The 141,030-nt window shown below is 50.1% G+C and overlaps 4 protein-coding genes across 9 annotated transcripts; 2 read left to right on the top strand and 2 right to left on the bottom strand.

Annotated features, from left to right (window-relative positions):
• Window positions 1-10,955: 10,955 nt before the first annotated feature.
• On the top strand, window positions 10,956-21,537 carry WNT8B (Wnt family member 8B). The gene is made up of 5 exons (XM_067529795.1): window positions 10,956-10,991; window positions 13,383-13,521; window positions 15,058-15,183; window positions 18,994-19,136; window positions 20,980-21,537. Exons 1-5 carry the CDS (start codon window positions 10,977-10,979, stop codon window positions 21,535-21,537), a joined length of 981 nt encoding a protein of 326 aa, XP_067385896.1. The 5' UTR covers window positions 10,956-10,976.
• A 10,588-nt stretch (window positions 21,538-32,125) lies between these two features.
• Window positions 32,126-72,016, bottom strand: SEC31B (SEC31 homolog B, COPII coat complex component). Of its 4 annotated transcripts, XR_010917848.1 has the most exons (27): window positions 71,923-72,016; window positions 65,785-65,873; window positions 63,929-64,052; window positions 62,546-62,741; window positions 61,196-61,291; window positions 59,907-60,047; window positions 58,609-58,751; window positions 58,264-58,363; window positions 57,204-57,365; window positions 54,969-55,121; window positions 53,509-53,739; window positions 51,642-51,716; window positions 49,591-49,677; window positions 48,900-49,008; window positions 48,326-48,504; window positions 46,154-46,280; window positions 45,190-45,335; window positions 44,063-44,236; window positions 43,263-43,451; window positions 42,227-42,413; window positions 41,564-41,899; window positions 36,881-36,936; window positions 36,091-36,237; window positions 35,542-35,649; window positions 34,775-34,846; window positions 33,407-34,199; window positions 32,126-33,356 (listed from the first exon to the last, which is right to left on the bottom strand). XR_010917848.1 is itself a non-coding variant. In XM_067537392.1 (26 exons), the coding sequence occupies exons 2-26, from the start codon at window positions 65,861-65,863 to the stop codon at window positions 34,020-34,022; spliced, it is 3,597 nt and encodes a 1,198-aa protein (XP_067393493.1). In that variant the 5' UTR covers window positions 65,864-65,873; window positions 71,923-72,016; the 3' UTR covers window positions 32,126-34,019. The 4 variants fall into 4 exon arrangements, 2 of the variants coding, with proteins under 2 accessions (XP_067393493.1, XP_067393503.1); XM_067537392.1 differs by having other exon boundaries at window positions 32,126-34,199; XM_067537402.1 differs by lacking the exon at window positions 71,923-72,016 and adding an exon at window positions 71,533-71,683 and having other exon boundaries at window positions 32,126-34,199.
• Window positions 72,017-75,323: 3,307 nt separating this feature from the next.
• On the bottom strand, window positions 75,324-79,529 carry NDUFB8 (NADH:ubiquinone oxidoreductase subunit B8). Its single transcript, XM_067529670.1, has 5 exons — window positions 79,367-79,529; window positions 78,718-78,844; window positions 77,802-77,901; window positions 75,943-76,098; window positions 75,324-75,547 (listed from the first exon to the last, which is right to left on the bottom strand). The coding sequence occupies exons 1-5, from the start codon at window positions 79,455-79,457 to the stop codon at window positions 75,455-75,457; spliced, it is 567 nt and encodes a 188-aa protein (XP_067385771.1). The 5' UTR covers window positions 79,458-79,529; the 3' UTR covers window positions 75,324-75,454.
• Window positions 79,530-84,732: 5,203 nt separating this feature from the next.
• On the top strand, window positions 84,733-123,271 carry HIF1AN (hypoxia inducible factor 1 subunit alpha inhibitor). 3 transcript variants are annotated; one of them, XM_067537379.1, is made up of 8 exons: window positions 84,733-84,883; window positions 87,298-87,548; window positions 88,857-89,005; window positions 91,022-91,167; window positions 93,007-93,113; window positions 93,581-93,644; window positions 94,074-94,184; window positions 122,628-123,271. In XM_067537379.1, the coding sequence occupies exons 1-8, from the start codon at window positions 84,797-84,799 to the stop codon at window positions 122,688-122,690; spliced, it is 978 nt and encodes a 325-aa protein (XP_067393480.1). In that variant the 5' UTR covers window positions 84,733-84,796; the 3' UTR covers window positions 122,691-123,271. The 3 variants fall into 3 exon arrangements, with proteins under 3 accessions (XP_067393480.1, XP_067393461.1, XP_067393472.1); XM_067537360.1 differs by lacking the exon at window positions 84,733-84,883 and adding an exon at window positions 85,251-85,469; XM_067537371.1 differs by lacking the exons at window positions 84,733-84,883; window positions 122,628-123,271 and adding exons at window positions 85,251-85,469; window positions 95,566-97,965.
• Window positions 123,272-141,030: the final 17,759 nt, after the last annotated feature.

Below are 141,030 nucleotides of genomic sequence, written 5' to 3'. Positions count from 1 at the left end.
TCTGTTCCATCCCTGACTTCTATGACCCTGTCCCGCGGCCATTCAAACCATTGATCAGCCAGCCCACAAAAATAACCCTGTGTCTTTAAATTAATAAAACTGTTTGGAATCTCCTGTTTGCTCAGCTGCAGATGGTGAATTGGAATAGATGGCCTTTGTAGCAAATCCCGATCTTTCTCCTTAAAGGGACAGATCCTCAGCTTCAGTGGAGCTCTGCTGATTGACCCAGCAGAAGATCTGGCCTTTTATGTTGTAGATAAACCCTGAACTTGTGCTTCACCATCCTCCTCTGCTGAAAACCACCACTGCAACTGTCCAGACGCAGAGGACGCTGGTCCCTAAACAGAGATCACTGCTGGTGCCTCTTGAATATCAAGGGTTTCGGGTTTCCGTCCAAGAAGATGGGAAGCAAAGTACCTAGCGATGAGTTTCAGACGGGAGACAGCTCTTCTTTTGGTCCAAAAGCACGATTGGAGAGGATGGGCTTCCTTCTCTCTCCTAGGTCTTGCCTCCACTAGGGAATTTTGCCTAAAATTTCCCACTGTTGCTACCATTGGATCAGCTTCACCCATGTTAGCTGGGCTGAGTTTTCTAGTGCTGCATTCTGTTCCTGGTGGGTGAAATCCTGGCTGGATGAAGTCAGTGAGACTGTTGCCGTTGACTCCAAAGGGGCAGCATTTCCCACCCTCTTCTCTATAAGTGCTCTGAGCAGGATTAGGTGAGAAGGCGCTACCCTGCGTGAAGCCTGTTTGTTCCAGTGCAGCCCTGGAGCTGCGCTGGCGGTAAGAGATTTTAACACAGCCATCCTCGTACAAACACAATCCTAATCTTTCTCTGGTCTTCAAGGAACGGGGAAAAGGAAAGGGAGGCTGTCATTCGCTCTGCAGGCCCGTTAGGGCTTTCGAGTGTGTTTGTGTGTCCCTGTCTGATGCACGACACCGTGCCACAATCACATTCAGAAAACTATGCCATAGCCCTGCAGAAGGGCCCCTTGGTCCCAGGAGTTTGGCGAAGAGATGTAGCTCTCCGTATGGGAGATGGAGAAGCTAGGCTGGCTAGCTGACTGGTAGGGGGCAAGTGGTTGTGCACATGGCTGTAGCTAGCAGACGTGGAGGGCACCTTAGTATGTGATAGACACATGAGCTCAGTATCTCAGTCAGACTCATCCATCTGCAGATTTTGCAAACGCCTGTGGCCTCTTCTCCCTCCCTGGTCCAGCCACTGCGCCGCTAGACTAGATTCTTTAGTTACATTATAGAAGCGACCGGTGGAGACGGGGCCCCACTGCTTGGTGCTGGACAGGCAGCTAGTGCGCACGAGTCCCTCCTTCCTGAGTTAACAGAGAAGCCGGACAAAGGGCAGGAGGAGAAGGGGACGTGACTCATTCGTACAACAGCTCAGCCGTGGTGCTGGGGCTAGAACACAGGTCAGTGCACTCCCTGACCAGACCCCATCTCTTGGCCTGGGACATACGAGTCCAGTTGACAGATTTCCTGGTTACAGTGGAGGAAATGTCTGGTTCCTGGGGGTCGTTCCTCGAGGGCTGGTGAGAGGTTAGGGTAGGACTCCTCGCCCACTGGAACCAGTTGCCCCCAGCTACAACGAATGGTGTTTTTCTGGGAGCCTGAGGAGTTGCCCGGCTCCGTCTCCATTTCCTCCCCATGGCAGAACAACACTCCCTGCCTTTCCAGACGCACCGCGGCCCACGGCACCAGGCGACATGAACGGCAAACACATGGCGAGAAAAGACATGTCGCTCTCACTGTAACCTCCCGGGAGGGGCATGGCCAGGGCAAGCCTAGTCAGGCCACGGGGCTCCAAGCACAGACCCCTGTGGCCGTGCATCTTGAGTCCAGATCCTCCCACCCCACTGATACAAAGCCTGCATTTCGGACTGCCAAGATGCTGGCAAGGGGGCTGCTCTGCCCCGGAGCTTTGTCACCAGTTCTCCAGATCTGCCAGCCCTCCCAAGAACCACTTCCCGGGCATCAGTGATGAGCAGGGGAACTTTGCCGGGTCTCTGGCTAAAGCCCTACGGACCCTTCATTCAAATGCTGAGGAGTGAGCAGCTTTCCTGCAGCCCAGGCACCGTGGAAGAACCGAACCCCTGGATCCTGACCCAGCCAGCTGCTGAGCACCCTCTGCAGTCCCCCTGGTCTCGGTGGGGGTTTCAGGCTTGGTCCCTCATGCCCAGCACCAAATACAGAGGGTGGTGGGGTGCGGGAGGGAGAGGGCGATGCGGAAGTCCCTCCGGATGCCTGGAGAGCAGCCTCCAGAGCTGCTTTATTTCTGTGCGGTCGGTGACGCTGCTGGCTGCACCTGAGGCTGATGGAGGAGATGGAACCTTGTAGGTCAGAGGAGTGGGACTTAGGCTACATCTGCATTGGACTAGGAGGTGCGATTCCCCACTGGTGTAGCGGTGCCTGCGCTATCTGTGCTCCAGCGAGCGCACTAACCACAGCAGCATCGCAGGTGTGGCTCCGGCTAGCCACCCGAGCATGCATATCCTTCCTTCCCCCCTCCCCCTCCGGGGAGGCACTCCAGCAGCCAGCCCCAGACACCCTTGTGCTAGCCTGGCTGCAGTGCGGTGTTCGGCGCACTAGCTGCGGCAGATCTAGCAGTGTGGGAACATCTGCGCGAGCTGGGCATCTCACCTCCCAGCTCCAGTGCAGATGTGGCCCTAGAGCTCCGCCAGCTGCCCTGTGGCATGAGCCCACTCCTGGCTATGGGCAGCTCCACGCTGCACTTTGGCTCCGATGGGGGCAAAGGAATGAGGCTATACGGTCCGTGGAAGGGCAGTGGGTGGGAAGCCAGTCAAAACTGCAGGCTCTTCTCCCCACAGATGCAGGACCGCACACCCCACGTGCCTTCAGGGCTCCCTGGATTTTCATGGATCTAGAGCTGGGACACAGCACTAACATGCTCCCTGAGGAGCCGTCCAAGCTGAAATCTGAGCGGGTGCTGGAAGCAGCAGCATTAACTTCCAGAGAGCCCCTGCCATCTGTGTACTGAGTAGCCGTGCTGGGGGAGCATAGGGTAGCAGCAGGCGGCCTCTGAATCTGCGCTGTCGAGGAGTTGGGTGGAGGGGCAGAGCCTGTACTTGGGATCCCTGGGGCTGTTCTCAGAATCCCTCATGGCTTCTTGGGATCTGCTGAGTCAACAAGCCATGCCTTCTTCCTCTCCATGCTACTAAAACCACCATGTCCCCAAGAGACAGGTTGACGGGACTGCCACACCTGCTACCTCTCTGCCTTTGCCAGCTGAGTTGGACCCTCCAACAGGCCCTAGTCCATGATCTGCTAAAATCCAGGGGTAGGAGTCAGTGTGGTTGGACCATCCCTAGCACAATGGGGCCCTGATTCATGATGCACAGCATCCGCTTCATTCATATAATGCACTGAACTCCATTTAAAAAGGAATGGGATGAGTGCAGTTAAAGACCATTGGAACAATCGACCAAGGATCCTGGTGGATTCTCCATCTCTGGCAATTTTCAAATCAAGATGGGCTGTTTTTCTACAAGCTCTGCTCTAGGAATTATTGTGGGGCAGGTCTCTGGCCTGTGTTATACAGGGGGTCAGACTAGATGATCACAGTGGCCCCCTTCTAGCCTTTGAATCAAGCAATTTATAAATAATTCAATCACCTCCCTGCCCAAGGGAGGAGATATGTCTTCTCCTGGGCCACCTGACTGTGGCTACTCAATCTTGAGAAGAAGCAAAGGGGCTGGCCGGAGAGAAATGGCATTTTGGCTTCTCTCAGTGCAAGACAACTCCATCAGGTTTGCTCTGTCACTGACTCACTCTGTGGCCTTGGTCAAGTCAACTGCTCTGTGCCGGAGTTTCCCAACTCTAAGGTGGAGAGGATTATGGCTACCCATCTTAATAAAGCACTTGGAGGTTGGCGGGTGCAAAGGGGATGGGGTTGATCTGACTGTGATTATTATTTTGCAATCTCTTGGGAACATAACAATTGTAGCCTGGATGGAACTGACAGCAGCAAGCCCCAGGTGCTTCAGTGGAAGGGGCAAGAACCCCCTGCGGCAGGCAGTTCTGGGATCCCCTGCTCTCATGCCCTGGAGCAGGAGAGGTTAGATCCCTTCCCCAAACTTGCCACTAGAGCCTCAGCTGGTGTAAATCAGCATCATTCCATTGATTTCCATGGCGCCACATCCATTGATGCCCTGGATGCACTTTGGAGCAGGAACAATCTTTCTGTTCTGGGTTTGTACAGCACCTAGCACAATGGTCCTAGGCTGTGATGGGGCTCAGGCGCTACCACCATAATAATCATTAATTAATTATGAAGTCCCCAATAGTGCTGATATTTCCGCTAGCCAGACGAGCATGCACACGGAGCAGCATGGATTGCTCAGAATGGCCTCAGACCACTTGCCCAATGGCTGTGGCATGTAGGTAACTTTAGTAAAATGGGGGAACCACAGAACTCTGACTCCATTAGTTACTCCTGATTTACACCAGTGCCAGATCCAATTCAGGCCCCAATCCTGGCCAATCTCACCTGCTCAGTATGATTTATTTGTAAGACATTTGGTCCCAGGGGCCCTAAGGAAGGAACAGGCTCCAGGCCCAGCCGTGGTGGGCGACGTACAGATGAGCAATAAGACAGTAGTCCTTTCCCCCGACAGTGCCCAGTCTAGATTTCGGACTAGACACAGCTGGCGGGTGTTACAGACAAAGGAGATAGCAGCGAAGTGGGCACATTTTGCATAGTATGGTGTCGTTTCAGCTCACAGCCTGCCCAGCTGGGATCAGCTGGCAGAGTTTGTAGGCACCATGGCAGTCTGCAGGAGGGATTGGAAGAAGAATAAGGCAGTGGCTTTTCCCACACCTACGTGAGAGATCAGGACAAAGGGTGCAGAAGACTGTGGAAGAAGTGGACTAGCAGGAGATCGAGGCTGGCAGAGCGAAGGGAAGGATCAATGGCTAGGGAAGGAGGGGAGAAGGGAAGGGCCTTCAAGGGGAAGATGGGATGCTTGTTTGGATGCGGTGGAGAAGAGGGAGGCAGAAGTGGGAGAGCTACAAGTAGCAGGATGTTCCCAGAAGCAGCCTTTGAATAGCCTCGGGGTGAGGTTGTGTGTGAGGGGCAAGCCCTGAAAGGGGGTGATGACAGTATTGAAGGCACTAGATGAGAAGGGCCTGGACAAAAAGTTTTGGCAGCTAACACTCGGTTGCTGCCTTCCTGCCTGCCCTCCCCTGCGCCTGGGCACAATCTGCAGTTTCGATGGGGCTGGGGTTTTCAGTTACTTGTCTTCATTCTGGCATTTCTCACGCACAGCTGCTTGAAACAAGCCAAAGCTGCCCCGTAAGTTCTACCACACAAACACCTAGGAAGTTGGGAAAATTGATCAGCCACTGCAGCCTGGCAAAACCACCTGCAGCTAGATGCTTCAGGGCGTAGCAAGCCTTTGTCTTTCTCTGGCTCTCCAAGGAGCCTTTTCTCCGTGCTGTATGGCTATTGCGAGGAAGGACAGACTAGAAGTAAGAAGATCTGGGTTCTCAGGCAAAACTCTAATTCTCTGTTTGCCTCAGTTTCCCCATCAGCAAAATAGAAAGAATACTTCCTTTGTCTGGCTCTTACTATGTGTGTGTACAGCACCTAGCACAATGGGCCCCTGCTCTCAGCTGGGGCCTGTAGGTACTCCTAATGAAGAGTATGTTCTGCATAAAGTCTGTATTCCAGCTGTGAGCCCCGTCCCTTAGATCTCTCAAGCAAAGCAAGGGCAGAATGGGTTGGTCCCAAGATGAATCCACCCCTATAGCTTCAGCTGGAAACAGCATTCTTAATTCCCTGTCATAAACCACAGTGTAGTGTGGTCATGTGCCACTCAACAGTTTCTACGTTCCACCCCAGAGATGGCTGCATTTCACGGGTGGGTTAAGTGATTCCTGCATATTAGTTGGTTATGTTGGTAAAGCATGTTAGGCTCTCTATAAATGTAAGAAATTACTATCTGTGCTGAGCTAGATGGAAGTAATGTCACAGCAAATTGCACAGCTGTACTGGACACCTTCTCATCTCAATGGAATAAGGCAGAACATGATGCACTGTTATGTTGGGTACCTTGCCCCCCTGAGGCAGTCACATACAGTGAGGTGCATGATTATATTGGCTATCGGCTCCCCTTGGGTGTAATGACACAGGAAGAGTTATGTCATTTTTCCACTAGGCTAGATTGTAATCCTGGGCTACATTGCGACTACTGATTACTTAATCAAGCAACATTAACATTCTCTTAACAGAGTATTTCTCTATGGAATTTCCAAGGGATGACTGTTTATTTATTTTTTTAAATAGGAAAAAAAATCCCCACAGTACTTTCATTATTTTTCCAGACAATTTGGTCAGCAAGCATCAGAACCCAAACAGCCAAATCCAATTAGGCGGGCCTTGGATTTGGACTCGGGAGAGCTGGATTCAATTTCTGACTCCCTCCATATGTGGCCTTGGACAGGTCATCACCTTTCCAGGCCTCAGTGTCCCCACTCTATAAAATGAGGATAGACACGCTTCCTTTTCTGCCACCCTTTGTCTGTTCAGAGCGTAAGCTCTTTGCGGCAGGGATGGTCAATGATGACATGTCTGTACACTGCCTAGCACAATGGGGCCCAGATCTTGGTTGGGTTGTCTGCTTTCTCCAGTAGAAGTACGGACAATGAAATATGTCTGTCTTTTTGATAAGGTAAGAAATGTTGAGCACCTACCTCCCTTCGTTCTTTCTTTTGGTGGTGTAAGGTCTGTCGTGGTGCTCAGGCTGCTCACTCATACAGGGTTTTCATTCATGCAGACCCGCAGCTGGAGACACTTTGTATATAGGTCCACTGTCTTTAATGGTACTGCACAGCTTGACGCCAGCTGAGGATCCAAGAGTTGTTCCTGGTTTGTTGGGCTAAGTGAGAAGAGAATCAGATCCTCTCACGCTGAGATTATCATAATTATTAAATAACACCACGGAACAGGCTGAGTGGAGGGTGTGCTGGGCGCTGGGATTTTCAGGTCCCTGGCATGCCTGTTGTGAGGGACACGAGAAGGTTTCCACTGGTGCCAGGGGTAGTTGGACTGGGCTGCTCATTCACTAGGATAAGAGATATATTTGCATTCATCTATTACATAGCCTGTGTGCCCTTCTGTCTCTTCACTCTCCCCATCTAAAAACCCTACAGCTGTGCCCCCCCTCTCACCTGTGCAGCTGACAGCAGCCCATGCCTGTAGAATGCTCCAGTGTCTGACACATGATCTCTTTGTCTTTCACACTCTTTCTGCTTCTCTCTCTTTCACCTTCTTTTGTGTCTCTCTCTCCATCATGCTGTCACTCTCTTCCTCTCTGCCTGGTCTTGCTAGCACTCCGCTCTTCATTAATGCTCCACTCTCTCTGTCTCACTTGCACCCTGCATGTCCTGCTCTCTCCCAGCCTGGTGGACAGTGCCTTGGATTAGCAGCCAGAGGAGGTGGGCTCTGTTCCTGGAGCTATCCCTGAGCTGCTGTGTGACCCTGGGCAAATCACGGCTTCTCTTTATTGCCTTATGTGAACTGTAAGCTCTTCGGGGCAGGGTTGTCTCAGAGTATGTGTTTGTGCAGCGTCTAGCACAGTGGGGCCCTCACGCTTCTGTGATACACATTAGAATATTGAATCCTGGGGGAGTTGGGGCAAAGAAGGGAGACTTGCCTCTGATCTCCTACATCCCCCCCACTTATGACAGGAGAGGAACTGAAGTGTTAGCTATATATCGCCAGTCGCTGCCTACAAAAAGGACTGCTTGGAAGCCCTTGAACCTCTAGAAGCAATGAATGCCTACAGCCGTGTCTTCTGCTATCTGATCAGAGCAGGAACTTCTGCTCTAAACTGGTGAGAGATCTGCTTGCGCATTTCAGGTGAACACCCACAAGGCCTGTGTTTCTGCCTTCCCATCGCTCTGCTACCATCGTCCTGCCAATGAAGCTGAAAACTCTAGTCCTGCCTCGCTTTTCCCTAAATTCCACTCACCCAGAATGTTCAAAAGTAGGGTATTAAATGCAGGGTCCTATTAGCTTTCTGTCGAGGGTTAACAGTGTTATGTTCACAGCATACACAGAGAATTTAAGCGAATCATCAAATACTCTCCCTGGAAGGCGGCAACATAACACTACTTTACTTCTTAGAATCCATAATGATAACACATGTGAACCCCAAAACAGAGAGAGACAAAGCAGGCTGCTCTCTAAAACAGGCATAACTCACCCACCTTAGTCTAGGTTGGCTGGTTGCAGACTGATCCCACGTCTTCCTACAGAGCCCACTCACCTGCAAGCAGAACCAGGAAAATCCTTGAGAATTTAAAGTAATCTATCATAATTTTTTACACGGTATTCAATAAACCACAGCAGACTCCTATGTTATAGTCTGTCCCTGGATTGACAGCAGCTAGTATCTGTGGATGCTATTGGGTGAACAGGCTCTCCATCCCACCTTTGGGAAAGAGAAAATTTTCAAACCACTAACTCCAGCCCTTTGACCCTTTGGTCAACCAGAGTTCTGGCAAAGAGCTGGCTCCAAGCATCGTCTGTCCAAAGGATACACATGCTAAATTTCAGTAGATATGAAGACAAGACTGAGATAGTAGGGATACTGATCATTCTCACACATGCATCTGTATCCTGTGGCACTCATTACCACAAGGTATTGCTGAAACCCAGAACTGAGTAAGATTCAGAAATGGATTGGACATTGCTGTGGATAATAAGCATACCCCCAATTATATTAAATCAAATAAAAACGTATAAGGGATGTAAACCCTCATGCTTCAGGGCATATATCAACCTCTACCTCATGGGGGTCAGGAAGGAACTTTCCCTACAGGCAGGTTATTTCATCATTGACCATTACAGGGTTTCTTATACCTTCCTCTTTAGAAGTGACTGGCATTGGCTACTGTCAGAGATGGTCCCCTAGTCTGATCCGGTCTGGCAATTTCTGTGTTATTTCTCAATGGAGTAGCTACGTTGATCTAAGAAAGCATAGATGAAGGACAATCCAGTGGTTAGGGTGCTAGCCTCGAACTTGGGAGACCTGGCTTCATTTCCCTTTTCTGTGTGGCTCTGGGCAAGTCACTTAGTCTTGCTCTGTGCCTCAGTTTCCCCATCTGTACAATGGGGATAACAGCACTGCCCTGCTTCATAGGCTACACACATTGAAGAGATTGTGACGTGCTTGGAAACTGTAGTGATTGGAGCGATCTCCGTACCTCAGATAGACATATAGTGTGAGTGTTCCTTCTCCACTAGGGTGCATCTCCTTCCTTCTTGATTTCCTATTGCTCAGGGCTCATGTGACTAATGGGTCAGCAGATGAAATGACAGAAGATCTTTATTTGCTGGGTTTTCAGAAGATGCAGCAATGCTAGCAGAGCCAAATGGAGAGGAAAGATGCCCCAGTGGCTGTGACCCTTTGGTCTAATTTCGGTTGTTGGGTTTAGTGTGCTGGTGCCCAGTGAGATACAGGCATGCAGCCTAGATGATCTGGTGGGCCTTCCTGGTCTTAAATTCTCAGACACCAAAGTTAGGGCAGGAGACCTGGCTTCTATTCCTGGCTCTGCCCCAACCTCCTGTGGCAGGCATTGTGTCTCTGTTTCCGCTCCCACTGCCTGTCTGTCTTGTCAGTTTCGACTGTAAGCACCTCAGGAGAGCAGCCGTCTCTCGCGCTGCAAATGCACTGTGCCGAGCTCAGTGGGGACCTGATCTCGGTTGGGGCCTTGAGGAGCTATAAATAAAGAGAGTCACTCAGGTTGGAGGCCTGGGTGTAGCAAGAGGGAACAGAACAATGATGGGGGAACTGATGGTTCGCTTTGGAAAAGCCCGTCAGGACGTCCCTGAATGTCCTTTGAATTACACCTGCCTCTCATGTCTGGGAGAGTCAGACGAAAGCTGGGTTGGGGCCGAAGTTGCTTCAGGAGATTGCAGATAGTTTCTACTTCCAGATGAGCTGGGAGAACAGCTTTTCCCGTGGTGTCTCCTCACATCTGATTCCCCTTCCAGCTAGAAGGGGGAGCCGTCATCCCAACCACAATAAGGCCAATGCTGAGCATTCAAAATCGTGCGTCTGGCCCAAGACATTAAGAAACTAACTTCAAGAAAAGCTCATGATTTAAACAAATAATATTGAGGTTCTTTTTATTTGTCTTCTGGCCTGATAGCCATTGTTTTCAAGCTTTTCTCTGCAAACACAAAGGGCGAGAGCCTTCCTGTTGTTGCACTGTGATAGCGGAGATCCTCATTCACGTGCCTCCAGGAGCTGGGGATTTCAGAAAACCACTAAATAACATGAAATTCAAACTAAAATATGAAAGTTGGCAACACCACAACTACTTACACAGGTTCAAATTGGATTAGATTAGAAAGCATGAGCCTAGATCACAGGAATACCTCCTTCCCATCTGTCCTCTTGCTGAACTAGACGTGAGCTACCTTCCGGTTTGGCTAGGTGGTGCTGGTGTGCATGGGGCCGGATTCTGCTGTGCAGTGGGGGTGGATGGCTTGTCCCCGGGCAGGGGCTGGGTTCCTTCACGTACAGGAGGGTTGTTCCCACTGTGTCCAGCTGTACAAATGTCTGCCCATGGAAATCACATGACTTGAAACAAACCTGACGGTGCAAGAAGGAGGGAGAGGATGCGGGGGGGGGGATGGGAAGGTGGGCATTGCCTCAGGGTGTGGATGGGGTGATAAGGGGAGAGGGGCACTGCTCTAGAATGGGGGCAATTATGAGGAGGGGGAGGAGGGACGAGGGGTCACTGGGCTGGTGGTGAGGAAGGGCTCTGCGGGAAGTGGGCCTTTCTGCCACAGGGGATAGGCTGAGAGATGAAGGCTGCTCCAAGTTGGCGAGGGCACTACAGAATTCCAGGCATTCCCATGGCCGGCGCTGCGAGGATTCCTCGCCACTGAGGGACTGTTCTCTCTCTTCCAGGTCAGTGAATAATTTCCTGATGACTGGCCCGAAGGTAAGAGAAATCGCTTTGATCTGCGCTTCGGGTTCCACTCAGCCCTCATGGGCATCTCGTTCCTTTGCTCCAGCTCCAGCTCCAGCTCCCCCCAGCCTGCCCGCTCAGCATGTCCGCGGGCACAGGGAGCCGAAAGGGAACTTGGGGGAGAATTCTGGTCCAGTCCCCATCACTGCGCTCTGGCCTGCGGTCTGTTCTGCTCACCTGGAGCACCAGCGTCTGTCTTGGGGAGCCCGATCCCAGAGCTATGCCCATTCGCACTGGTGCTTCTGTGTGCGCCACGTAACCCAGCCTAGCTGGCTGTTCCCACAGGCATTCGTTTGGCGGAATGCCCCCACCCACCTGCAGCAGAGACAGGGCCCATTTGTGCCACCTGGAGAGCTAAGGGACACCAGGTGCAGCCCCTGGGGGGCGCCACACTGCCCCCTGCAAGGAGACACCCTTCCTCAGGTGGGGCAGTCCCTTAGGCTCAGATGCCCCAAGGTATTTAAGCACCTGGCTTGGGTTGAAATCAGTGGGAGTCACGTCAGGATCTCGGCTTTCCTCCCATGGGCTTTGGCAGGCCAGTCTGTGGAGTACAGGGCTGCTGCCTGGGAGGAAGGGTGTGATAATCTGGCCTGTAAGGACATGGGTCATGAGTTACATCCCACTGACCGAAGGTCGCGGCATCACAGCGGCATGATGGGAGGATTTTGCCCCCAGCATGAGGGTCAGCGGGTGACCCTGGAAGCAGCATAGGGATGGGGAAAGACCCTGTGGGGTTTGTGCGCCAAAACAAGGTCACGTCCGAGCTCTCCACTCACTCACAGGCGGTAGCGTTTCACGCTCCCTTTGCACCCAGACGTAAACAACAACATGAGACTAGGGAGAGTCCAGCCCTCTGACACCAGCGTGAGCAGAGCCATCCTAGTCTGAGTACAGCAACGTGATCATTTACACCCCTGCCACACTCTGAACGTCTGCCTTTGAATGTCACAAGGTGCAATAATACCTAGCTCTTTTCATCTGCAGAGCTCGAAGCACGTTACAAAGGAGGTCGGTGTCTTTATCCCCCCATTTTACACATAGGGAAACTGAGGCACAGGGCTGGGACGTGACTTGCCCAAGATTACATAACACCCTGCTGGGAATAGAAGCCAGGTCTTTGAGTCCCAGTTCAGGGCTCAACCCAACAGGCCACTAATGACTGCCCATGACGTAAGGCTGTCTTTATGGGTATGTCTTCATTGCCATGTAAGCCCAGGGCTCAAACTCGGGCTGAAACCTAACTCCCCTTCCTTCTACACACAAATGACACTAACCCAGGGCTCAGACCCAGGGTCTCAGGACCCCACGGGGTGGAGGGTCCAAGCCTGAGTCAAGCTGGGACCCAGGATCCAAGCCCTATTGCTGTGCAGTGTAGATGCAGCCCCACTGGACTCTTGCTCTGGGAGTCTGCCAAAAGTATGCCACAATCCCACCAGCCGACTTCCTTTGTGCTCAGGACAGTCGACTTTTCCCACACAGCACCACAAAAAAGGGCTGGACCTGCCACATCTGGGAGGGCGCCAGTACCTCTGGGACACGGGTGGTTGAACTCAGGCCAACATAACGCCATGTAGTTGCTGGAGCCCTAGGTTGGGACCCAGGGTTCAACGATCCCTAACCCCTGGGTACGAGTGAGTGTAGACGCTCCAGCCCTAGGTTAGCAAACTCAGGGGCTGCCAACTCAAGTTCTACTAGCCCTGGGTTTAGTTACACTGCAGTGTAGACAGAGCCTGTGAGACCAGATACTCACCTGGTAGACATCAACGTCGCTCCATTGACTGTATACCAGCTGAGCATCTGGCTGTTCTGCTTCCTGGTCCCTCTGCTTCTGGGGATTCCTGCTCCCGGGGAGAGCATGGAAAGTCAATTCCCCATCGATGCCTTTTGGTTGTGTTTCAGTAATGTAGCGGAAGTGACCCCTATCCTGTCTTGGGCTGGAGAGGGCAAGAACTCGTCCTCTCCGGGGCTCGTCTGCTGGTTCTTTCCTTCCACTCAGCTCCTCCCATGTGAACCCCAAAGCTGAGATACTAATACCACCCAGCACTGCACATTGTCAACGCCTGAGGCGGGTCAGGGTTATTATCCTCTTGCTACCCAGGGGGAATCCGAGGCACCAGGCAGTTAAGTGATTGGCCCAAGCCCCCACTGATCTGGGCGTAGCATGGTGGAAGCTCCTGCTTCCCAATCCTCTGCCTCTCAGTGAATATCCAGCAGTGAACAGAGCTGTGGTTCCCAGCTGCTGCTGGGCCATGCCGCAGCCCAGTGCCCGCAGCAAGCCCTGTCCGTAGGGCGTACACCTGTGCCAGAGGGTGCAGCTGCTCGAGGACACTTTGCCCTTTCTGACCCACTGCCCTCCCTGTGCAGGCATATCTCATCTACTCCAGCAGCGTGGCAGCCGGGGCCCAGAGCGGCATCGAGGAGTGCAAGTTCCAGTTCGCGTGGGACCGCTGGAACTGCCCCGAGAGAGCGCTGCAGCTCTCCAGCCACGGCGGGCTGCGCAGCGGTAAGGAAAGCATTGGATACAGCTCATGGGACCCCTTCGCCACAGGTTAGAGCCCGCAGGCCCCGGCTTCTCCTGGAGACCCTCCTCTTCTCTCCCTTTCCTTTTCTCTGGACATCCTTCCCGGGGCCCTTTCACCCATGGCTGGCCCTGGTCTGGACCATGGCCTGCACAGCAGCAGCAAGGGGGACATGGTGAACACCGCCAGGGCAGGACCATGTGCCCGCTGCAGCCCTGGCTGGCCAAGGACGGAGCTGGTTTCAGCACACATGTAGCTGGGTCAGGTTCCCCCCCACGGTGCCTGCCACCCCCTATGAAGAGGAGCTGGGGAAAATGAACTGAGAGCCCCTGTGGGAGGAGATGGCTAGATCCAGGCCTGGCATCTGCTGTGGGAACACACGCAAGGATGGGGGGAGGGGGTCTTGCTAAGCAGATAGCAAGAGACTGAGAACAGAGCTGGGGGGGAGGAAAAGGCAGAGGGACGAACTGGCTAAAGAGCGGCTCCTCCATCGCTCTGCTCTGGCGAGCGGGTTGTGGGGCCAGCAGGCTGGCAAGAGGGGGGCTTCCCCACAACAGCTTCCAGGAGGCTGCATCGTTGCACAAAGCGGCACTCCTTCCTCAGCAACCGGAGTCGCTGCGTAGCCACTGCAAGGCGGGCGGGCTGCTGGGGCCTGCCAGAGACCCATGGGGTGGGTATGGAAATGGCTCCCAGCCTCCCCCACTCCATCCCTCCTCATCTTCCCCCCTGGCAGGCAGCAGGAAATGCTTTCCCCACAGACCTGACTTCCATAGATACCCACGCTCGCTGCGCTGCAGGGGGTCGCTGCCAGGCCCTGGGGGACTGGGACTGGGCACAGAGCTGACTCCCGGGCATTGGCACCAGCTCAAGGGCCAGTCCCTGGGGGATCAGCAACGGGCTAGGGAGCCAAGGCTCGGGGAGGGGGTGGAAATCAGCAGCGGGCTAGAGAGCCTTTCACCCCTAGCTTGCCAGCTGAAATGCAGGCCCGGCTGATCCTGGAGATTAATCACATCGTTATCCTCCAGGGCCCCAGGGAAATGAGTTGATCCTTTCAGCCCAGTTCCCAGTGGGCAGGTGCCAGAACCACAATGGGCCCAGCAGAGGCCACGACTCAGCTCGGAAACGACTCTCTTGCCCTTGAGAGGGTCCCGGCAGCTCCAAGCTGAGGCACGTCGGCAGGGCCACGCTGGTGCCCACCCTGTGCCCTGTCTGGGGATGGACGGCAGGACTGCCAACCCAGCACATTTCGCCAGCACGACGACTGCTGACGGGCTGTCTACAGTGGGACAATGCAGCCCTGACTGGGCTCTAACCTTCACTCTCCAAGGTGCCCCAAGCAGGGAAGAAAAGATACCAGGCTAATCCAATCCACACGTGGCCTGATCTCAGAGCCACAGAGACCTGCGCTTGGCCTCTTCTCTTCCTGTCCAGTCTCCCCTACGGCTGGAACTGGCTCGGTTTCACGGATCCCGTAATGAAACCTTTGGCACTTTCCCTCCCCTTGTCTTTCTGCCTGACAGCAAACCGAGAAACAGCCTTTGTCCATGCCATCAGCTCGGCGGGTGTCATGTACACGCTGACGCGGAACTGCAGCCTCGGAGACTTCGACAACTGCGGCTGCGATGACTCCCGCAATGGACAGCTTGGTAAGAAGCAGATCAGCTGTGATCAGTGCATCTCACCCCCTACCACACTGGACTCGTGCAAAGCAGGAGGGTGTCTCTCCACTGCTCCGCTAGAGTCTGGAGAAATAACTCCTGCCCTTGGTCCCCTAGTGGCAAAAAAGTATCCAGAAAGTGTTGCAGGGCTGGATCCTCACCCGGTGTAAGTCAGCTTAGCTCTATGGAAATCAGTGGAGCCAAGCCAATTCACACCAGCCACACAGCGAGCCCTGAATTTATAGCATCCTCCAACCCTTGTTTAATTTTAACTCCCTGAAAAGGGGAAAAAAAACCCCAAAAGATGGACCTGATTTTCTCCTCACATACATTGGTGTAAATCAGGAATAACTTCACTGAAGCCAATGGAGCAAGATCAGAGTAAAACCAGCAAAAATGAGGAGAGAAGCAGTTTCCACAAGTCTAATCAGTCACCAACTCTCCAACCAGACACAGCCTTACAAACTCACCCTGGCTGCCCAGTAATTGCCGATTTTGTTTTATTGGCCAACAGATTTAAAAGCGGCCACTGATTTTTTAGTGCATCGGGGTGATGGTGGTGGGGTGGCCAATCTCCAGGATAGCTGACACCTGGAAATTGAGGGACTCAAAATTCAGTGGCCATATTTGAAACTTCTGACTGAAGCGAGTTGCCAAAAATCACTCAGCAAATCAGTGTCAGAGCAGGGTGGGGTAGGGTATTAATGCTTAGAGATGAAGTGTTGTTATTAGGGATGATCAAAACATTTACACTGAAAACTTTTTTCAATGGAAAATTGGGTTATTGACAACACTTCTTTTTTTTGCAAAGGGAGTGTTTGCTTTTCACGGAAAAGTTCACCTTTTTATCAAAAAGGTGGAAAGCCTGAAAACTTAAAAAAAACTTTCAATTTTCAGCCAAAAACCAAAATATGTCTAGTCTAAATGGCACCACAGTGCCTCATGGGAGTTGTAGTTTGGAAGCATCATTTTCTCATTCTTTTCTATGGACCAGGGTCCCCAGACAAGCTTCATCTCCCACAATGCACTGTACTAGGTCACTACCATGATTCATGGCTTCCCCTCAGCAAGAAGGGAGAGTGCTGCATCATAGGAGAGGTAGCCTCACCAGAGAGCTCAGACTATAGAGGCGAATGGGCACGTGAGGTCCCGGCACGACAGTTCTCCTGAGGCCCTGCAGCAGCACTATAAAAGAAGGTATTTCAGGTTTTGGTTGCACAGAAGCACAGGGGGAATGAATGACACGAACGAGACCCACCGAACCATTCCGCACTGAGCTAAAAGGAGTCCATCTGTACACTGTGCGTGCCCGCTGGGCCCCACCCGGGCAGCGGATGGGAATCCTTTCCATGCACTCAGAGCCTCCCAGCCGAACCAGTCTGTAAGTGCCGCACAAACCACAGACCTGCCAATCGCACGACTCCAGGCCTATTTCCAGAAACTAAGGCATGTTCCCCCCTTCCCTTCCACACCTCACTCCGGCCCCCCAGCGTGTGTATCCAGGGGGCTGGGGAAGATTCTGCTGTGCAGAGAATGCGAGCTTCAAAATGCAAAGGCAGAATGTGTGGGCCCATGTTTATTACCTCTCTCAGGGACTCCAACTCAAATGTGCTGGTTTTACAAGCCCAGCAGTGGCTTTTCCCAGGCTAGGCTCTCTCCAGCTCCTCCACACCCCCTATCATAAAGGCTCTGCAGGCCAAATTGTGGGCTCAGTGACACATGGGCAGGCTCATTGTCTTCAGCGGGGTTGCATGGCTGTAATTGAGTGGGGCTTAGTAATGAATCCCCAGCTGGGATCGACTCCAGCTCCCTCCCTCTTGGATTTGCAAGGCTCATACAAGTCAAAAGCCATCATTCTCCTCACCACAGTCAGCAGAGTGGATCCCAAAGGCACAGAGGGAGTGGACTGGCTGAGTCAGGCGGTGTTTTTTGCACCCTTTTCAAAGCAGGATTTCTCTGCAGAAAGGGTTTCTACTGTTTATTTGATTGCGTTTCAGTTTTAAAAAGCCAAACAGTTAAAAGGCAGCCTCCAGCCAGGCCCCTCTCAATAGCATCTCTGCACTGATTGCTTAGCAGGGTGTCCCCAGCCTCTCTCTACTGCCTGTAACATCGCCATCAGTTCCCGGTGGGGTTCAGACACAGTTAACCCTTGCACAGCCTGATTTGTGAATAACGCTTCCTTTATTACTGCAATGAGCTGGCTAGCCTTCCTGTGCACCATGGCCCCTGCTGGTTAGACTCAGAACTGCTCGATTACATGACATAGACCCAGTACCACTAATGGAGATTCTCCTTTTGTTCGGGTGACAGTAGGAGGCTGTGCTTTTGGGGCTGGGGAACTGGGCCTTGGAGTTACCGCAGGGAGGGGTGAAGAGAAGAGGAGGGATGCTCTCGAGGAGTCAAGAGCCCCGCCTTGTAGTGGTTGGGGCATAGCTGGTCATGGTCCTATAGCGCCTCCTGCTGGTTGCTCTAGTCCCACTGCCTGCGCTTGGTTCCAGCCCCAGGATCCTGCAGTAAGCAGCTAGGTCGCTTCTTCAGATGGGCTGCCGTGTGCCTGGGCCACTTCCTACCTCCAAGCCGCATGTGCTGCTTCCCTGCCACTTGCGCTCCACCCTGCCTCTCCTGCTTCCCAGGCCTCTGGTTTCTCCCTCAGCTCCTTCTTTCTTGGTCGGAAGGCCGACCCCTCAGGGCCGCGTCTGTGCACCTGGCCCTCTTTCTAGAGCCCACTAAGGGATTAATTCCATCCTTGGGGCCTTCTTCAATCTGCCTTCCTAGAGAGAAGGCACTCCTGTCTCCCGAGTGCCTGCCCTGGACTTTCCTGCGAGTTTTCACTGGCTTCTTTTATGAAGACCCCCCAGCTCCTCTCCAGCTGGGTCTAATATCAAGCCAAGCCTGATGTCCCCTCCAGGCATGGGGACAGGCAGACACCCCGTCACAGACCCAGGAAAAGGGAAAGAAGCAGAGAGAGGGTGGAAGAAGTACATGAAATGAAGGGCCAGAATAGCAGCGGTCCCAAAGAGGAGCGCATTTCCGTGCCGTGTGAGGCTGAATGGGACAGAAGGCACTGAATGAAGAATAATAACTACAAGTTTAGTTATGGCGTGAAGATCACAGTCTGCCCTTGCTCTTCGTGCCTCAGGCACTGGTTGGCGAGATGCTGTGTGCTGAGGGGCTCCTGACGTTTATATCACGGTAGAGTACAGTGCACTGTGCTGAAGGAGCCTGACGCCACTGCTCTGCCCATCTAGTTGGGCGTCTGGGTTGCAGTCACCCCTGCGGGACTCGAGACCCCAACTGTTCAGGGCCTCTGCTTGTAGGGCCTATCTAGACCCTGGAAAGGGTGAGCTCCCACAGTAAAAGCCTAGTGTAGGCCTGGCAGTGCGCCTTTAACACGTGTTACACGGGGCCAGCTGTAAGGGTGTAGCACGTGTTAAAGGCACATCTGCATTAGGCTGTTTCCATGAGTTAGTTACCAACTTCCAATCCCTCGTCCAGACATGGCCATCAAAGGCCCCGAAGTTCTCGGGTGTTTCCCCAGGGAGATGTCTCTTAAGGTCGCTTAGCAGCCAGCATCCGAACTAGGATGAAAATGGCATGAGGCTATGAGAGGAGAGAATCTGAAAGCGTTACCGGGCTGTGGGCTGGGTGTGCCCCACAGGTGGCTCCCCAGCTCCTCTCCATCCCCTGGAGAGCCACCGCAGCCAGGGACTGGTGCCGTGATTTACCTCCGGGGGCCGGGCAGGCAGGCGCTGCTGAGTGGGAGGCCACTGGAACTGCCCATCTTGTGTCTTTCCGCAGGCGGGCAAGGCTGGCTGTGGGGCGGCTGCAGCGATAACGTGGGCTTTGGGGAGGCCATTTCCAAGCAGTTTGTGGACGCCCTGGAGACGGGGCAGGATGCCAGAGCAGCCATGAACCTGCACAACAACGAAGCTGGCCGGAAGGTGAGACCGTTTCTCTCCATCAAGCCAAGGGAAAGAAGGTTTTCCCCATTCCCTGGGGTATCCTGCCCCTCGCTGTGGCCAATATCAGCTGCCCTGCAGAAAGGCAGAAGAGGGATTGCAGGGCTGGGCTGGGGAGCCCTGAGGGCATGGGGCAGATGGCAGCCTTGTATGCAGCTGGAAATAGCCCCTGCTCAGCCAGCGGAAGCTAGCCATCAACGTAGCCTCACCTCTGTTGAGCGCTAGTGTTTTTCCAGGCCACACGGGGCATCGTAACAATGGAGTTCAGCCTTCCTGACCTCTGGCCGCTGGTGGGCTGAGCTGAGGCTATTCCCGAAGGCAGACAAGGCGGGTGCAATGATTCCACAGGTCTAAAGAGCCAGTCTCCCCAGGAGCGATGGATTAATGCCCACTCTGGCCTATGGGCAGCTCGGGTGCCTCTCTGGCATGTACTAAGCTACATCACTGCACTCTGCTGTGCCTGGAGGTGCCGGTACAACCCAGGTCTTCTCTAGACAACTCCCAGCCCTCTAGGGCAGCGTCCCTCGTCTGTCCTGGGCAGACATGTCGGGTGAAATCCCAGCTCCACTGTCAGTGGCCAAACTCCCATTGGCTTCGGTCAGGTCAGAATTTCACGCACCATGGCAGGGATTGGGTCACTGACACGTCTTGCCTAGTGTGATGCGAGCCAGGATTTTGCCCTTAATGTGGTCAAGGATAGCTGTGCTTAAAAGAGGTGTTGGTGGCTGGTGGGTAATCCTAGGGACAGCCTTGCCCCCCAACCCTCTGCCAGCAAACATATTTTTAACGTCGACTTGCCTGTGTCTATACTGGGTACCAAGGGGCGGCTAGCATCATGTGCCTAGGAACGCACCTTCTAACAGGATGAATTTCTCCGCTGGGCATGCCACAGAGGGTGAGGGAAAGTTCAGTTACTGAATCACGATCGTCTATTATGACCAGGCGCTGACAGAGCTGGGGGGAGGGAAAGAAGGGTGCCGATTAGGGACCTGATTCAGGCACGTAGTCTGCCTGGGCACACCCCTGGGCCTGTGTGAAGCTATAATGAAGTCAGAGGGGCTCAGCATGTGCCTGAAGTTGCAGGTCGAGGGCCTGATGTAGCTGATGTAGTTCCCTCTTGAAAATAGCCCCCTGCTCCGGAGAAGCTGAGGAAAGCTTAAGGGGCAGTTTCCTTTCTGGAAGCAGAAACTACATGTCAGAGCCATGTCTCCTGTGGTATCGTCAGGTCATTTAGGTCCAGGCTTTAACTAGAGGGGAAGGAAGGGAGTTTCCAAATGCTGATGAGTTAGCTTGGTTCTCTTATTTTAAATGTAAATCTGCCCTGCCATGTTTGCAACCCAAACATGGCAGCACGGTGCAGCGAGTGGTGTCATGTAAACCCACTTGATCACTGTGGAGGGAACCTGACCCAGGCCTGCCTCAATGGCAGCGGTGGAGGAAACACAGAATTGTCATCATAGCATGTGCAGCAGCAATGGCGCCAATTGCACTGGGGTTTTGCAAATCCTTTCAGTCTTAATCATTTGGTAGCAAAACGGTCCCATGCAAGAGGAATCCAGGTGGGGAGAGTTTGCTTTGCTCACACACACACACCACTGCAAATTACTCCATTCAGACACTGGGTGGAGACACAAGTAGATGTGGGGGGGAGGGGGGGGCGGGTTTGCTCCATGATTTTATCTTGACAGCATCCCTTTAACTAGAAAGTGGCCCCGGCGAGCTCGCCTGGCAGCTGCAGCTGGGCACAGTGGCTCCGGGGATTGTAATGCACCAGCAAGACAGAGCGTCCTGGCTGATGGGCTGTGTCATCCTCTCTGTCTCCTAGGCGGTGAAGGGGACTATGAAGCGGACCTGCAAGTGCCATGGTGTGTCAGGCAGCTGCACCACCCAGACCTGCTGGCTGCAGCTGCCTGAGTTCCGGGAGGTGGGCACATACCTGAAGGAGAAGTACCACAAGGCCCTGAAAGTGGATCTGTTGCAGGGGGCGGGCAACAGTGCAGCCAGCCGGGGGGCCATTGCCGAGACCTTCAGCTCCATCTCCAAGAAGGAGCTGGTGCATTTGGAAGACTCCCCCGACTACTGCCTGGAGAACAAGACCCTGGGGCTGCTGGGGACCGAGGGCCGGGAGTGCCTCAAGCGGGGCAAGGCCCTGAACCGGTGGGAGAAGCGGAGCTGCCGGCGGCTGTGTGGGGACTGTGGGCTGGCCGTGGAGGAGAGGCGGGCTGAGATGGTGTCCAGCTGCAACTGCAAGTTCCACTGGTGCTGTGCCGTGCGGTGTGAGCAGTGCCGCAAGAGGGTCACCAAGTACTTCTGCGTCCGCAAGGAGAAGCGGGACCGGAGCGGGGGCGGCGGGGCCACCCGCAAGCTCAAGAGGAAACCCTAATGCTGTCCTAGTTCCCTGGTTCCTACCCCCCTTCTGGCTCGGTCCTGTTCAAAGCACAGCCCCGAGGAAGGCATCTCCTCTTGGGCCCCCAGTGCTTGAAACGATGCCTCTGGGAACAACCGCAAGGCCTTGTCTGCGCTGGGAAGGGACCCCGATCCCAGCCATCTGTGGCCCACACCCCCAGCGTAGACAAAGCCAGCTGGGATCTGCCCACCTAAATCCAGAGCCACACCCCTTCGGCCTGCCACGGGGGTGACTCTGGATTTACACTGCCAACACCAACAGATGGAAACACTGCAGTTTTAGTCTGCGTCCCACGGGCAAGCACAGGTTGGTATCGGGGAGCCTTGGCGCCCAAAACTTTCCAGGCTCTTGCACCAGGCAACTAGCTCAGAGAGAGCGTCAATCAAAGATGGGCCTGGGGAATAGCCCTGTAAACTTCAGGCCAATCAAGATGCCAGTGCTGGGTTTGGACAGCAGTCCCGCAGGCTGCTGGGTGAACCAGAGATCAGAGCACACCCATGGCAACTGGGCCTTAATATTCCCTGTGAATGAAGCTAAACAGTCGGCGGGCATTTAAAAAAAATCACTGCCTTTATTAGGTCCCAAGACGTGACGGGAGAGAGAAGGGTGCAAATCATCACCCCAGTGAGAAACCTTCCAGCCGGCTCGTTTAGTGAGGAGCCCCTGCTCTGCCCTCACCCTTTGATCAGCTTTGCCCTTCGTTACAGTGCACCGCAGTGTAACTAAGTGCCTTAGTGGCGTGGGGGATGAGATTCCAGGGTGCCATTTGACCTGCCTAATCAGCTGCCGTCTGAACGCGTCCACCCAGGGATCCCATGACTTGTGCTCTCATGCTCACGCTGCCTCTCCGCAGCTTCCGCATCAGGGCTCCCCGCCACGCCAGGGCTGCTCCTGCCGCCTCCAGTTCTCACATGCTCCCCTCACCGCGGCTCCCTGATGGAGGGTCTCCAGCCCCTCCGCTCCTTCCCAAATCTCTTCAAAGGAGTGTTTAATCAGCTGAGCACATCCCCCCTCCCCCCTGCATTTGCCAAGCACTCGTACGCCTCACACTAACGGCTTAAACCCTTCCTCCTAGGCTGAGAACAACAGCGGCAACTATTTAATGGTGGTGTAAATAGAAAAGTTGAGCACTTTGATGTTTAATTTATTGCACGGTTACTGTGATGTATACGTAACAATTTGCCTTGACACTGATTGTACATATGCTGTAGGCGAAGGGCGCATTGTAAAGAGTTGGTGGACATGGCGCTGGTCCTAGCCAGGGGATGAGATACACTGTGTCAGCCATGGGACCTCACTGCTCCGTCACTGTGAGTGAAAGCTTTCCCCCTGGGAGGCCGTTTATCACCTGCTCTGCTGCAGTGGCCACTGTTTGAAATTTCCTGTAGCCTGATCAGGAGCCAGCCTAGATAATTACTGGCCAGTAGACCTCTCCTGTAGCCAATGTTTGTAAACCAATAGTCAATGCAATAAATCAGTAGCCAAGTGCTTGCAAAATGCTGGTGTGCTTAAGTAATTGGTTTCTTTTCTTTCACTAATGGCTATGTAGTTAATTGGGTGATGATAGCTCTGGAGAGCAAAGGCCTCTAGCTGGCCCTGGTCGGTGGCTAACACGAGTAGCAGGTGGACCAGCTTCCTGAATCCTGTGCCACCTCCTCTCTCGTCCCCACCCGGAAGAGGGCGTGACGTCGCCATGTCCTACTCAGACTGTGACATCTCCGTGAAGGTTGCCCAGAAGAGGGCCGGGCATGTCACTGGTATTTGAGGTGGACATGCTGGGCTCTCCACTGAGGCCTGACAACTCATTTCACATATGGGGGCCATGGGCCAGCTGTCAGAGAGTAAAGCCAGACACTACCCTACCTGCATCTCTTCTCATTCTGTTTCCAGCGCTCACCCAGTCCCAGGTCCTGTGTGTGCATGCATGGGGGGAGGGAGGGGTTAGCGCCCACGTCTGATGGCATTGCTTGTGGTACAGCTTGTGGACTGACTCCTCCAGCTTATTTCAGCACCCATCCCTATGAATCCCTGAGATGGGAAACCGAGGGGAGCGTGGATGAAGAATCTGTGGGGCTCCCTTGCTAGTTCACATCCATCAGGTTAACTCTTAGAGCTGCCCACTTTCAGGGGCAGGGATTGGAAGTGGGACTGATGGGGGTTACCCCTGGCCTTGAACTGACTGACTCCAGTCAGAGGTCCGGGCCCACCTTTCCTGGGGGCGCGGGGGAGACCCTTCTGTGGGTCCAGCGGCACAAGCTGGGCCGTAGACGACGCCAGGGAAGATCACCTTGCTATACCACGTGATCATGTGATATATCTTGACTTTAGCAAAGCTTTTGATACAGTCTCCCACAGTATTCTTATCAGCAAGTTAAAGAAGTATGGGTTGGATGAATGGTCTATAAAATGGATAGAGAGCTGGCTAGATCATTGGGCTCAACGAATAGTGATCAATGACTCCATGTCTAGCTGGCAGCCAGTCACAAGTGGAGTGCCCCAGGGGTGGGTGCTGGGGCTGGTTTTGTTCAACATCTTCATTAATGATCTGGAGGATGGGATAGATTGCACCCTCAGTAAGTTTGCAGATGACACTAAGCTGGGGGGAGGGATAGGAAACAGAGTGACCTAGACAAATTGGAAGATTGGGCCAAAAGAAATCTGATGAGGTTCAACAAGGACAAGTGCAGAGTCCTGCACTTTGGACGGAAGAATCCCATGCACAGCTACAGACTGGGGACCGACTGGATAGGCAGCAATTCTGCAGAAAAGGACCTGGGGGTAACAGTGGACAAGAAGCTGGATCTGAGTCAGCAGTGTGCCCTTACTGCCAAGAAGGCTAATGGCATAATGAGCTGCATTAGTAGGAGCATTGCCAGCAGATTGAGGGAAGTGATTATTTCCCTGTATTCGGCGTTGGTGAGACCACATTTGGAGTATTGTGTCCAGTTTTGGGCCCCTCACTACAGGAAGGATGTGGACAAGTTGGAGAGAGGCCAGAGGAGGGCAACAAAAATGATTAGGGGGCTGGAGCACAAGACTTATGAGGAGAGGCTGAGGGAACTAGGCTTGTTTAGTCAGCAGAAAAGAAGAATGAGGGGGGATTTTATAGCAGCCTTTAACTACCTGAAAGAGGATGGAGCTAGGCTGTTCTCAATGGTAGTAGATGACAGAACAAGGAGCAACAGTCTCAAGTTGCAGTGGGGGAGGTCTAGGTTGGACATTAGGAAAAAGTTTTTCACTAGGAGGGTGGTGAAGCACTGGAATGGGTTACCTAGGGAGGTGGTGGAATCTCCATCTATAGAGATTTTTAAGCTGCGGCTTGACAAAGTCCTGGCTGGGATGATTTAGCTGAGGTTAGTCCTGCTTTGAGCAGGGGGTGGGACTAGATGATCTCCTGAGATCCCTTCCAACTCGAATCTTCTGTGATTCTATGATCACAGTGCAGTTGACTGGTCGACGTAACCGTTCCCATTGTGCAGCCACATGGTAGCCCCTAAGTAGCCTCTTCCCCGAGGGTAGCCAACATTGCAGACTGCTGGCCGGGGCCAGGTTCCAGGGGAGATGGTGTGAGCACTGGAACTCTCGGGCCACCTGTGGCTCTGACGTGGAAACCTGGGCACAGGGCAGGAGGCACAAAAATGGGTCCTTTGCCTCCAACACAGAGGCAAGGGCCAGCGCCCTTCCTGCTGGTGAGCCGCCAGGCTGCCTCCAGCTACTTACAGGGCCAGCGATTCATGCTGTGGGTTTCCAAGCGATTTCAGAAGAGATCACTTGGCTCCACCTCAAACTCTGCCTCCGTGGCCATAGGGCTCCCTGGCTGGGGGAGGCAACCAAACACTGGGTCTTTCTTCTGTGAATTGCAGCGGGGGGTCATGCTCTGGAGATGCTGAGCGAGCTCTGAGCGGCAGCTTGGCAACTAGATCGATGTCCGTAGCGGTGGGGCAGGCCAAGAGAGAGGAACTGGGTCTGGTATTGGAGGAGATTGTGGCCGGGGTCCTCAGTGTTTCTGTCTCCCACTCAATCCAGCTTGAGCCCTGGCGCCTGCAGCAGTTTGCTTACAGTGATCTCTCCGGGTGGGGCTACGGGGGAAGGAGTGGTGTGACTCCCTGCGTTAGCTCTGGTCTAGCTACCTGAAATAACACTCCTGGCGCAGTCGCCCCAGCCCAGGCAGCGAAACAGCAGGCCTGCCCCGGCTGCTAGGGACATAGCCGGGCAGCTGGCACACACCACTGAAGCGAGCTAGCTCAGGTGGGTCTGCTCCAGCTGCATTCGCATGGCTGATGGTCGCAAACACACACTGGGGGGAGGAGGGGGACACACTGGGAGGAGGAGGGGGACACCAAGCGTCCACTGGATTCATTCAGACCAGGCGGCTGCCTCCTGCGCCTCTGACAATGAAGTGGAGTCGGCGTGGCCAAGGGGCTGGGGGGTTGCTCTGGAGGCTCCAGCTCTGGCGGGGTTGCTCTGGAGCTGGCGGCTCCACGGGGCTGATTCTGCCACCTCGCCCACGCCACGTGCGGGTAGGGGTGCTGGAGAGGCAGTGGGGGGCTGCGGTGCCTTCTGCTTGCCGTTGCCGCATCGGGCCCGCGGCACCCAAGAAATAAAACACCCCTGTGAGTCCAGCAGCAGCCCAGACACAGCATGGCAGGGCTGGGACAACACCACCCGGGACAGCTGCGCTTATGCTCAGCGGCCTGGGGAAGAAACTAGAAGCAGCATCCAAGGTTGTGCTGGCTCCCATGGGCGGCCTCTGTGTCCCTATCAGTCACTCAGGCCTGCAAGCCAGGAGCCCTGCTGGGGCACCACCTTTCCCCTGGCTCTCTGGGGAGCAGCGCCTCTCCAGGCTTGGCCTTTTCTTTCGGGCAAGTGCCTGTGCAGAGGGTCCTCCTCCAGCCTCAGAGACTGATGCTCTCTGCCCCAGGCCACGCCGGGGGGAATTAGCGTGTACGGGGTGCTTAGGAGAGCGTCTCGCCCGGCGCACGTCACGGTGGGGCTGCAGCTGCTGGCTCTAGAGCTCATCCCCCTGAAACAGCCGAGCCCCTTGTGCCGATGGCCGAGCCCAGCTCTGCCGTCCAAGGGCAACGCAAGCCCTTGATTTTGGCTTGTAATAAAGCCCAGGTTGGGATGGTCTGGGGCTATCTCCCTGGGAAACGGCCACGAGCCAACCTCCGCCCGCTTCCAATGGGAAAGGCTCAGCACCTCACACCTGCTGTCGCTCTGACACCGTCCCAGAGATGAGGTGAGGGGTGCAGGGCGAGGTGGCCGAAGGGGGGCTGGGCGAGGTGGAGGGTGCCCGGAGCCCAGCACGGGCATGTTTCAGAAATGGCAACACCACCTTCACTCACTAAGCGCCTTCTTTCCGCGGCGGGACTGCAGGGGGTTCCAGATTAGCCGTAGGCACTGCTCGTCCAGCCCTGAAAGGCAGTTCTCCCCCACCCTGGGACAGCAGCATCGTGCAGCGCTGGCCTGGGGCAGGCAGTGCCACTGCCAGCCAGGGGAGGGAAGCATATAATTTCTCAGGACACCCTGCCCTGGCCAATAGCACCCTGCCGTGATGAGCATGCGGCCACACAGCTTGCGCTTAGGTCTGACTGCGAGACAGCAAGAGCATCTCTGAGCCATGGGAGCCAGGAGCAGCATCCTGCCTCTGTTCTACACGTGGTCACGCCACCAGCAATCTGCTCTCTCCCCATCAGATGACCCCATTCATAGAGCAGAGCACATAGCACCATTTACTCCCCTCCACGCCCCCGCCGCGCTGTCACTCCCGGGGGCTGGCTGGCTCAGGGGACTGGGAATCCCCCCGCCCCAGTTGATATGCAGGGACCCTGCCCTCTTCGCCCCAGCATCACTGCTCTCCATTAGCAGCCCCTGCTCCCACCCTGCTCTCCTCAGCAGGTGATCTCCTGAAGGCGAAAGCCGAGCTCTCTCTGCCCCTGCCAGCAGCAGTGAGCCGCTGAGCCTGGGCCAACAAGCCGCGTGGCCCTTGCGGTGCCGGCTCTCAGGCCTGAGGGAGGTGGGGACCAGGGTCCGAGCCACAAGCACAGCGCAGCAGCCATGCAGCCATTTGTAACACAGTAGTCAAAGTCCGTGGCCCCGGGCTCGCAGGCTCGCTGCTGTGGGCGGCACAGACGCACCCAAAGGCGCTGGAGTTATCAGGGCCAGCCCTTGGATCCGCAAGCCCCCACCCCCAATCCAGGAGCTCCCTCTTCATTTCCCCTGCGGCTCCGTAAGCAAGGTGAGAACAGGGAGCCTCGAGAGCTGCTCCGCGCCCCCCCCCCACTTTGCCTGGGAATGCACCAAAGCCACGTCCGCAGGGAACCGGACCCCTCCTTCCCCGGCCGTATTATTCCCCACACAATTGGCGCCTCCAGGCACTGGCCTTCCTGCAGGACTCCCATTCAGCACAGTGACACCTGTTGGTGAGGGGCGGCACGATCCCCCCCTGCCCTGCCGCGGCTGAGCAGGCAGCCTGCTGGGAACGCTGCAAGCGGGGGGTCCAGCCCCCTCTGCCGGTGCCTTTGTGTGGCTCGGCACGCCAGCCCCACAGCTGCACAGGGCACTGACCCCTGCAGCAGGCTGGGGGCGAGCTGGGCACAAGAAGCCCCAGCGGCAAAGGCGGCGGGCCATTGTGCTGCAGGATTGGACGCTTCCCCGTATTCATTGCGTTTTAATGAAGGCGCATTCCTGCGAGGAGAAATATTTACATTCGGCGTCCCAGGTGGTCACCTCTGCCCAGATGACACACCAACAGCTGCCTTCCACTCCCAGCTTCTTTAACGGGCAGGCACCGCCGGGAACAAAATGCTAATAATTCACCGAGCCCACCCCTTTCCCCTCCCTTGCCCAGAGTCAATGGAAAACCCATTTCACATGCTAATCCCCGCCGTTCTCCACACAACACCTTTTCCGAAAGTGTTTGGGAAAAGTCCTTGTGGGGCGTTTTCAGCTCCCCGCCGCTCGGATTCCTTCTTGTCTTAGGCCGCGGCCTCTGTGTGGGTCTCTCACTCCAGCCGGGCTGCTTACAAAAAAATCTCAACAAAGACTTTGGAGTTCATCAGCCCCCCACTGAAATTCACAGCTGCTGAACAAACTAATCCCCTCTTCAGGCCTTTCTTCCTTTCAATGGGTTCTTGGCTTCAAAGACACTTTGGGAAAGGACTTTGCAAGGACTCACACTGCTCCCTCAATAGAAGTTGGTGCAAGTATTATCCTCCAAGCAAGTGGCTTTACAAACAAATGCTGCCTAACAATCTCCCCACCTCCACCGGGCACACACACAAGCCCGGCCTGCAGACGTGATGTGATCTGTTGCGGGATTGGAGCAGGCTCATCTCTTGGGACTCACACCCAGTCCGTCCCGTGTTTCCCCCCTCCCCCCCTGCTCTTTGGGAAGGTAGGCGCCCTTCTTTCGGGGTGGAATGTGCTCGCCCATGAGGGGACGCTGTGGTGTGGCCAGGCGGGGTGGGTGCCACTGAGGGGAGAAGCACAGCCAGGCAGCTGTAAACCTGTGGCCTCTGCCACACCATCAGCCAACACTGTGGGCCAACGTGGCCATACTGGAAACAATTTATTAGAGACAGTGTAGTCCAGTGACTACAGCACTAGACTTGGACTCAGAAAAACCTGGGGTCTGTTACTGGCCTGCTGGGTGACCTTGGGCAAGTCACTTAGCTGCTCCGTGCCTCCGTTTTCCCATCTGTAAACAGGGATAATGATATTCAGTGCCTTGAGACCACCACATGAGAAGAGCTAGGTATTAAATTATTAGTGCAAACATGGATACGTTGACTTAGGGGGAAAGGCGCAGAGCTGTGGCTTGCCTGCAAAGCCTTGGAGGGAGGCAGGGGAGTTGGTGGGGGAGTTGGCCCTTTTCACTAGGCCTCATGGGAAGAAGGGGAAAAATTAAGTTTAATATGGGAGGAATCCCTGACAAGTTGCGGAGGGGAGGCTGTGGAAGAGCCTTCCCAAGGAAGGCCATTGCTGTAGCCCCTCAGATAGCCCTAGGAATCAAGCTGGAGGAACTGTCCCATGCTGGCTCCAGGGGATGGCTGTACAGGCTCAGGCCAGTACTTTTCACAGCTGGGCAGGTCCCTGGCTTTGCTATTTGTATTTCAGGCATTTGCGTTCACTTCTCCACTGGCTTTGCTTAATACCAGCCTGGGGAGCCAAGCTGGGAGCCGAAATATTATTTGCATGAAAGTAGAAGCTAGATCAGTGATTCTCATTTACCTAGTTACCATGCTGGGCCGCATATCCAGCTCTGTATGTTATGGGGGCTGCATCCCCGCAATATCTGTACCACGCTGCCTGCTGCGGCTGCCCGGTTGGGCACATGTCCCTCCATGCCTCCTCCCAGATAGTCAGGGGCAGGGGTGATCCCACCCACCAAGCCATGGGGGGCCTTGGTTGGGAAGTCGTCCATGAGACAGATTTCCACCCGCACCAGCTCTCCCCCAGTGACAGGACTTACGAGGCAGCCTCCTGCTCTGGCTGTGAGCTTCGGGTCCAGATGTGGCCACCAGGGGACAGGCAGGTGGTCGCTGTCTGCTGCAGGCAGTCCACAGCGCACTGCAGCCTGGAGCATGAGCCCCTCCAGAGGTGACAGGTAGCTGTGGCTAGTGGGTGGGCACGTACCCCTCTCCCCATTTCTCCAGACGCCCAGCAGTGAGGAAACCGCTTCCTGCCCCAACAGGCTGAGCAGAGCAAGCCCTACTGGGCCCTTGCAGAAATCAGACAGCAAATGTGAAAAATCAAGCAGGAGTGGGGGTTATAGATGCCTACATAAGACAGTCCCAAATATTGGAATTGTCCCTATACAATTGAGACATCTGGTCATTCTAGGTGGGGAGGGAGGGCAATGCTTCCACAAACTATGCCCACAGCTGGCGTAAGTTGATGACCTGGCGCCTCCCCCCGCCCATGGTAACCAGACACAGCCTGGTTCCCTTTTTGACTGGACTTTCCTGTCGCAAACTGGCCGCAGCACAAGAAAGGAGGAAGCAGCAGACTGTTGGCTGAGCTCCTCTCTCACCACAGGGGCTATTTCACCTTTCCTGCTGGCAGGGAGCACTCTGGCAGGGCTCTGTGATGGTGTCTCTGCCCCTGCCAGCACCTGGCAGCAGCAAACTGAATTTTTTTTAGCACACAACTGGGCCACAGCTGTGTGCTACTTGGGCAGCAAGTGGCCAGTGAGCTAGAGCCACCAAATGAGATGTGGCCCATCTCGCGCTGGACTTCATATACACAATAAGAGAGAGTGCTGCTCCGAAGAGTTTTCAGTTTAGCTGGCTGAGCCAGCCAAAGGCTGGGAGAAAGATAGGCTTATTATGGCTGTTTTACAGATGGGGACCAGAGCTACAGAATGACTAAATGATTTGCCCATGGTCACACGGGGAGTCTGTAGCAGAGTCATGTATCGCACCTACATCACCTGGGTCACACTCCACTGCCTTAACCACAGTAGATCGCTTTTCTCCACTGTCAGCAGGATGAGATTGTGGGTTACAGCAGCCCCCCAACAGCATTAAAAAAGCCCATTAAAAATGGAAATAGAGTCCAAGCTGTTCCCGCCTCCTTCCACACAGACTGCTCCTTTCAGCTTTCGTTAGGGGTCTCCCACAGGCCTAGCACCAGGTTGCTTGAAGAGCCTGAACTGCTTCAGTGCCTTGCAATTGTAGTTAGAGGGAAACCTGCATGCAAAGTGAATGTGCCCAGCAAAAACAGTTTTGCAATAAGAACAGTCTTAGCTGTACACACGCATGATTAAAAGATCCAGGGCTACGGCTGAGCTCCAGTGGGTGTGCCAGTCAGATCAATATGCAGAATCTAGTTCCCAAAATCTGAGACAGCTAAAGATGCCAGGGATGTACAGAAGTTTCTGTAGAATTTGGTTACCCTTGCTCCCCTTATCTTTAGAGGCTGCCAGCTGGCTTTGTTGATCAGCCCGCTTCAGAAGGAAGGAGCATCACAACCAATGCAGTCCTGCTCCAATGCTAGCTGGCTTGATACTCAAGTGTGTGAGTTAGGGCTGGGGGAGCTATCTGCTCCCAGGTCCAGTTGCATCAGCTTTGTACTCCAGGACTTCTCTTTCACTTTGCATTTGATTCCAAGCTTCCAAAAATATATGAGTGCCCCTATCTGTCACTCCCTTAGGGATGTGGAAAGCCCTTCTGATGTGACCCAGATGTAAGCCAAAGCTGGCATCTGCCTGAGTCTGGAAACAGCCAGGAACAACACGTGAACTGCTACTGAATTTCCAGGTAGTGGTAACGCTCCACTCTAAGCTAACGCTAGTGCTGCCACTGATATTCGCTGCTCCAAGCACACCCTCCTAGTCCGATGAGCTGGCCTGGCTGTAGTGAATTGCAGCTCCTTCTGGTGTGGTGAGGGTGGAGCTCATGGGGGAGGGGGGGAGGGGAACATGGGAGAATAGCACCCATCTGATGCCTGCAGGTGTTGGCATTTTATTTTCCAGCTGGCTGCAAGGAGGAAAGCGAGCCCATGAACCTGAACCAGTGCCCAGGACAACCCAGCTTTGGGGCCAGGGCTATGTACCGCTCCGAAAGGAGAAGCCACTTTGTCACCACAAATCAAACTCAAAATACCAAGGAAAACTAAAACAGGGATGTAGGGCGAGAGATTGCTGCTGGTGGTGGGGAAACCACTGAATGGAGAGTTACTCTGCAGCATGAAATCAAGTTCCATGAAACAGCCCAGGCACCCCTGGCCATTCAGATGGGCAGCCTGGTGAGGACAGATGGTTTAATCCTGGAGGAGAGCACTCGGGAAGGGTGTTGTCTCTGTTCTACAGCTCCAAGTGGCTTGTAACCAAGGTAGCCTGGGTTCGTGCCGAAGCACAAATCATCAGCACAAGCATCCTGTTGGCAGCAGTGCCCCACACCAACAACCAGCTGCCGCGTCAGACTCTGCCCTTTGCCCCTACAGGCAAAGACATGGCCGCTGACTGCTGCTGAGAACAGCAGCTGCCACGAAGGGACGCCTCTGCGTAACCAGTGGGGAGGTGACCCAGAGGCAAGGAAGGAGATGCCGATTTCACAAAAAGCAGCTTTATTGAGGCACTTTGTGCTGACACAGAGGGAGACGCCTCCATGGCACACGACCCACAGAGCCAATTCAGCACAAGCAGCTTTGCACCCAGGACAGCAGCAGCCTCCGCCCCTACAATGCAAGGCAACCAGCTGACAGGCAGGGGGTGTTCCAGATCCAACTGGTGGGAGGGAGGGAGAGGTTGCCCTTGCACTGGATGGCAGGGATGTCACACGGCAAGGGGAGGGCATCACCAGCAGGGGGGTGGGCAGCGCGAGAGTGACACAGGCCTTGAAATACCCTCCCCTCCCTCCAAGCACCTACCCAATGGCCCCCTTGCTGCTTGGGTTCACTAGAGCCAACGCCAGCCGAATGCCAAGCCAGGGCTCAGCGCAGCACAGCCACGGCCTGTGGATGAGACAGCACCATTCCCTGCAGCAAGGGTACCCCTTTGCTGTGCCAAGGGGCCTTGCAGGTTTAAGTGGGGATGTGTCCCAGACTTGTCTGGGAAGGACCCGCGGTGCCCCCAGCTGTGGGGCCCTCATGCTGAGGGGTGAAGTGTTCAGAGTAGCTCTGGGATTGGCACATCTCCCAATGTGTCCAAACCCCCTAGACAGCTTTGAAATCCCAGCCTAGGGGCCTTCACACAATACTGGTTGGCAACAAGTCAGGAGTGCTAACTTGGGGGGTGAATGAGGCTGGGGCCAGGCAGCACAGCTTTCAGAACAGACACCACATGCCACCAGCTCTGGGGGGGAGCACGGAGAACAGCGCAGAGCTCTTCTCCAGGGCACACTCCTGGCAAGGGAGGCATCACGGAGCCAGAGAGAACCGGGGGCATGGCGAGAAGAGCTTCAGGGGTGATGGAGCAGCAGAGGGGTAATGTGGGGGAGGGAAAGCCCACCAAGGAAAAAGGAGACAGGTGCAGGGTGCACGAGAAGACAAATGCAGAGCAGGGGCCGGCACTCGTCCCTGCTGAATGGTCAGTCTCAGGGCAGGGGCAGGGAGAGCACCGAGGGGCGTGACTCTGGAGAGAGGTCCCATGGCTGGGTACACCAGGGTAGGAAGGAGCCCCCGTGTCTGCCCTTGTGCAGGTGCCAGCCATGCTGGCCGGCCGCTGGTTGAAAAACGGCTGCCCCAGAACAAGCGAGTTTCGTCTCTGCATCAGGGAGCAGGAGGTGCAGATGTGCAGCTGCTCGGGGAGGGTCTCGGGCAGCCTGGCCGGCCTGAACGGCCACTAAGCCAGGCCCGGGAGGAGTCCTCGGAGCTGCAGGTAGGAAGGAGTGTGTCTCCAGGCGGCCTGGCACGGTCTCTGCAGGGTGGATGGGGCCAGCCTGGCTCCCACACACTGCTCGGGGCCTGCAGTCCAGCACCCGTCCCTCCTGGTCCCCCCACCGGCGGGCCGGGCGCTAGACGTTCAGCTTGCTGGCGACGGTCATGAGGACTTTCAGGATGGGCATGAAGCCAGACACCTCGCTGAAGCTGCTGCTGCCCACCACCTGGGTGTGGAGCAGCAGGCCCTGCTGGTAGCTGCGTGCCTCCATGCAGCGGGCGATCTCATGCAGCCCCACCAGGATGGCAGGGGAGAGCTGTGGGAGGAAGCAGAGCCATCTCAGCAGCAGCCCCTCCAGCTGGCTGTCTGACCCGCCCCCCCATCAAGCACCGGAGGAGCCGACAGCTGGGACGGGGGGTGCTGCTCAGTGATGGGGCCTGAAGGACTGTCCCCATCCCCGGCCTCACCAAGGTGGGACTCTCCCCCTGCTCCTCTCTGGTGGCTCAAGCCCCAGCAGAGACTGATCTGATCACCCTAATCAGTCACCTGCCAGGGAATCTGCTTCCCAGGCAAGGGCAGGAGAGAGGCCAACGGCCCCCGGCCCCTGACTGTTCAGTGCCCAGTTGACGTACAGCGGGGGAGAATTCAGACACATGCACTCATCATGTGTAATGGCAGCCCCCATGCCCCAGCCAGTGTTCGCACCGCTGGGGAACTCGGCTGCTTTCAGGGATGGGGTAAAGGAGTCAAAGGTCACTGATCTCTAGCCGCCTCTTCTCAAGAGGGTCGTGGCACCCAGCCATGCAGAGAGCACAGCTCTTCGCAAAGGGAGCCAATGTCTGGGCACGGAGGAGGGTGCTGTAGCCGGCGGAGGGGGAGGCATACACTTACGGCCTGCTCCCGGAGCTTCTCGTACAAGCACTCCAGCCGCTGTGCTGCGTCCTCCAGTTTCCTTTTTGTTTTCTGAAGGGAAGAGAAAAATTCACAACCGGTTCGGCAGGGCTTTGGAGCCCCCTGCCACGTCTGCCCCCAGGGTGCTTGGCAAACAGGCTGCCCCTCTGGCTCCACCTGAAACTGCCAGGGCATTGGCCATAACTAGGGCCCCCACAGCACCCCCTAGCCATGCCACGTGGGAAACGCCCCCACGGCACCTGCCAGCCGTGACACATGGCTACCCCAGCATATTCCACCCTCTCCAGAGATGTAGCCCAGGTCGCCACGACCAGCCTGGCCACAGCAGCCGCTGGAGAAACTGTCTGGAGGGACTGACTGCAAGGCTGGACAGAGGCAGGCTCTGCCTGGCTGCTCCAAGCATTGTCCTGCCCTGGGCTCATCTTCCCCCATCCTACTCATCCCCTTCCCTCCCAGAGAACTGCAGGGAGGCAAACAAGCCACTGGCACGGACCTGGGTGGTGGGGGCTTCATAGAGGCAGGGATAGCTGCTCTGCAGGAAAGGAGAGAGGAGCATAAAAAGGCAGCAGAGCATAGAGGGTGTGGCCAAGGGGGAAATCCCCTGGTAGGAGAGAAGCAGCACCCATGGGACAGGGAGAGAAGTCAGCGGCAGAGGTGGAACAAGACCCCCACCTGTCTGTCTCCTGGCCCTGTGCTTTAGCTACGAGATCAAGCAGGCAAGAAAAGCAGCTGCAGAGGCAACTTACGGGGTCGGTGGCAACAGCAGTGCAGCGCTGCACCAGCCCTTCGAAGGTGGTCTTCAGCCCCTGGTGCTCGGGGGGCAGCTCCTTCCTCTCGATTCTTTCCGTGGGCAGCTGGGGAAATGGACATCAGACGAAAAGCAGCTGAGAGCAGAGCGTGATGGGAGGGCGAGGCCGGCGAACTGCTGCCCCCACCCCTGCTCACCCCGCCATCGTGGGGAACACATTGCTGCACTTGCAGCTTGTTCCCTTACAGCCTGGTTTCAAAGCGGCCCTTTGGGGTCCTCTTGATTCTCGACCTGCCCTGGAGCGTGCAGGCTTACGCAGCATGGCTCACTCCCTCCTCCCTGCCCTGCCCTGCTGGGGCTCTACAGCCTGAACGAATGCTGCCATCTCCTACCAAGCTCAAGTAGCAGTCCTGGGGTCCTGGTCACGCTACAGAAGGGAAGAGGCAGATCCAAGCCCCCGTGTCACCAACTGATAAAGATCCTAAAAGCCGGCTTGCTCCTCACACCAGCGAGGGGTCTGGTGTGGGAGTGACGCCCCTAACGTTACCTGCACGCTGCCTTCTTTGGGTGCTCCCGGGGGTGCCTGGCCAGACTCCTGGGCCCTGGGAATCTGAGGAAGGAGGGCCCGCTGCATTGCAGGGAGGCTCATTACCGGAGCCGTGATTGGAGCCGGAGGGGTGAACTTCTCTGACAACTAACCGGGAATGGAAAACAGTGAAAGATCAGAGATCCAGGGGGCTGCCTGCACATTCCTATTCCGAATTCATCATCTCTGCTAGCTCAATGCAGCCCGGGAGTCCCCAGAGCAACCCCACCTCCAGGCACAATATGCGCTCCTCTCACCCCCGAGGGCCCTTCAGAATGAGCACAGAGCCCCCCATGCCCAGCCACTGACCAGGGCTGCCAGGAGAACCCCCTGGGTTCACGGGAGCTGCTCAGTCAAAGGGACGTGCTGCAGCAGACTCCGCCGCTCCCCACAAAGCTGACTTGGCTCTGCTGCGGCACGAGCCACGAATGCTGATATTAGCGCAGCAAAGTGCCCGGCAGAACAAGCATGAGGGAAAGTCCCAAGACACGGGGGGAGTCTCCTGCAAACACTTCACCTCCCTGCCAGGGAGTCAGGACAGATCTGCTCCAACCAGGCTAGATCAAAAGGAGATAGTTTTAATCCTGTTCTAGTGAGTACAGTCCGAAGTTCCCAGCCAAGCTGCCAGGAAGCGCTAGCATCTCCCTTGCACTATTTGCCAACTGGGGACAACGAGAGCGATGCTGGGGCGTGGGGAGGGTCCATTCATTCAGTCCATGCTCCGTGGCAGCCTGCTTTGGCCACTGATTACCTTTTTCCTCTGAAGGCCTCCCCTGAGAGCCGAGGGATCGTTCCAAGCTTCCTGACCTGTGGGGTCGAAGAGCAAGACACAGGCGTGAGACTTAGATGAGAACTCCAAGGCGGCGGGGCTCAATCTCTTACCGCGGTGTAAATGGAAGGTCCTGGGCCTCAACCCACCTCCCCTCCCAAGCCCCACTGTTTGGTCTCAGAACGTTTCATGGAAAGGCTTTGGACCCAACGCTGATGACATTAGGCTGCATCTGAGATCCACCTCTCCCAGGTGGCACGGTAGCACCCGCATGGGCTGTGAATTGTTTCTGGGCCACGGACACCACATCTGATGCCATTGGCATGAGAAAAGCACGTCAGCTGTCTGTAGCTTCCGATCTCTGCACTGGGTGCAAACTTCTACCACCGAGACTGAGCCAGCAGACGTGCAGGGCATCCAAGGGTTCACACATAAAATCATAGAGTTGGAAGGGACCTCAGGAGGCCATGTAGTCCAACCCCTGCTCAAAGCAGGACTAACCTCAGAATAAGCCCAGTGAGGGTTTTGTCAAGCTGCAGCTTAAAAACCTCTAAAGATGGAGATTCCACCACCTCCCTAGGTAACCCATTCCAGTGCTTCACCACCCTCCTAGTGAAAAACTTTTTCCTAATGTCCAACCTAGACCTCCCCCACTGCCACTTTAGACCGTTGCTCCTTGTTCTGTCATCTGCCACCACTGAGAACAGCCTAGCTCCATCCTCTCTGGAACTCCCTTTCAGGTAGTTAAAGGCTGCTATCAAATCCCCTCTCATTCTTCTCTTCTGCAGACTAAACAAGCCTAGTTTCCTCAGCCTCTTCTCATAAGTCTTGTGCGCCAGCCCCCTAATCATTTTTGTTGCCCTCCTCCGGACTCTCTCCAACTTCTCCACATCCTTTTTGTAGTGGGGGGACCCAAAACTGGACACAATACTCCAAATGCAGCCTCACCAATGCCGAATAGAGGGAAATAATCACTTCCCTCGATCTGCTGGCAATGCTCCTACTAATGCAGCCCAATATGCTATTAGCCTTCTTGGCAACCAGGGCCCACTGCTGACTCAGATCCAGCTTCTTATCCACTGTTACCCCCAGGTCCTTTTCTGCAGAACTGCTGCCTAGCTCATCGGTCCCCAGTCTGTAGCTGTGCACGGGATCCTTCCGTCCTAAGTGCAGGACTCTGCACTTGTCCTTGTTGAACCTCATCAGATTTCTTTTGGCCCAATCCTCCAGTTTGTTTAGGTACTTCTGTATCCTATCCCTACCTTCCAGGGTATCTACCACTCCCCCTAGCTTAGTGTCATCTGCAAACTTGCTGAGGATGCAATCTACCCCATCCTCCAGATCATTAATGAAGATGTTGAACAAAACCGGCCCCAGGACCGACCCCTGGGGCACTCTGCTTGTGACACATCCAGAGACATGTTCCAGGCTTCCCACCAACTTGGAGCATGGCCCTGCAAAAGCAGGGCCAAAGTGCCTTGCTGCGGGTGATAGTGTGTTTCTCATCAATCCTTGAAGGAACACCCAAAAGGGGCAGTCCAGAACACTGACAAAAATGCAGGGAAAAAGTACCAAGGGGAGACATTTTCCTTGTCAGACAGCAGGCTGGGGACTAGCCCTTGGGACAGTTTACCCATAACCAACTGCAATGTAGATTTCAGCTCAACAGTAAGTTCCTGGGGCAGAGTCTCTTTTGGTTCGTGATTGTGCTACCTGCAAAAGGACCAGATCCTTAACTGGAGCCCTTCAGCACTACATGGCAAATAACCCTACTACTCGATGTGGACTCATTAACAGAAGAAGTTATTTTGGGTGCCCCCTGACCACCGTGCCTCCTGTGGTCTTGGATAGACTAACCTTGCTCAGGAGGGGGTCCAGGAATTAGCCTTTACTGTGAGCAGACCCCCTCCCACGTGCTCACGGCCCTCCCCCTGTTGCTGAGGAGCCCTGGGGGCTATGGCGATTTCTCGAAACCACAGCCTGTTGCTCTCTAAATCTAGTTCAACCCCTAGTCACTAGACTAGAAAGCTGGAATCCTGCAGTGAAATGCTATGGCCGGTGTTACATAGCAGGTCAGACTGATGTCTTCTGGGAAGATGGAGGCAATGGGACATACTCTCATGGAAGCGTATTTGCACACAATCTGTGCAGGCTGCACCCCCATTGACACCAACAGGAGCTAAACGTCTGTGCCCTGAGACGCGAGTAAAACTCAGACCTCGCATGCTCCATCTTCAGCCCAAACCCTGAGGCTTTCAACCAGTGCATCTCAAAGGAGCTCCGTGCTCCTATTTGGGACTCCTGTGCCTCTCTCAAAGGGACAGTAACAGAGACCCTTTCTTCGTGCAGAGCTGGCCATTGCACAAGAGCCCAGTGCCCAGATGCCTAGGCAGGTAAAACCTCACACTGCTAAGCTTCAAAGGGCACAAGGGGATCTGGGCACGCAGCAGCCTCTGTGCCCAGAGGGCTCATGTTGTCACCTGGCGCGCTGAGTGTCATGCCCTAGCGATGACTGGCCAAGATCTCCGCCCCACTGCAAGAACCACAGATCAAGGGATCAGCACAAAACCATGTGCAGGAATGCTGCAGCCTCTGACTGCTCCACAGCCGATGTCTGGACTCAAACCCAGGCCAGCGTCAGGCATGGGGTTGGGATGTAGACCTGCCCCCGCACTCGGCCACCACCCCCACAGCCCAGCCCTCCACCTGCCCACTGCTGGAAGATGGGGAGCTCGCAGGCAGATTTACACTGAAGCCACAAGGGCTTTCAAGCTCCCCATGAAAACCAACCCAGCCATGCTTCCCTGACAGCCGTGAGCTACCTCACCCACCGCGGGGACTTGCCTCCCCCAGCACGCCAGGGGAGAGCGTCGGTGCGGCCTGGCAGGCATAGTGCCGGGCTGGAAGGAAGACAAGAGGTGAGCTACCATGGCTGGGGGGCTCCCTGCCCCGTGCCCTGAGGAAGGGCTCTGCTGTCAGCTGTGAGGAAGAGGAGCTGCTCCCCTGCCCAGTGGGCCCAACTGACACCAGGGCGGGGAGGTGAGAGTGGTGCAAGTGTAATGCTCCTATCCCTCCAGGGCTGGGTGGGAAGCTGTAGTGTGGCTGGAGGCCAAGAGCCCCTCTTTACATTCCTGGGCTCCAATTGCATTAGGTCTGCAGCTTCTTAATTACATCTGCACCTCCCCCAAAAGCACGTTGTGCACTCACAGCGGGCCCCACGGCGGGGCTTTCCATTGCCCTCACTGCAACCTTTACATCTAGGCTCCTGCACAGCCACTGGTACAGCCCCGCAGGTGTGAGCCAGACACCAAGCAGCGAGAGAGTGTGCGTGAGTACAATCTCATCACATCTCACTGGCAGCAGTGGGACCACCTCCCCCAACTCAGAGGTAGAGGGGCTGCTCTCTGTGCTACTGTGCAGGGATCTAGCCGGGGAAAGACACCTGAAAATCAAGGCAGGTTTTGGAGACAGCATCATCATCAAGCTACTAGATCATTAGTAACATCCCAACAGCACCCAGTGACCATTTCAAGTGGCTCCATCCATCCTGAGCTAAGGGGTCCGAAGTCCAGTCTCATACCTGGGACCTGTTCCACCTGGCTGAGCTCGGGCCCTTCGGCTGGATGCCAGGTCAGGGAGTCCATGAAAGCCCCTCCTTTGTGTGCAGGGTGAATTTGGTTCTAAGGAGAAGTGCTGCACTGACAGCTCTTGGAGGGCACGCTCCTGGCTCTAGCCCGACACCAGATATACAGCACAGGCACAAACACTGCAGCCTTCCCCCAGGCTCCAAATACATGCCCCAGCCACGAGCTGCAGGGACCACCTTGACGGTGGAGTCTCCATAACGCCTTCATTCATCAGCCTCTCCCCTGTGGCTGCAACCCAAGGGCCAACAAGCACCAACTGCAAACACCTGTCCACCAGGAACTGGCCCAAGCCCACCAGCTGGTTTCTCCTAGGCCAGCAGGTGGCAGTGATTTTCCAGCCCAGCTGGGTAGTGACATGTTTAAGACAGTGACCTCTGGGGGAATGGCCCCAGCGCCAGAACCCGGGAACAGGGCTCACCAGGGCCAGCAGAGTTTGAACCAGGTTAGTGGAGAGCTCTGGAAATGGGGAGGGAGGGGTGGAAGATGGAGTGCAGCAGAAGGAAGCATTGTATCAAATGGCCCAGGTGAACGAGGGCTCTTCCTGGGAGAGAGAGAACCCAATCACATTCCAAGCTCTTCTAATGCACCCATTGGCTTCATTGTCTAAGCAGGGTTGCCACAGGAGTGACGATTCTTTAACCAGGGTCTGAGCACGAGTGCAAGGCACCCCCATGGAAATGAAACCCTTTCTGTAGGGATTGCCACTGAAATGGGGGCTCCCTCAGCACGCCCTGGGACCCTGCCGGGACAGCTCCTCCCAAGGTCTTGGGGAAGACAATGGAAATGCCGAGGCCACTGAATGAGTCAGTCCTCTTGGCAGTGTTTCACCAGAACACGGGGTCTCTAGTAACAGTCTCAGCTCTTCAGCAACCCCCGCCCTACCAAAACAAGTTCTCTTAGCCCAAACAGGGAGACCAGCTGCAAGCTTCAGGGTAAGACACAGACTCTGGTTAACTATGTAGCAAACTCAGATCCCACCTGGACTGAGGATGGGCAAAGCCACACAGACACCACTCACCTGTGGGAGGTGGAGGGATGCTAGGGGCTGCAAGGGACTTAGTGGATGGAGCCCCAGGGCCCCCCTGAGGGTAGCCCATACCCGTGGGGCAGCTGAAAGGAATGGAAGGGAAAAGTGTAGGGGGCGGTCCCGCCTTGGGGACAGGACAGGCTGCAGGATGCTGCACAGGGAGCTGGGAAGCGACCGAGGCTTGAACAAAGAAGGTCGATCCAGGTGGTGGAACTCCAGGGGCTGCACTGGGCATGGGCTGGCCTGAAACAGGAGGCTGACTGGGAAAGGCGGCTGGTCCAGGGAGCCTGACTCCTGGCAGGCTGAATGGCAGCGGCTGTGACAATGCTGAAACCAAGAAACAGTGTCAGCTGGTGTCACCTCTCCCAATATGAGCATGTGTCCCGTGTCCCATGTCCCCCACCTCCCCTTTGGCAGGCATACGCCTCTCCCACCTGGCTGCGTGCCCTTCCCCGAGTCCTATCACTCAACAAGTATCCCACTCCGCCAGCTTAATGGCAGCTTGTCCCAGAGCTCACAACAGCAAGGAGAATGTGGCAAGCACTCCAGCACAAGCGGGGCACTGGGACAGCGTGGGCCCAAAGGGCAGACACTGGGCTCTCTGCCCTAATGGACACAAGGGCGTCACAGGCTGCGTCACTGGAGCTCACTCACCTGGCCCTGAACCTGCGGCTGGTGCCTCGCCAGAGGTGTACTGGCGGTAAGGGGGCCGGCCTCCCACTCTGGCATACAGACTGCTACGGGGACCAGCATTGGCCTGGGGAGGTGCCATCAGCACTGGCTGAGGCGTGAAGAGCGAAGGCACTGAAGGCTGACCCGACACCGGAGGGGTGAATGGTGGCTGTGATGAAAACAAGAGACCCTGCTGTGAGGCCCACTTGGCAGTCCCACTCGCACAAGAGATGCTGCCACTTCTGGCACTGTCACAGTTATGCCGTGACGAGCGGCCAGCCGCTAGCCTCCCCTGCTTGACAAGAGCACACGGGCGCTCCAACCTGCTCAGACGGGCAGGGCACAAGGCACCTGGCTTGGCTCCACTTTGCCAACGTGGTGTCTGCTGGCCGTGCCAGCGCAGGCCTTGGCTGCTTTCCCTCCCCCTCAGAAGGGCCAGCTCTGGAACAGGCATTCAGCTTTTGCTCTTTTATAGATTCCCTTCCTTCAGGCTACGATCGCACAGGCGAGGGACTGGACTAACCCATTAGCCACAGGTGGATTGGGGACGCTGATTCCTTTCCTTCAGGTAGGGCACCTGGAGGAACTGGCTGTTGTGGAGGGTGGTATTTTCAGTCCATGACAGATGCCTCCATCTCCCTGAGCCAGCTGCAGCCCACCCATGTCTTTAACATAGAGGTGCAGCCTTCAGGACTGTGTCGTCCAGGAGGTCTGGATTAATGGGACCAAGAGGGACCATTGCTGGGTCTGTCCCCCTGGCTCCAGGATAGAGGAGGCCGGGTGCAGTGTGGAAGCCAGGGGCCTATTCTTTGCTTACCCGTGCACTCCCAGGAGTGGCAAGCCTTCATGAAGAGGCCTCAGCTAACACAGCCTGCCCCTGTTGAGCTGGGGGTGCACTAGTCAGCTTCTCCAAGCTGCCAGAGGGCAGCTACCATCTCATCAACCTCCTTGAGCAGTCTCCTTCCCTCTCCCTGGTGTTTCTCTGCCCTGGCCATGGGCACTAGGCTTTGAGACTTACCTTTTCTCGATGCCCGGGACTTGGTTTGTGGGCTGGTCCCTCCAGAACCGAGCTGTTCTTGGCTGCTGCAGAGAGGTGGCTAACTGGCCCTACGTGGACACGTGCATAGGGGAAAGGGGGTGGCTGCTGATCGCCCATGTGCTCCCCTTGGGCATGGAAGAGACGGTCTCGGAGCTGCTGGATCGGGAGCTGAAACGACGAAGTGTAATGAAGTGCTTTGGGAGCCATGGATGGAAGGGTTCCTAGGGTTATTCATAACTCCTTAGCCCACAAGGTGTAATGCACTGGCAGTGGCATGCAGCCTTCATCAATCTGCAGCATCTGCTAACCAATCCTGGGGGCCTAATGGGAAACGGCAAGTTTCAGGACCCAAGACACCACCGTGATCTCCATTGGGAGAGCTAGCTGAAGCTGTGCCACTGCTCTGCAGCTTCAGGGCTTCCTCCCCACCTGGGTGCCCCAATTTTTTCCCCTTCCTCCAAACCCTGCAAAGCACTCCTTCCCCCCTTACATTTGCCCCACCTGAGTGGCTGCCTTTCGGTTAGAAGAGGACTAAATGGACCTTCCCCATGAACTGCAAACAGCAGCATTGAGATCCCCTCTCTGGCCCTGGCCTCCAAGGCCCCAGAGGAAATAGTTTGAGGCAGCTGATGCTCCCAAGGAAAACAGAAAGCACCACTCTCAGGTGAAAGATCCCACCTTAATCAGCATCTACGGCTTCCTGTTCTATGCTGGGTCACTAGACCCTCACTCCAAAGTCTCTCCGGCACCTGCTCGCCTCCTGTCCATTTTTCACCTACCTCAGAAGAGCTGTGGGGTAGATAGCTCATTGCAGCTGCCAAGCAGCCCTGCGATGCCAAGAGATTGGCATACTGGGTGACCCGCTCTGCCAAGACAGGGCCCAGAGCTGGTCCTGCAGAGCCTCGGAGCATCTCGATGGACTTGCTCAGCACCATCACCTTCTCCACCAGGTCCTGGTAAGGTGGGATGAAGACAGAACACATGATATAAGGTCACCCCACTCAGCACGAGGCTTGCTTTACTAGTCCTCTCATTTGGACACACATGGCCAGGTGGGCTGGGGCCAGAAGTCAGCACAAAGGAGAGAAGGAAGGTCTCATTAAACTGAACATGACCAAGAATTCAGCATCACCAATTCCAGAACATTTCCCTGCAGAGCCAGAAACACAAGAGCAGCAGCATCAAGCCGGGGCGTGAGAACTGGGATGGGAAATTGACAGGGCTAGTTTCCTGGTAAGGAACCAAACAGCCCCAAAGGGTGACAAGGACCTGCTGGCCTGACAGCGTCTCTTTAACAGACATTCCTCAGGAAGGGAAAGGGTTAAGGTTGTGCTGAGAAGGGCAGCTAAAGGACACAGCAGCAGAGCCGCCTGCCTTGGTTATCACATGGCCCTTCGTGGGAAGTGAAGGGGTGTCCAGGCTCTGGAAGGAGATGCATCCCTGGGCTTCCAGGTCATGAGGGAAAAGACCAGTTCTGAATATAATCAGACGAGTCACTGAAGACATGTCAGCAGCTGCATATGGGGGGAGGGAACTGAAGCACTGGGATACACTGTCCCCATCTTTCAGGGTGCTCAGACACCGTGCGAGTAAGTGACATCTAAGCACCTAGACAGACAGATCGCCCTGGGGCAGACAGCAATGTCCACTGCACAGCAGCCCATCCTGTCACTGAGCACACACTGATCAAAGCCCTCTCGGACCAACAGACAACTCCTTGCAACTTAACACAGAGCTTTGTTTGTTGAAAACCCGTAACCTGGCACAGGAGGAGACCCAAACACTGCAGCTGGAAGCTGCAGGATGGTAGAAGCTGGAACTCAGGACGTGATCTGTGTCTTTTGGAAGCATGCCGACAGACTCTAGGGCCTATGGAAGTTTCAGGCCCACATCATAGCATCCGTACCTGCAAAGCTAGGGGTGACGAGATCTCATGGGTTTTTACCCAGCATTTCGCCAACCTCTCCACGTTGCCTGATGAGACATAACACAGGCAGGCTTCATTGGACAGCGCCCCCTCGCCTTCCGACTCCAGACGGGTACCCAGCATATCTAAAGGGAAGAGGAAAAGGGGCAGTTTCCATTACTCGCTCCCATCTGGCCAGCTCCTTCTCCCCCGCCCATCTCTTAGAAATCTTGCTCTAGCTTTGTGAACCGGCAACTCAGGAGCCACATGCAGAGAGCAGAAGGCCGATGGCACAGAGAGACTGGTGTCACCAATGAGTTCCACAGCCAAGAGCCTAGCTACAGCTAAATAGCCAGGAATTGTTAGAGGAAACACACAGAAAACCCCTTAGAAAAGAGGGCTACATTTCCCACAAAGGCCAGTTCCTGGGCATGGTCAGTCCAGTCCTAGCCCTAAACAGGCTCCAAGAGGGAAACTACTGAGACTGCACTGAACAGCTCTCAGCCTGTGTCCAGGTTTGCAAGTGTGTGAGGACTGCAAGCAGTAGGAAAAACCACTTGCAGGGGTGGGTGAACCCCTCCTACCTTCCCTCTCCCCAGGAGCTCCATCCCCTTCCCAGATGAGCCCTGTACATATACGCATCTTTCTTTGGGCCTAGGCCTAGGCAGCAGTATAAGTCACTGCTCTCTGCCCTAATCTCTTTCCAAGCCATGGATGTAGGCTGAAGGAGATATTGGCACATCCTTGTTCCACATCATGAGACTCTGCCCTCCCTATAGTTCATACAACCCACTTCCACTGGTTCTATCCCTCCTGCCTTACCCCACAGATGGGTCACGCTCTCACTTGCCTCATCTGTAACTCCCTTAGCCCATTTTGGAAGTATATCCTCCCAAGCTCCATCCACCTCTCTCTGCAGAGACAGCCTGGAAGCACTCTGTACCAAATGAAGCGTGCTACCTACCACAATGCTGGGCATAGTCCTCCTGCTTGGAGTATGTTAACAAGATGGCCAGTGCCTCCTTCCAGCTCTGCAGGTCACACGTGCAAATTACATCTCGCCAGTTCTGCTGCACGATGAAGGAAAGAAGCTGCAGGAGAAGCAAATGGCCCATCAGTCCACAGGTTCAAGCCTCAGCTGCAGCTACAGAGGTACCTACCTGCTCACACAGATCTACCTTGCACTTGGGTTAACAGTGAGAGACTGGCAGAGGGCCCCCCAAATGGTAACTCACACACTCATTGCCCCAACACACTGCTATCATAATATGCATCTCAAAGGTGTCCTGTGAAGTACTATGTGTTAAACGGATGACACGCTGGTCCTGAAAAATCACTGTGTGATGTATGTACGGGGTCTGCACAAAGAGTTATAGATGTGTGCTGGAAATATGTTCTTAAAATGTGATCAGCCAGCTCTTAAAATGTGATCAGCCAGATCAGAGGAACATGCATTTACCTGTCTGACTGGCTGGGTTACAAGCAGAGAACAATGGAAGTACATTTACATATAAGGTAAACAAAGCCATCACGCTAAACAAGCTGGGGAGAAGACTGCTTAATGATCACACTGGAGGACAGAATCTGCACATCAGAAGCCTTCCTGGCTCTTGAGGCAAAGGCAATGAACTTTGGGTAATATAAGAGAAGCTAAAAGACCTTTTAGTTATCCATTACTTAGGGAACAGCACCCTTTGATTCTGTGACCATTGGGTCCACTAGTCTGGAGGGCTGGAGATGCCGGTAACTTGATGTGAACAACGGCTTGTCTACACTTAAAATGCTGCAGCGGCGCCACTGCCATACCTCAGTGAAGATGCTATCTATATGCCGACAGGAGGGGTTCTGCCATCAGCACAAGTATCTCACCTCCCTGAGAAGCAGTAGCTAGATTGACAGGAGAATTCTCCAGTCGACCTAGTGCCACCTACAATGTGGATTAGGCTGGTTTAACTGTTGCTCGGGGGTGTGGATTTTTCACACCCCTAAGCGACGTAGTTACACCAACCTAACTACCTAATGTAGACTAGGCCTAAGAAAACTGCTTAGGCAAAAGATTATAACTTGCTAAGATTAAATTTTAGTCATAAAACAAGAATAACTTTCTTTAAAAAGAACCAAGATTTAAGGGATACTAAGCAGGAGGAAAAAGACAGGTCTGGTTACAAACAAAACACAACACACTTTCTAAGCTAACAGGCTGGCGTGTGCTCTGTTTCTTTGGAGGCAGTGAACTTAATACCATCTGTGAGCGTCCAAGGAGAGGGACTGAATGTGGCAGAGAGACGTCTCTGGGGAACTTGGGAACTGGGGTCCAGTGACTCTTACCTGTCAGGCAAGGTTTAGGCAGGCAGAGTCTTGAAGAGTGTGCTGGCCAGGCAGCCAGGGAACTGGCACACAGCTTCACAGCAGCAAAACATTCCCTTTTGCTAAGGCAGAGTGGTAATACAGTGGGGCTCTCAGCTCTGGGTGGCCTGAGCAATCTGTCACACAGAACCACACTCGCATGCCATGTCCACATCACTGCTGCTCACATGCAGGTGAGATGACATAGAATTTGCCCCCATGGTCCACCATGTCCAGTATCCTGCCTCCAGCAGTAACTGACACTTGCTGCTTCAAAAGGTGAAAAACCCACCCAATGCTCCTGTCTAGTAATGCAACGCTGCAGACAGAGATGGGGGAATTCTTTCCTAGTCCTTACAATGACCAATTTATCCCATACAGCATGGGATTTGACAAGCTCTGTAGTTACATAAGAGAAGGGTCATTAAAGATCAGGTATTTTCGATGGGTTTCAAGAGGGTTAGATAATTTTAACTGCAACCTCCTCAGGCAGCAGATGCCACAAGCTGGACACAAGCTGAAGAGAAGGGAGGAAATCCTAAATCTGCAGGCAGATCACCTGTCTGGGTGAGAGCAAGTTTTATAAAGGTATCGTGAGCACAGTGTATGTATCTAGCTAGAGCTGGAAATTAGGATGGACAGAGCCCTCAGTTCAGCATTCTACCCCTTGCCAACACACTCACAGGGGCATTTGCAGCCACGTGTGTATATGCAGACCTGCCCAGGCACCCTACACCTCCGTCTGCTCTCTCTCCTGCCCCACATCCCCCATCTCTCCCTGGGCTCTTACCTGAGAAATCTTTGTTTTCTGTTTGGCAAAGTACCGCCTCTGGGTCTCTCTCAGTAGCTTCTCCCCACCGGCGATAGCAAGAATGATGGCATCTGCAAAACGGTCCGCCCTCACACACAGCTCCACTGCACCGTCAAAGTTCCCCACCAGGAGCGCCTGGCTGATCAGTCCATCTGTGTCTGGAGAGGCGGGAAAGCAATGCACAGCAATATGGCTAAGCAACTGTACAGTTCATCCAGGGGCCACCCACCACCCTGGCTGCAACGAAGCAGGGCAGAGAACAGAGGACACCCTGGACACTAGTGAAAGGGCAGCTCTATAACTGCCATCCATCTCCAGGCCTTTTGCTCCAGAAATCACAGGCCTCTACCACTTGTGCTGAAAATGGATCCTCATCAGCTGCATAAGTATCAGCTTCTATCCACTGTGGGCCTCTCACTGTAAGTGCACTGGACAATGCCAAGGGCACGGGGAGAGGGTGTGGGTTGAGGGTACACTGCACAGCGCTGCAATGGGCCAGGCTGTCAATTTATAAGGCAGCATCTCCCTTCACGTAATGCGGGCCATGTAGTACCTGTTGTGACCGGGATCTCCAACGGACTCATGACCGGAGGGACAAGGCTGTCAAAGAACACTGAAGAGGAAGAAGAAGTAGCTACTTCAGCCATGGAGCGTCTCGAGCCCTGTGCAAAGAGAGCAGGGAGAAGGTACATGGATGTGAGTCATGCCCAGAAGAACAAGCCTGACCAATACAGCTTCAGTGGATGACATAACTGGGTGCAGGTGTGGGGCTGGTCTACTACTTGGCTGGGAGTTTCTCTCTATTAATTTCAGCATGGATGCTCACAGGCTGTCTTCTTCATATCTCCTACCACTGCGCTATCACCAGTGCAGCTCCACCGGTGTAGCAATGACAGGAGTGCTAGCCTGCCCCAGAAGGTGCCAAGAGGAAACCCAGAAGCTGTGCTGTGGAGCTAAGTTAGGGTTGAAGTTAACCCTCGCATTGAAGAACTCATCACCGCTCAAACAAGGTCTGCTGTAGTGTCATCAACAGCCTGCATGTTATTCTCCCTTGCACTGATTGCCTAGATTTGAGGTAGGAAAGGACCATTATGTCCACCAAGTCTACCCCCCTCCATAACCCAGTGCAGAGATCCTCACCGAGGGGGAGTCCTGCACTAAGCCCCAGAACTTGTTGGAATTTGTCCTCCTCGTTCATTCTGCTGCCCACCCCGCTAGTGATCAGCAAGGAGACCAGGGCCTACCTGAGCAGGCTGTGCAGCCAGAGCAAAGCCATCTGCCTCTGGAAGCTGCTGTTTCTTTGGGATGCCATTACCCAAACAGGACGTGATCTGCGAGGAAACAGAGTCGTGGGGTCAAGCCTCTTTCACAAAGCTGAACGCACGGGGCAGCAGAGTGGCCAAGTCACCCGAAGCCAAAAACAAATCCATTGGCTGCCCCAAGCACTTCAGGAGCCGGTTCAAAACCACCCTCTGTATTAACTGACCCCCACAGCCTCCCTCACAGGCACTGCCTCTCCCTGCTTCCTTCGCCACTCAGCTAGTACAGGCTTCTCTGCCCCTTGCCATAACACCATCTTCACTGGAGCATGATCTTTCTCCTCAGCACTGCCATCTCGAGCTGTCTTCCTGTAACTCACCACCTCATCCACTTTCCACCTATTTTCATTCCTCACCTGGATCTCTCGCTCAACTCTGAATATTAGGAGGGGAGCTAACAACACACAGTGCTTGCAGATGCAGTTTAGACAAAGCTGTATTGCAGTGATGCACTAGTTAAAGCTGCAGCAGAATTTTAGAACTTAAGAATGGCCGTAGTGGGTCAGACCAATGGTCCATCTAGCCCAGTATCCTGTCTTCTGCCAGTGGTCAATGAATAGAGGGAATGGATAGAACAGGTAGTCATCAAGTGATCCATCCTGTCAGCCATTCCCAGCTTCTCTGCTTATCCTGATTAATAGCCACTGATGGACCTATCCTCCATGAACTTACCTCGTTCTTTTTTTAACCCTGTTATAGGCCACATTTGGAATATTGTGTCCAGTTTTTGGCCCCCAACTACAGGAAGGATGTGGACAAATTGGAGAGAGTCCAGTGGAGGGCAACGAAAATGATTAGGGGGCTGAAGCACATGACTTATGAGGAGAGGCTGAGGGAACTGGGCTTGTTTAGTCTGCAGGGGGGATTTGACAACAGCCTTTAACTACCTGAAAGAGGGTTCCAGGGAGGATGGAGCTAGGCTATTCTCAGTGGTGGTAGATGAGACCATTGCTCCTTGTTCTGTCAAGTTGCACTGGGGGAGGTCTACGTTGGATATTAGGAAAAGCTTTTTCACTAGGAGGGTGGTGAAGCACTGGAATGGGTTACTTAGGGAGGTGGTGGAATCTCCATCCATAGAGGTTTTTAAGGGGCGGCTTGACAAAGCCTTGGCTGGGATGATTTGGTTGGGGTGGGTCCTGCTTTGAGCAGGGGGTTGGACGAGATGACCTCCTGAGGTCACTTCCTGCCCTGATCTTCTATGATTCTACAGTCTTGGCCTTCACAACATCCTCTGGCAGGGAGTTTTCCTTTTAACGGGACCTCTGTTTGTGCTGAACCCCTGGAATTTCCAAACACTCCATGTATACTCCTTCAGAGTCACCTGCTTTAGGTCTCATTCATGAGCTGAGTGAAGGTTTGGGGTAAGGCCTGGTACTTAGTAAAATTACCCTGGGTAGGATAGGGGCCGAGTGTTCAGGAGAGATTAGAAGAGAGAGGAGGAACACTCTCTGACTCCACCCTCCCTGTTGCTCCCACCCAGCAATCAGTGGGTTAACCTTTCACCGCTGGAGACCGGTAGTCAAGCCTCAGCTTAGGTCACAAGTGGTGGTCTCATGACAGCTTCCATGTGCGCATCACTAGGAAGAACCTTTCAGAGCATGCTGCAGGCCAGGCTCAGATGTGCTGGGGGAGCTGGCCCAGTGAGATGCAAGTCAGGATCAAGACATACGGGGAGAACTGGAAGGGAGGGGTTGAAGCCTGAACTATGCCCCACCCTAGAGTAACATTAGTCATGTGGTGACAAAAGCATAGACTTTCTAAGCCGTCAGGACCAGTCCTAGTTCAGGCACAAGGTGTTCAAACTACTCCCCCAAGTGAAACCTTATGGGAGGAATTGCTTATAGAATACATAGTGCAGGAATCTATTCCTCACCTGTCCCCAACCCATCTCCAACCAGGGACCCAGGCGCCACCTGCCACTTCCTTGAAAGACCCTCTGTTAAATAAAAATATTGCGTAGCAGGAAGATCACTTACTTTCTTCTGCAGCTCCTCTTTACTGTAGCCCAGCAGCTTCAGGAGTTTAGTCCTGGATTCTGGCTCCATATTCACCTGGGCCCCGAAGGGGATTGGAGAGAAAGAGATGCATGAAACCAGACATCGAAACAGAGAAAACACCCAGCTGCTGCTGGCAGTGCAAAGCGCAGGGCTCAGTTTGCAGCTTAGGGCCAGGGAACCACAGAGTGCTCCCTGGGGGCTGGGCTGTAATAAGCTCCCCTTTGGAATACAAAGGCTGAGACACTGCTAACTTCCTCTCCCCCAGCATTCTTGTTATCGCATTCTGTCATCAATTCAGTGACACAACATGCTGTGCTGCTCGCAACCACTGATTAATTAATTAATTAAGTTGGTGCTGCTTGCTTTCACACATGCCCTTTATCCAGCTATACTACGGTAACCATTCTCACACTATAGCACCACTCCTGTAAGTTGCAGTGTTTTGAAAGTATTGCAGTTATGTAATGAGAGATTCCTATATCACTCACCAGGCAGTACAGTACAGTGGATAGAGAACTGGACTGGGAATCAGGAGACCTGTGTCACTATGTGACTTTGGGCAAGTCATAGAATCATAGAATATTAGGGTTGGAAGGGACCTCAGGAGGTCATCCAGTCCAACCCCCTGCTCAAAGCAGGACGAACTTCAGCTAAATCACTTCTCTGTGCCTCAGTTTCTCCATGTGTAAAATGGGACTGATGATACTGAACTACTTCTGGAAAGTGCTTTAAGATCTAGGGATGGAAAATTCTATACATAAGCACTATTCCTGCTCACGGATGTGTGTTACCAATTTCCTCTCCCACAACATGGACTGCTTGCGATCCACAGGCCACAACTTGAGAAGGCAGCGTTGTCTACTAGAGAGGACACTGGATTGGTCCATGCTACTTTTTCCAATTGTGTCTGTGGACAACAGTGATACATGGAACACAGGGTTGTTTCTGTCCCAGTGGATGAGACATTTGGTGGTATTGGAAGGTGATTACCCAATATAAGAAGGGGCTAAATCAAGCAGTTTACTCAGGGCCAGAGTCTCACATGCTTACTCATGTTGAGCAGAACTGTACTACTCGAGCCAGTCTCATTTAAGCCAGCGGGACTACTTGTGGAGAAAGGTACCATTCAATTTGAGGAAGGGGATCTGAATCCAGCACCTCCACCCATACAAAGTCAAAGATCCCCATGATATTGGTGGGAGTTTTGACTGAGTATGGACAGCAGGATTTCCAACCATTTCCAAACTAGTCAGGAGACCATTTAGTTCTTGCAGGCACTGGATGGGAAACGAAGCCCTGGTCTAGAGTGCCTCTCTTTGGTTGTATTTGGAGGGAGCAGCAAGGGTGCCTGGGCCTCAAACACTAGCCAGGAACACAGCTTGAGGGCTTTAAGAAGCTCCGAGTTTGCCATGGAAGATAGAGGCAAAGTGCTCAGTCCCCTTCTGCATGGCAAGTGGGGGAGGGAGGGAGCAAACAAGCTGCGGACATCGCTGCGGACATCACAGCTGACTCAACCCTTCCAGGCTGATCTCATCCCATTTGAGTTTCTGCCTTGGGACTGAGGACTCCACCGAGTAACCAATATGGGGCCACTATAGGCCTAGAGGAGGGTAAGTGTCTGCAGCCCTCCACATTTAACCTGTACACCAAGGCCTTCCCCCAAGTGGGTGGTTATGGGGTGAGTTTATGGCTTAACTGTAGGCCAGTCTAGTCTGTTTATTTCTGTCTCTTGAAGAGTTGGAGACACGTGAGGACAGGGACAAGTGTGATGGGCACATACAAAATCCATCCCAGGAATGCAGAGGAGTTAGAACGAGGTCTCTGGACTTCACCGGGGCTGTCCTACCTTCAGGAAGTTCCAGAGGTTCTCTTCAAACTGCAGCTGGGCTGCCTGGATCTTGCTCTGGCAATAGTTTGGGAGGTTTCCCGACTGCAGGGCCATCTGCAGTTCTCTGGATCGCTCTAGGAACTCTGTCTCAGTAACAACTTGGCTGATGAACACCTGGCGTGGGGGAATCTGCTGCGTTTGCTGTGCTGGGGCCTTGGTGAGGCCAAAAGTGATTAACTTCCCTCCAAACTGAGAAGAAGAGAGGGAAAAAGTAAGCATCCACACACATGAAGGTAAAAACCAGCGCACTCAGCTCCTGGGAACTGCAGAGGCCAGGCAGACACAAATGGCCCTGAACAAGGTAATCATGAGGAACCAGGCAGATCACAGCTGCACACACATGGATGCTGCAGGGATCAAACCCAGGATGTGGAGCATCAAATCCACAAGCACCTGCTACTGGAGCAGACGGAGTAACAACCCGCAGTGACAGGCACAGTCTCTGCTTGTGTGCAGTCATGCATAGCTCATTGCAACCAGCACAGAGGACCAGGTAATGTTTTGGAATGTCTCTTCTCTGCAACAGAGGGGCTGACTGAAACAGATCTTCAAACTAAGGGAGTACACTGTAGCCTTTTATAGGATTTAGGAATTTTGTATTAAGCCACCATAGAGTCAGCTCCTGTTGCTACAGTTTCAAGCTCAGAGTGAAAATCGCCTCTGGGACTTTTCTTAAATTTGGAGCAACTGAAGTACAAGGATAGTGATCACCAAACAACTACTTTACTGGCATAGGGTTCTTCCCAGGTCACCCACTCATGTCAAGCCTTCTTAAGTCTATGCCCTAGTAACATAAGTCTATTTAGCATACACTGATTATACATGAAATAGCGTATGAATTACCCATGACAGCACATAACACAATGCTAAATGGAGGATAGACTGAATTAACTGGCTACAACACTACCCTGAAATGGCATGAGCCAGGGCAGGGGATAAGAAAGCAGAGCAACCGCATGATCTGGGAGAAAAGCAGGGGTGGCAGAAGAGGAGAGGGAGAGAATAAGGATGTGTGGAAGAAGGTGGCATAGGGAAGGGGGAAGACAGACAATGGACTGGGAGGATAGGCGGGAGAGAACACACACGTATCTTGCCTGCAAGGAAAGCACTTCTGAGATTGGGTTAGTTTCATTAACAATCAATGGGAAGGACATGAATTAGAAGAGGGAGTGAAACTGCAGCTCTCTCCCTTCAGAGCACGCACCCATCACTGCTGTAGGGACAGATGATGTGGGCGAGGTGTCTGAACACCGCAGCAAAGGATTCCCTGCCAACAGAGCCCCCTACACCTGCATCAGAACTGCCAGCACCATGAAAACCACAATGGTCCCCAACACGGGAGCCAGAAATCCCTTCCGATACCCCCAGGGGGCCAGAACCACGTTCCTTTCCAGGCAAGAATGCTCCATCATACTTACAGCAAACGAGACGCCGACTGGCCTGCGAATCCACTTGGGGGGCTTTTTCAGGGGGGGGATCAAGGTGGTCTGAGCCGCTTTCTCCGGCACCTGAAGAGGAGGAAGGGTCTGTCCCGTGCCGAAGGGGTCCAGGTTGTTAAAGGAGGAGGAGATCTGAGATCAGAGGAGGGAAATTAAAAAAAAAAAACATTCCATCTCTCTCTCTCTCCAGGTAGTAAGAACATCCAGCCCAGTTGTTAGTTACCCTCCTCTGGTTATCCTGTATGGTGAAGAAATAGGACAGTAGTATGTTCCCGGGGCAGTGCCACAACGTTCTTATGAGACACATAGCATATATGGGATACAGACCTTATACAAACCTTAATTAGTTTAGTTCTTAAATGGGTTTCATCTTGAGAAGTCACTTCTCTCTATTAACATGATAACTTTCACCTTGCTCCTAAATATAAACATTAATAAATTGCCTTGTCTGTGGAAGACAAACAACAACAACTGGTCATAACTTGGCTGACTTGTTTTTAATTTTGCTAATGGATGAATTTGGAGTGGCTGTTTGTTGTGAGGGTCTTTTGAACCAGTTATTTTTATAGGATTTTGTGTTGGCCATTCTGTGAACTGGTGATATAATGACAACTCAAGACATTTTCACCAGAGGAGACCATGTCAGCTTCCTCAAAAGCGTTCTGATCTGCATTTTTAAAAAATATTTTTGGGAGGTCACAGTCATGCAGCCTCTGTGGCATGCAAACATTAACTATTTTTAAAAATTGCTGGCTTAAGCAGGTCATTCCCCAGAATTGCATGATCCAGCTTGAACCTAACAGGACCAAGATGCATGGCTCCAAAATAGGCCTCGCACCTGATTTGTCCAAAGACCTTGGAGGAGGCAGGGAAGCCAGAGCGAGCAAAGATGACAAATGAGAAGAATAAAGGGTAAGGCTGAGCAGCCACACTTTCTAGTTCAACGAGCCAGCTGAGGGAAGACTGACCTTCTAGAGCCCCAAAACTGATCACCTCTGGGGGAGGAAGTCAGACCACCACCACACAGGCTATGCCAGCCCTGGGCTAGTCTCCCTACACCCAAAAAAAGCCTGATGGTGAGCAGCACCATGCCAGCAGCATGACCACCTAGCTCCTTGGCTGCTGTTGCAACTCCTATTTCAGGACAGTCTCGAAGACCATGAGAGCTGAGGAGTCTGTGAACCGCCTATTACTTTATTTTCCCATTTTCTATTTTTGCCCTGTGTTTGTACTAAGTGGGAGACATCCCAGATTTTTTTATTCTCTAATTTTAGGGTGGTTGGTGGCACGCATGTGCATATAAGCACCCTGTCTACACAGGGAAAGTGCCAGAAAGAAAGTTCACTGGGTGTAAACAACCCTAGACAGCATCAAAAAGATACTCATTAAAGCATGTCCTGTCTTTTGAGAGTCCTAAAAAACTCAAAGCTGTCTGTCAAACAGAGTTGGTAAACTTCTGCTTATCAGAGTATTCTATTAAGACCAGTATTATAATACTTCTGCTGGGGGAAGAGAAAATTGAAATCTAAGAAGGAAACTTTGGAATTAGCTCAAATAATGGGTTTCTGATATTCAATAACCATTGGGTTTTAGTATCAAAATATTTAACCAAGTTATAGATTAGGCTGTCTTGGGTAAAATTCTTTAGTCAGGGTTTATAACCAAAAGGACAGACAGACAGCTTCCTAGATCCCTTTCTCAGCAGTTATAAGGATTGATTATTTGCTGTATTAATCTGACAATTTAACTAACTGTATCATTTAACTCCAATTAAACACAGACTATCTTGGTGATTTGATCACTGTATTATCTTATTTGTAGCTCGGTTTAGTAGTAGCTCACCTTTGGTGATATGTTTACTTAATTTTATTTTTGTTTAATAGCCTTAATAAAATTGATAAGACGACACGGAGTCACATTTCTGTCAATCAGCAATGTGGGTCCAGAATCCTTGAGGTCGTGGCTGGACATTAGCCGGTCAATCTAGAAGCCTGACCAGCTCCCTACAATTAATCTTTGGTTTTCACAAACACTATGTGGGCTTGAGACCCACGCAAACCCCCTCACAGGTGTGCTCACTGCAGCACCTGTGGCCACAGTGAAATCACACTCTGCCACAGCGATGCATTCCCAACGCTCCCTGAATCCAAGCAACCAACCGCCATGCCACCAAGCCCAGCCAGCACGCCTGTTCTCTGTTCCATGGGACTCTACCTTGTCAGCTTGAGTCTTCTGCTGAGCTTCTAGGCTCCCACCCATGACAGAATAAACATTGATCCACCCGTTGAAAGAGGCAGCGGAGAAGACTGATGGATTCCGAGGGCACCACTGGACATCAAAACACCACTGGCTTTGAGTAGGCAGCTCGTAAATCACCTAGCACAGATGGGAAAGGGGTGAGGATGTCACACAGGAACACAGTCACTTGTTTTCCCCAAGCCAACTACACATGGCAGGTTTGCCACACATTCCTGATATCTCAGCATGCGTAATGCACCCTGATCATGATCACTTCCTGGTAGTCTGCCAGCTAGGATTCATTGCAGCTGCAATATTTCAAAGTAACTAGACCAACAGCAGGAGGCTACAGAGAGATGCAGTGCATAAGAGCAGAAGGGCTTTGGCTGCAGAGCGACATTGATTTGGAATGGGTAACCCTAGTCCGTTTCACTCTGCTTTCAAAGGCTAGGACTAGGCTTAGGGTGGCTGGTATTATATAGGCACCACACCTGCAGCCACCCCACCACAACGAAAGCCTCCAGCAGCAGGGAGGCAGAGGGACACTACACAGCAAAACCAGTGTAGAGGTGGGAGGCCTGGCTTGGGTATGTAGAGAGCCCACGTAAGGTCGATATCTAGGAGTTCAGATACAGGGCATTCCACTCTACTAGCCTAAGCGGCGCCTCACTGACCACACTGCTATTTTTCCCCATGCTAGCTGGGCGTGCGAGCATCTGTACTCTACATGCCACCACAAGGGTAGTTATAGTTAAAGTGTTTCTGCAGCCAGCACTGTAATATTGTAGCACCTGCTTTCCAAGGAAAGAGACACCCCAGAAGAGAAATAGCAAGGGAGAAATAAACCAACCAAAAAAAAGGGGGTTTAGGACAGACCAACAGTTCTTGCTCTCTCTAGACAGTGGGCACTGGAATAGTGCAGAGAATGCACCAAAGGGGGACAACATGTTAAATGTCACACGCTTGCCACAGCATGCAAATACATACCAGGCAGGAAGTGTGTACTTACTGCCATGGAATCAAACTTGCAACGCACCTCACCAATGCAGGGGTTCCAGCACAAGATCCGGTTGTCTTTGGCACTACTGAGCAGCAGCTCAGGATCAGCCTGGCACCAAGAGATAGACAGGACTCCCCTGAAACAGACCAGAGAGAACACAGTCACCCCCTGAAAGCAAGAAGGTGGCACTCCCCAGTCCAGTCACATGGGAGCAGCTTATGTGGACACGTTAGCACAATGGCAGCATTGTTAGTTCGCTTCTCGACCTCAGTCAGACTAGAACGAAACCCATGCATCCCTGCTCCTCAGTTCAAAAGCCAGACAGCCTGACCCGGAAAGATGGGAATCCTCAGAAAGGCAGAGCAACAGCCAGTCTCCTACCTTGTGTGGCCCTCCAGCTGGCTCAAAGGAGAGGTGGCAAAGCGTAGGTCCCATATCTGGATCACCGGCATGTGGTCGTCCTCCGAGGAAAGAACCAGCTGGGTAGCAACTTCTGGGTGCCAGGCCATTCCTGAGCAGTGCATCTGGGGACACAACAGCACAGACTGACAACACAGCAGAGCTGGCTGGCAACAAACTAAATGGCCCAGAGACATAACACTTAGCACTTAACTCTCCAGAGCACTAGAGACCAGCTAAATCTCAGAACACTCCCATTTGGAAGGTAAACATTGGTACACCAATCACACAGATAGGGAAACTAACCAGAGAGACTTAGGGACTGGCCCAGGGCCACACAGGAAATCAGTAGCAGAACCAGGATTAAAACTCACAAGTACCTTGCTCAGTCCACTAGACCACACTCCTCTTAGGAATGAGCCAGAACTCCAGGGCAAGCACACCCTATGTAGAGGGAGAGCAAAGGGTCTATTTCTCACTTGGTTAGTGATCAGAGATTTTCTCTGTTCTTTCACCAGCCATGGAGCTTCTAATGCAATCCTTGCCTCGGTAACCGTCTTTCCCATCTGCCTAGGAGATGGAGATCCCAGGCTTGCCTCTGTAGCACACATCTCGCCCCGGCAAGGTCACGTGTTCACCTGCCTCCTGGCCCAGGCACACTAGAATCTGACTCTCCCCTCCCCAAAGAAACATTTGCAACAGCAATGGGCTCTATGGAGACATCAGACACTTGGCTGCAGCTCCTTTGCTCTGACAGACTGGTGCCTTTATTTCCTTCCTTTGCTGCTGTGATGTGAATCTGGTACTGGGGGAAGGTGCCGATTCCCAGCCCTGGAGAGTGCGGTCCTCTGCTCATCCCATGTACAGCACAGCACAGCAGTGTTAATTCCACACACACACCACATGCCTGCGCGCCTCAGAACCGAGCTGGAGTGAGCATGCTAAGGAGCAGGCAGGTCATTTGATCCTTGGCCTCTCTCCTCAGAGTGCTAACAGGGGACAAACAACAGGTGCCCTGGGCCACCGTCGTGGCACAGAACCACCAAAGTGTAAGAATGCCCTGGCCAGGCTCTATTGCACATCAGATGCCCCCTGGAAAGGTGCCTCCTATGGAAGGGGTGCATACTGCAGAGCTGCATTTCCATAGAAGGCTTTTTGCTCTGAGGTTATTACCCCCAGAGTCCCATGCAGCTGCCTGGTAGCCCCTCTGCACTGCCAGGCGGCAGGACAACCGAGAATCAGGCCCTCGGAGTCCAGCCCACAGCCCCTCCCCCACTCACTCTGTTGCTGTGGTCGCTGACTTTGATGATGGGCTCGTTCTTCCTGAGGTCCCACACAACAGCCTTCCCACTGGGGTGAGCGGAGGATAGGATGTGCTGCACCTGGCGATTCCAGGACACCGCGCTGACATCTTCTTGAGGCTGACAAGGCAAGAGAGGCCACAGATTCATTACACCCGTGCAGCGGGGACACCGGCACCGGGACCCCATTCCCGGCTTGTCTCAGAGTGCGCCAAGGCACCAATGTCTTCCCACAGGATCTACAGACTCTGCTCCACGAACACGGAGTGACTGAGCTGCTGATCAGGAAAGAAACAGCAGCACCTCTAATCTAGGCACCCAGCTAGGGCCAAGGAAGCCCTTAGGTGGAGAACACGCTGGATTCCACACCACAGACCGCATCGGCCAAGGGCGTCCTTAACCGTTAATGCCACTGGGAAGCAACAGAATCAGACAGGACTGAATGGCTCAACGGGCTGGGATGTACAGAGAAGCAGGCTGCAGACCAGAGAGAAGCCCCTGATCTCAAGGAGAGAACACAAATGGGAAGTCCTGTTGCAGCATTTCAGGAGCACAGCATGATGGAAGACACTGAAGATTCTAGGGCTAGCTGCCTTCACCCTACCATAACACAGGAGGCAGGCAAGGAGGGTGTTCTAGCCCAAGAAAGCCTCCGCCCTCTTTTCAGTGAGCGAACAATAACAGCTAATTGTGTTGCTCACCAGGGGGAACTCCCATATAAATTACAATTGAAAGGGTTGCTTCCCCTTTAAAGCTAAGAGACACTATCCAGGAGCAACTGCCCAGCTCCACCAATGGCTTCCTGGCCACACTGTGGTTATTACAGTAACTGAAGCCTCTCATATCGCACGAAGATCCCTAACAGATCCCTTATTTCCCCAGAAAAGGCTTGATAAGCGTATTATGCCGAGCCTGACCCGCCTCACGTGCACAGCTGGAGGATGTAACATACTGGTCTTGTTCAAATGCACCTAGTGCAAAGTCTCCATAAAGAATTTATCCCAGCCTAGCAGGGCACCCACCAACACCACAAGCTCTACCCTGCCACTTTTACCACCTCTGCCATCTCCTGTGAAAGAGGCCTGCTGTCCCCAGTCGTGATTTCCCCAGTGACCGTGATTGGGTCAATTCCATACCCACCTATCTGACAAATCCCAGGTGCTTATTGGAGCAGGATCACTCCCCCCACCCTCCAGTCTCAAATGTCTTTCCAGGGACCCAGCACTTCTAGAGCAGCAAGGCCCATGCCAAGAGAGAAGCCCCTTTACCTGAGATTTAGCCCCTGGAGTCATTGGCACACTGAAGTTATTCAAGTCCCAGATGTAAATTTCAGAATCATTGGCTCCAGAGGCCAGGAGGTTACACTGCAGGGAAAGCAAAAGCACTGTTATCTCTCTGCTCACAGCATCCACAGGGGAAGAGGACGACAGACTTCCTTAGACTAACCACCACCAAAGAAAACAACAAAACTATAGGAAGTGTGAGCAATGTGGAATCATAGTATGCCCCACCACAGAACGCATCCCTGCTGGAGAGGGGGAGAGATGGGCCCCCAATGGAGACCATGCCCACCCTGCAGAAGGGAAGGGAGACAGAGCCCCAGGTGTACCACCGGGACTGGGTTAGGGAGGATAAGAGCACTGTGATTGTTTTCTCTCTCTGTGGCACCTGCCACCCCAATGTATCCCAAAATACTGAGAGGATTGACGTGGGCAGACTGACCACAAACAGGGATCTCTGAAACACAGCCATCTCTAAGGTGGGAAAAGGCAACGGTTTAACAGCGCACAGTGACAATAGGCTGGGGTTAGAAATGAAACCGGTAAGTCTGCAGGGGGAGTGGTGATGAGCAGAGAGGAATTACCCAGGTTATGACTGGTCATGATCCTGGGCTCCTTTCCAGTCCTTCTCTTTTTGGCTGTGGTAGGAGTGGAGGGGGCACGTTTGCTTTTTTTGCCTAGTAAGCTGCATGTTCAGAACATGTGTAAGGCCTGACTCTCCCAGCACACCCTGCCAAAGGCAGCATGCCACAGCTTCCCAGTCAGATTAAACACAGCTTGATGGCCAAGATCCAAAGGTGTTCCAGGAACATTCCGGGAAGGTGCAGAGCCTCCACAAAGGCTGCAGCAAGCCCTGAATTGGCCTCTTGGACTCTGTGACCATCCAACACCACAGCATTCAGATTATGATGATATATTTGTCTTACAATAGTGCCTAGACTCTCCAGCCACGATCAAAGCCCCACTGTGCTAGGTGCTGTACAAACACGTAGTAAGTATACTTACTGCCCCAAAGAATTAACTGTCTAACTAGGCAAGACAAACAAATGGAGTATTACCATCTCTGTTTTACAGATGGGGAACTGAGGCAGAGAGATGAAGTGACTTGTCCAAGGTCTCACACACAGTCTGTGGCAGAACCAGGAACTGAACTCAGAACTCCTGAGGCCCGGTCCAGTGCCTTTACAAGCAGCCCCTTCTTTTCTCCAGTTTACAGGCTGTCCAATCCAGAGTTAAATCCCTCTGAACATGGGAGCTAGTTAGTGTGGAAGCCACGGTGGCTGCCCACTGTCATGGTAGCAGACAGCATTGTGCTGTAACATTTCACTAGCTGCGTACCTGGAAAGGATTAAAGTCAAGAGCTCGAACGGGGCCAGTATGCTTCTCCCTCTGTCCAATAATAGGCTCTGTCCCAGACGTCAGAATCTGGGATGCACTGAACAGCGTTAGCACTCCATTATCCCCTCCACCTACTATCACCCCAGAGGAATTAGAGGATCCGTTTCCAAAGCTGCCCCAGATCAGCTTGTGAAACCTAAGGAAAGAAAAAAAAACCTGGCCAGAGTAAAGTTAGGGCAGAGCGTCAGCTCACGCCAACTCCCCGCAGACACCTTTGCTAAGAATCCCAGCACCAGAGGACAACACTCCTGGCTCACACACATGAAACATACCAAGAGGTATCCCACCACCCTGCATCTCAAAGGGCAATTCCCTTTCTCAGAAGGCAATGGGTCCTCTTCACCAAAAACCGCATGCCTCCTGCCAACAACTTTGAAGGTGGAGAATTGCAAAGGTCAGCCCTGTAAGAGCATATCTAGAGGGAGTTATGCACTGATGTAGATACACCAGTCTAAACCCCCAATTTAAATACACTGCCCTGACTGGATGTGGGAATCAGTAGGTGAAATTCTCTGGCCTGTGTTTCATTAGGTCAGATTAGAGAGTCGTACTTGTTCCTTTTAGCCTTGAAATCTGCAAAAATGGTGCTTGCATCAATGTGACACATCATGAATGGAACTCCAGATGCACTCCACTGCAAGCCCTGCTTTATATCAGTGGAGCGCATTGACACGATGCTGTTGCACTGGTGTAGCTCTGTGGTGTAAAAATATCCCTGAACCTCCGAACTCACTCTCCTATTAATAAATTGTCTGGTGACTAGATTTACCATCAGCTCTTTCATGCCCAGTTTCACAACTCCATCCTGCAATCTTTTGATTTCATATCTTCATCAAGATATTCCATGTGATGTAGACCAATAGTCACCAACCACCCTCCCACACACCCCAGGGTACCTTCAGATTTTCCCACTTTTCAGTGTGGATGTACCGCAGTCCTCTATAGAATCATAGAAAATTAGGGCTGGAAGGGACCTCAGGAGGTATTTAGTCCAACCCCCTGCTCAAAGCAGAACCAACACCAACTAAATCATCCCAGCCAGGGCTTTGTCAAGCTAGGCCTTAAAAACCTCTAAAGATGGAGATTCCACCACCTCCCATCTGAACATATTAGCTGCCAAATTCTTCCCTCTTTGCCAAGCTGTGCAATGCTCACCCACTGGAGGATGGGTGCTGGGCAGGATTCTTTCCAGGCCCTGACATGTGAGCAGCTTCACCCTGAAGATATGAGCACCCCCACCTCATCCTGCATTGGTCATAAAGTCACCCAGCCCTTACTCAAATACAGCCACTGTACTGGTGCATTAGCAGGACGCTCCAGTACCTGTTGGAAGCAGGAAGGATTCCTCTGCACTTCATGTCCAGGGAAGGGTCCCTGAAGTCGATCTCAAAGATTTCCAGGGTGGCATTTGTACTGAAGGAGGCATCCAGCTGCTGGGCAGATGTTCCTAGGCAAAGGTACAAGGAGAGAGGACACAGGTGAGAACTCCTTCCATGGTCCCCGGGTACAGAAAGAACAAGGCTTTTGTACTACAAAGCAAGCAGGTTCTTGAAAGATGGTCAGTTTTACTATGGTCCTGTGAGCACATTCTGCCTGAATATACAGCTCAGAGAACCACATAATTAAGACATGGGCTTTAAAAGAGATCAGATCTTCCTCAAGAAATGTTGATCCTGAGAATTGTGATTAAATGTCCCTTTGCCTTTGAACAACGGAAATAAAGTTCCCATACCTGTTCCCGAAAATACTTCCAGCCTCGTCCACAAAGCCCCTATCTTCAGTACTAACGCAGCTATTTTAGTGACCCTGGTTACAATTATGATTCCAATTTGTACTGTAGACTGGACCTTAATTGTGTTCATAAAGCCTTGGTCAGACTTTCCAGATCTAATCCACATCAGAGATTCCTTAACTGTGGTTTCTGAAACACTTGCTGATGGTACATGGAGAACTGGCTGCTCCCGTGGTGCTGGTTCTCTTCTTTATTTCCGGCTGCTACACTGAAATTAAAGAAGCTAAAAATACATTGAGTAATTTCCTAATGTAACTTTCCCATGCAAGCAAGTGCTGTAGTTGCCATGGGGATGTTATTCTATTGCTAATGGGAAAGGAGGTGCACAGGAGACACTATCAAAAAGTGGTCCAAACTATGAAATTGGGTAGCTCTGGATCTAGAGGGATTGCAGCCAGTGCTCTTACTTTGACCTCCGATTTAGCCTGGTTACCAAACACAATAAAGGATCAGACTACACTGCAAATTGGAACCATACTTACAATCAACTGAATGTTAGTCAGTTGCTCTGACATGCTTGTGTCTGCAGTGTACAGAGGCCTGAAGAAAGTTTGTGTGAGCGAATAGAGAACAAGACAGACAAGATGAGAGTCCAGTACTGCCCTAGACAGGAGACACAACTCACTTGTTGTCACACTGTAGAGTGATGTCAGGTCACCAGCTCCCCATTTACACCAGCCAATCCAAGGAATTTGAAAACTCTGCAAATCAAGTATTAAAGGGGCACTGCTAAGTGTTTAAATGAAATTTAAAATTTGGGGGCTGAACAATGCAAATAGAAACAGCTGGGAATTCCAGTGCGAACAGTTTCATATTGATCCTTCACTCTGCAGTGTTGGGAACCTAAGAGTAATAGCGTCTGAAGACCAGGAAGTGAAACTGACCATACTGAAAAAGGACATTAGTCTATGGTCCAATGTCCAAACTGAGTGAAGTGAGAAGAAATACAAAGTGAAAAGCAAGCAACTGATTTGTAAGGTTCTTTCATGTTTAATAATTGGAGATGTTTACATAGTCAAATAAAGAGCAAAGTCATTTTCAAATACATGGCACTAAATTTTAAAAAAGTGATCAGTTGCCCAAATTTATACACTTTAAAGGGGCTAGTTTAGACATTAGATCAGAAAGGGCTGAGAATTTACCCTCTGAAAAACAGTCTCCTTCAAAGCGTCAAGCTGGGCATCCAAAAGTCACTAGTCACTTTTAAAAAAATAGGCCCTGATATTTATCTTGCCTGTATCACTTAATCAGCTCCAGAAAGATTTCAAGTGACTCTTGATGATGGAATATAAGATGGTCCTGTCTCTGTGCACATAACAGATGGTTACACCACCTGTGTGGCTCACACTTTCATTCTCATGTGAATCCCATGGCTGGGGACCTGTACCTGTTGCTAGGTAGATGGGGTGGTTGCTTGCTGGACTCCACACCTGAACAGCTGTTCGCTCAATTTCCTTTAGCTTCATTTTCTGGTTTCTAGAAAAGATTTATACAGGGGTTAGCACAGTCTTGCAATGTCAGCATGGAAATTCACCATCCGACACACAAAATCCACTTGCCTACCTAAAATCATAAAATAAATCCTGGTGAGTAAGTAGAGTTTAGCAGGGCCAGGCTGGGGTGTTTGGGAATTGGTTAAAAAACCCAAATCAACTCCAGATTCTGGTATATGGCTCTATTTTGCAGTTTAAACTCTTCCCACACTCTCATTATAATAGAGGACTCTCAGTTACAGGAAAAGGATCTAAATTACATACTTAAGTCTTCAGTCTGGGTTTGGTTTCATTTAGCTACAGAAGGTCATTCAAGCTAAGCTACTCACAGGGTTGTAAGCTCACTGAACGTACTGATGCCAGTACATATAAAGAGTGAAAATGAGCAGGGCAAATTCAAAACTCAAAAGAGACGTGGTGATACAGAACAAGGCACACTGCTACATTAGCTGATTTAGCTAATGCACATTGTTCTCTCTCTCATATCATCCAAAAGCCCAGAAGGAAATTCACTTGGAATTCTGCTTCCTTTTGTGAACAGTGAACATAACTGGTCTAGTGGCTCAAAATCAAAGTGCTGAGTTTTATTCCCAGCTCTGACGACTACTCCCTCAGGGACCCCAGGCAATTCACTCAGCATTTCCATTCATGAGTTGCCCCTGCTTGTAAAATGGGAATAAAGCTTCCCTACCTCCTGGGAAATGGGACTAGACACTATTGCAATACACATAATACAGTAATATTTCAAACTGACCTGTAGTCCACCAGGTATCGGGACACAGTTATGACTGAGCCCTGAGCATCTAGAATCTCATCTGAATTACAAGTTTCACGGTTGCCAACAACTGTATTAACGGACATGATGCTGAGCAAAGTGAAACAGTGACAGAGACCAGGACAAAATGTTCAGCATCATGCCTGCTAACTGTGATACAACACTTAACTTTCATGGTTAACGGATATCACGGCTGCGGTCTGTGCTGACGGCTAAAGCCCTGTATGGACTAACATGATGTTGGCAACTCTTTCAGACACAGTAACGCTCTGTAGCATGGGCTAAATACAGGAAGCATCTGCATTTGATAGTTTGTCCTAGCCATGCTAGAATTGGAATGGTTATTCCTAGCAGAGTTCTCTGTGATGGATGGTTCTCTGATTTCAGGGGCCCATCCCCACTGGCCAGTCAAAGTGTGTTAGACATCAGATTTGGAACAGTTTCCAGCCTTAGTTTGGCCTACATGTAGCCAGGGCCACTGATTAGCTGACATCCGTGCAGAAGGGGAGTGTGGTACGCATTCCTAGTGTACCTGGAGCTAGCAAGCAATAGGTTTGGCAGCCTTCTTGTCCTTTCTCCCCCACCACAGGTCAGAACATAAAAGGCCTTCCTCCCCTTTCCCTCTAATTACAGGGCAGGCTGCTTGATCAGAATGTCTTTAATGCTGTTAGTGTTAATCTGCTGTGGAATCTACTGAAGCTCATGTTACCTGCTGCCATTCTCATGCTAAACTCATCCTAATTTATCAGAGGCCCAGGGGGATCTGAGCAGAGGCTATACAGCACAGATCACATGACCATTTTCCTATGCATCCTAGGGATCTGGGGTAGAAAGATTCTCCCCAAACACCAACAAGCAAAGCAGCTAGTATAAGATGGAGAGTTATAAGTTTGTCCTCATGCCCTCAAGTGCATGCTCTGCCCCTTTCCCTTGTGGGCTCTCTCAGACTCCCAATCAGGCACCCATCTCCAGCAGGGCTCCAGAAAAAGAGAAAAAGGCTCATGGTCAGCTTCCCCTATTAGTCATAGGGAGTGAAACTGACAGATCAGTTTCATTCTCCTTCCTACTTCTGGCACATGAGAGGCAAAAGACTGCGAAGCAGCAGGCACTAGCAGGAGGCAGGTAAAGCTGCCAACACCTCCCAGTGCACTAAGCACTCATGGACCACACTGATGTTAGGGAACGGGACAGCCGCTGGTGGCTTCTTTGAAGCCCCCTTACCTGGCTCTCTGCTGGTTTCTGCTTCCTCATTGCAATCAACACAGGAGCAGGCTGTACACATGGGACTCCCAGGCTCCTGCCCAGTAAAGGAGCAACATCCCCTCTACCAAGCAACACCACCACAGAGCAGCCAGGAGGCCTCTTCCCTCCTGACTAGATCCCTGGAAAAGCGGGGAAGGGGACAGCAATCATCAGGAGAGAGAAGAATGGGGCCAAGGGTCACCACCAGGAAGCAGCTGTGGTGAGTGGCATTTGGATAACATTTTTCAAGGTCTTCCCTGTCCCAGTGTTGATTGCTATTCCCTGGCATTTAACAGGCAAATAGAAAGATCATTTTCCTAGCCTGTTGCTCTGACCATGTCATTCTCTCTTTGAATCCGTCCACTGGCTCCTCCTTCTGTAGTGCATCAAACATAAGCTGCTGCCATTCACTTTCAAGGCCCTTCAGTCAGCCCCTACCCTGCCTATCATCTCTCATTCGCTATCGAGCTGTCGGTGCTCACTTTCGATCGGCCCATGCCACTATCCACGGCCCACTTGCTAAATTTTCAAATACCTTCGTGCTTTCTCTCACCCTGCCCCACGTGCTTGGGAGGTTCTCTGCATAAACATCCACAGAGCTAATATGTTATCCACCTTCAAATCTCTCCTCAGAATACTCCTTTGCCATGAGGCCTACACAAAGCTTGACCTATCATGCTGGTTAGCGTCCTCATTGTTTACTTGTACTCCCCCATCTGTGTGCATCCACCTGTTATCTCTAGTGTTAGATTTAAACTCCTTGAGGGCAAGGACTGCTCTGTGTTTATACAGCACTAAGCAAAATGAAGTCCATGACTGGACTCCTAGATGCTATGGTAACGTAAGTAATAATAATGGAGAGTGCATCACTGAGACCAGCCAGATATTGGGGATATTAACATAAAGTCCCCAGACCGCATTTGTTGAATAGGCGACCAATTCAGCGAATGGGCATCCCTGGTTCTCAGGCCAGTGGAGCAGTTATGCTACCACGTTCGGTGTCCGCAGAACAAATGAAGGCCCAAAAATGGGGGATTAGAGTGATCCAGCCAACACGTCACAATCTCACAGGCCCTCCAGGCACTTTCCATTTACTTTGGCTGAAAATCAGTTCAGTTTAATTGCAGCAATATAAAGACAAGAAGCTCTGCACTGGGGGTCTTTTGGGGACAACGGTGTCTCATTCCTCAATAACATCAATCTGCTGTCTCAGGCTTGAAGGCAAAAAGGCAGGTCTGAGCCCTACACCCATAGACTAGATCAAGGATAGTCAATAACACAAGAACCTTCAGAAGTCCATGGCATTTCCACACACTGTATATCTCTATATCCAGGATGGGATCAATGACCCTCAAAATAGAGAAACAGTCTTCCAGCAACCTCTTCTGGCTGCTGTAGGAAGAGCCAGACAGCTGTGAAATTATCAAATCAGCAGAATTCACAGGGAGAGTGCACCATCTGGTGTTCTAGCTAAAAGTAACACCTCAGGTTGTTGAAAAAGTTCAGGCTTCTCTCAAGACCTCTTGAATTAGTCAGACCAATTCCTACACTATCTGCAGGAGGGAAGCAGTTGACAGATCCCAGGTAGTGCCAAGTCTCAGCTGCTACTGACCGTCAGAGTCTCAGCATTTGCGGAAGCCTCTCCTAACTATGATCTGTTGCAAAGTGTCCTTAAAAGGAAACAGTACTCCAGCAATGAGGGACGCTAGGCCTAGCAGATCAGACAAGCCCCTTACACCTGGAACATGAGGGAAGAGAAGGGATTGAGATACCCAACAACGAAAATTAAAAAATTCTCTCTCATTCTCTCGAGCACTGAGGGATCATACGGACATTGCTGAAGGAGGCAGCAATCTGTCATCTACACAGGAAATACAGGTGCCTGGCTACTGCAGTGATGGGGGCATTATAAATAGCTACAACTGACATTGTAGTAACCACCACCAGAACACCACAACTAGCCTGATAATAGCATCCCATCCCCAGTCTGACTTTAATAAGCTCAGGTCCCTCTTTTACAATCCTAGCCCCATAACCCTGAAATCCCTTCCTACAGCACTCACCACCCAACCCAAATCTCAAACTTCCCTCCTGGAATAAACAATACCTAGCTCTTACATAGCACTTTCCATCTTTAGATCTCAAAGCACTTTACTAAGGAGGTCAGTATCACTAGCCCCATGTTACAGAAGGGAAACTGAGGCACAGAGGGACGTGACCCAGCAGGCCAGTGGCAGAGCTGGGAACTGAAGTCAGGTCTCATAGAATCATAGAAGATTAGAGTTGGAAGGGACCTCAGGAGATCATCTCGTCCAACCCCCTGCTCAAAGCAGGACTAACCTCAGCTAAATCATTCCAGCCAGGGCTTTGTCAAGCTGCAGCTTAAAAACCTTTAAAGATGGAGAGTCCACCACCTCCCTAGATAACCCATTCCAATGCTTCACCACCCTGCTAGCGAAAAACGTTTTCCTAATATCCAACCTAAACCTCCCCTACTGCAACTTGAGACCATTGCTCCTTGTTCTGTCCTCTACCACCACTGAGAACAGCCTAGCTCCATCCTCCCTGGAACCCCCTTTCAGGTAGTTAAAAGCTGCTATCAAATCCCCCTTCATTCTTCTCTTTCACAGACTAAACAAGCCTAGTTCCCTCAGCCTCTCCTCATAAGTCTTGTGCTCCAGCTCCCTAATCATTTTGGTTGCCCTCTGCTGGACTCTCTCCAACTTGTCCACACCCTTTTTGTAGTGGGGGGCCCAAAACTGGACACAGTACTCCAAATGTGGCCTCACCAATGCCGAATAGAGGGGAATAATCACTTCCCTCGAGCGGCTGGAGTGCTAGTCCAGTGCCCCATCCACTAGGCTATACTTAGGGCTTCTGTTTTCCTGGGTTTATTAATTTCATTTTCAGGATTTATTTTTAGCAAGTTTTGAGTTCCATGGTGATGTCCAAACTGGGGCTCTCTCTTTGTACATATAAATAGTGCTGTCGCACTTTAGAAATCACACCCCTGTAGTCCACATTACTGCTCTGTATAGACAAGCCCTTAACTACAAGCCAGTGAGCATTGCCCCTATGAACAAAGGGCATTGGAAAAGGGGTGAAGTCAGCATGAATTGAGTAACCAGTTCCAGAGCTGATTGGATAAACAGAGATTTTTTTTTTTTTTAAATCGAGGGTGTTTTATCAGTTAAAATCTAAATTCAGAAGCCCCAGCTATACTACATTCTCCTTCCTCGGGATTCCTTGATCTCCCTCTCCCCTAACTCTCACTATCCTAAACTGAGCATATTTTAATAAATAAAAGTAAATATCTGGCATTAGGAACCCAGAGGGGAGACACTGGGAGGGCTCTTGCCATCTGCAAAACCACTGGCGTTTGCAAGGAGAGCTTTTTGGAAGGCAGGGCTCCGCACACTCCACTAACCTGCCAAGGGCCTTCCTACCTCCCTGCAAAAGCACAGGGCTAATACTGGGCACCACACTGCACTGCCCTACAAACAACGGCTGTTTGGTGAGTAAGGCGCTGGGCTGGGACACAGGAGACCCGAGATCAGCGGCCCAGCTCGGCCCCTGATTTCCCACGGAGCCTGACCACAAAGCACGCTCGTCCTACACCATGTACCTGGGTCGTCTAGAGACTGGAAGTTCAGCTCAGCTCTGTCCCGTCCTTAGGGCAGGCAGGGCCAGGGACTGCCTCCTCCTCGGTGCACCCCCGCCCACCAGCTGTGCAGTGACCCACCGCACCCACGCGTGAAACGAGCCCCCGCGCGGCGCGACCCGGCCTCTCCGGCCTTTGGAGCCTGTCTGGGCTGGGGCGAGGGGGTCGTTCTGGGAACCCAGCCGAGCACGTGCGGGCGGGGAACGGCGGGGGCGCGAGGCGAGGGGAGCGGCGGACCCGGGGGCGGAGGCTCCCTGTCAGGGCCCGGCTGTGCGGGGGCGATGGGAGGCGGGTTTGGCCTGGCTGCGAGGGCCCGGGAAGGGGGTGGGCGGGGGGGGGGGGGCCGGCCCTTACCGGCTCCGGTACCGTCCCTACCGCGACTCTGGACCCTGTCACCCAGCCCGGCTGTGACTTAGACAGCATCAGAGCCTACACTACGGTGGCTGCCATAGCCCGAAAAAGCTCCGCCCGCGCAACGCCTCCTGCCTATCAGTGTGAGACCCCGCCCCTTAGAGACACACTAACCCCACCCCCCCCCGAGGCATGAACCCCTCCCGTGGAACAACCCCCCCACACTGGGGCATCACCCTTCCCCCCTGCTGGATATCAACTCCCCCTTCCCCCTCCACTGGGGTATCAACTCCACCCCCATTTCCCTTTATCCTAGCGCCTCACACTCTGCCTTTAACCACATCTCCCCTATCCCTCTCCCACACTGGTGCATTTCTCCACTACATCCTACCCCCACCCCACGTAAATTAAGCTCCTGTCTCCCTGTCGTAATCTCCACAAAACTGCAGCATTCATTTATTGGGCTTGGGGGTACCCAGCTGGGGCTTTAGACCCATATTGGCTATGCCTGTATGTTTCAGCTGTTCCCTGTCCCCCACCCCCCACTGGCCCTGTGTGTGCTTCCTCAAAGACCCCCTTCTGACTGTGACACCCCCTGTGGGATACTAACTCTGCCATCCTTACCGTTCCATCCCTGTTGGGGCATTAGCTCCTCTTGCTGCCACTGCCCTCCTAGGTATGGGGCATAAACCTATATCCACTTGCACTGCAATCTCAAGCGGGGTATTATCCCCTTCCAGTTATACAACACATAGCCTTTTCACTGTCAAAGGAAACCTTGGGGTTAACTTTAACAGAGAATCCAGCCCTGTGTTAGTTGAACTATAATCTCCAGAGATTGTAAACTCTTCCTGTTTGTACAGCACCTATCAGCAGGGGGGCTCAGATCTTCAGTGGGGCCTGTAAGCACTACTGTCATGTTGTTATTAGGGGCCAGAATGCAACACCTTTGCCCACACTGGCAAAATTATTCAGATGAATAGTAAGATTGACCCCAATGTCACTATGCTGGTGATCAGTTACATCTGACCCTAAGAGCACTAGTTAGGCAAGCCAGGCTGGACTCCGGGCTGGTGACAGCAATCTACGCTCACTGCCTTCTCACTTTTACCGTTAAAACTTTTGGGGGTTTTAATTCGGTTTTTCACATAGTTAGATACTTTAGGTAATTTAAAGGTGATTTAGGAAGCATGTTGGAAGCCAAGCCCAGAAACAGACCAGTGCTGAGTTTTGTTATTTTCACTGTCCCTTTTCCTGCATTACAGCAAACCAAGCTTTTCTGCATCATTCCACTGTATCTGTTAGCAGAACAGGACATAGTGATCCACAAAGGAGGCAAATTCTGTTCAGGCTTTATCACTGCCTGTAAAAACCTATTTGTATTTTTTCTAAATCTATTAAAATAAAGTGTTCTGTGATATTGCAGCTGGAGTCCATGATCATGTAAAAACTCATCACCTAAGCAGCAGTGGCCCTTGAAAGTACAGGGATGAGAAACCTCCCCTCAGAATGCAGCAAGGAAAAAGAGGTTTTGGTGATTCAGTAAAAGAGTCTGCAGACCCAGAGTCAGTGCCAAAACCATCAGATGATAGGACACATTGCTCACAGCTTTACAGTTGTTTGGCTGAGATGCAAAGCCCAGACCACATCCTCCATGAACTTATCTAGTTCTTTTTTGAATCCTGTTATAGTCTTGGCATTCACAACATCCTCTGGCAGGGAGTTCCACATGTTGACTACGCACAGTGTGAAGAAATACTTCCTTTTATTCATTTTAAACCTGCTGCCTATTAATTTCATGTGGTGACCCCTAGTTTACATGTTATGAGGAGTAAATAACATTTCCTTATTTCGGTTGTTCATACCAGTCGTGATTTATAGACCTCTATCATATCCCCCCCTTTAGTCATCTCTTTTCCAAGCTGAAAAGTCACAGTCTTATTAATCTCTCCTCATACAGAAGCTTTTTCAGATCCCTAATTGTTGTAGTTGCCTTTTTCTGTACCTTTTCCAATTCTGATATATCTTTTTTGAGTAGGGAGTGACCAGATCTGCAGGCAGTATTCAAGATGTAGGCATACCATGGATTTATAAAGAGGCAATATGATATTTTCTGTCTTATTATCTATCCCTTTCCTAATGATTCCCAACATTGTTAGCTTTTTTGACTGCTGCTGCACACTAAAGTGGATGTTTTCAGAGAACTATGCATAGTAACTCCAAGATCTCTTTCTTGAGTGGTAACAGCTAATTTACATCCCATTATTTTATCTATATAGTTGGGATTAAGTTTTCCAATGTGCATTACTTTGCATTTATTAACATTGAATTTCATCTACCATTTTGTTGCTCAGTCACCCAGTTTTGTGAGATCCCTTTGTAACTCTTTGCAGTCTGCTTTGGACTTAACTATCTTGAGTAGTTTTGTATCATCTACAAATGTTGCCACCTCACTCTTTACCCCTTTTTCCAGATCATTTATGAATATTTTGAACAGTACTGGTCCCAATACAGACCCCTGGGGGACACCACTATTTACCTCTCTCCATTCTGAAAACTGACCATTTATTCCTACCCTTTGTTTCCTATCTTTTAACTAGTTACTCATCCAGGAGAGGACCTTTCCTCTTATCCCATGACTGCTTACTTTGCTTAAGAACCTTTGGTGAGGGACCTGGTCAAAGGCTTTCTGAAAAATCTAATATCCATAAACACCATATCCACTGGATCACCCTTGTCCATATGCTTGTTGATCCCTTTCAAAGAATTCTAGTAGATTGATGAGGCATGATTTTCCCTTTACAAAAACCATGTTGACTCTTCCCCAACAAATTGTATTCATCTATCTGTCTGATAATTCTGTTCTTTACTATAGTTTCAACCAATTTGCCTGGTACTGAAGTTAGGCTTACTGGTCTGTAATTGCCAGGATCACCTGTAGAGCCTTTTTTAAAAATTGGCACCACATTAGCTAGCCTCCATTCATCTGGTACAGAAGCTGATTTATTTAAATGATCCATTACATACCAGAGTTAATAGTTCTGCAATTTCATATTTGAGTTCCTTCAGAACTCCTGGGTAGATACCATCTGATCCTGGTGAATAGCACAAAGGAGTTGTGTCTGTCTTTAAACTTACAGTAGAATTCTCTGTTTTAGTTTCTTTTCCTTTCAACAGCTGCAAGGATGACCCCTGTAGCTGGCACTGATGCCTACACAAATCAGAATCAGATTTATCTAAAGAATTCCTGTGTCCATGTTATACACAGATCCATAAGCATCAACACCCCTGCGACTTCTTCCTGAAGCACCATCATGTACACAAGGGGTGTTTATCCCTGCTCAGAGACAATGGCAGAGTCACTGCTCACTTTATAGCCTCTTCAAAAGAAAAGAAATCCAACAAAAGTTTTCATAATATATTTCATTAAGAGTAAATGTCTAAGAGAACAAGTGTTAGTACATCCTGCAGTGAACACTGTAGAGGTCCCCCAGTGTAAATGTCCCAGGAGGAGAGCTGCATTTCCATGCATCTTTCAGATTTCATAGTTCTTCACCTCAGGGGGCTCTTTGTTGGGATCACCCCCATGCTCCAGGTACAGGTTATTGTAAGGATACTGCTTCGGTCCCTGCAGAGGAACATAGCTGTGAAGCAGCAAACTCAGCACATTTAAATAGGCAACTTAGAAAATTGTGGGCGAATATTTCACACTTGCAGAGTGTTTCCTGTCTTCAATGCACTGTGCAACCCTCACAGCACCACTCTGAAGCAAATATTCTCCCACTATTATAGATGGGGACACTGGGGCACTGAGACACTAAGGCCAACAGCCTCAAAGGTATATAAGCATCTAATTCCCATTGACTTCTACAAAAGCTACATGCCTAAGTACCTTTGGTGAAATGGGGGCTTCACACCTCCAAGTTATTCAACCTCAGTAGGACACTGCTGTGGGCACCTGGTAGTGGGATCCAGCAACAGTTTTTAAGGAGTCCTCTTCCCCCACTCCACATCATTACTCACCACAGGCATGTAGCATGGGTACTTTTCTCCAAGCCACACCAAAAATATGAGGACGCCAAACATGAGTAACATCTTTTTCCATACGATGTGAAGGGGTATCACAGTGGGGGACGTGTCAACACGGGTCCGGACAAACATGTCGAAGTCCCAGTGCATCTAAATGATACAGGGAGGCTCAGTTATATTATTCCAATAGCACTCTACAATTTTCTGGCTCTTCTGAGAAACAATGCAGTTTACAGACATTAGACATCACAACAGTCCCAGAAGGCACATTTTGTCCCCTTTTTACAGATGGGAATACAATCACAGAGAAGCTAAGTGACTTGTTCAAGCTCATGGTGAGTTGGTGGTGGTCAAGAACAAAACTCCAGAGCCCTGCATTCTGCTCAAACAACTAGACGATATTACTTCATTTTTGTTTATTTTTTAAAATACCACCAACCCATGTTTATCCACCCACAACCACTTAAATTGCATCTCAGAACCTCTTTTGTTTTCACAGTGCTTCACAAAAGGCACAGCAGGAATTGGCACTATGATTTGTGGGAAGTTCCCCCGCTCCCGAGATGCATATTGCTGAGTGGAGTTACAACAGTGGGGGAAAAAAAAAAAGAAAATCACAAGTGATTTCCGATAAATCATTTACGAGAAAAGAGGGCAGTTTTTATTGTTTCCAACACTTCTCATTGAAAGCACTTTTGGTCCACTGTGATCAAGAGACAGTATGTGCAATGGGAAGTTACCACAACCCCACCTCATTCCAAAGACACACATATCAATACAAGGCCTCCTCAGCATTAGAGATAGCCAAGGTATATAGGTATCTAGAATCATTGCAATACTTCTCATGCACCATTGCTTTTACAAGCTCAATGGCCAAGATGATGATTTTCAAGCCTTCCTATACAGCATCTATGATCCTTGCTACATGAGAATGCACTGAGAGAGATAGATAACTACTCAACACAAATTCAAACACTATAGTTGCAACTTTGCTACAGGGCACAAACATTGCCTTGAATTCCTTTTAGTTATCCCTCCACTATAATCAGTTTCTTCATCCAGACATTTTGGACTCCCCAGTGTGTACGTACACGTACACGTACACACACACACACAAGCTTGTTTTCCCTCTAGTTCTATTGCTGAGGGACACCTCATGTCACCAACTGAGTGAAATGATTATGGTTCAATTTCAGCCACCTACAAAAACCTCACATTCTCTTATCAGCAAGAGTTACTAATCATTGAGAGTTGGTTCCCAAGATTGTGGGGAACCTGGTGCATCCAGAGCGCTCTTCTTAAGTCTATTTTTCTAGTGTCAAAAAGGAAGTTTCAAGCAATTTCTAGGGAAAAAGCCATGTATTCTAAAGACATATCTATTCTACTGAAAAGCAAGCCCAGAACCAGAGATAACGGCTATGCCCACTCGGCTGAAAGGACTTAAACTTTTATGAACTAGCAGAAAAGTTGGTTTAGTGAAACAGAAATCAGATCTGAAGCAGCTAGACTCCTCGATACATGTTCAAATCCCAGTATGGTTGACTCAGCCCTTCACCTTACTAGTAAAGATACTATAAAATTCCTTGCAGTATGCAGGCATGAAGCTTTAAGATAACAGTGGCCCTGTCTCATCTACATGGACTTTGAAAACCCTTTGGCCCTTTTCTTTCTTTCTTTCTTTCTTTTTTTTTTTGAAGGGGTGGGCAGAATAGGGATTTATCTTGATTTTCTTGGCCTAACATCAGTATGAGATAGTAAAACACTACATTATTATTATTATAATTGAACATTAATGCTCAATAGAAACAGCACTAATTCAGCAGGTTAGAGGTGAGAAGATCCACCATCCCTACCGGCTCGCCCCAGTTTTGTCTCAGACTTTGGGAGTCCCACTGATACCACGGGTCTCTCTCGTGTTGTGATCGGTCAGGAAGTTTGGGATAATCACCATACCTGTGGGAAACATACAAAACAAAACATGATTTATATCCATTGTGTTGTATGTTACAGATCATTAGGAAAATCTATTAAAATGGAATAGCAGAGTGAGAAAAATTACTAGCTATAGTAGCTCTTGAATCTACAGTATTTGTAAATACATTTCAAAAACACGTTAACTAACATGGCATTACTTGCTTATATGGTGTATCCCTTTCCTCTGATTTGTTATTTATTTTGTCTTTATATAGGCAAATGCTACTAGAATAGGATCAGCTTCTCCTACTCCCTCCTTGTGACTATCTCAAGCCATGCCTCCCACAATTAAACTCCTCTCTAAAGCATTTAACTCCAAAGGCATTTTGCAGTTGGATCCCCTTTAGTCCCATATTTCAGGTATTGTGTCCCCGTTGTCATAGTAACTGAACACCTCACATGTTAATTTGGCCATACAAGACCCCTGAAATGGGATATGTCCCTTCACACAGACAAGGAGACTGACTTGCTCAAGCTCACAGAGTATGTGGTAAAGCCTGGAATTGAACCCAGACCTTCTGAGTCCCCATCCTCCCTCTCAACATTACTTTCTTCATCCCCCATAATGCCACAATTCCCACATTCAGCTTCAGTGACTTGTTTTTATTTAACCTTTTAGAGAACACTGCCATTCTGGAATGCTGAGAGATACATGAAATTTATTCGTTTTTCAGCATGGTACCTCAAGCATGTCAGTGGTATTAAACAGATCCACCCAGCAGCATGGTACCAACTGCTACCTGCTCTTGGCCTTTCTTCAAGAGGCCAGTAACCTCAGTGCCTTATGTAGCTCACCCCATGCCATCATCTGGATATGGTTCATAGTCCTCCACCCTCATGTTGTATTTCTTAGCAGCTGCTGCCCTTTCCTCTGGTGTCCTGGGGTAAGGTCCAGGCAACAAGTCCTTGGGCAAGTCCGAAGCTGAAGGCAGAAAACACAAATCAGAGCACATCATAACACAGCAGAGACACAGGTGGCAGTGGCAGCAACAGCAGCAAATGAGGGTCCCACCCCAGTACGTGGCAGACAGTGAAAGGAGGGATTGCTTCCCAGAACTGCTCCCACCCCCGGGTGGGGGGGGGGGCAAGTAACTTGCACTAGGGCATCAGACACAAGAATCTAGACCCGTGTGCATACGGGGGGGGGGGGGGGGGAGGGAGGGATGGGGAAGGGGGGCTCCTCCTCCTGCTCACCTGAATCTGCAATTACGGAACCACTGACAAAGATCCAGGGACACACGAGAGACTGACCGCTCCCAATTAAGGGCGCCCAGGGCCCTTCCCCCAGCACCCCGCGGGGCCCGCCCCGCTCCCTCCACTGAGCCCCGCGAAGGCCGGCGGCCCGGTTCCGCCCGCAGACGCCCAAGGACACGGTCCCCTCCAGGTCCGCCCCCGGCGCTGCGCTGCACTCCGCCCCGCCGTCACCTGCCGCTCGCTCGCTGACCTGCCCGAGCCCCCAGCGGGGCTTCCCGGGACCCCGCCGCACGCAACAGGGTCGCCGCACGCAGCCAGCGGGCACCGCGAGCCGCCGCCATCAGCTCAGCACCGGAGGGCGCACAGCCGCCGAAGACAGCCCTACCCGCCCTCCCGCACACAGTGCGCACTGCGCAAGCGCTAAGGGTGGCGGCCGGCTAGGGTCAGAAAGAAGAGAGCGAACAGGGGCCGAGCGGGAGTTAGACGGACAGGCCGGCGGGGCGGGGCGGGGCGGGGCGAGGCGAGGGGCGGGGCCGGGCCGGGCGCTAAATCAGAGCAGATTCAGAGAGGTGGGGGGATGGTAGGTCAGAGTGGAGTCGGAAGGGCTCCAGGGCAGGGAACTCAGGTGATTTGAGGGGGGAGGGGTTAATGAGGTGCGGGTCTCAGAGAGGGCCCGAAGAGGTGTGGATGAACTGGTGGCGCTGAGGATGCCCGCTGCAGTGCTGCCCTCTCCTGCCTTCCTGGGCCCTGCTGGGTTGGCAGGCAGCTATCTCGAAGTTCTGGCCCCCAGCCTGGCCCTGACGCATCTCTCTCTTTTTGCCTCTCTCCATGGCTTGAAACACTTTGTTGGCCTGCTTTGCCAACCCCAAGCATTCAAAAATCACGAGATTGGTTTAAAATGAATAACTTTTGCTTCCTTGTTATTTGTCTTTTGGTTTCTGTGTCTATAGGGTGCATTCGGGTTTATTTTTTCAAGCTTTTTTCCCCACAGTCGTGAAGGTTAGAAGCTTACTTCTTTTGTAAGGCAAACTGAGATTCTCACCTAAGCACCTGACTCCAGGAGCTAGGGCTTTGATAAAGACACCAAATAGTGGTAGAGCTGGCAACACTGAGGCTGCATCCAGGATGTTGTCCAGCTGTTCTGCCAAATGGTGTGGTAATCCTGTGTGGTACAGGGGATGGGTTATTTTATTGGCAGCTCTACAGACAGCCAGAGAGAGAATTGTACTAATGAAAGGAAATTGTTCCCAGGCTGGTTGTATGAAAAGCTAGACAAGCTCTAACCAGTGTGGTTCCAGATTACTGTCAGTTTTGGGATATCTCTTCCACAATGCAAACTGCAGAAACTTCCCTGCTTTTCCACCTACCTTGCGCTCTGCTTCCCAGTACAGCCCTGCCCTACAGCGTTACAGGAGTGGCCATGCTTTCTTACTTCTCCTCCATATTCTCATTCCCTATCTCATATCCAGGTTGCAGTATTATAAGATACTTTTTGCTTTCCCATTTCTCTAGTCCCACCAGCTCCCCACTATAATATTACAGGAGTTTTTCTGTTTTCCCATTTCCCCTTTGCCATCCTCTCCAGCTCACACTCATCTGGCTATTTTCCAGTACTTCCCCTGCTTTCTCATTCTTCCCCACCCCCCCCCCCCCCCCTCTCGGCTCAAACTTGCAGGATGTCATTACAAGTGTTCACCCACTGTTGTCTTGTTAGGGAAGGTAAGCCAAAGTCCCTAGACAAAAACATAGGAATGTTACCAGTCTGATTTGGTAGCGCTTTGCCCATAGGTGACTGACAAGGTACAATACAGTGTTGGACTGGGCCTGTGGTACTAATAAGAGCTTAGGCTTCAATCTGCAATTAATTGTGCATTGGTATAGCCCCGTTGACTCTGCTCACATGCAGATGCTGGTTCGACCAGGCCTTTGGTTCAGTGGATTGGCTCACATGTGTAAGTCTTTGCAGCATCAGAGCCTTATTTTGAAATAGGTTTGGGCAATACTGTCTTTTTGTTTTGATTTGTTCATAAGCTTCTCCCAAAAGTTCACACTTGTCTGTATCAATGTTATCAGTTTATGCCAAGATTGTTTTCCTTTAATAGTGAATCTCACAAATGGATAATAGAAATGCCTTATGCCTAGTCTATTCTACAAAGTTTTGCTGGAATAGCTCATATGGGTTTGGTGAGTGAAATAAGCTATACCAGCAAGACCACTTTTATGCCTGTATAAGTGCACATACATACATCAGGGCTTTTGCTGCATAGAAATGTTGCCCTCTCGCCCTTTCTCCCCCCCCCCCCCCCCCCCCCAAAAAAAAAAAAAAAAATCACACATCTGACTGACATTGCAGTGCTGACAAAGATACTAACATAAACCTGGCCTTAGATTCTCATTTGACAAGTATAGTAAAAGGGAATGAAATTAGGTGTCAACCCTGTTGTTTCTCAGGGGAAACCTGCCCATTCTGTCACTCAAGAACACAACATACACACTCTAGCAGCTTGAGAGAATTTCATTTTCAGCTTGTGCCTACCCATCAAAAACCTACTCTCAAGAAGCAAAATCTCCCATCTAAAAATATTATTTAATCAACTATTGTTATTATAATATTGACTTAAAAGCTAATACATGAAAAGGGCATTGATGTGATATTTCACTCCAGATGTCATCATCTGAAATGTGTTAATGAAAATTTATTACAGATATTATCTTTCGAATATAGGGCAGCATCTTATGGAAAAGTAGGATCAATACTAAATAAGATCAATTCCATAGTTGGCTCCATTATGCAAATTGCCTTTTCTGTATCAGTATCAATATTACTAAAGTTAATACCAGAATGTAATTGTCTTATCTTGGTAGAGCCAGGAAAATATGAACAGTTGAAACAGTATGTTAATTTAGTGATGTTATTTTTCAAGTGTAGGCAATATATTATTGTAGATAAGATCGATATTAACATTAACGGATTCTACAGTTTACTTCATTATGTAAACTCTGTAGTAGTTGAACTCATTTTCCTTCAGTTATTCACATCAGCCATAATGGGTAAATCTCTATAACGATCTAAATTATAAACCTTTGCAGATCAAAAACTATCACAGATAATTTGTCATTAAACTCATTTGTTCTAATAACACCATTAATTATAAACCTACTAATTTAATGAAGACAGTGATAAACTGCATAGACGTATCTGAAATATAATGCAAGTGTGTGGATGGGGGTGGAGGGTATTGAAATTTGAACCTATTTTTTCAAAATGTCTTGTCTTGTTATTTAAATGTTGGTATCTGAGCCCTGCAAAGTCCTTTGTAGTTAACAAATAAGCATGCAGTGAAGTTACTAAGTCAATTAGGCCCAGATCCAGAAAGATATTTAGGATCCTAACTTCCATTTATCTCAATTCCTATGCTGACTTGCCATTCAACAGTGAATTATAGTCAGGGCTCCTGTCCTGATTTTCAAAGCCTTCTACAGAAATGTCTTGAGCTACCAATGGACTCGGTCCTGCAAACAGTTGTGTGCATGCTTTACTTTAAATATATGTGAGGAGTCCCATTGATTTAAATGGGACTGTGACAGATTGACAATATCCTGGGATAAACTTTATGGAATTAAGATAAACTTTATTGAGTGACGTTAAACCTCATTGAATTAGGTTTAATACCTTTGGGGTCCATTATATTAAAATTGCAGTTGTGTCTGAGTAACTCCTCTAGGAAGAGGAGGTTGCTAATGTAATTCCTTTCGTTATTCTCTTTTTGAAGCTAGAGAGGTTCACATATGTTAGTTCAAAGTAGATTCTCCAGGGACCAACAGACAAAGAAAGGATTTTTAGATAAGTTAACCTGATTTTAAACAGGCTCAGGGCCCTTTTCCAGATCCAGCAGGACCCTTAGTCCACACAGGGCACCAATCCTTAGAGAAGGGTTGGAAGGACTGGGCCTACTGAGGCCCAATAAAACTGCATGCTTGTTTTGAGCTGAAGCTGTGATGAACTTGAAACCATAAGGAAAACCCTTGGATGGAGCACTGAAGGATTGCTCATGCCTGAACTCATGTTAGGGTTGGGGTGATCTTTGGTAAGCTTGTGGGTAGGTTCTTTTATTGTTTTTAATATATTTTCGCTGTAGTGCTTTTAAGAATAAACTAGGGTTGCCTAGGCTAGGAAGAACTGTGTGGTAATTTATCACTGTGGGCAGTCACACTCCTCTCAGTCTCTGAAGAGAAAATAAGTAGGTCTTCAGGGAGACTCTCTTTGCTGGGAATAACACCCGGATGGCAGGGAACTGTTTGGCCTTGAAATACTGTGGTCAGGAGGGAGAGAGATGCAAGTCTCCATGTAAGAGAGGTAATGGCTGCGGGGTCAGAAGCCTGAGAGTGGGTGCCTGACTGAACCATGGGGAGGGGGGAATACAGGTGCAGTTGCCCTGAACTGTGACAGGGACAACTCACGTGATTCAAGTTAAGCATATATATAGATTCTTGTGGGATGGGGACGTAAAGGACTGCCTCACCCTTCATGACCATAAAGCTACATTCCACTGAAACAACAGAAGCATCAGCTATAAGAGTAAGATTAGTGTGTGATAGAGACTGAACTTTCTCCAAAGTGGCTCAACTGTGGAACTCATTTTTGGAACATATCAGAGTGAGCACAAACCTCAGTGCTTTCAGATCCAAATGTAAAACATTATGTGGCCTAACAGTAAACATACACTAAAGAAAGATCTCAATAGGAGCTAGATTTGGCCCGTAGAGATTATAATAAGGATAATTCATTTTGTATTTGTATAACTTTATTCCATTGGCTGAGCTGAAGTTGCAGGTCTATGATGAACAGAAATACATCTTTATTCTTGCAGAGAATGAGCAGCTAAGACCATAAATGACATTTTAGATTTTGGGGCTGAAACACGGCCATGTGCTTCTCTGTGTTTGTGTCAGGACATGTGATTGGCAGGTTTCCCCAGAGAATCACTGGCATCAGAAATGAAGCAATTCCAAAATATTTCCATTAATTAATAGGGAATGTGTTGGTTGTGCCCTGGGTTACGGTCACTTATGGGTTACGGTCACTTAGACTCAATGGAGAGGAATTAGAAACTAAATATATTAACTCATAATAAATGGTTCTGAATTCCAGCTTCATTTGGGAAGAATTTCAGTGACTCTGGAATGCTTGTATTAGTGGTGTTAAAAAATGGGCGGCGAGGGGTGGAGACCATCTTAAAATGTTTCTATTTCTGTAGCTACTTCTGCTACTTCAAAAAATCCATGCTTTTCTGGTGAGCAAGGAAGTGTATACTTCAGTGTTGCCAGTGATTGTGATTTTATCATAAGTCTTTTGATATTAACTGGTATTTTTCATAAAGCCTCAGCTCCTGGAATCCTGTGATTATGTGGGAATCTTGGCTTTCATTCTTTAAAAAAAGCAAGTTGCTAGCATTCATGGTGGTAGAAGAAGGCTGAAAACAACAGGGCCTCCAAATGGTCAAAACACAAAAGGCGAATCAAAAGAAGCCCAAGACTAATTATGTTTAAATTCTCATGATTTTTGAACCAGTCGTGATTTGCAGGGCTTGGTTCATGATTTTTAAACACATGGGGTTGCCCTGACTGTGCAAATAACATGCAGTATTTGAATACCTTTTAATACAGTGAAATCTGTGCAATGCATGCAGCCATCCTATCCAGCCCAAAGAAACCCCAGCCCTGGGCCCTGGTTCTGCTGTTGATGCCTATTCAGCAAAGCACTCAGGTACGTGGAAGCAAGAAGAGGGATAGTGTTATATGTCTTTGAAGAATTTGCACCCACTTCCTGACGGTATTTAAGTACCTAATTCCCCCGGAATCCATAGGAGTTTAATATCTTCGGGGATCTCTGGGCCTCCAGAGTCCTCTAATCTTCCCGTCCCTCCTCGCCAAGTCTCTGCTGCTATATCATTTTCCATCGCTGGGGGAACTGTAGTCTCTCTCCGGGCAATTTTCCCGTCCCTGCGGCTGGGGGCGCCGCTCCCTCTCGTTGTCCCTTCTTTGGAGCTCTTCTGGCTTCTCTTCTCTATGGCTTTCCTTCTGTTTCCGGCGTCGCTATGAGGCTGAAGGGGAGGGCGGGTGGTTCCGGTTCCAGTTCCGGTTCCCATCCATTCCCGGCGTAGGAGGCGGCGATGGCGGCGGCCTCCTCCTCCTTCGTGGAGGCGGGGGGCTCCGGGGCCAAGGAGGAGGCCGAGGAGGCGGCGGGGCCCGGCTGGAGCGAGTCGCAGTTCCGCCATTACACCTTCCAGACGCGGCCCATCCCCCGGCTCAGCCACAGCGACCCCCGCGCCGAGGAGCTGATCGAGAACGAGGTGCCGGGGTGGGACCGGGCCAGGCCAGGAGTGCGGGGGTGGCGGGACGTGCCGGGGCGGGGCACTGGAGGGGATACGGGGCGGCGTGGGCAAGGGATGCCCGTCTGACAAGAGGCGGGGGCGAGATGGAAACTGGGCAGGGGTGGGGGGGGGCAGGGCAGGGCAGTAGGTGGGGCTGTGTGGGGGTGGGTGGGTGTGGGCGGGCGGGCGGGCTGATGTGTAGCTGACAAGGGGGTATCGTGTGTCCTGGGGGTTCCTGACAAGCAGCTGTGAGCACCCGCTGTCCCCTGGGTTGCTGGGTTCGTTCAGGGATTGCTTCTGTGCTGTGGTTAAAGGGCTGCTAGGGGAGTTTCCAGAGGCTGTGAACACCTAGCAAGATGAGAGTGGTATATGTGATAACACGAGGAGTAAGGGAGAGAAGATTAGAAAGGAAATGTAGGTTAGGTGGGGGGAAGTTTTCTGAAAGAGAGAGAATTGCACTGGGGGATTGCCTCCAAAAAGAAGCCACTCCAGTCATTGCCGTGTACAAGAGCATATGTGCTGTAAGCAGTGCTTTCATTTCCTGTGTTCCTAGCAACACTGTAGGTTATTAATATTGAAATTAATTAAATTATCATTTACTTCTCACAGTGCCCATTCCCCCTTTTTCACTCACTTTGGATGTTGAAAAATCAATGATGTTTGTTTCACCTTTTGTTTCTAGTGAGCCTTTCTGTCAGTTGCTGCACTGTTTCAGTTGTGAAAGCTTCAGGGAATGTTTGATCTTTGTTCTGGAATGTAAAAAAATCATTAAAACTTTACTTTGTAAAGGAATGTTTTTACGCATTTTGACTTGAATGCCATATTTGTGTATTGTCATCGACTTGGAGACTATACTGTGGGGACCAATCCTGTACCCTCTCTCATGGGTCAAAGTAGATGGGGTTTAGTAAGGCTTTCCATCTTTAATGTCTATGAAATGAGTGAGGTACCTGTGGTTTCATGGAAGCAAACCCCTAAGAAGGGAAGTGGGCATGTTGGTTTCAGACACATGGGGTGGTTCTTCCTCAGGAAGTTATGGGAGTGTGTGTGGAAAGAGATGTGGGAGAGGCTGGGATGTCTTCAAGCAACTGTTTATGGTGTAGGGAAGACAGATGGAATTTCCCTCAAGGGAGGGTTCTGAGTCACCTGTGTCCATCAATGAGATGATCTCTGCTGTCCCTTTGCATGTGTCTCAATCTTTCTATTGGATGATGAGACAGAGACTGATTCCTTTCAGATCTGAGCACTGCTTCTTAACTTATTAAAGGGGATCCTAAGGATCAATACAAATATTTCTACCTACTTTCCCTGGAGCAGAGCACTATGCTTCAGCATAATTCCTAGACCCACCAATCCAGGAATCAAACTTAAGACCACTATATGGCAGGGTGGAGTATTCATATCCTGTCTCATACTCTATGTATTAAGGGGGTGTCTTACATCTAATACTAATTGCTGTCCAAGTCAGGACATTGGACTAGAAATCCACGTGCTATAATCCAATATGGTCATTCCTGTATCATTCCCTGTGATGCTTCTTTGTCTGGTTTATAGAGTTGATTGGTGCCATCTGGCTGGCACTCCTTTTGTGAGCTTGTCATGAGAAAGTGGTGGCTAGTTCCTAATTCTTCTTGCATTTTGAGAGTCTGTTTATTTGGGACACTATTCCTCCTTCCCAGAAGCCTATTGCCTGATTTTCCTCCTCTCCTTTACTACTGCTTCAGAAGGGAACTGTATGGTTGTGGTACTGAGTTACTTATGTCTTAGTTTCTCCAGAAATCCATGAATGCTTTCTTTTCCTGTACAGGAGCCAGTGGTGCTGACAGACACAAACTTGGTGTATCCCGCCCTGAAGTGGGACCTGGACTACCTTCAGGAAAACATTGGCAGTGGGGACTTCTCAGTGTATAGCGCTAGCACATACAAGTTTTTGTACTATGATGAGAAAAAAATGGCCAATTTCAAGAATTTCAAACCCAGGTCGAACAGGGAAGAGATGAAGTTCAATGAGTTTGTGGAGAGACTCCAGGAAATACAGCAGCAAGGAAGCAGTGAGAGGTAGGTGATACTTGGAAAGCTCTCCAGTTGCACAAGTTTAATTGGGTGATGGGTTGAGGTTTAGGCATTGTACATGATTTGAGAGAGCACTGGGACCTGTTTTTTTTCACCTTCACTATGATATCTCCTCCTCAGATTTAGTGTTTGAGGAGGGTGGTGTTCTCAGGTGTCCTAGAGTTGATCATTCACTTGTTAAGTGTTTCAGATACGTCTGTCTACGTTTATTACAGAATTTTTCAGGGTTTGCCTGATTGGACTTTCACTTTATTTGGTGGGAATGCAGTGCTGGTGCAAAATGCTTTCAACAGGCCACTAGGCAGCCATTGGATGTTGGAACTTTTGGATGCTATTAACCATGGCCAAATTTGAACCAGCTGTATGCTGCCCAATGCCTCTATACCATTACCAGTCTCTAGAGCCATTCTATTCCCCCTCTGGTTTTTTCCCATTCAGATGGTGTGTCAGAACCCATCACAGAACTTAAGCAGCCTTTGCTGGTGAATATGGATGTAGGGTGGCTAATGCATGCATTGCTGAGATTGCAGTGACTGAGGCTTTGCTTGGTTGGTCCCCTACAACTAAAGGCACCTTGGTGCCTGGCCAGCTGAGAGATCTGAGATTGATGTGCTATATTCCCTCACAGACATTCTGCCCACAGCAGTTGTTAATCAGAGAGGCCTCTCTTATGGTTAGTGACTTAATTTAAGTGGAATAGTTAATCTGGGGGGTATTGATTAACTTTGCTTGACTTTTTACAATAGTTCATTTGATGATGAATTGGGTTTAAGCTTCACTCCTGCTGCGCTTGCTGGTTGGGATTTCTTCTAGCCATTCCTTTGAGATCTCAGAATTGGTTTTGGGTTACTTCAAAGCCCCACTCATCCCCGAATCCTTACTGAATGGATTCAATATAATTGAGATCGAACAGTAATTTCCTCCTATGGTGGGAAATTCTGCTGCTGACGTTTGAGCCTTTGCTTTTTGGAACTTTTCCTTTCCACAGACACTTACATTTCTTGTGGTTTTCTTTGCCACTGTGGTTGGTGACACTAGAATTTCTGAAAGAACTAGGTCTCCCTCTTTTGCACAGAGAGCTCGATGGGGATGTAATTCTTCAGGCTGTTTCTGAGGTTGATTACTGGTCTTCTCTTCAAATGCTCCACATGCACAAAATCTGTCTTTCTGTTAGTGTGGAGGGTGTGTACGTATATGCAGGAGCAGGGAAAGGCATCTCTCTAAGGGTGGATTAGGAGATGCCTATGTATCCAGATAGATGCTTAACACCCATTTTTCCCCTGGGAAATACAGGTTGTATCTGCAGCAGACCCTGAATGACACAGTTGGAAGGAAGATTGTGGTGGATTTCTTGGGTTTTAACTGGAACTGGATTAACAAGCAGCAGGGGAAGCGTGGCTGGGGGCAACTAACTTCCAATTTACTGCTTATCGGCATGGAAGGTAAGCAACCAACGTTGATTCTGAAGGGGCAGGAGAGTGACTTGGCCAATCCTGGTGTATTTCAACTTTGGGAGGTCACTTTCAGCTGAACTTACCACTTGACTGCAGTGTGTCTCTGAAGCAGCACAGACAACTTTCTGGGGTACATGCAGGTTTTAACTTGCATTACACAGAGACAGGCTCAGGAGGGTATCCTTTGGATTGTGGTTGCTTGAAGATAAATTTCTACGTGTCTAATTACTCCCTGTAGTGTCAGCTCTGTGATACTGCCAGGAGTTGTGGAGTGTATTTTGAACTAACAGTTGATATAGCCACCCATGGAATATATCAGTGTGGGATGAATCTGTATCTTGCTCGGCACTTCAGGCCTTTTGGATTTGGTACTCAGTACAATGTCCTCTAACTTATTTTTATGTCTTTGAGTTACTGCAAACACAGACTTGCAGTATAACTGAGAAGATCAGAGTTTAAAGTCTTGCAATCTAAGCAGGGTTAGGCCTGTTCAATATTTGTATGGGAGACCACCCAGGAAAGCCCAGATGTTGCAGGAGGAGGTGTTGGTAACTTAGTAAGAGACATTCTTTTCTGAATCAGTATTAAACCAGTGCCCCAGTATAGTGTTAATGGGCAATATATTGCAGGGAGGTGCTGTCTCTTGAAGGAGACTTAAATCTGATATTCCAAAATTATATCTGGCACTGGGAACCTTGGAAATAGGTAACTCCTAAAATAGTAGCATCAAGTGGAATCCCAAATACATTTAGAGACTGATATATGGACTCAGGTACTGGAAAATATACACATGACTTCATTTCCCTTATACGGAGCATTTTAGTGAAAGGTTGATATTTCTCTACCCTGACATTTTGAAGATGAACTTTAAAGTTCTGAGACATGCTGGATGGGATGTACTCCAGCTGGCCATCACACTTGTATCTCCCTGGGGTACAATGTTAAAATCCCCAGAAATTGATGGCTTGTTCAAGTTCTGGCTATATTTATCCCTATGCAGTGAACTAAGCTATTCACCCATGTGCAGCGCAGCCTTTTTTAGCTGTGTGTTTCTGTAACCTTTCAAAAATACTGCACATGTGCTTTTCAAAGGGTCATATCCTAGTCAAATGAATTCCAGTTCTCATCAGGACAGTCAGTCACCAAGGGGAGGGATTGGGCCAGTTTGCTGTGGTGAAATGGGATGTGTTTCCGGAGGTTGCCATCTAGTGGTTCAGAATCTACAGTTTCAGTTAATTTTTAAGTCTAGCCACTGTGGTCATTAAGATAACTAGAAGATATAAACCAATGCAGTGATGTCTGGATTTACAGAAGCAATAGTTTAGAATGTTGTGAAGGGTTTGGTTTAAGGGCTTATTAACTCTGAAGCCGCACCAAAAGCGCCTCTTTTAATAACTGTCTCACTGCTGGTCAGAGTATCAGAGAAAGGGGAGGGACAGTCATATATGAAGACCTACTGTGAGAAAATTGTCATTTGGCATCTCCAGGGAGTGGAGAGAAATTTGTGAGCAAAGCTTGCAAGTGTACCACTACATTTTTTTTCAAAGTAAGCCCCTCAAGTCCTTTTTAAAGAGGGGTGTTTCTAGGCTGTATTTTCATCTTACTTCCCCCAGACATCAAGGTTTTTAAGTTGTTGGTTTTTTTTAAAACAAGTTCTTTCCCATTCTTGCAATCGAATAGCTGAACAGGGTTTTCATAAAACTTCCCATAAATGTTACTTTCCACCTTCAGGCTGAGACCAAGTTGGAAAAACTCATCTTGAAAAGTGAGAGTTGGGCGCAACTGAGAAGGGGGGTTAAAATGGAAACTGTTCTGTAACCTTAACTCTAGCAATTGCTAGCCCTGGTGTCATGCCTGGTTTGTAAAGTGATTTAGGATCCTTTGCTTCATATAATTCTATATACATGTAAGGCTGTTTGTTTATTGCCCCAGCAAAGCCTAACCTGTTCCTTTGCCCTAGCCTTAAAAGTATATGTGAGTGTATCAGCCTCTTTCTTTGTGCAGGCAATGTGACTCCAGCTCATTATGATGAGCAGCAGAACTTCTTCGCTCAGATTAAGGGCTACAAGCGGTGTATCCTGTTCCCTCCAGATCAGTTTGAGTGCCTCTATCCTTACCCTGTGCACCATCCCTGTGACAGGCAGAGCCAGGTGAGAATAAGGTCTATGGTAAATTGGATCTATTCCCTGCTACACACCAAAAGAAAAGCATATGCATGAAAAACACTCGATGCATGGGGGATATGCCAGGATTAGTACAGTGTATCAATGCCTACCCTGGTGCTGAGCCATTATAGCACCCACACTGGCTACTATCTTTGGTATCAATGTGGTGTTGGAAAATGGAACTCTCCTGTGCATTGAAGTTATGAATTAGATTTCTTTAGTGTCACTGTGAGGGCAATACATTTTAGTGGTTAGAGCAGACAGAGCTCTAGCCCTGCCACTGACTCTCAATAGGACATGTCAGTCTCAGTGCCTCAGTTTTCCCGTCTATCTATCTACTACACTGGTGTTTTGAAGCTGAATGTTGGCAGGTAGCTTGTGCAGCTGTAGAAATGCAAAGTGTTTTTTCACTGTGCTTTGGGTGTTTGAGTGGTTGTAGCACAGTACGACTCCCTGCCTTGATGCCTCCTGCTGGTTATCTGGGGAATCAGCCCTCAGCCAGGCAGATGCCTCTCTCTGCGGTGTCTCGTGCTCAGTCCTGTCGCCGATCGACCCTCCTTCTCATGACTCTGCCCTCCGCTCGAATCACAGTCCGTGCTCTCCACCTTCCTGGGGATTCTGCAGTCCGTTCTAAGCCACTTCCCATGGTGGCCACTGCAGTTCTGCCACCAGTCTCTGGCAGTCGGGGATGGGGGAGGGACCCGGGCCTGCCTACTACTCTGGGTCCTGGCCCAGCGACGCTATGCGTGGCAGCCTTTCATTGTGTCTCCCCCAGCTCCACCATTGATTTCCCTGGGCCACTTCCCTGCAGCCCCAGGATCTTCCCAGCCCTGGTTTCAGGGCATTCAGTTCTGCTGAGTCCCAGCAGCCAGTCATGGCTCTGTCCAGGGTGCTGACCATCCTTCCCCTTTGAGCTCCTGGGAGACACTGTCCTTACTCTGCTCTGTTGTTTCTGATTTACTGGCCTCCTGGGCCCTGATTGGCTGCCACACAGATCCTTCCAATTGGCTCCCTTTCCAAGGGCCCTCTTAACCCTTTCCTGGCCCAGTGAGGGGCAGGTGCCCCATCACAGTGGGGCATTTGTTAGCCACAAAACGTACCTCTTTTGGAATGGTACCAGTCTTATTTTGTTTGCTTTGGACCAAAGAAGTTTTTTTTTTTTTTTTTTTTTTTAAATACTAAGCATTTTCTGCTCAGGGGAAATAGCAGGGACATTGCTTTCTCACTTGTACCTTTTCCTCCTCTCCTCTTTTTCTTAATGATTTAACAAGACTCAGCTTCCAAGAGAGCTGCTCAATGCAGCTGAGTTTTGGGCTGTGCTGTAAGAGTTGAAAGTGGGTGTGGAAATATGCACTGCACCTGGGACTGGTACACTGTGTAGAAGGGGTGGGGAACCTTTTTTATGTCAAGGGCCTGATGGTGGCCCTGGCGGCGGGGGAGAATTCGGTGGCGGCGCGGTTTCACGGCAGCGGCAGGGTTCCGTGGGGGGCGGGGGGCAGTGCCCTCCGCCGAAGTCCCCCCGCTGCCGAAAAGGGACAAACGGCGGCAGGGGTTTCGGCAGCGGGCACTGCCCCCTCCCTCCCCCCCCCCCCCCGCGCCGCCAGGTCCAGAACAAATCATTTCGCGGGCCTGATATGGCCCGCTACGGGCTGGACCAAATCATTTCGGCCCGCGGGCCGGACGTTCCCCACCCCTGCTGTATAGGAATGTAACTGCTGCACAGGATGGCTCTGCAATAGAGGCTGCTGTCTGAGCAGAGTACATGTCTGAATTTCCTGCCTCTGGCTGATCAGTGCTGCATCCTTCTCTGTTTTGATTTGCTAGGTGGACTTTGACAATCCTGACTATGAGAAGTTTCCCAATTTCCAGAACGTGGTTGGCTATGAGACAGTGGTAGGCCCGGGTGATGTGCTCTACATCCCTATGTACTGGTAAGGAGGATGCAATGAACTGGGAGAAGGAGGGAAGGAGTGTAGTCAGCTGGCACAGATTTAGACAGAAAGGGTGGTCTTTTGGTTGAAGCACTACTCTGGGATTCAGGAGAGCTCAGCTCTATTTCTGACCAAGCTGCAGATTTGTAGAGAGATCTTGGACAAGTCTTAACAACTCTGTGCCTCAATTCCCCATCTGTGAAATGAAAGTAATATCTGCTACCTCTGAATGCTGAGGATAAATCTGTTAATGTGCGTGAGGCGTTCGGATACTACAGTGATGTGTGCCATAGCAATACACGTTTAAATAACTAAGAGGCGTTATGCAAGGGATTATGGGAGTTTTGTTGGTCATTGAGCGACATGCCAGGATTCCTCTCCTGCACTCTGGGCTGAATCCAACACTTCTGTCTGTGTATCTCATTCTTTTGGTAGTAGCTCTCCCATTTTGTATGGTTTGCATGCAGGTGGCATCACATTGAGTCTCTGCTGAATGGCGGAACCACCATCACTGTGAACTTCTGGTACAAGGTAAGCACATGTCCACCTGCACTCCTGTGGCAGCTCATTTTTCAGTGGAATTCCCAAAGCCTCTGTGGTGCCCAGGCATAAAGACAGGATGTCAGACTTTGCCAGGCATGGTCCAGAACTCCACTGCGTGAATCATTGAAATGTCAGGCTGGAGGGGACCTCAAGGGGTCATCTAGTTCACGCCCCCTGTGCTGAGGCAGGATTAAGTATGCCTAGACCAACCCTGATGTGTTCATCTAACCTGTTCTTAATTTTGTATATAAGGATTGGTCACTACCAAAAAGCTGATTTCTTCCCTTGGCGGCATGGGGGCATTGGAATTGAATAGCCAGGGTGCTTACGTGTGAGTGGTGCTGTCCGCTAAGATTGGGGTAAGACCGAGGCATTTCAGTAAGGACACAATGAGGTGTTTTTTCTCTTTACTTTCAGGGTGCACCCACCCCAAAGAGAATTGAGTATCCCTTAAAAGCTCATCAGAAAGTGGCGATAATGAGGAACATTGAGAAGATGCTGGGAGAGGCCCTGGGAAACCCGCAAGAGGTAAAATAAAAACTAGAGATGCTGCCACCGCCTTTGAAATGGCCAAGTGTGGACTGCAGAACTCTGGATCCCAGCAAACCATCTGAGACTGCATGGGGATGGGCGACACAGCACTAGTGGCAATTCTTCATCCTCTACAATCATGGTGCTTTGGGGCTACAAAAGGCCTCAAATTACAGTGCTTAGGATGGTTGGTATAACCTGTGGCATAGTGCAAAAAGTGGAAAATAGTTTCTGCTGTCCACGATGTGCTATATTTGGTTGTAGACACTGGCAGAAAAGCATGCTGGTCAGAGGGACTAGTGACAACATTAAGGTGTGATATTTCGGGAGCCGTGAGAGTGATAAATAAATGTTCCATAATAGGTTTTTCAATGGGATACACAATTTTTATCTAGCCCTCCTGGGTTGAGAGAGATTTGACCTCAGAACCGCCTTATTCAGAATAAGTCTGCTTATTCTTCCCCCCCCCCAACATGAGTTCTGATATGATTTATACCAGCTGGTCTCTCATGACCCAGTGGATTAAAGTGGGAATCAGAATCTGGTTTTGAGTGTTCCTATCTCTTTGCTGGAGGTTGAAATACTGAGTGCTGAATAGACCTGTTCTGATGGCCAGTAAACCCTTCCAAGCACTGGTCCTGGACCCCTGATTAGTGCACGAACACTTGAGTCTCTGTATAATATCAACAAATGTTCTGTGTCAGATTTGTGTGCTATCTGGATGATCCAAAGGAAAATGCTTTTCATTACTTAAGCATGATGAGAGGGTCCTTCTCTGACTCTTCACAGGCAGGAATAGGAGTAGCCTCCACTGCAGGCCAAATCTTAGGATTGAGGGACAAGTACTGTCTTCCCTTTTTATAGTGCTTGTCATTTTAAGTGACCCTAGAGTACTGTACTGATGGTACAGAGGAAATGCCCTTTCTCCATTCCAAAATAGAGCAGCTTTGTTCTGTGTGGCACGAGATTAGAACAGGAAGTGAAGAAAACTGTATCCTGCTGAAACTTCAGATGGAATTTTCTTTTGTAGATAGTAGTCATTACTGGCCAGAACACAGCTAACTCTTGTGGAAGATGCTAGGGGATCTTTAATAACGATAAGCAATGAAGATTTGTTTTACATCTCTTTTGAAAGATGGCATCATACCAGGAGACTGGTTCAGCACTAACTGGGCAGAATGGGCTATTCGTCCTGGATAACCAGCTCCGCTTCTTCCTGACCTATGTTCCTCTGAGATCTCCTTCTCTGGCCTGGCTTGGCCCAGCTTAGCTTGTGGGAACTGATGAGATAACAGCCTGAGGTAGTAAGGCTGCAGGCTGTGCAGCCCTCATTGTCATGCAGTTGCCAGGGCTAACAATCTGTTTTTGCCTTGAACAGGTGGGTCCCCTGTTGAACATGATGATTAAGGGTCGGTATGACTAGTCCCTTGCCACCTGGGTGACTGACGGTGGAGCTGCTTCGTTCATGAGTAATGGAAGATACTGAGCGCTAGTATTGCACGCAGCACTTAAGACTGATGGGCTGCTGGCCCATCCCTGTCCCGCTCCACAACAATTAAGGGGACTACTGGAACTGCAAAACCATTAGCCCGCCTCCTTCCCTCACTGTCATTCAACTGAATCTCCCAAGAAAGAATCTGCACTTAGTGAGCAAGAATCCTGCTTCCAAGAAGTGTGTGTTTCCCCTGTCTGCCCAGACGAGGAGTGTGGTGTCTGGCACGCAAATGCTTTCCTTCTAGTTTTTAATTTAAAGTGTTGAAAAAAACAGTTTGAAAGGGAGCTAGGAGTGGTGGTGTTTCCTCAGGCCCAGTGGCTGGGTTTCTGTGATGGTGCTGGCAGTGGACGTCGTGCCCCTGAAACCTGGGACAGTCTGTCTGGATGAAGCCTTAGGTTCCATGATTCTGTTGTGCTGGCTGGGTCCTGGCGCCTTCGGACAGCGGGAACGAGCAAGTGATGACTTGTGTGAGGAGAAACTGGACAGATGGTTTGCAACCCCCCAAGAAGCTGTGCTCAGGTTATTGGGAGCTTGGTACCAAGTACGGTGATCACGTTGAATCCATATAGTGTGTGCACACAATGCCACCCTTTTTTTGAGTCCTGCCTGTCACGGGGCACGTCCTCTCTCCTGTTCCCAACAGAGCTCTTTGAGCTCTCTCTTCTCTAAAGCTGCAGTATGGTTAGAAGTGGATGTAGCATGGTGTGGGTGATACAGAGATACTAGGGCACTCACCAAGTCTCTCATGATGAAACCACATGAAAATTGATCTGGGGCCCTGAACTGAGACTGATGAATGCCCAGTTAAAATCAGACACTCACAGCTTCCCTTTACTCCACCAGGGGGTGCCGCCTTCCTGGACAAACACAGAAAGTGCCCTTTACTGATGAACTCTGTGTGTTATGTTGTAAGGCTCCCATTCTGCCAGTGTAATCCATGCTGTTGTGTTGCTCCCCTCCTTGTACAGTCACATGGGAGAGACGGGGAGATTTTCTGTTTCATACCTATGTTTATTTTGTTTGAATCCTTTGTGTTCTCAGATTTGACACAGTAGTTTTCAGAATGAAAGGAGAAGGTACAGGAGCAGCAGAACTTCCTTTTAGAGTCCTGGTGCTCACCTTGAAAACCTGGCTTGCCTTCCTAGTCCTTTCCCTGCAGAGGCTTCCAAACTCACATGGAGCCTTGCCTTAGTGGAAGGGAAACTTGTATAGTGAACATGGTTGTAACTGATCATAGAGATTAGAGAAGCTGACTTGGGTTCCACCTAGTTCATCTGCCTGACCAGTGAAGGTTGTTCCTTTCACTGTTTCCTAGTGTTTTGTCTCCTTTACTATTTAGGGCCGATTGTGATATGTGGGTTTCTGTGAAGTGTGTAGCCCAGGGAGGAGATGTTGCTGGGGAAACAGCATTATATCCATGGCTTGCCACGTCCCATCTTGTGCTGGGATGACTCTTGTACCATTTACTGTGAACTTCTCTTATTCAGGAACAGAAGAAAGACTCGGCAAAACTGAGTTGTCAGACAGCATCTGGATGGCGTTTCAGTGTCTGTCTGATGACCATTGCTGTTTGTGGGTGTGATATCAAGAGAGGTGCTATAGGACAAAGCAGGAGTCTTGTTACCAAACACCCCTGTGTCCCTGATTTAGTACGTAACCAAGGTCACAAGAGGGCAGCAGGAGACAAACTTCCTTTTCAGAGCACTGTCTAGATTGGAAAGAAGGTCACTCAGCTGGATGCATGTCAATGCTCAGCCTTGGGGAGGGAGGAAGGAAGGACCCTCTTCTGCCACTGGCTGGAAGTGAAGCCTTCCCAAGAGTTGCTGGTGTGAAGTCTCTCTGCCCTGGGTTGGAAGACGCTCAGCTGGAATTCCACCTGTGTGCCACTGTTGGGCACAACAGTCTCAGCCAGTGTGATGAGCGGCTCGTTGGTCACCACCAGCTCCTGAAGCCCAGGCTGGGAGTTCCAGGGGGCTCATGAAGGGAGAGGATGGTACATATGGAATCTTGGGATCCTTTTTTCTTTATTTGCCAAAGGTCTAACTTTGAAGTGTCAGAACAGTTTTTTTGCTGCACTTGACTGGCATGAAAGCTCAGTTTACAATGCACTGATGGACTCTTTTTTATTCCCCACTTTCACCTTGTGCTTTCAGTGCCCCTGCCATGGTCTCGGGAAGTTGTGTGTGTGTATGTGTGTGTGTGAGAGTGAGTGAGTGAGAGAGAGAAACACATGGTACCTTCTGAAGTATAGTTCTTAAATACAACCAATGTTGAACAACAGAATTGTGTGGCTTTTATTCTCTGAGTGCTGCTCCCTGAAGGAGAACATCCCAAGGGAGGCGTCTAATCTGGACTCCTGTGGGAAGCAGCATGGAGTCCCCTTTGATTTACGGCCTTCAATATGGACTCTTGTCCTTTGGCAAGAAGAATGAGAACTTTTCGCAAAGACCATCCAGTCACTGTCAGGTAGTCATGACTCAGTGCCTGCATGCACTGCAGATGGAGCCTCCGCGTAGAGATGAAAAGCTGCATGGCCCATTATCAGTTCCCTGAGCCATCCCAATTGCGCATTCATCCAGTTCTTCAGTTTATTTGGTAAGCAACAGATCTGCACCTGGAGGTCCAGGGCAGGATTTGTCTGGGGGAGCTTGCCTGCACATGCTTCAGGTGTGTCTCAACACCTATGGATGTTGCCATGTGTCTTATACTTCCAGGAAATTAGTGCATACAGGCCAAGTAGTTCATTATGAACTGTCGTGTTAGTCACCCTTCTGCAAAACATTAGTGGGTGGGAATTGATTTAGATAACTCTTGTGGAGGTGTAGTGATCTGGGGACCAGCTGGCTGGGCAAGATCGGGCTTTGTCATCAAGGAGTCTTTGGGGACTTCCCTAACTCGATATGCCGATTGTATGTTTGTGTTTAACCTGTAAAACGAAACTGCCAAATGGGGACAGTGAGTGTGTGGTTGCTCTCATGTCTCCTAGCATCTCTGAATGAGAGGAAACTGGGCAAATATGTGGTGGTGGGAGTGGAGGGAGGTTTTTGGGGAAAGGGGTAGTAGGGTGAGGTGTGATTGGCAGCTGGGTGGACAGAGGTACTGGCAGTGGGTTACTCAGGGTCTGAGAAGCTTCAACATGGTGCAGTCAGGTTATGGGTATGTGTGTGAGTGCCTGGCTTGATCCTCTCCTAGTGTCTGTGTGTGAGTGCCTGCAGCACCCCTGTCTAGTGCCTGTGCCATTTGCATGCCTTTTATGTGAGTAACTGACCTTGAGGACAGGCCACAGCTCAGAAATGTCTAGTCACTTGCCCTTCCATGGCCACTTGCATCCCTTGAACACAAAGCACCTTACAAACAAGAAACTCAGCAGACGTAGGAAAGAGGAATTAGTCCATTTTTTCCAGATGGGGAAACTGAGGCCCAGAGGTGAAGTGAATGTGTCAGAACTCTGAGAAAAACACCCCAGATCTGACTCGTGTGTTTAATTTACATCCTCTTTGGGTCTTTCTCTGGTTTGCTCTTTCTCTTCTCTAGCTCCTGTTTCCATTTCTTTGTCTTCATGCCCTCTTCTCCCTTCCACCCTCCTCCCAAACACCCCCCCCCCCCCATTCTTTTGAAGGCAAATTCTCCTAGGGAGGAAGAAGGCCTCTTAGCCATGGGATTCCAGGCTGCATTTGTTTTCATGGCCGATGAGTGACCTGTAGAAAAAGTGGCAGGTTGCTGCTGGATTCATACAGGTGAACTGCCCTGTGGCTGGCTGCATTAAAGGGCATCGCGGGAGCAGGATGGTTAGTCAGTCGGCTTTCAAGACATGGTATGCAGTCCAGGATCGCAGCTTTCCCAGCTCCCTTGGCTGCAGTCTTCTGTTTCAAAGATGTGTGTTGCCCTGAGCCATTTATTAAGCCTCACAACCATCATGTGAGGTAGGAAACACTGTTTTTTCCCTCCTTCCACAGGGCTTTCTTTAAGTCTTCATCTTGTATTCCTCCATCTCTGCTCCCCACTCTGCCTCCTCTCATCTCCTTTTTGTAAGGAGGTGCCTGGTGCATTTCGATAGCTATCAGAGCTCACTTCCCTCCAGTTGGAGAGCTTGGCTTTTACTACCATGTGTCTTGGGAGGTTTGAGGTCAGCGGGAAATTTCCCTCTGAGGGGGCGAGAGGTCACCACCTCCATCGTGCATTGTTCTGTCCTGCTGCTGCATGGGATGGGTACTGAGATGAGCGAGCCGAGGAAGAAGAAGGCGAAGCTCTCCCGGCAGTGAACTCATGCAAAGTAAGTTCTAATTACTGCCTTGCAAGTCAAATATTTGTTGCGAGCGGAGGATTAATTGGCGGGGGAGGGACGGAAGTGGAGGCTCTTGGAGTGTAAGTGGAACAGATGCCCGGACGCCTTGGGGAAACGCAGCTTTCCTCTACAAATCAGAGCTTTAAATTACAAGGCTTTTACCAACGAGAACAGTTGTGGGAAGTCGTCTGCTCTCATTTGCGTAATGGCTTCTGTCACTGGTGATTAGACACAGGATGAAGGAAAAGAAATTTGACAATTAGGAATGAGCGATCATTAATCAGAATCTTTGTTAGGAGAATGTGAGAAGGGAGGAAAAATATCCCGCGAACAATGGAAGCAGCCAACTTGGCTATCACAGTGCCACATATTCCACAGCAAAGCAGCCTTGAGGCATGCAATGGGGAGTGCTAGTGTTGTTCTAGAGCACCTTCATTGCCCAGGTGAGGCGTACATTGAGTGGCTGTGAAGGGGCGCACAGGCTTACTTCTGCTTGCCCAAAAAAACTTTCAGGGAATAGCTGCTTCATGAAATCTTTCCCTTTGGTCAGTGTTTCCCAGCCAACTTCTCTGTAAGGAAGAGATCATGTCACTGATCCATCTTCCTGCCCCATTTCAGCCCCCTGGGCTCAGTTCTTAGGACCTTGCTGCCAAGCTCCAGCAATAGGTGTGTGGATAGCTTAGCCTTGCAGAGATCACTCACTGAGCAGTGGTTTGCCAGGCGGACAAGGGCCAGGGGGGTCTTGACTGACAGACGTAAGATGAGGATGGGCAAAGTGTGTGCTGCTCAGACTCCCCTCTTGATGATGTTGCAACATACGAGAGCAAGGAGGCGGTTGATGGATGCATGACAGGCAAATAAAGAGGAATGGTACATCCTGAGACTGTAGCCTGTCTCTGTCATTCACTAGCCCAGGACATCATGTCAGTGGCTAATTTGACCAGTGCTCGCTAAACTGCCCACCTATCTGCATCTCTTGCAGCCGTCTCTCTGGATGCTGCCCCTTTTCGTTCATGGAATGCCTGTGCTGCGCTCTCCTTCAGATCTCTCCGTGGAACCCACTTTAAAGCCAAGAGGAAATTAACCAGCAACTAATGGGTAGGTGAAGTAGCAGTCAGGGATAGCCAATAGGTGCAAATGTTTAAAAACCTATTATACCCTCTTGTATCTCGGGATTGTCTTCCTCCTCTTTGTATGCTATGTGTCTTGGATTGTAATTTCTGCTGTGTCTTGTCTGTATGGACAAGTGCCTCACATGGCGCGTGTGCTACCAGAGGATGAGTACTGTCTGCAGTTGTGGATGCTGAAAAATAAAAGCTCTCAAAGCTCAGGCTTCAGCGTGTCAGCTGCTTGCCACAGGGCTCAGGAAGAAATTCTGTCCACCCCTATAGCAGTACACAGGTGGCTGTGAGCATCAGGGATGGTGAGCTCTCTTTCTTCTGAAGCACTGGATATTGTTTATTGGCAGAAGCAGGGTCCCAGACTGATGTGGTAGACCAGTTCTGTGATCTCATGTTCCCAGGAGCAGCCACGGTTGATAAAAACCAATAGCTTAAACTTGTCCACACTCTGGTGTATAGGATCACCTTCGAGCTGTAGTGTTCTTAAGATACCAGGAACCATAGGTCCATAATAAAGTTAAAGGGACATCATCAGCTAGCAATCTAGCCAGTTTCAAAAAATGAGTTTCAGGTTTTCCATCTGCCTGCGAGTTCCCTGGCCAATTTTTGTGACTTTTACAGTCAGATCTTCCAGTTCTTAAAACTTTTCTCTCCCTGTTGCTGTGGAACAGACACTTGCAAACTTGAGAAATGGTAACATTTACTATGTATCTAGTACTGTTAAATACTTAAGGAAAAAACTGATTTTTTCCCTTTGCGCACTCAGTTCTAACAAGCCTAGATATTACATGCACCATCAGTAGATAAACAAACTTCAGACACAGATATAGTAATAAATATTGGATATTATGGTGTCAGCCAAGATCCCAGGAGGCATTGTGGCCCCATTTTGCTGAGTGCTGTACAAACACTAGACACAATCCTTGCCCTGAAGGGCCTTGAGGGTGTTGCTTTAAATCTAAAAGGATCCTTTGAAAGGCACGTTTTTCTAATCCTACACAGTGCTAAAAGTACAGTGCTTATGGCAGAAGATGTAGCCCATCTAAGCTAGTTTAATCTCACACAACCTCCCCCACCTTTAACCACCCCACTCTTCTGCCTCCAACGTGCTGCAGTGACCTAGGGTGCACCTTTTCTCAGCAAGACCACTCTGAGCATCTCTAGATGAATAACCACCTGGAGAAAGAGCATCCAAGTGAGCTATGAGAGACCTGGATCCAGTTTTCAGCTCTGCCCCAGACTTCCTGTGGGACCTTGGGCTAGTCACTGTGCCTCAGTTTCCCTTCTGTAGAATGGGGATCACAGAGTTTTCTCCTGTGCTTTTTCTTATCTGTTCAGGGGAGGGAGGGAGGGAGAAAGAGAGAGAGAGTGTGAGTGTGTACACACATACAGCACCTCACACAATGAGGCCCCAATTTTGCTTGGGGCTTCTGGGTGCTACTGTGAGAGAAATAATGGCTGTGACTGTTAGCGTTCCCTGGACTTGCCCAAGGCTACAGTCCCTCCCATCTGCTCCTCAGTTATCCCCATGGGAAAGAGCGGCAATGGTGCCTCTAGTTTTCATAAGGACATCAGAGTGGCCAGACTGGGTCAGACCAATGGTCCATCTATCCCAGGATCCTGTCTTCTCTCAGTGGCCACTGCCAGCTGCTTCAAAGGGAATGAACAGAGCAGGGCAATTAAGTGATTCAGCCCGTCGTCCAGTCCCAGCATCTGGCAGTCAGAGGCCTGGGACACCCAGAGCACGGGGCTTCAGCTCTGACCATCCTGGCTAATCCTCCTGGAACTTGTCTAGTTCTTTTTTTGATCCCTGCTATGGTCTTGGCCTTCACAACAACCTGAGGGTGAAACAAAATGCAAACTAGCCTTTTTTATGCACTAAAGTTAGCACTGTTCTGAGGCGCCTCTGCCCTTCCCTTCTGCCTAGTCCTGGCTGCGTGTGACAACTCCTTCCTCTTACAGAGGAACCATCAGCAGAGGCTCTACAAGTGCCTGTTAGCCATTTATTAAGCCTCATAAGCCTCCTGTGAGGTAGGTAAGTAGAACAGTGATTGCCTCTTGCCACAGGGAACTCAAGCAACTTGCCCAAGGCATCACAGCAACTCATTAGCAGAGCAGGGGCTAGAATACACGCCTGAGGTAGGGTGACCAGATAGCAAGTGTGAAATATTAGGACACTTTTTGGGGGCCAGTGGTGGGATGGTTGCCTATATAAGACAAAGCTCCCAATATTGGGACATCTGGTCACCCGAGAAGAGGTCTCCCAGCCCTGTGGTTCCTGGCCTTGTCCATACCATGCCCCCATGGTACAATAGAGAAGTATTAGGGACCCCTCCCGTTTAGCCATAAAGAAAAGGGAAAGTGGTCATGCCCTCCTATACCTGCTTATAAGCCCCAGGTTGAAGAGCATTCATCATAAATGATCATTGATCAAGTCGATCTGAATGTACTAAAAACTGGTCTTACTGATGCCGCACTGCAGGACTGAGGTGCAGGTCTTAATAAAAAGAGAGAAAAATGACAGTTCTGAGACCCAGTCATCCTCTGTTTCATAAACTTACTTCCACCACTTTGGTGCAATGAAGTGGGGGGACACAGCAGGTTTGAGGTAGAAATCTGGATCTCCAATTGGAACAGCTTGCCAAGGGTTGCGAGGGATTCTCCTTACCTGGAAATATTTTAATCAAGATTGGATGGGGTTTTTCCCTAAAGGAGAGGTGCTAGTTCAGACAGAAATTAAGTCAGGGACGACCTAGGGCCTGTGGCATGCAGGAGGTCAGTCTAGACGACGACAATGGAAATGCTAGAAGAGAAGGAAGAACTCAGAATTACTTTCTATTAGCCATCTTTCAGCTTTTCCTTTGGTTCTGGGCATCCTCTGACCTTAGGCATGTTGGCTAAGTAATGGAAAGGTTCCACAGTTTCTCTGAGAGGCTTTTTAGCTTTGTGTGGGGTTCTAGTTCTTTAATTAAATCAAACCAGATTTCTGCCGAGACTGCAAGAAACACCAATAGCTTGTAATCTGTGAAACCACCTGCAGTTGCTTTTGTAAATATAATTTCTTTACAGAGAGTCCCTTGTTGTGGAAAGCATGTGTCATGTTTTGATTGAAGTTCTCTGCCTGTTCACTGGAAACTTACATTTGTATCTAGCTTCAAATTAGTGACAAACTTCAGAGATGTGGGAACTTTAAGGACCACTCTGATCATCTTCTGACCTCCTGCATCCTATAGACCATAGAATATTACCCAGGGGTTCCTGCAGCCAGCCCATATCTTGAGGTTGAGCTAGACAGCGTGTTTCAGAAAAAGATCCCATCTTGATTTAAAGCCTTCAAGTGAGGGAGAATCTACCTTGTCCCTAAATGAGTCATTCTGGTGGTTAATTACCCTTGCAGTAAGAAAGTTCACCTTATTTGAAGTCTGAAACTTATTTCTAGTCTCCCTGAGTGTTCCGAGTGTCAGTGGGAAACTGGGCCATCAATCCTCTTTCAAATTGATTCAACCAATTACAGGCTCCCTCCCTCTCCTCTTCTAAGCCATGTGATCTCAGGGAAGGAAGAAACTGTCCCCCAGAAATTCAGTCAGCAGGAGCAGAGAAGAGTGGGTGCAAAGTGCAGGGGCTGCTGATGTCATCGGGGGTGAACTAGTTTTTCTGTCGACATTCTTCCCCCTCTCCTGATTGGCTGAGTATTAGCTTCAATGCCTTCCTTCAGTCTCTTCACTCCTTCTACCCTCCATGCTTCCCTCCCTCCCTCCCCTTTCACCCTATAGTACCCTCCCTTTCTTGGTGTCTGTTTTAGCTAACTTCCACCCAACAAAACCCTGTCTGTCCGTCCCCATTTAAAAAAGAGCTGCCAAAAAATCATGGCACTAAAATGACACTTGCAAACCACCCCACTGATCACTCTAATCACACATTACATCCCTTACCCCACCTTTTCTCCGATCTGTTTAGATTGTAAACTCTTCAGGGCAGGGGCTGTCTCTTATTTTGTGTCTGTATATCACCTAGCACAATGGAGTCCTGGTCTCGGCTGTGGTCCTTCGGCACTGTTGTCTTTCAGATAATAAATAATGAAGTTGGTAGCGGCTGTGAAACGTTCTTGATATCGTGTTTTGACTGTTAGGTTTACATCTTTCTCAGCTGGGTTTAAATAGTGTACTGAGCTTAGATGTCAGCCTGGTAAGATATCTGCACCTGAGAAGTGAAAATAGGACAAGTTTGCTCAGACAGTGAAAATAAGAAGTTGAAAGGATGGCTAAAACTTCTTTGCCATGTACATTTTTTTTCTGTATTCTCTGATGGGTATCTGCAGCAGCTTGGATAGAGTATTGTATATATTGTATTGCTCTTCCACTTCAACGAGCAAAGTTTCATTCAGTGGCTCAATTGATCTTGAAGAAGCTGAAGACACCGATTTTCTGCTCACTTTGAGGTAAGCAGGACTCCTCTGTCTGGCTACTTAACAACTCTTGACAATGTTTACGCCTTACTTCAGAAGAATTATCTGTTTCCTTTATCACATACCTTCACTTGCTCATTTCTACCACTTCCTTCAACTCTAGGCTGCAGATAAATTCATGCACGGATGTCTGGTAATCACTAAGTCCTAATTACCCTTTTGCACTATCCATCAGCAGATTTCACACTTACTGTGGATTTAGAATGAGAGAGAACTATTTACAAAACTCCAAAGCAGTAAGAACTGCCCCCCCACCCCCAGTTTTGGTAGCGATATAAACAGGAAAGGGTCAAAATCTGAGGAAATGATGAAAAAACTCAACATTTTTCACTGAAATTATGAAATCCAAACCAATGTTGACTAGCTTAAATATAAACCCTTCTGCTTCAGGGCAGAAGCCAACTGGGGGGTCAGGAGGAAACCTTTCTTGGAGGGAGGCTATTCCTATAACAATCTACTGCAGAGTTTCTTGTACTGTCCTCTGAAGCATCTGGTTGGTAGCTATTGTCAGGCACAAAAGGAATTATTTTGGGGTAGTTCTCTGACCTGTGTTATAAAGGAGGTCAGGTTAGATGATCACAATGGTCCCTTCTGGCCTTTGAATCTCTGATGGTTCTGGACTAGATGGACCAAAGGCCTGATCCAATCTGGCAGCTCCTGTGTTCCTAAAATGCTAAAGACTCAAGCTGGCTGATTACGCTCTTTTAGCATGAGTAGCACAGGAAGCATTGACACAGCTACACCCTACTGAAGACTCCTAGGAGATACTCCCTCGCAGTTCCAACTATCACAAAGATCTCCGGTAAAATCAGTGCCCAGTATCTGGAAGCAATTGCATCGTTCCTCATGCTGGCACAGAACCTCCAAGCCCAACAGCACCAGAATCTAAACTCTGTTTTAGAGAGGACTCCCTGGCAGTGGTGCTTCATCACTGAGCCTGATTCTAGGCAGGGTTTGCATAGGAGTCATAGCCCTAGTCTTCTGGATTTTGGTTCTTGGTTGGCTGGCTTTTGAGCAGCTTGGTTTAACAACAAGCAGCCTTTAAAATGAGGGCACGAGTGCTGAGCAACCAAACTGAGTTATGGAGCTGCTGTAACGAGTTCTCAATCAAGTGACTAGCTCTCTTCTCGAATCCCAGTGTTGGCTGCTCCCCCAGCAGCTTCAGAGCAAGTCTTTTTGGCTTGAAACTTCTTGGGTATCAAGAAATGTTTGTGTGTAGAAAGCTGGAGGTTAATCGGATGAGCCATTCTGGAGTGTTCAGAAAATAGGAAAAAAATGGTGTTGTTTTTTTTTTGGGGGGGGGGGGGGGGGGTTCTTTCAAAGTCTCTTCTGACTTTTTGGGTAGCATCTTGTCTATAGAACAGTTTGGTCTGGAGCCATCACAGTGGTTGGATTCATTTGCCTGAGTGAGGGCTAGAGTTTGTTTTAGTCTTGAAAGGTTGAATGGTTTAATGGGAGATATTTGTGTAATGACCATTATCTTGTTTAATGGGATTGAACCGGCAACCTCCAGGGCTAAAAGCATCAGTCTGTATACCTTGAGCCCAAGTGCCCAACCAGCATAGGACACATCTGTAATGGGGTAGATCTCAGCCCTTTCCTGAGTTTTGGTTGTATTCCACAAAGGAACTCAAGATGAAACAGAAAATCAACCTCAAACCTACTCCCCGAGCTTGGCTGATCTCAGAGTTCCTCCTTAAGGCCTGCTCAGTCCACATCCTAGTTCCTCTCTCAAGAGCTGCTTTCACCTCCCTTATATTCCAGTGGAGCAGTGAGCCACTTGCAACAGTGAGTTAGCAAAACACACGTAACACTTTCCAGCAGGATTGTCAATTGCTCATGGTGAGAATGTTGGGAACCTGTTCCAGGGGGTGGAGCTGGGAGGCCTGGAATTTGTCAGCCTCTGCTTGTGAAGCTATGCTTGTAGGCCAGCATTCATGGGGCTGTTCCTGTGGCTCTGGCACTGTCATAGACATGACTCCCCCATGGGCTTGTCCCTCCCCAAGCAGCATTCACAGGCCTTGGGGGGGCCTGCATTCAGGTGGTGCCGGGTGCAGAACTGGTGCTCCAAGGCCTGTGCTTGTGGTGGTACCATTGGCTGGATCTTGTAGATCTGATTCTGGTGTCTCAGGGTCCCACTTCCTGCCCCATTCATCTGATGGCTTTTCTCTCCTCCCCCATCTCTCTGGGCATGTGACTGAACCCCTCGAGTTGCTTGTTCCCATCTCCTCTCCAAGCATGAAGGTAATATTGTATTTATTTAAATCTCCTGCTCTTCCTGTGTATTTATAGATCTCCCCCGTCCCATCTGTCTTTCTCTCCTTCCCATTCACTTTCCCTCCCCCCACCCCCCCATACTCTGTAAGCTATTAATCATTTTGACAGGCTCAGTGATGGCCTTTATTTCCTTGAGGCAGCCAAGAAATGTCTGTGAGCACCTTTCTGACACCCTCATGTTCTCTCGCCAATCAGCCCAGCCGGTTCTGCCAGAGTGACACCGCTGCAAACTGGGGACCCTTGTCACTGCCAGCTGGGAAATGGGCAGCGGGACGCCAGCCAGTCCGGGCGCCATGTGGGCTACTGTTAGCCGTGATGGATCTGTCGTTTCCCTGCAACTTGAACGTGTCATTTCTTGCATCTTGGCTTTGCTTGCAAAGTTGGATGGGAAAAAATCAGGGAAAGATAACTGCATCCAACCAAGTGGCTGGAGGGAAGAGATGTGGGAGGGGAGGAGTGACAAGGGGAATGGAGGGAGCGGGCTGGAAGCAAAGGGAAAGGATAGATGGTCATAACTGTCCCTTCTGACTGTAAAATCTATTAATCTTTTATGGCTTCCCTTCTGGCCCCCCAGCACTGTGAAATCTCACCTGATCTAGCTATAGAATATCTAACCTGATCTGTCTATGGAATATTGAGTGCATCTGGCTGGAGGTCAGATCTGGGAAGAGATTGTCCCTGAACCTCTAGCCCCAGAATTCCTTTGTCCTGTACAGGAAGGAGGCGACTTCTGGGTGTCTATTTCATTTTCCATGGAAAAACTGCATCATATCCTGGATGTGCTACATGCTTCCACAGCCCAGTAGAGGCTTTGGGGGAGAGAGTGATAGCTATTGCCCTTCAGAGTCTGAGCCAGCATAGGGCCAGAGAGCTGTGCTGCTGGAAGTGTGGTCCATTCAATCTCCTCTGGCTATGCAGCATCTCTCCACCTCAGCCTGGGGTCACGCGGTGCTATGCTGTTGGAGGGGCTCTCTGCTCTACGTAAGGGTAATAAACTCCAAATTCCAGTGCTTCAGCAGGACACTGGGGTTTCTCTGCTTCTAGAGGGGCTTCTTAACCTGGCCACTATCTCCACAGGTTTTTAGAGGGATCTGTTCTTCACAGGGTGGACATACTCCACCTCCTAGCATCACATGGCTCACCCCCCCGCTCAGTAGGGTCTGGGGCATTCAGAAGTCCTAGCACACAGACAGAACAGGGTGAAATGAAAAATCCCAGAAGAGGGGGAAGATGATGAAAAGGGCATCCAAAATGATTAAAGATGGGCTGACTTGAGCAGAGAGGCCTCACACCGAGCCTAGATGACAGCAATTGGGTCTTTCTAGAGGAGAGACACGGTACAGAAAGGTAAGTGTGAGACAGGCCTGACCCTGAGGGAGACCAGCTGGAAGGCAGGGATTACTTTCCCCACCACTGAAATGCAGCCACCTCTGCAGATGAATGCTGCTACACAGCACAGCTACACTAAGCTTGTGGACACACAGTGGAAAAGAAACCTCTAGCCTGATAAAACTCTAGGAGGCGTTTAGGCAGGTCGGGTGTAATTATCCAGTTTCATATAGTGACTGACAGTCTTGAGAAACACACAAGCTCGTTCATGACGTCATGATTTCAGGAACACAGCCCACCTGAAAGCTAGTATCTCTAGCAGCCTCAGGACTGCCTGGCAGGTTCAGAACAGACTCAGTGGGCAGAGCATCACCTACTTTCTGCAGCTCCCTGGGATTTCCCTGGGAGGTTCCCCAGCTGAGTACAGAGCAGTCCCAATCCTGTGTGGGGTGAGCCGGTTCAGTCAGAATCCAAAGATATGTGGCCACTGGCTGCTTGGAAAGGTGAACGAAGACTCCCTTATCATGTGTCTCCTTCTCTGTTGGCGCTGGAGATGAATCACGTCTCCAGAGAATGGCGCGACACGAAGTCGGGGGGATGCTAGCTCTTCAGTGCCGTTTCTAAAGGCAGAGCTGCTCCTTGCTCAGCACCCTGGCTGAAAGATGACTCACGTACCTTCCAGCCAGTCTACAGCCTGCTCCTGACTGCCCAAGGCAGCGGCAGTGGAAGAGCCTCTTGAGGAGGTCGCCATCTCATTGTTTCTCACTGATGTTTCCTTACTGGGGGTATGTATTTTGTGCCTGAGACTCTGACCGGCCGAGTTTAAAGAGAGGCTTGAACATGCTTGGCAGAGCTGTGGTGGTTCCATATTGGGGCTGGGGCAGGCGATTGTGCTTAGCCCAAGCCAGGGCCTTTTTTGCGGGAGCACGTCATGAGCAAATACTGCACACCTTGCTGGGGAGGATGGCTGGCCTTGTGGTTACGGTGCAGGACTAGCAGGCAGAAGACCTGAGTGCTGCTCCCAGCACTGCATCTTACTCACTTTGGGTAAATCCTCTAGCTTGCTTGGAGCTGGCCCATTGGGGCCACAGACCATTGTCGAGTGGCTCGGTGCTTTCCAGAGGGAGGCTGAGATTGTCTGAGCCACACATGGGGGGGGGGTTGAATTGCTAGAGCCAAGAAAATGGAGTAAGTAACTTTTTTCCTTTTTATAAAGATGTATAAGAGGGGAAATTGTCTAGTGTCCTTGACAGCGTTTATCCAGTGCTGGTCACCTGCAGAAAGGATCTGTGTGAGTAATGAGACAATTCATCTCTTAAGAAATGTTATCAGTTCCTGGACATTGGGCAGCTTGGCTGGCTAAAAAGTTTTGTAACAAGCCTGAGACAGCTATGGATTTTATGGTGGTCACTGAACTTACCACCCTAGCCACTTAGAATATCATGGCTTCAAGGGTAAAACTCACCCCTTCTTCAAAGCCACTGTTGAAAGATGATCCCCATGGACTAGTTGCACTATAGGACCTGTGATGCGCAGTTGAGCAGTTCTGACCGCATCCAGTAGAGGTCATTAGCGACACACATGCATTAATCAGTTCACTGCAGTATTTCCTCTCTCCTTCCAAGCTCAAAGGAGTTTGCTAACATGGGAAGGGGTAGGTCTGAGGAGCTCCAACAGTTTATTTGGACTCTGTTAATTTTGTTTGCAAAGTCAGTTTTATTGTATTTTTTTTTTTTTTTTTTTTAAAAGGGGGTTTGTTCTCTTTCCAACCAACTCGTACAAATGGCAGCTAACAATGATGGAAAACATTAATGTGAGAGCAAGTTAGAAAAGAAAAATAGTAAAAGAAACTACCTAGCCATTCTCTGGCTTAAATGTTCAAAAGTGCCTAGTGATTTTGAGAGTCTGACTTTGAGACCCTTTAAAGGGGCCTAATATTTCAGAGGGTGGATGTGCAGCACTCTCTGAGAGTGGGGCAACCAAAAATTGAGATGCCAGAAATCACTAGTCACATCTGAAAACTCTTCCTTATGCTGGGGGATGGAATGTCCAAATGTTGCTAAAACCACAGTGGGCCTGACTGTTCAGGCTTTATGCACCATGCCCCTCCAGTGACGTTAGTGGAGTTTATTCCAAGCTTATGCCAGTCGAAGAGGAGAACCAGGCCTAGCATATGCCAGTCTGATGCCACATCATGTTGTGCCAGGTGATCCCTGCAAAACTGAATGGCTGGCACAAAATCCCTAAAGATCTGCAATGAGATGAGCTAGATCCAAAACCTGTCTGAAAATCTATTCATGTAATAGAACAATGAGCCTTGGGCATGCAGCCCCTCTGACTGGCTATCTCATGCACCGATCTGTGATGCAGATAGCCTGAGCGTACAACTGAATCATACTGCTTGAAGCTGCGGTCTCCCATCCAGCTCTGACATAGAAATAGAAGTATAAAAGCAGCTCATCTAGGAAGCTGCTCTGATGTAAACTCTCCTGAGCTAGGTTTGAGAGCTCTTGGTTTTTCTTCTACTTAAGATCATAGAGTCCATGTAACCTAGAATATACGGCAGGGAAATACCTATACAGATTACTTGACGTGTCCATTAGAGCCGGGAGAATAACTGATTTTTTCAATTCGCTGGCAGTTCCGAAAAGAAAAAAATTGATTTGGGTTGAATTGAATCTGAACTCCTTCAGCATATTAGACGACTCAAAAAGCCCATTTCAGGTCAAACAAAACACTGTGTTAGACTCAAATGTTTGGAGTCCAGGCATTATTAAAGAGCTAGATTCATGGAGAAGGTATTGGTGGTGCCACTCCTATAACTTTTGGGGGCACTCACCTAGGATGAGGGAGGCCTGGGTTCAAACCCCTGTTCCAGAGTGGGATTTGAACCGCTGTCTCCCCCATCCCAGGGGAGTTCCCGAACTACTTGGCTAAGGGCTAGAAGGATGGTACTACCTTCCTACCTCTTTGGCTGGGTTCTGAATGATGCTGCAGTCCCCTTGTGAATGTTGTCTCAAATAATTTTTGTGACCAAACTAGTGTCAAATTTGTGAATGGTTCCAGATCAACTGAAGCTGCATATTTTGGTGAATAAACTACCCATCGAAAAAATGCCTCCAGCTGTAATGTCTGTGCAGATGGCCCTAGTAGGTAAAAATCCTATGTGACATCCTTTGTTCTACAGGGGCAGTGGATGCAAAGCAGGAAAGAAAATTCCCATTGCATTTCTCTGGTTGCGGTGTGGGGGACAATTTTGTCAGTCTGGATGTTCCTAGTCATTCCAGAACAGGAGAGACTTGTGGGCCCAAATAGTCACAGTGTGCCAGATCCAAAGCCCATGGGAGTTTTTTCTGTGCAAACAATTTTTGTTGCTGCAAAGATGTTGTGTGGTGAGAATGGGAGAGAAGAAGGCCCACACAATTGCAGAAGGGAAGGACATGTGCTCCGTGAGTTGTGAGTCACGCTAGAGAAAAGCTTGACAGCCTCTGGCCTAAAACATACCTGGGGGAAAGGTACCACTCATACAGATGGCCTAGAAGCCAAAGAGTAGTTCATGCCTGACAGAGATGGTCTGGGGCCCAGGGACAGAGGACGGAACAAAATACTCCTGGCATGCTGTGGCGTTACCATCTTAAAGAACAGCTGTGCGCTCAGGTCCAGGTGCTGATTTTGGCACCAAGAAGAGCCTGGGTCTCGGGGCTAGTCAAAGTTGTCTCGGGTGTCCCTGCATGTGTTCTGCAGGTGTTCTGCTGCCTCTCAGACAGCCAGATGTTCAAGGTGAAAGCTCGGGATGTCACTGCATGCTCTATCTAGGCGTCAGAGAGGCTAGAGACATCTCCGGTTGTGATGTTGGAGGTGTCTGGGTGTTGGTTCATTCTAGCTCTTTGGGCTGCTCTCGACACTGGCTGTGCCACTGTCTGTCTGGGATGCTGGTGCTCTTAGGGCTGCTCTGAACGTTATGGATGTGTTGCTGCTGTCTTTGCGGAGTGGATGAAACTGTTTGTGGTAAAATGTAACCAAGTGGAAAATTGCAGTGCATATAAACACATATGGCACTCAATGACTGGGCATTAGGCACAGTGACTGCAGGCAAAAAAAAAAAATTATCTGTAAACGTTTCCCAGCAAGTTTCAAAATCTTAAAGAACAATAAGATATTAGCAACGTAATGGGGTGATGCAGAGAGGCAGTGATCCTTGCTTTGGGAGAACGAGGATTCATGCAGCTGCGATGACAGGAGCGGCTGGGAGCACTCAGCCATGCTCAACAAGTCTTCTCCTCCAGCACAAGGCAGGTGCCGGAGGTTTCAATCCCATGGCCAGGTGTCTGTACCTAGAGAGGAGGAAGCCAGGAAGTGGCCTGTGACCCCACCTTTCTTCTACAAGAGCCTGGCCATTCACTGCTACATTTCGGAATGGAGGTGTGTAGACTCTGCATGGGGGAATGATCGCTGGATCCAGTGTGGCCCTCGTTGATACTGATGCAGTCGCTGTATAGTAATGGCTGTTGGATGGTCTCAGTCTACTTCCTAGTGGCTAAGTCCTCAAAGCATCGTCCCCACCAGCACTCGTTGGCTGGGGAAGCTCATCCCAGCCCTCAGAGGTCCCAGTGTAAGCCACCACCTGGCTGGGTCATCAATCACAAGTCCATAGATGTGGTGCAGCTGTGAGGGGGACGCAGATATGCCTGGCCAGTATGTGACGGGCTCAGCTGAGCGGCCAAGGAGCCAATCCGCCACAGAAGCTGATCTCTTCCCTTCTCTGGGTTTGCGCTGAGGCACACCGGCAGCACAGTACAGGGGAAGAGCACCCTGCGAATGCCCAGACTGTACATCTGCTGTGAACAAGGAGAGGCATGGTTAAGAGGAGGGGACATATGGCCTGGCTTGGAGGGTCAAGCCTTAAATCCCCTGTTGCCCAGCCCTTGTCCCGGGGAGGAGTCTTTGCAGTTTGTAAAGGATGATCTCCCCCCAGAAGGGAACGAGCACACAAATGGAGAGTTCCGGTGGATTGGCTCTGGAAATCAGCTTGTTCAGTCCAGCTTGATCCGAGGCTGGCTGGTTCTGATCCTCGCTGGGGACGACTCTCCCCACGTGGCCTTCAGCAGCACCGTTCCTGCAGCAGAATTCTGCACACAGTCAAAATGCCAGAACGATACATGGTGCCGGCTGGCCAGGGCTTTGTGACACTGAGGGCCGCCTTGGCTGCTCACCAGAAGCCTATGGGCCGTGCTTAGGGTCCTTGGTCCTGATGCACACGAGAGTTGCACATGCTCAGCACCTTTGGCGTCAGACCCTGGGTCTGTGGGCAAGTCCATGCACCATTGTAAAATCAGCTGCCTCTTTAGGCCCCAATTCTGGAATCCCAGGACTCCACATGGACAGACCATTAAACCCATTTGATTTCAATGGGATTCCATGGGGGCCTGCATTGATCTCTCTTCAGGATGCAGGCTTTTGACCGTGGGGCAGGGACTGTACTATCTTCTGTTTGAGCCGTGTCACGCAGCCACTTTCAACTCTGTGTATAATAAATGGCAACGATGGGCCGGGAGTGTTAGATGCATGGCTCTGCTTATCTTTTCCTCCACTTCAGTTTAGTTACAAAAAAACAATCCTAGTCATTTTAATTATTAATCCAATTAAAGTTCAGGAGCCCATCGTGGCAGGTGCTGTACAAACACAAGAAGAGAGAGGCCCTGCCAGGAAGAGATTACAGTTTAAATAGACCAAGGGTAGCAGAGAGAGATGAAGTGAGTTGTTGAAGGCTAAGGATCAGAGTTGGGAACACAATCCAGGTCTCCTGAGTCCTAATCATGTGCCTTACCCTACCCACTAGGCCATATTGCCTTCTGTGTTGCTTTTAGTCCCTTTATTGTTCAGTGCCTAGTCAGCGCTCTGAAATGAGGCTCAGTGGAAGATACCCAGATTCCCACGTCAGTCTGTGATTCAAAAGCATCAACAGGGTGAAACACTGGCGCACATGCATCTTATGCACACGTGTGTATGCACACAATAACACCCCTCCCCCCCATAATGGCTCATGAATCCCTGTGGATGTGCATACGTGGTCACTGCAGGCATAGATGGTTGGCCACAAACTCAGTGTTTAGAACACTGGTCTGCTGCTGGGACAGGCACTGAGCTGGCCTCTGTCCTAATGGCTGCCTGTACTGAGGCATGACGATGAGGCCGGCCCCAAAGTGCTGCCTGTAAAACCTGCATCCCCTTACACCTTGGCCAAGTTAATGCAACATGCTGCCCTTTACAGGGCATGTATGTCGCTTTAAAGGGGCCGTGGACCCCTCAATGGGGTCCAAACTCAGCTGCATTCATTCTTCTCTACCTTGGTTGGACGCTCCCCACCAATCTGCTGCTTGCTCAGGACTTTTTGAGCTCCTGCGGAAGGTTCAGCAGCGATGATGCAGGCTCACCCCTGGAAGGACGGGCTTGTGGTTAAGGCACCACCAAGGAATCGGGATTCCTATATGACCTTGGGCAAATCACTGAATCTCTCTGGGCTTCCATTCCCCACATGCAAAATGGGGATAATAGATCCTTCGTCTTGTCCATGGAGACTGCAAAGTAGTGTGTGGAGCCTTACTCTGTGCATGTGCAGCGCCTAGCGCAATGGGGCCCTGAGCTCAGCTGGGGTGTCCAGGTGCCATGTGACCTCTTTGCCGAGGTTGCTAGCAAGGAAGGCAATCAGTGCCATGTGGGGATGGACACCCAGCTCATTTCAGACTGGCAGCAGAGCCATCAGATGATAATAGGGTCTCTCTTTTTAAGGCTGTGTTAATATTCTAACGGCCACCTAATATTGATCCCCTTCCTTTGTACCTTGTGTGTAACACCTCTGGGTAGGCCTATTTTCTGTAAAGCATGTTGGGATGTGCTGTGGAAATACTGTATCCTTGGGATTTTCTGAAAGCACACAGGGTTGGCCTAACTCTGCTCCAGTTAGATGCAGTGGGAAAACTCCCACTGACTTCAGTGGAAGTAGAGTTAAACCAGGGCTAACTGCTTCTGAAAATCGCACCCCCCCAGCCTGATTCTGTGTCTGCAGCAATGCACGACCTAGCCTAGGTGCAATAGGAGTTGCTCCCAAGAGACACTGCAGACCTAATTTTTGCCAAGTGCTGGCCACCCACAGCACCAGTCACTTTGATAGGACCTGGAACGGCTCAGCAATGCTGAGAATCCAACCCAGGGCTGTTCATAGCTTTAGTGACCAAGTGACAATTTGTTCTGCCTTGGGCCCTAGAAAGCTGCCTCTCTCCCAGCTTCACTCCTTTGAGAGCGACTGTAGCATTTTCAAAGGTGTCAGATCGCATTTCTGGCCAGTTCTGAGTGGCTGTGGCCATCGCCAGGGTGGTGCAGCTTTTCCAGGAGCCCTGTGGGTGTGGATTTTGCAGGGCAGCGGTAGAGGAGAGGGTCCTGTTTAGAGCAGGATGGATAATCTGTGATCAATAGTTCACGGGATGCATTTAGCCTGTTTGTGAATGGTCTGGGCAAAGATGGTGAAATTCTCCAGTTCATTCCATGTTCAAAGCAGCTGGTGGATTTCTTCAATGAGTAATTAATGTGTGAATATTCAACATCTGAGTTGAGCTGGTAATAAGTTCCATGAGTCACTTATTAGTTTTGCTCCCTGATTGGACGGCTTCAGTTAACAGCTGAGAGCACAGTACATTTGTAGTTGTGCGTTCAAGTGTAAAATTGAGGACTGGAGCTCAAACATCGTCTGTCGTGTTGTGTCTTCCCCCCCCCCCCCCACCCCGCCTTGGTGTGAGGGAGGCTGAACGACTGCGGGAGAGTGACTATCAAAGGGACAGAGGCAGTGCAAACACAGGCAAATTCCATTCTGGATGTGAGCAGATACTGAAGGGAGGATTGGTTTTGAGGCATCTGTCCATTGCCTGTGTGATCCATGGGCCCTGGCACGTGGAATCACATGGGAATTGCTAAGAGTAGCTGGAGCAGTCCCTAAGGCCTGGGTGTGGGGCACTCCTGAGGTGGGTGAGGGGGAAGGCTCCCATGCTTCACCTGGGTCTGTGTGGGGTTCCCAGCTGTGTCCTCCAGCCACATGGTGCCCTGCAGCTTGTGCGGGGCAAGGTGGAGAGCGCTAATGACTTGTGTGCATGAGATTTCCTCCTGTGATCCGCTGGGGCTTTCTTTGGGCCTGTGTCTGTTTGGGGTCCACGTGAACAACGGGGAGAGGGATTCCCCCTGGCCCAGGACTACGGGGCCTGTTTCTGTGGGCATAACCAGGGGGGCCGTTTCTCTCAAACGGCATGCAGATTTCCAGTGTGTAGCTAGGGCTCCTGTCTTTGGGGCTGGCCTGTCGGGTTATTTTTGTGTGGATTCTGTGTCGATGGGAGAGGTTGCGAAAGGTTCCTGGATTTCCTTTTGGGTAACATGTGGGCATTTCCCCCTGGCCTGTGGGGCTATCTGGAAAGGAGTCCTCCAGCATCCCTGCAGGTGACTTGGGGACAATTTCTCCGGCACACCTGAATATGCGAAAGGCAGGTCTGCAGGGAAGCTGCTGTGGGTGATTCCCCCTGGATTGCATGTGCCTCTACACCTGTCAGTCTCCATGGCCCATCCCCCCATGACCTCTCTGCTTAGGCTGCTGGCTGGTGCTCATCTGGAAGGCGATGCCTGGTGTGCGGGGAATGGGCCTACACTCAGCTTTGTTTCCCCTGGGCCTCCGGCAAGCATCACAAGGTAGCTCCTCTCCGTCCTTGCTGCTGTGGGCTGGAGGGGAGAAGCTCTGAGTCCCACTGTCAACCACCTGCTTCCACCGCTCCGTTCTGTCCCTTGACTCCCTTGGTTGCAGTCAGGCCAGCGTTCAGCTGCTGGAGTGGGCAGGTAAGTCTGCAGCTTCCTCCTCATCCCCTGCCACTCTCGGGCTTACGGAGCACTAGCTGGCATGTGGGCCGAGCCCTGGCAGTGTATGAACCACGCCGCCAGCTGAAACAAGCGCTGAGCTCTGCCTTGCAACGTTGCTGTGGATGCAGGGGGTGGGCAACCAGGGAGAGGACGGCTTAGAGAGAGCCTCTCATCCAGACACCCCTTAGGCTTTAGCGGCTTGGGCTCATCGGGAGAGAGAGAGCCTGAGGTCTGAGTGGGAAGGAAAGGACCCATGCATAGAGCGGGTGATGCTTTCAGACATCCTTTTCCCCCGAGCTGACATTCAGGGCTGGTGCGTCATTGCCGGGGTTCTGTGTGCTCCACAGGCAGCTCTGCCAGATGCTGCAGCAAGACAGCTGGATTCCGCGCTGCTCCCACTTCACACAAATTAGGAAATGGAGGCATTTCCTGAATTAAATCGGTGGGCGGGAAGGGGGTTGATGGTTAGTTCAACGTGTTTATGGGGACAGGGTGATTTTCAGTCTTCAGCATCCCAAAAATGTTCAGGTTCACTGTTTTATCGCTAAAAAGAGCCAACATATCCATCACAGCATACATAGCAAGTCTGCACACGCTCTCTTTAAAACTTCTAAATTTATCAATACCTAAAATTTAAAAAAATTCATAATTTCTTTCGCTCCATTTACCTCTCGCCCCAACCACAAATCCAAGGAAGTGGATGATCTTCCCATCAGTGAGCTGCAGCACCTCCTCCTCCTCCAACTCAGAATAGTATGCCTCCTTCTCAATGTGGGCTGCCTCCACACTGATGGCACAGTCAAAGTTGTCGGGGAGGGGGGAGCTTTGACAGCTCGTAAGGGGCAGTTGAAGTTATTAGAAATGGAAAAGTTTTTAGATGCAGCCTGGGACTGTGGAATAAGCACATGAGCGGGAAGTTTCTGCTAAAATCAGCAGCACTGAAATATCATCATCGCTGTCATTTTAAATAACCACCTTCAGGTTCCCAAGACAACATCCTGTTGTGGTGGACGGGGGCGGTTGACACCTGTCTGAGATCGTATTTCAGGCTGTCTGTGGACATTGCCGCACTGAACCGTGCTCAGTTTTCTTTGGAAAGATGTTCTTCACAACCCCCTGAAAAAAGAAATTGCGATTTGCAGCACGGTTCAGCAGTACATACAGGGGCTCACTGGGCCTGTCACTGTGAGAAGGCTGTGCAGTGGTGGGGCTGTTGCTGCACTCAGGGAAGGCCACCTGAGCCTCTTATCTCTGGGCACGTCACAGGCTGTTGTAATCCTACTAGGTGAAAAGGGCCTGTCGTCTGTGGAGCAGCTGTGCAGCTGTCAGATTGTGCTGGTCACCCTGGGTGCTACCGGTTTTGCCTTGCACACAAGGGGCAGCCGTAAAGCTGTAACACCGCTGCCTGTCACATATGCAGTGGCGGTATACTTGTACTGTGATGATTACCTGTCCCTCCCAGAGTGGCTGCACAGCTCTACGATTATTACCTGTCACCTCTGGAGTAGCTGTACAGCTGTCAGATTGTTGCCTGCCACCTCAGAAGAGGCTGTGCAGTGATTGCCTGACACCTCTGGAGTGCTGGGGTGTTTGTACAGTGATGATTACCTGTCCCTCCCAGAGTGGCTGCACAGTGAGATGGTTATTGCCTGTCACCTCTGACAGGATCTGTTCAGCTGTCAGGGCATTATTCCTCACTCCTGGTGCAGCAGTGTGGTTACTGCATAACTGTACAGCTAGGTGGCTATTGTCTCTTGCTTCCAGGCAGCTGTATAGTTACTGCCTTTCACCCAGAGCACGTGCCAGGTTCCTTGTCACCCTTTGAGCAGCTGTACAGCTGTCAGGTTATGGCCTACCATCTCTGCAACAAAAGTACTGCCTGTCATCTTCCAAGTACTGTGTTGAAGATTTGCCTGGCTCCCCCCATGACCATCTGTGAGGTCTGTAGAGTTGATCTGTGCACGCTGATTAACTTTTCCTTGGGAGGAACAACAGGGAAAATGTTGGAAGTGGATCCCTGGTTGGCGTTGGAGCACACACTGGTGCCGGGGTGACATTTAGGGACTAACAACAAGAATTTTTGCTACAAGCCGGGGACTCATCAGTTGGTAGTGACAGAGGAGGAGAAAGACCTGGGCGTATTGGTTGACCACAGGATGACTATGAGCCGCCAATGTGATGTGGCTAATGCAGCCCTGGGATGCATCAGGTGAGTTATTTCCTGTAAAGACAGGGAAATGTTAGTATCGTTATACAAGGCATTGGTGAGACCTTGTCTGGAATACTGTGTGCAGTTCTGGTCCCCCATGTTTAAGAAAGATGAACTCAAACTGGAACAGGTGCAGAGAAGGGCTACTAGGATGATCTGCGAAATGGAAAACCTGCCTCATGAGAGGAGACTCAAAGAGCATGGCTTGTTTAGCCTAAGCAAAAGAAGGTTGAGGGGAGATATGATTGCTCTCTATAAATACATCAGAGGGATAAATACCAGGGAGGGAGAGGAGTCATTTAAGTTCAGCACCATTGTGGACACAAGAACAAAGGGATAGAAACTGGCTGTCAACAAGTTTAGGCTTGAAATTAGGCAAAGGTTTCTAACCATCAGAGGAGTGACGCTCTGGAACAGCCTCCCAAGGGGTGCAAAAATCCTAACAGGCTTCAAGACTGAGTGTGATAAGTGTACGGAGGGGATGGTGTGATGGGACTGACTACAATGGCATGGAGCCCATCGGTGACTTCCAGAAGCAAAAATCCCCAACGGCCAGTCAGGAGGCTAGACGGGGAGGGGCGGTGCTCTGAGTTACTACAGAGAATTCTTCCCCCGGTTTCTGGCTGGTGAGTCTCGCCCACATGCTCAGGGTCTAACTGATCACCACATTTGGGGTCGGGAAGGAATTTTCCCCAGGTCAGAGTGGCAGAGGCCCTGGGGGGTTTTCACCTTCCTCTTCAGCATGGGGCACAGGTCACGTGCAGGTTTAAACTAGTGTCAGTGCTGGATTCTCTGTAACCTGAAATCTTTAAACCATGATTTGAGGACGTCAGTAACTAAGCCAGAGATTAGGGGTCTATTAACGGAGGGGATGGGTGAGGTTCTGTGGCCTGCAATGTGCAGGACTTCGGACTGGATGATCATGATGGTCTCTTCAGACCTTAAAGTCTATGAGTCTAAGAGTCTGCTGGCTGTGCCCTGGTTCTACAGTGAGAGGGGCAGCTGGCGGTGGACATTCTGGCCCAGCAGTGGGCAGCAGTGATAAGTAAAACCCAGGCCTGGGGTTGCTTTAAGAGTAACTCATTTAAGAATGGAACCCAGTGCCAGGGCTATAGCTCAGCCTGTGGGTGAGTGAGCTCTGGGCCCCACTCAGCCTCTTGTTCTCAGGGCTAAGAGGAAATAGGTAAAGAAACTGGGATGACTTTACGGGGTCTGGGCTGGGATACAAGTGTCTTAAAGGGGCACCGCGAAAGCTCTAGCTAGCCAAGATAAAGGGAGAATGTCAGACCATGACAGAGTCCTGCACTGATGGAGCAGCAGCTGCTAACTTGGCTGACAGTGTGACCAGCAAGAATGTGCATTTGTGAGCACAGCAGGCCGCGCTGCAGGACATGCTGTTCTGCCTGAGTCGGGGCACAGGGTCCCCGGCCTTCCAGCCCCTGGGATTAATTTGTGACAGTGAAATTCTCCCATCTCGCCACAGAGTGGCGCCCTTGTTCCACATGGTGCTCAACAGGGCATATTTGTTTGGGGCAGGTGTGTAGCTATTTTAAAGGAACCTGCCTCCCTGTTGGGCAGCTTCTGGGTCCATTTTGGAGGGTGCTGACCCCAATCTGATATGGCTCTGTGTCTCGTGTGTTGCTGAAGGTTGAGAGGGGGCAATAGAGTTACCGGTAGTGGTTGGGGAAAGGGTGTTTCAGGCGTGGCCTGTTCTCATGCAGCCGTTCAGGAAACTGGAGGGAGCTGGTCGTTTCTAGTGCCAAGTGGGATGCCTCTGGCATCTTGTGAGAGCAGCTGTTGTCATGAGATTTTCACCCTGTGGGGAGCACGGCCTGAGATTTCAGTGCCCTCAAATCAGAGCCCAAATCCTATCCGGGGTTCAACTTCACAGGCCAAACGCCTGTCCGGGAGTTAACCTTACCCCAGAGCTGAGCGCTGGCTCCGCCTCTGTCTAGGCAGAGACACAGCTGTGAACACCCAGGGAAATGGGGTCAAACGCCTACATTACTTATTATTTATTTGTATGGCAGTAGTGTCTCGGTGCCCCAGTCCTGATCCATGACCCTGTGGTGCTAGGTGCTGTACAAACAAGTACATGCTCACATCCACCCTTCTAGCTCGCATGCGTGTGCAGAGTCCCACAGACATGCACACACAGGAACACGCATGTGAAACCAGGATACAGACACCATGCGCTAATGCATGCAAACGCACAGGTATGGGTGCACCCACGGGCCTGCAGACGCACATGCTTTCCCTGCCAACCACTTCTCTGCTCATGTGCGCTGTGCACGTGCTTTTGCTGAAGGGTCCCATGATCTGCTTGTCTTTCTCCTTATGTGCTTCCCTCTTTGTCTCTTGCTGTAGATGCAGCTGGAGAGAAAAGCTCAGGGAAAAGTTCTGCCCTTCTTGCTCGGTTTCTCCATATAGTAACTTAGCATCATGCCTGCTCTGCCCGGTGTGGATTGCAACAACTCTTCTGCATCATCAGCTGCTTTCTCAGCTGTGCCAAAGCTGGAGTAGACTGAATTCTCCCCCATGATATGAAGGATGTTGTGGTGAATTTCAGAGGCTGGTGAAAGGCTCTGGAGGGTCATGGTCAGCAACCCAGAGAGCGCCAGTCAGGGACTCTCCCTCACTCCACAAGGCGACACACACTCCCACTCCCTCAGACTCTCACTCTCTCTGCCCCAAAGAGCTTACCGTTTATTCCCTGCCAGCCTTGGAGCGGGGAGGTCTCTCTGCATCCAGAGAAGGGAATGGAGCACAGGCTGCTGCAGAGCAAGTTCCTCCCACGCTGCCTAAACTCTAACTGGGGGATCTCCTTGTCAACGGGAGCTAACTCTCTGACTCATTCTGTTCTTGGCCTCTTTGTGAGACTGCCAAGAGAGGTGCCGTGGTGCCAGCTGGGTGGGGGCTTGTCCTGTGTGGACATCTGTCCTCTCGGTACTGGCCTGAGATCCACCAAACTCGCTCCATGCAGACTCCCAGGCACCAATCGCAACTGACCTGTCCCTCTCAACTAGCACTGCCCCCTTGGCTCTGCTTCCCTTCACACCGCTCTTCCCCCTGCCCAGTAATCTCCCCCCGATGTCTGGGGTGGCAATGAATGACTTGTTGCTCATGTGTACTTTTTGAAGTCACTTCCCCTTGGAAGCCAGGTCAGGTAGGGTGCAATACCCCCATTGGCCCCAAAGGGGCAGCAAGACACTATGGGAAAAGCTGCTTCTTTACCCCGGCTAATACACAGGCTGTGGGTCTCCTCTCAGAGAGACCGGAGAGCTGGTGACAATGGGAGTTTCTCTGCCTTAGGGTTGTGTGGTGAGGTTTATTCTGCAGGCATCGAGGGAGAAGCCAGCTCCTTTGTCCCATCCAAGAATCATCCATAACCCCCAGCAATGAGGACCTATTCTAAAGTTTAACAGGGGACGTAGCCTGTCTCCCACTTAAAAAGCCCAATGAGCAAGGGAGGTTCAGGGGGTGATGGACCCATGCGGAACAGCTGTGAGGAGTGGAGTGGGCAAACAAGACAGGAACACGTGAGCTGCGTGCCAATCTGCACATCATGGTGCACAGCATGGCATGCCAGACACCAAGCCGTTAGCCTGGCACAGAGAGAAATCGTTCAGCTCATGTGTGGTGCTGCAGGGAATGATGGAATAAAGATAAACCTGTGCAGGTAGCTCTGCCCTCTCCTGCCAGCCTTTCAGCTCCAGCTCTGAAAAGACTTTGCAGCTGCCCACTAAAACCCCCAACAGCTATGCGAGGGACAGAAATGGAATCACCCCCATTTCACATGTGGGGAAACTGAGGCACAGAGCTGAAGTGACATGCCAAAATCCCCAGAGCGAGTCAGGGGCAGAGACATTAAAGACCCCCAGGAGAAATCTATATTCCACACAAGCTGGCACCAGAGTCCATTCCTTGCTCTTGTACAGCCCCAGATCTCTTCTCCCTGGAGTTCCTGTGGCTTTAGAAAGTTGGTGATGGGACTCTAAACTGGGCACCCTCTTAGAGAACAAAGAGGCGACATGGCAGCAAGGCCTGCTTGAGTGACGGCGTTAAAGGAAGCTGGGACAAATGTACCCCCACGAGCCCAGGCTTCACCGAGGTGGACTAGGCTTTAGTTGCGTCTTCCCTCCATCTCCTGGCGGCCTAAGTCTGGATTGCATGTCAACCAGCCCCCCTTGTCCTCTCAGGCACGGGTTGGAATCCCCAGGTGTATCTGCCAAGGCCTGTGGAAAATAGAGGCGTGAAGGAGTCAGAGATGGAACAGCCCCATCTAGGCTGCCCCCTGCCAGGGCAGGGTCGTCCCTACACACACTGCCGGATGGCTTTGGGGCCAGAGTTTCTATACAGCCATGTCCCCAAAAACCTTGCTGCATTAAGTAACACAGAGTCGGGGGGGTTGGAAGTAAAGGCAATGTAGAAAAGAGATCTGCCCCAAGAAGACTGGAAAGGAAGCAGTGTGGGGCTAGGAAGGCTGGTCTAGGGGGTGCGGGGTTTGACCTGGGCCACAGTAGAGTTGGGTTCAATGCCTGGCTCTGCTACAGCTTTTCAGTGTGACCTTGGCGGGTCACTTTGCCCCGTGCCTCAGTTTCCCATCTGTAAAATGGGGACAGTACTCCCCTGCCTCACGCTCGGGGTGGTGCAGGAAGGCTGCAGCAGTGGGAGATTCACAGAGGGACCCAGCATTTGAGGAATGCAGTGAGCGTAACAGATTTAAAACAAAGAGGGATGGGGTGTGGTATTTATCTCTCCTGTTTCCTTATCCAGCTGCCTTGCTCGCTTGGGAAGCAAACTTTCTCCAGCCCTGCCGAGCCCCTCCCACCAGCTTCCCAGCCCCTCGTGTCGCTCTCTTGGCCCTGGTGTCTTGTGCGCCCTATTGATAGCTGGTAATTTATGTAAATCTCCTAGTGAGTGGATTCTGGGATCAGGACAGAAGGTTCCTGTGTGAGATGAGATTAGTTGGTGTGCAGGTCGGCTCTAGCTCTCTATTAACACCTGCCCAGCCCCTGAGTGTCTGAATAATGCCATGCCTTGTTACACAGCTGGGACTCAATTCTGCCTGCCCTTGCCTCCGGGGACCAGGAGGGGCAGAGAGACCAGGGAGCTCCACATCTTGGTTGGCTCATGCCCCAGAATTTGGGACAGGACAGGAGAGCACAAGGAGAGGGCACGAGCGAGTGGCTCTCAGGGGTGGAGATGGCATTTGGGTAGAGGCAATGCTGTAACACCATCTCCCCATGTATGTGGGGAAGCAAAATGAGGTTTAGCGAGCCCTGTCCTCCTCCTCCCACCTGTGCCTCAAGCTCAAACCCCAAATGACTTGGAGCTCTGCAAGGTGGTTTTGCTGCTGTCTCTCTTTCTCTGTGAATTTTGGCATTTCTAGTGAGCTGGCTGGAAATTCACAACAGTGGCTGCCCTCTCCCTGCTCTCTTCTGGCCCAGCAGCACACCAGGAAACGCTGCAGATCTCCTGGGGAAGTCACTTCACCTGTGAGCTCTAGCCCAGCTTTGCAGGGACAAGATCCATCGGATCAGCCTTCCAGCCCCAGGATGCTTTACCATAGTAATGGGCCCAGGTCAGAGCTGAGGGCCGCTCCCCTGGGCTTCTGGGGGCCTGCCTCAAAGTCAGCAAAGATGATGTGAGCTGCAGGATGGGCAGGAGAGGGGCTTGCCATTCAGTGAGTGAGCTGTCGGCGAGAGGAATGGGGCTAGTAGCTGGGCAAGCTGGTGGGAATAAGAGAAGTGGGGCTGGTTTGGCTCTTGGTATAAAGCCAGAGGGACTCTGCTGAAGCATGTGGAGTGACACAGGCATGAGACCAGACAGCCCCGTACAGAGATCGGGTACAGCAGGCTGCGGTGCCTTAGTCGCTTTCTTTCCCTGGGACAGCTGCCCACTCCTGCGTTAGTTTCTGGCAGCGACTCCAGTGTGCTGCCCACCCCGCTCTCTGGGCCCCCAGACCCATGGTGCCCAATGCTGCCTTGACCCCGACGTGCTGTGTAACTAGCCCAGCCCAGCCACCGCTCCCACCCGTCAGGGGATCGCCAGGCGGGAGAGCAATTCTGTACGTGCAAGCAGGGGGTCTCGGCCCTCCCGGTCCAGCTGCTGCCTTCTCACATTCAGGACAGGGCCAGGGATGCAGACTCTGGTCTCCCTGGCCTGGGTGTGCATACCTATAACTAGCACCTAGGCAGGGTCCATTGGTCCCTTGAGGCCAGAGTCCACCCTTGGTGCAGGTTTCTTTCCACATGGCCACATCCCGTGCTGGTTGCGAGCAGCTCTGTGTGGACGTGATGCCGTGTTTGGGCCAAGTGGGGGCCATAGCCAGAAGTGGAGACAGGGAGGCCCCTGTTCAAAGCGGGGAAGGGGCGCTGGGGCCTGACTCAGTTGCTGTTCCCAAGGAGTTCATATTCCACACCTGACATTTAGAAACCAGGAATGGTGCTGATTGATAGGGCTTGGTGCGGTGGAGTATATTTCACACTGTGTCATTTATCCTGGCTCTGCCACACGCACAGACCCGGCTGGTGTGTGAAATGTCACGTGTGCGGGAGTTTTCTGATCGCTCTTTGAAGCATTGGTTGGGAGGGACTTTGCTGGGAGGGTCTGGGGAAGTGGCACGGCAGCTTTCCCCCCATTCAGCGCCGCGCCTGAGACTAACCCCCTGATGTGGGGACTTCCGGCGACAGAAACCCACTGCAGAGCAGAGCCCAAGCCCAACCCCACAGCAGTACCCAGTGGGGGTGGTGGAGTGTCTGGAACAGCAGGTGCCAGTGACCCCAGGATATCTGTCACGCCTACTCTAGCCCCCCAACCAGTCTTCCACTACCCAGTGGCCATGTATCCCTCCTGCCACTCCCAGTGTCTCTCCTGCCACCCCATGGCCACACACTGCCACTTTTTCCTCCAGTCGTCTTTGCACGTCTGTCCCCACCTCATGTTTACCACTCCAGTCTCCCTGCTGTGTACTCTCACCTGCTGCTGCATCTCCTCCCGTCCAAACTTCCTTCAGGTCTCTCATGGCCCCCTGCTTGCGCTGGGTCTGTTCTGATGTCTCTTCTTCACAGCGTGGCTGTTTTTAACTCTCCTGTGTTGTTTGGTGATTTTTGCATTGGAAATCTATTGTGTTCTGAATGCTTTGAAAATGAATTTCGGCATCAGAAGAGGAGAGCAGTTATCACAAGCAAGAGTGATCAAATTGGCTCTTTTAAAAGAAAATAACATTCAGATGTTATCTGATATTGAGATCGCCTCCAACCCTTACCAAATCCTAATGACAGGGACCCCACTGGAAGACATGAGGTAACCCTGGGACTGAGCTATCTAAATGGCACCAGTTCTTCCAAGCCAGTGTATGTCCCTGCTTGAATCCAGCAGGGAACGTGAGCCTGGAAACAGGGCCCAAGCATAATTTTTTTGGGCCCAGTACAAACATTTAACACGAGCCCTCTCCCATAATGGGGGTAATGGGAGTTGCAGCCCGGGCCGGGCCACCCGAGGCCTCTGGGCCCCAGTAAAGTATACCTTTTTCCCCCCCCCATGTGGGATTCTCCATGGTGTTCTGAGTCACTCGTTCTCCAAAGGCCCTTGTGCTCTGGCAGTGGAGGCAACTTACCTGGCTGTGGTGAATAAGCTCCTCTCTAGAGCCACAGGCCCCTGATTCTCAAGCCCACTGCCCATTTCATTAGCACTGCTAGACATTTTTCATCCAAAATCTTTTTCCTGATAAAAATGGTGAGTTTTTTTCTAACTTTTTTATTTTTTTAATTGGGAAGATGCCAATTTTTTTGTTCTTCACACATTTTAAGGGACTATTAGATCCTCTAGTCTGACCTCCTGTATATCACAGGCCAGGGAATTTCACCCACTTTTGTGTTGAGCCTTTAATTTGTGTTTGACTAAAGCAGCTGTCCTGGATTTGAAGACAGCAAGAGAGAGAGAATTTACCACTTTCTTTGGTAGTTTGTTTCCGCGGTTAATCACCCTCACTGCTGAAAACGTGTGCCTTATTTCTAACTTGAATTTCTCCGGCTTCAGCTTACAGCCACTGGTTCTTGTTCTACTTTTTTCCACTAGCTTAAAGAGCCCTCTAGTATATAGTATTTTTTCCCTGTGAAGGTACATAACCACTGTAATCAAGTCACCATCTTTTTGATAAACTCCTTCAGTCTCGCACAAAAAGGCATTTCCGCCCCAGCTTTTGAATAGTTTTTTGGTGGCTCTTCTACCTTGCCATGGGGGGAAGGAAAAAAGAAGAGAGTGTGGATAAAAGGAGGGAAAACCTCCAAATCTCCCAAAAATTCAGTTTATTTTTTTTAAAAACACTTGTAAACAGAAAAAAATATGTTTAAAATATTTTGCAAAATATAGTTACCATTTTCTGGAGATTTTTGGAGCTAGAGATTGGAGCAGTTTTCACTATTTGAATGAAGGCATTAAAATGACAACAGAGCTGCATATGACCCTAATTTCAAGGGTTTAGGTGAAGATAGAATTGTTCTTAAAAAACCTCTATGAAATTGTTAGTTATAGTGACCGAAGGTACCCCCTCACCTCCCACAGCCTGCCTGCTATCCTATCCCTCTCCCCAGTGTATAACCTGACTAGATGGTAACCAAATGTGGATGAGTTGAGATGTTTTGTGCATGCAACTTGAAAATGATGCAAACGAAGAAGCTGAAATTTAGATGAGAAAATAACACAGAGCGTGATCTGATAAGGAGGTAAGTGAAAGGCATAATGGCACTTGTAGTTCAGAGACGGTATCTCAGGACTTTTTGGTGTAAGACTCCTGGGTTCTCCTCCTGGCTGTCACTCACTGTGACCTTTAGCAAGTCACTGCATCCCTGCTCTGCCCCAATTTTTCCGTCTGTGAAGGGGAAAGAATAATAATATAAGTGGGAGTTTTGCCCAGAGTTGGATCAAATGATCAGGCCCTCTAATATTTCCTGTGTTGTTTCTGGTCTCTATTCTAGAAGCATCCAAACATTCTGCTGGTTTTCATTTTAAACTGCGGTTTGAGCATTTTGGAGACATCTTCATTTTGTTAGCCAAGAGAACTCCTACACCATCCTTCCTCTGAGGACTGCACAGGTTCAGAGTCAATCTGTCTATAAATAACTTAGATTCTTTTGCCAAAACGTACCTTGCCTTGCCCCATCCAAGAGGATTCTCATCTGCCGCCTGGTTGCCTGGTGCATTAGGATTAATTACTAAATCAAACAGTTTTGTGGCATTGGTAAATTTCGCCAGCTCTCAGTCGGTCTTTTCCAAGTGATTGAGCAAAGCACTTAAACATGGTCTTAACTTTAAGACCATGCTTTAGTCCCGCTGAAATCAAGGGGACTTAGGCATGCAGGTTAAAATTAAATACTTGCTTAAGTGTTTTTCTGACAACATTAATAAATACCCTAAATATCACTAGTCACAATTCTTATTAATTTATTAGCAATACTTCCTACAGGCCACTATTAAAGGGACAGTAGAAAGAAGCTTTGGTTTAAAGAAGTTAAATATATATATATGTAAACATGGTCTAGTCAGAAATGGTTTTCATGACGTTTCTTTAAAAATTTCAGTGAAAACTATTTTGCATCTTAAATAAAAAATCCCATTCCTACTATGGCCAACACCAACAAAATCATGGATCAGGTCCTAAAAATCATGATATTTTAAAAATACTGTCATATATTTAAGGTTAATTTTTTTTGCCTTCTAATAATGGAGCCTTTAGGGTGGCACACTTTTGAGTTTTTCTCTGGAACCAGGAGGCTAGAAACTTACTACTTTAAAAAAAAAAAAAAGAAAGTTGAGATTCTCAGATAATAACCAGATTCCAGTAGCTGGGGCTATAAGAAAAACAAAAACCCAGCTATCAAATCGTGAAACTCCTAATAAAACCACAAGAATTGGCCTCACCACATTGACCTTTTGCCCCAAGCACGGCAGCACTGTGTTGTTACCAGAGCTGGTTGGAGAAATTTCAGTGGAACCATATTCCATCAGATTTATGTGGTTCCATCAGAATTGAAACACTCTGAAATCAGGTCAATTTTGCTGGAATTTCACTGGGAAGAAAACTGGAAAAAAATGTTCTGAAAGTGACAGAATGGCTCATTTTGACATTTTCGGAATTAAATGTTTTGATTTTTCCCTTTGAAATTACTTTTCATTTGTTTTAGTTTGTATTATATATATTAGAAACATTTAAAAAAAAAAAGTCAATCGCAATGAAATCAACCAGAAAACATTTTTTTTTTAAATGGAGAAATTTGAAATTTTCAGTTTTCGTGCCAGTTTGGAATGAAGGCAGATTTCAAAGTTGTTCATGAAATGGCTCTTCCGTCCTCCACCCAGTTCTAGTTGTCACCCCAAACACAACAGAAGAGCTGGGAGAGCCAGGAAGTGAAACTGACCAAGCTAGTTTCATTTTACAAGCTAAACCAGTATGGCCAACCCCGAGGGATGTTCAGAAATCATGAGAAAGGCCCCCCCCATAATCATGAGGTTATCTTAAAATGCTAACAATCTAAAAAAAAAAACCCAACATTTTGGGTTGTTTTTCTTTGTGTTCCGGTGTCGTGGCCATTAGGGTGGACTGCAATCATGTTTTGCAATCGAGATATTCTCTGCGAGGATAAGGATTTGAAACTTTTTATTAAAAATTAGTGAAAGTTGAGACTCTCCCCTAATCTCACGATTCCAGATGCTGGCACTTTAACACCAAAGATATCCAGATTCATGATAAAAATCATGAGAGTTGGTGATACTGGCTCAGGAAGTAACCCAGCAGCAAAGTACTGATATTTCACACCTTGAGTTAGATCCTGTAACAAGATCCAGGTAGGCATAAGGGATCTCCTTATATAGTCCCTCTCCTCTAAGCATCTTGCAGAGGTGGCTAAGCATTACCGCATTTTAGAAAGGGAGAAACTGAGGCACAAAGTGAGTTTAAGTGGTTTGGCCCAGGTCACACTGCGAGTCAATGCAGAGTAGGAAATAGAATCCTGGCTTCTGACTCCCAGTCTTCTGCCTTGACCATTAGATCATGCTGTCGTATTTTTCTGAACTGGTGCAAAGTAAATTAAATTTCAAACTCAGTTCAGTTTTACTCACAGAAGGGTCTGATACTTCAGCTGCTCCTGGATTTACCTCTGAATACCCCATGCACTCACACTGACGCATTTGGACTTCAGTGGGTGCGATGGGTTTGCAGATCTAATGGAATTTCTCCCCCACACCCATGCCCCTTTATCTGAACAAATGTAGAAACTTTTATCTAGCGTCATTGCTGGTCTTTCCAGGCAGAAATAGTTCTGCAGCCTCACTGCCTGCCCTGATATCTTTTTCTTGATAAATGATTACTATTCTATAAGGTGCCTCCTTCTGTGTGAGATCCAAAATAGGGATAGTCTGCTGTGAAGAGTGAAAGGATCTAAACAAAACAGACAGAGAGTAGACGGGGCTTCGTGGGAAGCTCAGAAGATTGAAGGTTAGTGTTATTTTGTTTTTATAAATGTACTATTAACATTATTGGAATAAAAATAGCTAGATAGACATTTGTTCTCTTTAATAATGAGTAAATCTCCTTTCTCTTGTTCACTTGATCACTTGTATGTATTACATTGAAATGTAAAAAGTCAATGTACCATGAAGTTGAGACTTGAGGCCCTGATTCTGTAAAGCATCTAAGCATATGCTTACTTGAAATCAGTGGGACAATTCGCATGCTTAACTGTGTTGGATCGGTACCTTAGGTCAGTCTGTACTGACAGATGCCCTTTTGCTTATAAATTAAACCAACCCTAAATCAATAAGGAAAAATCCCATTTTCCTCACCTGTTTAACAGCACCACTCTATACTGTGTAAGATCTGTGAGCAAGCTGAAGTCTATAGTTAAAACAGTAAGAAAAAATAACATTTATCTTTACAAATTGCACAGAAGTTCTGCATCTGTGTATACATCCATTTTTTTTCTTTTTTGCTACAGAATCTGCCAGCATAGACTGACAGGCACGGTCAATGACTCATCTGCTTTTGCACTATTAAAAAATTTAAAGGGATGCTGTCGCCTTGATCTGTTCTTTTTTAAGTGACAAATTGGAAGGAATTCCTGTTTATCACAGAGACCCCTTTTAAACCTTATCTCCAAACTTATTGTGTCAAAAATTCCTTTAAAAAAAGATGCTAAGGGTTTTCCCTGTATCCTTCTTGATGTTTATAAGGACTTTTGCAATAAGGGAGTCGGGGGAGGGAAACTAACCAGGTAACTGACTGGATGTGAGAAACCGTGAAATTGACTCTATATAAATGAAAAAAACTCAGGGCCTGATCCAAAGCCCATTGAAGTCAATTGGAGGGCTCCTAGGGGTTGACCAGTAGTAGAGAACTGGGTGTGGATTCAAGAGACATGGGTTTATTGCTACTGCCCTGCTGGGTGACCTTAGGAACCTCACTTGATCTGTCCCAGGCCTTGGACTCCGAGCTGTAAAATGGGGATAATACTTCACTACCTCACATGTGTGCGAATACTCAGGATAAAATCCATTAATTACTGTGAGGCCCTCAGACGCTATGGTGATGAAGGCCAGAAAAGTGCTTGGATAAATAGACAGATAGATACACTCAACATCTGTCATTTAGAGCGACCTTAGGTGTTACTTGTAGCTTCAATAGGTACAAAATGATTGGGCATATCTGATTTTCAAGTTGATGGGGTCTATTTAAAATGACTAAGGCCTAGATGCTCCAAGGCACTTTGATCCTGACTTCCCCGGATTTCAAAGGAAATTAGGAGCCTAAATCCCTGTGGATCTGGGTCTAAGCCCTTTTTTCCGAGGTCGCAAAGCTATGCATCCTGCTGGCTGTCTCGCCCCATATGTTAGCACACTGCAAACTATTAAAGCAGCCCCTTTGTGGGATTGCTTTACAAAATGTCTCATGCTTATCAATTGCAAGTAAAGCGATTCCAATGAGTGAGACATCAAAACAGCAATTAAAGCATTTGAGAAGCCAGCAAAATTCTCAACAGCAGCCATCAGGCTGCTTGTCCCCCAAGCTTACTCTCCAAACTAATTGGACACAGGTGCATGCTGGAACATTAGTTGCAACAGTGGCAGTGTTCAGTGCAGGCACATGGCATTCTGATTAACCCATATGGCTATACTCAGATAATTAACTCTTTGTTTGCTGGATTTACATGCTGCAAAAAATATTTCTGATATGACATTGGAAAGAATGAAAGAAGCTTTCATTGTAGTTTTCATAAGAGCATATCTATATAGTATTTGCAGGTGCCCCAGTGTCTGTGTGTGTTTCTATTTGTATATTTTCACTTCCTGTCCCAAGCTGTTATATAGTATTTCTGCAGATGCTTCCTTCCACCCCAGAGGCGGCTACATCTCAGGGTTGTGTAAAGTAATTCATTCATATATAGGGCTATATCATGCCTGCACTTGCATGAATGCACTAGAGAGAGCGGTGCAGGAAACTCTCCTGGACCATCAAGTGCACAGAGTTCAAAGGGGATGGTTGGCTAATTTGTTGGCAGTTGTACTAGCCCAGGAAAGCACATCAGGGTGGCCACACTAATGCAATTGTCTAGGTTTGGCAAAAGTGCCCCCTGCTGGGCCTATCTGGCTTGCTTTGAGAACTGCTCGCCTGGTGTTTTGCTACTTTGGTGAATGGCTCCCTGAGCCTGTAAGTAGATACATGCTCTCGTTTGCTGCTTTGATGTTTAAATCAGGGCCGTTTTCCTAGTCAATGTCTGACTTTCCTGGACAGACCACCCCCCTGTTGATCTCACCCAGGCACGGTTTCATTACCAGCACATTCTTCTTCTGAAACTGATCCATCACTTTTAATTAGTGGTGCTTTTCCCCCCCTCCCACCTTCAAAGTCCAGCTTTCAAATATTAACTCTGCAATATGCCCCCACCATACCCCTCCCCTTCTTGCCCGGGAAATTGCGCCCAATCTTTACCTCCAGCGGGCAGGTAACTGGCATTATAAATTCAGTTTAATGTATCTCCTTCACCTTTTTCTCTTTCTCTCTCTGTGTGTGTAAAGAATAAACAAAATAAAATTGGATCAAGCAATCAATTATCACTCAGTCTCCTGGCATCATAAATTGCCCAAGGAAGGCTCCAATTTTTACTTTTCTTTCAACTGAATGAGATAATTAATGTAGGAAAAGGGGTGGGGGGGAAGAGAGAAGCAGCCTTTGCCTTGATGTTTTACAGGGAAAGTTCAAGGTTGCGGCAGGAGACAGGACCCTGCGCCTCGAGCGGGGGGTAACGGCAATGCGATGAGTGTTTTCATTTTGGCTGGGAGGTGGGAGGGACCTGAATGTGCGCTGTGACCCTCTTTAATAAAATGCCCAGAGAGCGGGAGGGAGGCCAAGTGGGGTGGGTGCAGGGAGGTGGTGTTGGGAAGAGAAGGGGGGGATGAGGAGACAGCGGTGACCCGGGGGCCAGGAGGAGTCTATCGCAAGATGAAAGTGGCCCTTCTTCCATTCCTTTCCCCCTCACTGCTGTCAGCACTTTTTAATGTCAAACTTTGTGAATGATCGTCGGGTAAGTTTCTGTCTAAACTTTCCCAGGCCTGCAGCCTGATGAATTGGTTGCTTGGAAGTGAGCGTGGAGGCTGGTGCGGGTGGCCTCGGCGACTCTTGTCTCACCAGCGGGGACCTTGGGCTCAACTGAAGGTGGCTCCCTTTCAAATCCTTCACTTTGGGATCAAACTTGTAGCATGTTCCCTCCACCCCCACCTCAGTATCATGGGCCACCCTGTGTCAAGAGCTACACTTGCCCCAGCTCACCCAAGCCTCTACCAGGGGCAAGCCAGATGCCACGCAGACAACCCCATCTTCACAGCAAAGAGGTGGGCACTCGACTCCTAATAGCCTAGGGGATAGAGCACCAGACTGGGAGTCAGCAGACCAGTGGTCTGTTCCTCGCTTCTCCCATAATCTTGGGCAAATCACTTTCCTGCTCTGTGCCTCAGTTTCCCCATCCATGATACTGACATCCCTGCAGGGATGCTGACTTCCTTTGTAAAGTTCTTTGAGATCTACTGATGAGAAGTGGTATGTAAGAGCTGGGCATTGTCGGCATAAATCTAGAGATCTATTTAATTTATATTGCAAGCACCTTGGGTAGCAAGGTACTGGGCGCAGTGGTTAACCAAAGCTTTGGGAAGCCAGGTTAGGATATTATTATTTATTATTTGTATTGTGGGTAGCACCTAAGAATGCCAGGCATGGAGCAGAGCCCCAGGGTGCTAGGTGCTGTACAAACACAGAGCAAAGAGATGGTTCCTGCCCCAAAGAGCTGACCATCTGAATTCAGCTAAGGGTACCACATTTGGCTTCTGGCTGAGAGAGTTATCTGCCAAGGAAACAGATCAGCATAACTGTCAGGGAAAACAACCCCTTATAGGAGCTGGCCAACCAGGGAGGGTGTTTGGCCGTATGAGTGTCCTGCATGCTGCACTGGGGTCCCTATGTGTGCGGATGTGCCTGCGGCATCAATGGTCTGTGCTGAAGTGTGCAGGATCTTGACTGGTGTCTGTAGGTGTGCGGTGTTGCTGCAGCCATGTCGCTCCCAGGAGCCAGAGGGACCAGGTGCGGGAGATGACAGCTTTTACTGGACCAACTTTTGCTGGTAAAGAGAGACAAGCTCTCCAGCTTTCTGGATCTGAAGAAAGGCGACATGTAGTGCGACAGCTTGTCTCTCACCAACAGAAGTTAGCCCAGTAAAAGATATAACCTCCCCCACCTTGTCACTCTAGGTGTGTGTTATCAGTGTATGTGTGTGTGCAGCATCATGATTGCGGTGTATGTTAGTTGTATAGACGTGCAGTGTTGGGTGTATGCGCTCTGTGTGTGTGTCCGTGTGTGCCCAGGGGTGGGTATATAACATCTCAGTGGGTGCAGTGTGGGGTGCAAATGTTCTCTGCGTTCCAACTGACGTCTGTGTGTACCATCAGGTGCACGTTTTGTGTGTGCACACATGAATATGGCTTTGACGTGCCGTGTGCAGTTGTGTGTTGTCGTGTCAGGTCTAGAAGCTGCATGGGACAGGCGGTAGTGAGTGCGCAGTACTGCAGAGAGGAAAAGCGATCCAATGGGGGGGCGATGGAGCTACATTGCGTGGCTCCTTTTCCTTCAGAAAGGCTGGGCTTTGTTTTGAAAACACTGCGGGACTCCTTGTGTGTGGTCAGTGTGCGATACATGCTGACCGGGTGCCTGTACTGACTTCGAGCTGGGGGTGCCTTGCGTGCTGAATGCAGAGGGGTTGGTATGCTGTCTTGTGACTTTGCTGGGTGCGGGATTTGTGCTGTGGGGTCTGTGCTGGCTGCGTTGTTTGCAGTGTGTGTGTGTGTGTTCAGTTGTTTCTTTGCTGGGTGCATTTGCTGTGTGACTGTGTTGTTTGCTGGGAGTGTTTGGTGAGTTGCAGTGCCTAGCTTAAGCACCTTTCGAATACATTGGGCACAGCTCATTGAATCCTTTAACAATCCGACGCCTGTCTCCCTCTTTATTCCTGTCCCCTCCCCCCCAAAGTTTCCCTTCTTAGAAGCTGAGAACACACAGACCCCCATTCCTGGGGGCTGTCTCCAGATCCTGTTCCCTCAGGACCTCGGCACATTTCTCAGCCCCTCTTAGAAACAGGAATGTGTTATTTTGTTAATGTGCTTTGATTGTGATGATTTCCCAGCACTCAGCAACTCCCGGCCACCCTGCCCCTCGCATGGAGAGAACTAGTTAATGGACCATTAAGCAGAAGGAGGGGAAGCAAAGCAGCAGCTGCAAGCAAAAAGAACACACCAAACAACAGGAGAACTTTCAGGGGGACTAGAATCATAGAAGATTAGGCTTGGAAGAGACCTCAGGAGATCATCTAGTTTCTAGTCCAACCCCCTGCTCAAAGCAGGACAAACCCCAAGTAAATCATCCCAGCCAGGCTTTGTCAAACCGCACCCTAAAAATCTCTAAGGATGGAGATTCCACCACCTCCCGAGGTAACCCATTCCAGTGCTTCACCACCCTCCAAGTGAAAACATTTTTCTTAATATCCAACCTAGACCTCCTCCACTGCAACTTGAGACCATTGCTCCTTGTTCTGTCATCTACCACCACTGAGAACAGCCTAGCTCCATCCTCCCTGGAACCCCCTTTCAGGAAATTGAAGGCTTCTATCAAATCCCGCCTCACTCTTCTCTTCTGCAGACTAAATAAGCCTAGTTCCCTCAGCCTCTCCTTATAAGTCATGTGCTCCAGCCCCCTAATCATTTTTGTTGCCCTCTGCTGGACTCTCTCCAACTTCTCCACATCCTTCCTGTAGTGGGGGGCCCAAAACTGAACACAATACTCCAAATGTGGCCTCACCAATGCCGAATAGAGCGGAATAATCACTTCCCTCGATCTGGTGGCAATGTTCCTACTAATGCAGCCCAATATGCCATTAGCTTTCTTGGCAATAAGGACACACTGCTGACTCAGATCCAGCTTCTTGTCCACTGTAACCGCAGGTCCTTTTCTGCAGAGCTGCTGCCTAGCTCATCGGTCCCCAGTCTGTAGCAGTGCATGGGATTCTTCCATCCTAAGTGCAGGACTCTGCACTTGTCCTTGTTGAACCGCATCAGATTTCTTTTGGCCCAATCCTCCAATTTGTCTAGGTCACTCTGTATCCTATCCCTGCCCTCCAATGTATCTACCACTCCCCCCAGCTTAATCTCATCCGCGAACTTGCTGAGGGTGCAATCCACCCTCTCGTCCAGATCATTAATGAAGATGTTGAACAAAATCGGCCCCAGGACCGACCCATAGGGCACTCTGCTTGTTACCGGCTGCCAACTAGACATCGAGCTGTTGATCACTACCCATTGAGCCCAATGATCTAGCCAGCTCTCTATCCATTTTATAGTCCATTCATCCAACCCATACTTCTTTAATTTGCTAATAAAAATACTGTGGGAGACTGTATCAAAAGCTTTGCTAAAGTCAAGGTATATCACATCCACCACTTTCCCGACATCCACAGAGCCAGTCACCGCTTCATAGAAGGCGATCGGGTTGGTCAGGCATGACTTGCCCTTGGTGAATTCATGTTGATTGTTCCTTATCACCTTCCTCTCCTCCAGGTGCTTCAAAATGGATTCCTTGAGAACCTGCTCCATGATTTTTCCAAGGATTGAGGTGAGGCTGATCAGTCTGTAGTTCCCTGGATCCTCTTTCTTCCCTTTCTTGAAGATCGGCACTATATTGACCTTTTCTCAATCATCCAGGACCTCCCCCAGTCGCCACGAGGTTTCAGAGATAATGGCCAATGGCTCTGCAATCACATCAGCCAACTCCCTCAGCACCCTCAAATGCATTGCATTCAGCCCCATGGACTTGTGCATGTCCAGCCTTTCTTCTAAATAGTCCTGAACCTGTTCTTTCACCAGATAGGGCTGCTCACCTCCTCCCCATTCTGTGCTGCCCAGTGCAGTAGTCTGGGAGCTGACCTTATCTGTGAAGACAGAGGCAAAAAAGGCAATGAGTACCTCAGCTTTCTCCACATCATCTGTCACTAAGTTGCCTCCCCCATTCTGTAAGGGGCCCACACTTTCTCTGACCTTCTTATAAGTTTTCTTGGGGGGAAAGCATCATTTTCTATCCACTGTAATTAATAATAATGTAAATAATCCTAATAACTATTTCTACCAAAATCAATAGGAATTGCAGGTGCTCGGAGGGGGTGGGGAGCAGAGTTAATGTAGTGACTGAAGATGAGACTTAGGTGGGACAGGGTCCCTTGATGAGACCAGTTAAGGATAGCAGCTGAGAGACTGTCATAGAGATCTCTTAATGATTCCAGTAACAAACTGGAGAAATGATGGTGCTTATTTTAAGGCACAGATCTGGGATTAGGGGGACTGGATCCTATTCCTGGGTCCCAGGCTCCTTGGGCATGTCATTTAAGATCAGTTTCCTCATCTATAGAATGGGGGACATGATATTGACCTAACTCACAATAGGGGAGTGGTTGTGGGGCAAAGTTCATCAATGCTTGTAAAATGCTTTGAGATATTTGAATGGAAAAGATTATAAAAGTACAGGTCATTCAAAACACTATATGTATTAGGCACTTGTAACTGCCACCTTAGAAAAATAATTGAAACAATAACGAAATGCAAAAGTAACAATGTTTGAGAAACTCTTAGTGATGCACTGAAAACTCAGGAGATGTCAAAGTTAAGGCTGCACACCTAACCTTAACTCTGCCCATTTGTGGGTATGCATTATTATAACACAATCTTAAATGACATGAGCACATACTGTTTCTCAAAGAATACAGTATAATAACATGCCATTTCTTACCATCTTATCTATTACATATGTAGCATTCTATCATACTGTGCACAACTCCGTGTGACAGACAGCCCATGAGAGCCATTTGTGGGGGAAGTAAAACACTAAACCATTGCACCACATACTATAAATGAAGAGCCACGAAGTAATAGCAAAAAGGTGCTGAAATTAATTGGGGTTTGAAATTAAATTACAATGTTGGCTGTCACTTAATCTCTCTCTGCCTCCCATCTGTGAAGTGGGAATAATCCATATTGCCCTCTACCTTAGTCTGTGTTGTCTGTAAACTCTTCAGGGTTGGGACTGTCTCTCACCATGTGTCTAGACAGTGTCCAGAACAGTGGACTTTCATAGCACTGCATTACTGTAATACAAATAGTAATTGTAATAGCTCCTTCAGTGACTACATCAGCCTGAAACGTGATTTATTGAAAATTCACCTACGACATCATACCATGAAATGTTTTGCACCTGGAAACACACACTTGCAGCTCTGCATTAAGGCAGGGACTATAATCAAATCATAATCATGCCTGAGGGCTGCAGCTTGTCAGCTGTAGGGGTCAGGAAGGTATATATTTTTCTCAGTGAACAACTGGTGATATATTCTGGGTTTTTTTCTGGTGGTTCTCCCTGCCCCCCCAACCTTCCTCTGAAGCATCAGGGATTGGCCACAGCTGGAGACAGGACCCTGGACATGGTGGACCTGTGATTTGAATTGGTACAGAGAATCCTCTCTGTCTCTATGCTTGGTTGGCAGGTCCTGCTCATGTGCTCAGGGTTATACTGATCACCAGATTTGGGGTTGGGAAGGAATTCCCCTGAGGCCAGATTGGGCAGGGTTTTCATGATTTTTTTTTTCCCTCCTGTCCTTCTCTGCGACATAGACATCACCCACTGTGATCATCTGGCCATGTCTCACCCAATCAATTCCTTGCCATGGCAAGGGCCTCAGGCAGTGGTGGCACCGTGCTCCCTCTGTTCTCTGCCTATGGCATGCAACAATTAGTGTCCTGGAGACAGAAACGCTTTAGTCTAACTAAAGTCATTGACTCAACATAGGGGCATTTGGGTAAAATTTAATGTCCTGTGATAGACAAGAGGTCAGACTAAATGATCTAATGATCCCTTCTGGCCTTAAACTCTATGAAACTGTGAAAGTTTATGGGGAGAAAAATCAGTTTTAATTTACTTGTACTTGTGTAGTTAGAAATATATTTATAACTTTCAGACCAGTTACAAACAAATATAAATTCTCTACATAAATTTTCACTCATTCTATAATCCAGGCAGTAATATTTTAAAGAAACTACTTCCAATAGCTGGAGAAAATAATATTTGACATTTAAGATAGTTTGACTGTAGGTCATGTGAAAAATACACATTATTTACACTTTTACATAAGAGCAT

Source organism: Emydura macquarii, unplaced genomic scaffold, assembly GCF_026122565.2.
Source record: "Emydura macquarii macquarii isolate MOO-44397 ecotype Brisbane River unplaced genomic scaffold, CSIRO-AGI_Emac_v2 contig_67, whole genome shotgun sequence".
NCBI lineage: Eukaryota > Metazoa > Chordata > Testudines > Chelidae > Emydura > Emydura macquarii.
The sequence above is the reverse complement of the archived record's forward strand: the minus strand, read 5'-3'. Positions and strand labels throughout refer to the sequence as shown.

Excerpts from the sequence above, each read along its gene's own strand:
- WNT8B (XM_067529795.1), top strand. Across the intron at positions 13,522-15,057 it reads CCACGGCGGGCTGCGCAGCG|CAAACCGAGAAACAGCCTTT; the intron begins GTAAGGAAAGCA and ends TCTGCCTGACAG. Across the intron at positions 15,184-18,993 it reads CTCCCGCAATGGACAGCTTG|GCGGGCAAGGCTGGCTGTGG; the intron begins GTAAGAAGCAGA and ends GTCTTTCCGCAG.
- SEC31B (XM_067537392.1), bottom strand. The coding sequence starts at position 65,863 with ATGAAGCTAAAGGAAATTGAGCGAACAGCTGTTCAGGTGTGGAGTCCA. Across the intron at positions 64,053-65,784 it reads CCCCATCTACCTAGCAACAG|GAACATCTGCCCAGCAGCTG; the intron begins GTACAGGTCCCC and ends ACCTTTGCCTAG. Across the intron at positions 35,650-36,090 it reads CCAAAGAAGGCAGCGTGCAG|CTGCCCACGGAAAGAATCGA; the intron begins GTAACGTTAGGG and ends CCATTTCCCCAG.
- NDUFB8 (XM_067529670.1), bottom strand. The coding sequence starts at position 79,457 with ATGGCGGCGGCTCGCGGTGCCCGCTGGCTGCGTGCGGCGACCCTGTTG. Across the intron at positions 78,845-79,366 it reads CCCGCTGGGGGCTCGGGCAG|CTTCGGACTTGCCCAAGGAC; the intron begins GTCAGCGAGCGA and ends TTCTGCCTTCAG. Across the intron at positions 75,548-75,942 it reads ACCCATGCTACATGCCTGTG|GGACCGAAGCAGTATCCTTA; the intron begins GTGAGTAATGAT and ends GTTCCTCTGCAG.
- HIF1AN (XM_067537360.1), top strand. The coding sequence starts at position 85,290 with ATGGCGGCGGCCTCCTCCTCCTTCGTGGAGGCGGGGGGCTCCGGGGCC. Across the intron at positions 89,006-91,021 it reads ACTGCTTATCGGCATGGAAG|GCAATGTGACTCCAGCTCAT; the intron begins GTAAGCAACCAA and ends TTCTTTGTGCAG. Across the intron at positions 94,185-122,627 it reads CCCTGGGAAACCCGCAAGAG|ATGCAGCTGGAGAGAAAAGC; the intron begins GTAAAATAAAAA and ends CTCTTGCTGTAG.